Below are 144,179 nucleotides of genomic sequence, written 5' to 3' on the forward strand. Positions count from 1 at the left end.
TATTGGAAGAACAAGACTAACAAAGAAACTGCAAACAGAAAACATTGAAACACGTTGGTCATGCTTAGACAAGAGGAGATCCACGGAACTCCCCAGATGCCTGTGTCTATTGGAAAGAGATGGTGAGGAATGGCCTGAAGGCAATTCTAAGAAACAGGTTGTCATGATTTTGTCAAAAGCTAATTGCAGAAACCTCCTAGAGGAAAGAAAGGAGGATCTCTGGTAGGGCAAGCCCGTGAAGTGAAGTGCAGCACCCTAATGCACTGTGCACACTATTACTTGGTGATACCGAAGTGACCCTTCCTAGTCAACATATAGCAGATAACTACGAATTGGGAAGGCAATTAAGAAAAGAAAGAAAGAAAAGCCTCCAAAATAGTTAAATTTTATAATTGGAAATTGCAGGACCTTATCCTGCAGGTCAGTAATAGTTTACAGGCTCAATATCAGATCCTGTCCTCAGTTACATAAATGACTCAAGTTCAGAACACAAATGGTATTTTTACATTACATTAATTCACTCTAAAATTAAGAGCTCAGAGAAAACCTGGTAATCCAATGCTGTCTTCCAAGTTTATATAACTCTAACCAAACTGTTATAATGGAGGATAGGTCCATCAATGGCTATTAGCCAACATGGTCAGGAATGCAACCCTATGCTCTGGGTGTCCCTAAACCTCAACTGCTAGATATGGGACTGGACAACAGGGGAAGGATCATTCAATAATTGCCCTATTTTGTTCATTCCTTCTGAAGCACATGGCACTGGCCACTGTTGGAAGACAGATACTGGGCTAGAAGGATCATTGATCGGTCCCAGTATGGCCACCGTTATGTTCTTAATTGTTTTATTAATTTGCAGACAAACTGTTTTATACTGTCATTCTTTCCCAGAATTCAAAATATTATAGTGTAATGATTAAAAAACATAATGGCCTCTTACTGCACAGATTTTTCTTCTTTTAGGTATCTGGGGAAATTACTGAATTCTTTCTTTCTTTCTTTCTTTCTTTCTTTCTTTCTTTCTTTCTTTCTTTCTTTCTTTCTTTCTTTCTTTCTTTCTTTCCAAACCACAGTGGTAAAAAACAAAAATGTTCCTAAGTAAAAAGCACATATTTTATTTTCCAGAAGTTGACTACAATCCCAATTTCCCCTTCTGTCTCCTGTGAATTCAGGATCCAAAGCCCCTTGAAGTAAATGAGTACACTTCAGTTGATTTTTGATCAGGTTCTGTGACAGAATGAAGTAAGCCTAAGGGTGACTCACACTCTGCAAGCTTCCACTCTGCAGGAGCCAAATTGGGGAGATACTTGAGTAAGGGTGGGGTACTTAACTAGTTAACAAGGGGATTCAATAATTCCAATGGGCACTGTTAAAAGGTAGACAGGAAGGGAAGCTGTAAGGAAGGGTAAAGAAGCCCAGGATCTCAGTGGTGAGACCTTTCTTCCTACTCTTTCACCCAGCTTGTGGGGCTGGGACATGAAGTTGAATGAGGTATTATAAATGAAGTACACTGTGGTGAACTTACAAAGAGTGTGTGAAGAACATTTGCAAAGAGAAATCCAGGGTGGGGGAAGGCATTCTGTAACAGATTCATTTATTTGAATCGAGAAATATCTGGAGCTCCCTTTACCCTTTCTTCCACTTATAATGTACAAATATCACTCTAATGCCATCTCTGCAAAATAAACTCTTTTGTTTTGTTTTTTATGTTATATGTTATGTCTCTCTTAAAAGTAATTGCATCAGCTGGCCTTTAGTATGGATCACTGGCACATCACTCTAGGCTAGCCCCACTTATAATCACAGATCATTTAAGAAGTATATATTTCTGTGTTCTCCTTTCAATTGATTTCCTTTACAACCATATAAAGCAGATTGTTGTTTTTTTTAAAGAAAAAAGCTTCATCAATTTTAGAAAAAGACACTGTTTAAAGTCTAAGCAATCAGGCTATAACCAAGATTAATCATTCAAAGGAGGGAAATAAATAAATGAATCAGCCTAAAATAGGTGGGGGGAGGTTTTAAAAGCTGGTAGGTTAGCACTCCTCAGCTATCCCACAATGTGTTCTTGAATGTTGATGTTTCTTGTGTTCCTCCAAGGAGTCTAACCCTGTGCTATGCTGCCACCTTGGCAAAGCAAAGAGACTTACAAGCAATTCCACAACAGCATAGTGCTTGTCTTGCTGTTTAATGCTTCTCTGGGCATTGATGTGTAATTTTTCCAGTTTAGAAAGCTTCCTGTTTGTACATAAGTGGGATGATAGAAATGATAATCATGTTTGTGAGACTTGACTCATTCTGGCATAATCATGGTATTTATGCCATCTTTTTTTTTTATAACTGTCTCCAGAATATTTCATGTGTTTTATAAAGTCTTTCAATGAGGCTTGTTTGATTTTGTGTATACATCAAATACATTAAAGAGATGGGGGGATAAACTTGATCTATCCCTTGGCAAGTACAGCATGATTCCCTTCTGTGTTTTGTCCAGTCTAATTTTAAAGTCTTAATGAAAAGAAAAAGCAGATTAGATGTATTGACCTGACTATCAGTTTGGAGTTCTGGAAAAGACTTTCTTACAGAATCTTTACTGCTTTTAATCGATGGGTTTCGTTCAATTGATATTAGCTCTTTAGAGGGGGACACGATCCATTATTGGGAAGTTGTTTTTAAAATGCACATTAAAAATCGGTGGAGCATTGATAATGCCTCTGCCTGTCGGTTTCTTTCTCTCTCTTTTTCCTCCGTGTCCCGGAGCAGAATCGAGCCTGGTGGGATCTAGTTTTGAAAGACTGTCCTCCCCCCGCGATTGTCTTTGTGACTTACACAAGCCTTAGCTCTCCCATTTCAAAATGCCCTCACCCCACCCCCCGAAGGCAACGTGTTCCCACATGTTCAAGTTTAATGGTGAAGCTTTCCTTTGAACACTGGCGAATTGCCTACGTGAGTCTCTCACTTTTTTTCTTGTGGGTACTTTTACTTGTTCCTGTTGAAGTTACTATAAATAACCCTCCAAAAGGTGAAGCTTGAATGGAGTACTATTTCCAAATACGTACTTTCGGCTCCATCACACTCCTCGATGGGGAAAGTGCCAGAGGTGGGACGGGGGAGAAATAGCAAAGGGGGAGGACTTGTCTGAAGTTTTGCATGCTAGATTCGAGACCTCTCCCAAGCAAGGGACAAAAGATGTGGTCCCCAAAGGGGTCTGTTTTTTTCCTAGAGGATCCAGTAAGTCCTTAAACACAGAGGAGAAATGTTTGTCTCCCAAACTAGAACGGAGTTACACTGTCTGTTTAAAGGTTTCAGAGTAGCAGCCCTGTTAGTCTGTATTCGCAAAAAGAAAAGGAGTACTTGTGGCACCTTAGAGCCTAACAAATTTATTTGAGCATAAGCTTTCGTGAGCTACAGCTCACTTCATCGGATGCATTCGGTGGAAAACCAAATGCATCCGATGAAGTGAGCTGTAGCTCACGAAAGCTTACGCTCAAATAAATTTGTTAGGCTCTAAGGTGCCACAAGTCCTCCTTTTCTTTTTGTCTGTTTAAAGCAAACTAATAGAAACGGACACGCTATAAAAAGACATAAGCCAAGCATCTTTGCTGTTGACCTTCAATAGGCAACCCCAGCTGGGTTGGAGTTTCCCAGTGACCTGTGCGACTGCTCTTCTGTGAGGCTGCAAAGGGTGAAACCGCTAGACACAGTTTGAGGAAGCATATGGCTAAGGCTGGGTGCGCTGGAAAGCTGTCACACTCACTTAGGAGTTCTGCGGCTCGGCTTGTCACCAGTGAGTAATGATCACACACCGATAAGATCGCTCAGCCTCGTTGAGCTGGAAGCGCTGAGGGAAGGGGGAAGAACATAAAAGTAAATAAATAATTAATTAAATAAATAAAAAAAAAAGGGGGCGTTTTGACCACTTCAGCCGTGAGCTCGTCAGTGCCAGCCAGTGGGGTGTCAGGGTTCAATGACCGGCTGGACAGCAGCTCCGGAATCTCCTTTCCTTCCTCTCTTTCCTTAAGAGGAAGCTGGGGTGATGGTGACCATTGCTAGCTATGAAAAAAAAGGAGACCTTGGGGGTGATCCTTAAAACAATACCATGCAGGAGTCCCTCTCTTCTGTAAGTTTCTCTCCTTTCAACCTTCCTGACCCAGTGGGATTTGGGTGAGATTCCCTAGGAGGAACCTCCCCTGCAGTAGGTAACAGCTGGGTCAGTTGCATCTTTCCTTCTGGGATGGGATGAGCTAGAACTGACGACTGTGTTGGTCTATATGCCTCTCTCTCTCTCTCTCTCTCTCTCTCTTTGACCTTAACTTGGGATGGGGGAGCCAGACATAACTCTATGGGCACTCTCTGTGCCTACAAGTCAGAGCAGCAAGCTCCAACATTGCTACGCAAAACAGATCTCACCAAGTCAGGCGGAGGTGCTGGAACAATTTGTGTAGCGGGGGTGGCTGAGAGCCATTGAACCAAACTGCAAACCCTGTACAGAAAGGAAACCGCTTCAAGCCTGGAGGTGCTTCAGCATCCCTAGTTCCAGCAACTATAGTCAGGCATTTGTGAGAGCGGCTCTATCCTGGGCGGCGGGGGGGGCGGGGGGGGGCGGGGGTGGAGATAGTACAGCAAACCTCCCTTGCAATTAGTCCCATTGATAGCTTTTTTAAAAAGGCTCTTTGTAGGGGTTGGCAAGGAGAAAATGTCTCTCACCTTGTATCAGTCACTCAGCTTCAGTAGAACTAACTTTAAAATAATTACCTTTAAAAGCCCCCCATGGCACTAACAGGGCTCCTGGTCCTTTAAAAAAAAGACTCCGAATCGAGCTTTGAAAGACTCCGTTCATTCTCTGGAATGTTTAGGTCCCATTTAACCCCTTAGGGCTGGCGCTACGTTCATTCCTCGGGGCCAGCATGAAGCTACACGCAGAGAGGAGGTTTGATGGCGGCAGCTCTTGTCCTCATTAGTGATTATTTCCACCCTGCCTTGAACGGTGCCAGCTCTGCGCTTCAGCTTTCCCTGGCTTGCACAGTACTCCTGTCTGAGCCCGGGCGAACTCGCGGCACAAACGCCTTACCCATGGCTTGTGACCAGAATCCTATTGATCCCTGTGGGACTCTGGAGAAGACACCTGCTGCCACCCCTGTGCTGCAAAGGTAATAAAGCCTCTAGGCGTTTGCCATCATGCAGACAACTCCTGTCACCCCCCAAGCCCCCACGGAAGGGCAGGATATTCTAGTCTCCCCCCTCCCCGCGGCACTGCACCGGTGCAGATAAATGTGTCATCTGGAAGCAAGATCAAGGTCAGGGAGGGTGGCGGTAACAGGCGGCTTCTGCTGTGCTCCGGGAAACAAAGCTCCAGGGCTGGGCAGTGCAGTGAGCAGCAAAGCTTTGATGTGGCATCCGCTGAGGGAAGTTCCTGGCAAGATGGCACAGGCAGGCAGGCTGCCCTGAGCCCCTGATTTGCCCCTTGGCATTCTTTAGAGCGCACTTTTGCAATACAACTTGTCTGGGCTTCGGGCTATTCCAGTGCGCTATAATTGTAGTCTTTCTGTATCCACCTTTAAGGGCACTACACTGTGGGGAAAGGTGGGCGCGTGGAAGGGAAAGTCAAAGTGGTGGTAGTGCTGATGTTGGTGATGGTGGTGTGTGACAGGGTTTATAAACGAGAGAGGGGCACAGAGTAATGCGCACAAGTCCATTCTCTAAACATTGGCCATCTCTATTTAGTGCATCAAATAGAGCTTCCCCCATCAAGCGGCCTCAGGATGAGGTATGCCCTTGAAAAGGGGGGAATAATTTAGACCCCCAAATGAATTTAGAATAAGATTCAGAAACCGATGTCAAAGGGCTCCACTTTTAAACTACTGATGAACAGACATTTCGAGTTCATCATGCAGCCAAAAGCAACGAATAAATACATCCCGAGACACTTCAATTGCCGTTCCCGGCTAATAGACACATGGAATTGATCGAATTCACCTATTTTCCCCTCTCTTTTCCTCTCTACCCTCCCCTATAATAATTTAAAACACAGTCTGTGTCCTGCACTTTCCAGGTAGCCGTCCCCCCGCTGCCCGCCCCAGAAAGTCTATATTGTAACTTGCTCTTCAAAATTAAATAACACAGCTTTTATCTGGACTTGTTAGAACATGGCAGGCACTTACTAGTGAACTAGAAAGGGTGTTGTTGTTGTTTTTTTTTCTTTCCCACTGAAAGAAATGCGGACAATCTGGAACGTGTGTGAAAAAAACCAAAAACCAAAACTAAAGGGGTTCTTGGCTCCGTCCAAGACACCAGTATGGTGTTTGTCTGATGTGTATGGCAAGACATAGTTGGCCATAAAATACATCCCCAGGTTTCTCCAGCAGTTTTAAAGTCTGGCTGGCTGATCAGGGCAATCAGACAGAGTATTAAAAAAGATCCGTCTCTTTCCCCAAGGATATGATTGTATTGTTTTGTTGTTATTTCCCAGATAAAAGTTCGCAGAGAGGGGAAAAGAGAGAGAGAGAGAAATCGTCAGAGCTTGCATGCAAGTGAAATAACGCCATGTTGTCGGAGAGGATTATCATAATTTGGGGGGAACCTCTCCTTTTGGATCACTGGCCCCGGGAGTTTCTTTTATTTAAAACAATCCCAGTGGATAGGCTCCAACAACCCTCAGACAGGAGAAAGGAACAGTCGCAGATCACACGGCGACCGTATTCCTAACCGGGGCGGGGGGACGGCGGGGCATTCATTATGCAAGAATAGAGCTATGTTGCCAATGTTACCTTCTTTGGCACAACTATTTGGCGAGAGGGCTGCAAGGAGAGCCCCTCTTTGCCATTAAAACAACTAAAGCACGCACATCGGCCAGGATCTAGCCTGTAACCCTTCTAGCACGCTTCGCATTGCCAGCGCTCCATCTAGTACATTGCGCGTAGGCACTAATCTGATGGGGGCAGACACCGCTTTCGACAAGGGGTGGGTTAAAAAACAAAACAAAACAAAACAAAACAACCCCCCTCCCCCCCCAACCCTCAGAGCCTGACTTTGCCTCTTGGAAAGCTCTAAGTTGCAGCCCTGCGCTGCCTTCCAAGCATTCTTTAAACTAGCAATGTGGGAGGGACTCCAGGAGAGGGGGAGAGAGAGATGGCTATCAACTGAATTCATTACTGTAAACATCTCCCTGGGGTGTCAGGCCGGGAGGGAGGGGGGAAGAGGGAGAGAGAGAAAAAAGCACGACTTACATTAGCAGGGAATAGTCAGATCTGGGGCAGCATAACGGCTAAGGTCAGCCTGCAAGCCCGGCTGAGAGCCAGCCCAGGACGAGGAGCGAGAAGGAGACGGACGGACCCGCGTATATTCACACAGAGGTGTCCGGTCCCTCCGGAGGCTGCACGGGGTCCTGGGTCTCTGGGGCTCCTCCTCATGTGATCCACGCGTCTCCAGCGGAGAAAAGACCAGGCGTGACCGGCTTCCTTCGGCTTCTCCTTCCCTTCCTCCCTTCATTTATTTCTCTGGGGGCAGCGGGAGGGCAGGGAGAGAAGCGCGGAGAGAAAGCGTGCTGGGGATGCCCGCGCCCTGGGCTGCGCGTTGGAGGAGGAGGTGGAGGAGAAAGGGGGAGGATGATGCCGCTGCCTCCTAAGGGAGGAAGGAGAGAGACGGGGAACGGAGCGCTCCGGAGAGGAGACACAGGCAAGCGCCAGCCTGCGGGGAAGCGGAGCTTGCAGGGCGGGCTCGGCCCCGGCAGCTTTTCGCCCGCACCGCATTGGATACTGCCAAAGGCGACCGGCACGGCCACCACCACGGAGCAGCGCCGTCAGCGGCTGCAAAAGTTTTGGTGTGGGGGGCAAAAGGCGCAGAGGGGGATTATGATCGGTGCCGGAGAAGGACTCCCAGCCCTGCCAGGTACGGATGAGATTTCATTTCTCCCCTTTTCCTCCCTGCTAATTCCAGTTCCCCAGTAGTTTGCAGCTACCCCCCCCCCCCCACACACCTCAGTAGAAGGAGGTAAGAAGTTAATGCTCCAGGATCGGGGTCTATGCTAGAAATATCACCCTCCACCTCATTAGAGACCGTGTGTGCACACACACACACACACACACATTTATGAATGGTATGTGACAAGTGTCAGGAGGGTTGCTCGGTTATTTTACGCCTGTTAGTGAATTTCAATGCAAGTTTCCTGGCTTTGGTTTGTTTCCATCAGAGTGTATTTTGAGTAGATCTCAAAGCTTTCATCCTCCTCATCGCAAATCATTTTGATGACTATAGATCGTCCGCTACCATTTTAGCATCCCTACAAAAACCAACCCCCCCCTCCCCGCGCACGTATGTGCACCCCAACCTCTCCATGATCGAGAAACAAGGCTCCAGCTTTCAAAGGAAACACCTAGAAGATCTGTAGAAACGAACCTCCGAGTTATTATCTCGAGGGGTGGGAGTGGTGTTTGATTATTTGGGGGGGGGGAGGGATTGCATCAAGTCTTCCAAATAGACAGCAGCCTATAATGTAAATAGTCAAATCGTGATGATTTAAAAAAACAAACAAAAACAAAACAAACAAACAAACAAAAACCTCTCCATCGTGCGAGGATAAAAACAAAAACAAAACACCGGCTGTAAAGCAGATGCTGCTTTTTGGTCATGCAGAGCCACTGCTAAACAGAAAAGAAGAGGCTGGTTGCATTTTCTGGGAAGCGGGAGAGATACTAAACCCAGAAGGGAGAGCTCTCTCTCTCTCTTTCTCTCTCACACACGTTTATCTACTGCATCTAACTTCTCAGAGCTTGCAAACTAATAAAATCTAATAGATCTCAAGTTTGAGCTAACGTGTGGAGCCAAATCCTGCAGTCTTTACTCAGAAAAAATCCCCAACAACCCCCAAACCTCCCATGCCCCTCATTCATGGCTTCATTGAATAATGTGATTTTTACCCAAAGGTACCTTTTATTCAATCATGAATTCAGAGAAAAGTCACTGAGATGGCTCTAGATCTATATGGAAATGAAAGTGTGCATGGCGGCGGAAGGGGGGGGGTGGGAACAGCACTAGCCTTCTGTCATTCTTCCAAATTAATTTAAAGGTACCGCACCAATAAATCTTTTCTCTCTCTCTTTGAAATAAAGAGTCATTGCTGTCATTGGGGCATGGCTCTGCAGCACCGTGACAACAGATGCATCTAAAAGCCAGGATTACTAAGTTTAAAAAGTGACTTGTATAAAAAAAATATAAATACAATACTGACTTATTCCAGGTTGATGTTGCTCTTGAAAATGAATCCAGAATGAAACATTGCAAAATATCTATGCAACTAGCCCCTGATACTGAGCTATGATGGGGCATTGCATATGCACCTTGAACTTCTCCATTTGTAGAGGAAATTCTGTCTAAATTGCTGTTCTCCCTCCTGACTGGTTAACCAGGCAATTAAAAGAATGATCATACAGGCCAGAAACTGTGTAAATGAAGCAATTCTAATCCCCGTGTTAATGCAGTGCTTGTAAAATTATCTGTGATCAGAACACTCCTCACAGTTTTCAAAGTCCAAGGCTGTAACAAAGAGGAATTGTGTTGGAATGCACATGGTATTCTAAAAAGATTCCCTCCTGACACACCACCACCCCCTATATTTCTTATGATGATATTTTATCCTGGTTTGCCTCTGTCTGGATCTAATCTGAGCCACTATTACAGGTCACATTTATATCCTGGCCTGTTGGATAGCTTGATTTAGGATTTAGGCATATCACCCTTTAGCAACTCTACACCCTCCCAGTTGGAATCTGCATTACATGGGCTATGGTTTCAATCCAGAATCAAGAATGTGCTAGTCTTGAATTGCTTAAAATAGCAGATCTCCAAAGTGTAGAATCTTATTAGGTTTGATTTTTCCATACTTTTTAACAGAGGAAAAAGGTAAACTGATGCTTACAAACTCAAAAACAAGCAGGGGTTCAAATGTCCAATTCTATCAGGCTTTCCCATTATGGCACTGTCTGTTTAACAGACTGGAAAGAGGGTACCTTTAGGATAACATTGTTTCTGTGAAGGTGAGGGCTTTTCTTAATCATCTCTGCCACCTCTTCTTTAATCTCAAAATGAATTCATTTTTCCCTAGATTACTTCCATATAACTTTGCGGTTTCTACCACACTGATTCAAATTCAGTCCATTAGTGACCTCTATCTGTGAGAAGTGTAGGATCAATAGTGTGTGTTTTTTCCCCTCTCTTGTCTTCTCTAAAGTAGATTGAAAACATGGTATATGAATTGCTTTGCTTTTTGATACCTAGAAGTCACCTAACTTTCCTTCAATCTTCCCAAAGTAGTGTCCTCTGTTGGTAGTGTAATTTAATAACTATTTAAACAAACAAAACAAACCCAAGTAAGTACTGTACTAGTAATTTAAAGAACAGGAGACATCTAGACAGCTATTCCAGAGAGTACTGAGAATAGGATCAGTGTTAAAAAAATAAATCTAGTAGTGTCCTATGCAATAAAGAAAGCAGTGCAGTCCATCTGATGTTTTAATACTTACTCCAAAGCCTGATGATTGTAAGTGAAATTTTATTGCCCCAGAGTGCTTACATAACAACTGAAACTTGAGACAAACATTCATACCAGATATACTGTGGGTAGGACTTTATAGTATCAGGGTATTTTAAAAAAGAAAAAAAAATCCAGCTGTGTCTATATTATGAATACATGTCAGAGATCAAGGAAAAGGGGGTCTTTATAAACAGATGGTCTCTTTTAGGGGATTATTAAACACAGCTTCTCAATACTAATTTGTCTCTTGCTTGGATCCATATTCATATTTCATGTTTTAGTTAATTATTGTTAACAGCAATTGAGGATTTAGATTAGCACATTTCTTAAGAGGGTGGATACCATTGTTTGACATGTTCCAGATTGTATTTGGTGCATTACTGCTTGGTAATATGGTGGTTTTAGGAGTTTTTTTTCCCTCCCTCCCCTTGGGCAGTCTTTACTCAGGAGCTTTTATGTGTTTTTATTTATTTATTTGCTAAAGAAATTAAAAGAGCTTATATTTGCAGTAGAAATATACAGATCTGCATTTACTTGTGGAAAATATTTGTGTTCTTTATTTAAATGGAGCAGAAAGATATAACAGTAAAGTTACTATTTTAAAGAAGGCTAAATTAGCATATATTGAAGACACTAGGTTTATTTCCCCTCAAGCAATGTTTGACCTAGTCCTTTCAATTAACTGACAAAGAAAAATGACCATTAAGCATAATTATTAAACCCTATCCTTTTTTGAGCTGTTTTATTAAAACAAACTGATTAAAAAAAACCAGCAGCACCACCACCATTAACCCTATGAAAAATATTTTAAATAAAAACTATTCTCCCTTCAACAAATATATTCTAGTTGCATCAAACAGTAAAATCTTGTATTAGTACAATAAACTTTGTTATTTTCAGTTGATGGCAAAGTTGTTGGAACCTTCATGTTCCCTCTCATTTTTTACTTGTGATTTACGCAACTAACTGCCTTTATTTTCTTCTTTCTGACATGCCCCTTTGAAGTGAATCTAAACTAAATACTAGAATCTTTTAAACCAAATCCATCATGCTATGGTTAGGATTCCAGAAAACTTAATGATGCATAAAGAGTTCTGTAAACATCATTTTTATAAAAGAAAAAGAAATCTTGTGTTCGTAGACCTACTGCTTAAAGGTCTTCCGTATATTTTACCTCAAATGTTATTAATGTATTTTAAAAGAAACCTTCTTTGACTTAGTTTAATGTGAGGATGTATTTATATAAGTGTGCAGACCTTGTGGTTCATTCAAAAGACCAATGTCATTTAAATTGACCCCGCAGACCTTATTCAGGAAAAACTCCCATAAACTTCCAACAATGCAGGATCAGGTCCATCCTGCTCAATCCTGCAAGGTGCTGAGCACCCTTCAGCCCCCATTGAAGTTCATGCAAGGCAAAGGGTACGCTGCATCTCACAGGAGCTGATTGGCACATTGGAGGATCTGGCCCTTACAGAGCATGAATACCAAAAGGTCACAGAAAATTTTCTGACATGACTTTCAAGATAAAAGGCCACCTTCGTAATTATTAATCACTGGCCAGCTATTCAACTGATTAATATTGTAATTCTCTGTGACAGTTATAGGTTAAAGACCACAGTCACAGAAATTAAAACAAAAAGAATAATTTTGAAATATATTTGGGGCGATAACCTTTAAATACCCATGATAATCTGATCCTGCAAGTCCTTACTCATGTGGGGCCAGATCCTGACTAAGAGTTAAGCAGGACAGGACGCTTTGTTCCTTTTATCACTCTTGTTCTCAAATGGTACCATATTAGAACTACTTGGATTGAGGGGGCCAGAAGGTGTGTGGCGGGGGGGGAGGGGGAAGAGGGATGATTTCTCCTCTGTTCAAAAGGCTGTTTTATGTATAATTTAATTGGGATTCTCTAAAAATAAAACAGCTCCCAGACTGGCAGACATCCAATCAGTTGCCTTTTGAAATAATGAAATAAGCCAACAGCCCTGTTCTGCACTTTTTGCTCAGGCAAGATTCCTGTTAATATCAATGAATTTGAGTGAGAAGTGCAGGGTTAGGCCACATGATTTTAAAATATCACCCCCTCCCATCAAAAAATTCCTGGTAAAGCTATTGGGCCTCTACTCACAATGACTTCTGCCTACAGTAATACCTGTGCAAGCTGGTGCTAGGCACTTCTCCCACAGCAGCTATTATAAACTGTACACAAATATTACATGATCCATTAAAGCCAGAAAAGGTCAGATCTCTGCATGGAAAGCATTATCAGCACCTTATCAGGACTGAAATAGGCTCATACTGTAAGATTGTGTCTTTCCCTACTGAAGCTGGCAACTCATATCACTGCTTAATCAAAAAACAACAGGGAAAGTTAAATTAGAGCAAAGAGAATGTTTCACTTCTTAACCAAAGACACAGTCTTACACTATTTAGTCACACAAATAGTTCGTAGCTATTTGGGTAGTTCCATAGAAGTAAATGAGACTTCTCTCCTGCATAAGGGTTACTTGTGTGAGATGTAGAATTAATTGCATGTGTTCTAGTATTTTATATAGATATGCATGATGTAGATACACAGACACCAATCCCTCAGAGTCATAGATTGCAACTTGATCACAATTTAGCAATCAGAAGGTAAAATGCCCCCTAGGTTAAAAATTACAAACATTTCCCTCACTTTTACTCTCCTGTACTTTCTTCACATAGAAGAAAAGCAACTGCAGTAACAATTAAAGTGCAACACTACAGTGAAGATATCTTTTTTTTTCAAGAATATCTCCTCTGAACTGTTCTACAAAATCTCTCATGATTGAGTAAAGTTACTGTCAGTTAAAAAAATATTAGAAATTGATTTTGTCAGTACAAACGCAACCCCCAAAAAAAGATAATTTAGAAACATTTTTTTTCTTTACTGTAAGTTTCTAGACCATGGTGTTGAGTCTTCTAGGTGTTGAGTGCCCTCAGCTCTCATTAATATCAGTCAAATTGGGTGTCAGGTCAGCACTATGAACATTCTATCTGGATTTATGTGCCTTGCTTTTGATGATTTATTTGGTAGACTCTCTAGAAAATGATACATACAACTGCTAAACAAAACTCTATGGATGAAAAACAATGCCGTAATATTTTTTTGACTGTGGGCCCAATCCTGATACCCTGACATATGCAAGTTGATTTTATACTGGGATAGTTAAAGCAATACAATTCCCCTAGTGTGGTTGCAGTAATACCAATATAAATGTGCCCACACAGGCAGGGGAGTAATCTACACTGACTCAAGGCACATTTATATTGATATAACTGTGTCCACACTTGGGGTTATACAAATATTTCAGTGAAATACCACATCCCCTAACCAACAGAGTTATACCTGTACACAAGCTGTGTGTAGGTCAGGCTTTAGGTTTGCAAAGCTCTCTTTGGGTTATTTTTTTATTGGCAAGCTGGATGTAGTGAACTATTTTGTGTATGAAATTATGTTAGTTAAAGAGCTGGAGTATCTGTAATAGTGGGAATATTTGTCAGCAGTATTTTAGCATCTCATCGTAATTTTGTTTTTGGACTGGGAGTGAAGGCATCCCTGAGTATGAGCGATAGCTGCATCAGCATTGAAAGGTTTCTGCAGGGCTAAGTTACGCCAGTCTATGTGACTAGCTTCCTGGGCCAAATCTAGTTTGCCTCATTTTCATGAGCAATCCCCTAGAAAACAATGGCCAAGCTGGATTTGGCCTGTGATAGCTTTTGGTCTTATCCCTTATCCTTTCAGGGCTATTTACAAGCTCCATCAGGCTGAATTTTCTTTCTTAAGTCCTATCAGTTGAAAAAGTTAATGATTGCTTTATTATAAATAATAAGCATAGAAAAAATGTCCAAGGCGGTGTGAAATCAGTACTTCCAATGTTTGCTCTGGATCACAATTAGAAGACTCCAACCAAATATAGTAATGTTCCAGATGCGTATTGCATCTCTCTTTACTGATTTACTACTGTTAGCCCCATATTATTCACTGAATCATAAAAGAGAGAGATGGAGAAGACCTTTTAGGTCATCTTGTCTAGTTTAGGATTGTCCTCTGTAAATCATCCAGTCTTGTTTTAAATGTCTCAAATGTCACTTGAGACATTTTCCCTTCTTAAGTGTCCACAGAATATGAATTGCACTTTTTTAATTCATGTACAATTATGTATTTGAAAAGGGTTATTGTCCAGCATACATTTCAGTACCTTTAAAATGAAATTAACAAAGGCCAGTCTAAAAACAAAGTTGTCTAATGCTGCAGATGGGTATACATGTAACACTGCATGAATGTAGCAGCACGCTTACATGAATAAATGAATAAATAAAAGCCCTTTCAAACTGTGTCATTTAACTCTTTGTATCAAATTGGTATATGCCCAACAGTGACCTTTGAAATATCTGGCTCTGGCTCTATGCCACAGTGCTTAGGGAGGACACTTTTGTTTTGTTATTGTTTTTTAAGTTGATCTGCAGTTCAGCGGAAAACTGTAAAATGAATCCTGCCAGTAGCACACACTTTTTCTTTGAGAAATTACTTTCACCGTTTGACAAAATTAATTTCAGAACCTCTAGCTTTAGCAGTGGTGTATAACACAATAACAGTCTTTACTCAGAGAAAAGTGTCTACTATTATAGCTTTGAAAATAGGCAATAAAAGAATATAAGGTATATTTCTCTTTGTCAAATTTGTACTCTGAATGCCGTGAACAGTGTTGGATCGCCCATCACCATATACACACACTTTTCATAATCTCTGTAGCAGACCAGCTAACATACTATTGCTTTAATTGCTTTATCCATTAACTGTTTTAACAAAGTCTTCCATGTATATGATATTGTGTATACAGAATTATATTTAGGGCAGAAAGAAAACCCTTTAAGAGAATTTGAATTATGGAGGCTCATTTGGCAAGTTCATTTCCTTCTGATTTTGGAGACTAATTAGTTCATTACTTCCACATAACTGTTTATTGGACTAGGTTACATAGGTGTTATCACAGAATTTAGAGATGGAAAAGATGCCCTCAGTTTTGTCTGTTCTCCTTTTTGCTCTACTTTGCTGTGATAGCCAATACAGGAGTGCTCCCAAAAGTAGTACTTTGTCCAGTACAGTTTTAAATGACTCATGCAGCTGGGTTACTACCATTTCCTTTGGAAGACTATGGATCTGAGTCTCCTCCCTGGTATACCAATATCAGATTGGTATATTTCCATGGAAATCATATTCCATTACATAGATGTAAAACCAGTGTAACAGAGTAGAGAATTGGGCCCCATGGAAAACTAAATGTTAACAAGGTAATTGTTTTAATTCCAAATTGGGATAGTATGATCAATATCCTTTTAACTTGATATTTACCATCAAATATGGTGTGTGGGTATACATTCTGTTACCATAGCTGTTAAATGCTCAGCTCTACTCTCAGATCTACACAGTGGACCTTTATACATCTGGAATGAATGAGGTGTTAGAGTTCCTGCCAGCAGCCCTAGAAATAAAACTGTTATCTGCCCAGATACTCTTTTCCTGAAAAAAATTCTTATCAGCAGATCCACATATCCTTCATGTTGTGATAGGGGATTTACAGATAAAGGGGCTGTTTGATTAAAAGTAGATGGATTGGTAATCAAGGTAAGTAGGTCATGTGCTACCAACTGAAACTGCTAGATCTTGAACTACTATAAGTTTCAGCAGCCACCCTAAGGATAAGGGTAGTCTGACTGGAATTTTTTGGTATGAGTTCTTTACCCTTTTCAAAGTTGGAAGTGTATAAATCAGTTTCTAGGGGCAATGATGACTCTGAATTTCACAACCACTCATATTTCTGTGACGTTGATGGAAACTGTATTAGATCAAATACATGGGAATTCTAATTATGAGGATTCTCTATTATCCAGAACTTCCCTTAGGGCAGGCTACCAAAATCTCCTATGCAATCATATTTTACAAGTTGCAGGATGATGATTTGGTTATACATGTACCGACCAAGAGAACATGTCCCACACCCTACCCTACTCCCCGAATATTAGTAAGAAAACAAACATAACCAAATTTCAGAAATATTGGTCTGAGTCATAGGCTACTTTGTGTTATATCTGGTGAGGAAACAGTCAGGGATTTTAAGGAGATGTGTAAGTATAATCTATGTATTGGTTTGTCTTGAATGATGACCATGATTGGCAAGCGATTACCTTAGTGAACCCATCTCATGCCAGGCAGAAAGAACAGCTATTGCGCTGTGGAAGGAAACAAATGCTAGGCATAGCAGTCCTTACCATTAAAGGGGTGGAATTTACATTCCTTTGCACTAACTGGGGTGAATATATTGATGCATGTTCATATTTAGATAGTATGACTCTCTCTTATTCTACACAACACAGTCTGAGACAGGACTTTGGAAGTATTTAGTTAGTTGTGTATAGACATCCAACCAGAAAGGATCTGGTGAATAAAGCTGCCAGTTCTTTAGTTCTAAGTTCTAAGATAAAAACAAATATTTCATTTTTTATTTTAAATTCCAATTAAACAATCTTTTTATTTGAATTTAAATATTGCCCATGTTGTGTTTGTAACTCAAACACTGCAGCATTGTACTTGTATAGGATGAGAGCCAGCAGGGGAACGTGGCTAGAAAATGACCAGGGAAAACAGGATGAAAGTGAGAAATCTGTAATGACTGGCCAAACGGGGTGAAATGAAGAGGTATACAATCAGTGTTCAAAGCAACAAGTACATCTGAGTTTCATAATGTCCACAGTTTGAATAATGTAAGCTGTTACTAATAACCCATTTGCTCCACTCCTCCCCAAAAAAAGTAAAAGAAAAAAGGTTGGAATCAAGAGAGGAGGAAAAGTCTGTGAGATTCCCCCAAATCATTCTCTTGAGGAATAAGCACATAGTATCAGGTTCTATTAACTTCAGATGTGATTCCTTAACAGGTTGGTGGGTTATTCTGTGTCCCCATTCCTAACCCTATTCTACCTCCTCATTCTCCCTTCCTAGGCATACTTCCTTGAAAGGTCTCTGTAGTATCTGGGACGTAGGGGTGATAATGGCAGAGATATAGCTGATCCCTACCTTTCCTTGAAAACATGGGAGATCTGTGTACAGAAAGTCCACCCCACATATGTGGATCAAAGGGGCATGATATGACTCACACTAATTAAATAAATATGTTATTTAAAATACATAACCTAATAACATTTCTTATAAATTGATTTCAGACTCTTGATGATTTGTGATATGTCACCTACTTTCCTAGAGCCAGGTAGATTTCTAGTGGCATTTAGCCTCTCATTTGACATTGAAAAGAGTTCCATTTAAATCAGAAGAAAGCTGGAGATAGTACAATGGGGCCGCAAAGGATGAAAACAATGCTAAAATTTATAGTTATTGCTTCTTCTTTATAAGTAAATTGCTAATGGAAGTTATCATCATGCACTTAAACATATAGCATTGCCATGTTATTTCCTGTTTCATGCTGTCCTGTTGATTAAATCCCTGGTAGGTCAAATGTTGATCAAAATCTGTAAGGATGTTATGAGATTTCTCTTTTCGCCCCCTCAGTTGAAGGCGAGGTAGAACCTGACATTGCATTCTAAACACAGTGAAGTGATGAAAAGTGGTGCATACAATGGATTAAATCTACATTGTGTGTAGGGATTTCTTTCTTTATACAGTACAAATTCCCTCTTATGTCAATGCCAGTTATGGGTTCATAAGGAGAAGGGAACCGACACTTCAGGAGTAAGGATATCCTATTGATGGATGTACCTGTTGTGCTTATGAGGCTTTGTCACTTATATGATTTGTGTGTTCTCCAGGAACTGTCAGTAGTATCTGGACAATATGAATGTGTACTTGGTGCCAGGCAATCTTGCAGAGTGTGACCAGGATCCAGTTACTACAGCCCTAAAAAAGATAGGGGGAAAAGACCAATGGAAAGGTGTCATTGTGTGGGTTAATACACTAGCCCTTCATACTATGAGATCCATGTTCCAGGATGATTTAAATTACAAATAAATTGAGTTTGGCTCATCTCAGTTAAGCCTGTAGTGGATATTTTCCTACATGGGAAAAGTACTTCACAAATTAGAACCATTGAACGGTTTCAAGACAGGTGTGTGACTGAGCTGCATTGGCAGTGCCTCAGGAAACTTGTGTACCTGGCCATACTATGCCTGATTCATTATTATGTGTCTCCCATTTTCAAAGCATTCAAATGCACCTAGAATAGTTTTTTAAAAATCTTTTCATGTGTTTGTAAGAAACCCTGAATTCTGGCAGATTTTCAGAAGTCTTCTGTTCTGTGTTCCATAAAACCAGGCATGAGTAAAAAATAGAACAATATAAATTTTCTATATATTTTCTGTCAGTATGTTTTTCTTTAGTTCAAGAATAGTATCATAACTGAACTTTGTGTCCAATTCCAATGCCTTATCCACAAGACCTTCCTTCGTCCTTAGTGAGGTGTATTTGCATTGGAGAGATGTATTCTGGAAGCTTCTACTGCAACTATTTCTGCTCTCTTTGTCCTTTAAATAAACAGAGGACTTTAGGCTTCAGGGCTGTGAATATAGAGTCATTCTTCCACTCTAAACACAATGGCAAATAGTATTATTTGTCTGTTTTGTGAAGACAAACCCTTTTCCTCTTCTAAAAGCCATGGACTCAAGTAGATGCTGGGACTTTTGACCTGGAGATCATTTAAGATCAATTTTAGCATTGTCCTAATAGTTTTCTCTGGGTAGCTTGCAGACTTCAGAAAGAAATGTAGAATTTAGTAATTTAATTTACTGAGGGATCTTTTTATCTTTTAATTCATGTTTCTTATATCAGTTTTATAACAATTGCTAGATCCTTTGCAATTCATGGATTTTCTGTGACATTTTTAGGCTCTCCTCCGTTGCTACGTATATTTAGTTTTGCTTCTCATGTGCATTTGATCAGCATGGGCATATAATAAGCCTTTGAAAAATTTACTGGCCTAACCTTCATCTCCTTGTGTCAGAAGACTGCAGACATAATGATTTTATCGATGCAGCTCTAGACATTTGGTATTAGACATTAGACTAGACATTTGTATTAAATTGTAACTTATCAGTTTTAGTGAATTAAATACTTTGTCTTGCCATAGGAACACTATTGGGAGGGGCGGGGAGAGGAAGATAGCAGATGTCCTCTACTCATTTGCTACTTCCTTTTAGTTCAATTAAAACTGGAGGTGTCTGTATTCTGATACTGGAGTTGTCTAAGTGAGATATTAACCATGTGAGCAACTTGCTATTGTGATGCTAAAGATAATCCACCTGTCAATAACACACAAAAGCAATGCTGCTACTTTGTGAGAGAATGTTTAACCTTAGAATTTAGGGCAAGACTTTGTATCACAGCTGTGAAACAGTCGTGGGAAGCAAAGTATGGGTGGTTTTGCTAACTGGTAGCTGGGGACAGGGCTTAGTAGATAAAAACTGGTTGGCCATTGCCATCACAGACTCAAATGATATCCAAGGTGTAGATAACCTAAGAGAGTGACGATTAGGACATTTTGATTCAATATTGATTGTATAAAAACTACTATTTTGTTAGTCAGGGCTAAAATCATTGTAGCTAAATTAGGCAAATTCTATTCTATTCTATTCTATTCTATTCATTTAGATTCTTATATCATACTCATTACTGTAGTATCCTGATGCCACTTTATAAAATTGAAGTGCATGGACCATCAGAGTAGAATACTGGAGTATTTTTTTATGTGCTGAAAGAATATTTTTTTCATCCCGAGTGTCATCTATATATGCAATGGGAGACCTATGGATATAGGCAGAGTTTTAAGGTCAAGAATCCCTTCCCTGCAAGTTAGTACTGACAAGTATAAGAGGGGTAGTTGTGTTAGTCTGTATCCACAAAAATAACGAGGAGTCCAGTGGCACCTTAAAGAATAACAGATTTATTTGGGCATAAGCTTTTGTGGCATCTGAGGAAGTGGGGGCTTTTTACCCAAGAAAGCTTATGCCGAAATAAATCTGTTAGTATTTTTATTGCTGACAATTATATGTGGGAGCAATGGATAACATTCACCTAGTGACCTAATAATAGACTCATTAGTTAGACATCAAATTACAGCTGTAATTATTAGTGCTCCAAATTCCTACTGTTAATCTTTTAAAACTAGAATGAACAGTATTTTTCTCTTCCCCCACCCTCCCAAATTCACAGCACCTCCTGACTATCAAAATCATTGCATTTATAGCCATAAATATACTGGTCTTCTTGACAACATACAAGAGATCTGCTTATATGGACCTGTGATTTTGTCTATCCCAACATTTCTCATGTGTGAGAACTGAACCAGGAAAGAATATCCAGGATCACTTATAGATATATGGACAAAACTGGCTTAATGTACGCTGATAAGAGAAGCTCTGAGTTGATCTGTCAAGAGGAAAATCTTTTTTTCTTATCTCTAAAAATCTAATTAATTGTTTTGCATGAAGTTGATTCCTTGCTTTGCAGGTTATTTCTACCAACATGCTTTGCCCCAAAGTGTGAGTTTTTGTGAGTATGTGTATACAAGTGCATTTTTTTCATATATGCTGCAACATAGAGAATGCAATGGTGTGTATTAATCACTTTTCTCATTATCTCATAATACTTACCTGACACAGCTGAGAATCATTCTCTCAATATAATTTAAATCCTATGAGACTTCAGGTCCTGATAAAGGCAAAAAGGCCAATAAGTGCAGACATGAAGGTGGAGGAGTGAAAACCAGAGTTTTGCTAACAATACTTAAAATCTTCTCTTATTTTAAACGATGCAAATCTAGATTAACTCCAACAAAGCCTGTGCAATTACTTCAAAATTCACACAGCTACAACTGAGGGAAGACTCTGGCCCCTCGTTTCAAATCTTTACTTAAAGAACAGATAAAAAGGAGCTTAGGGATCTCATCCGTGTTGCTGGTGGATATGTATCTACATCAGAAAAATATTGTATAATACAGAAAAATTAGCAGTCTGACTCCAGGAAAGATTCAGCACTACTGGAGACCAGGACTGCAGTGCAGTGGTAGAGCTATGTGAAAGCCGATGGAAATACTGTGAGGAATAAAGAGAGGTGACAGGAGAGATGCTTATATGTTCCATATATTAAACTAATCAATGTGCTTGCAGATGCCGTGTGATCATGCAATGCATCAGTCATTTGCAAGCTTTATTTATATATAGGACCTACACATAATTTCTTTTTATTTGCTTATTCAGTGGTAACTTTTAAAATTCAGTAGCAGAGTGACCAATATTTTAAAATGAAGGGGTGTAGCCAAGGGCACGTTAGCTAACAATGGACAATATTATAATTGGGATCTTACATGGGTGCACATGGGTTCCTCCATCCCTTGCCTGGGCAACAGTAGTCTCTGTGCTCTGGAAAGAAAAAAGGAACTTCTCCCTCCATGCACTGCAATGGGGGCTGAGAGGAAGCAAGGACATAGCCCTGTGTCCCATCCCCTTCCCCTCTGCTGCAGTGGGTCACAGAGCAGGCCAGGAAAACAAAGGAGCAAGATGCACAAACCTGAGTTAACCAGGGTGCTCAGTTCTGCCCTGTCACATAATACTTTCAGGAGCTTCCCTTGGGGCAAAGTAGTTCAGCACCACCAGTAGCGAGCACAAGGCTGCGCCTTAAAGAAACAATCTAGCCCAGAATATTCAGTTCAACAAAACTAATTTAAAATAATGCTAAAGCTGAGACACAAACGAGGCAGAGAAAGGCCTTCACAAACACATTAAACTGTGTACAGGACCTAGATATCTCAGCACATAGACTATGGGCCCCCTGTGGTTTGAGATAGAGGATGAAAATTGTAAAGACTCAGAAAATATGAATGGGTGTCATTCCTATTATACAATGAAAGCAGATACTGCATACTCTCTCTGTACAGAATTCTCATTGAACTCCGGTGAAGTGTTATACATAGATGTCTTCCAGGCACCATTCACAGCTGGTAACTTAACAGAATTACTTTTCCTCGGGAAGGGTCTATGTCTGGGAAACTGCTGCTTCACTGCCCTGGAGTTTGCAGTGCACAAGCAAAAAGAGGGCTGGTGGCATATGCAAGCAGGACTTCGTGTAACAGACCAGCAGCCACAGCAAAGAGCTGGGGAGACCTTAAAAGAGGAATAATAATAATAATAAACCTTAACACTTTCATAGCATTTTGCACTGTGAGAGCACTTTATCAGCATAAATTAATTAGTAGAGCTAGAATGAGTTTCAGTGTCCCTAAAGTTGTCACTGCTGTTTTCTCAAGGCCAGATTCTATTTGCAGTTATATTAGAGTAATTCCATTGATTGCAGCGTACGTAGAATACTGTATGTGAGAATTTAATCCAAACTTAGTTTGCTTATGCCAGGGACTGAATTTATTGTCCATAAGCCTGAGCTGATTTTGCTTACACCAGAGACTGAATTTATTTCCCATAAGCCTTGAGAACGGTGCACCTACACTCATTTTTCAGAGCCACCAGAAGAAACAATCCTTTGTTTACAACTGAGCCCCAATCCTGCAGGATGCTGAGCACCTTTGACTCCAGTTAAAGTCAATAGGTTTTGAACATGTTAAACAGCTCACAGGATCTGGCCTTTTTGATGTATTTTAAATTGCAGCCACCGCACATGATTTGCAATTGTCTTTATCATCTACAAAAGGTAACGTTACACATAATGATGCCAGGTTTTCTCTGAGATAGATCTCACTGGAAAGCATTCATTCAGATATGCTAAAGTATAAATCTAAGCCTGTTTGAAATGGGGAGAAACCACTTCATCCCCCCTGTTAAAAATCCAGGTTTCTCATGAAAATGCCAGTTCGCTCTTTAATTGTAGTGGCATTACTGGCATGGTCCACAAAATAACTGGCAAACAAAAGGAATCATGAGAAGAGACAGCAAGTTGGCAGACATACAAGGTGAATTAAAGCACAGAAAGATCTCCCTGGATGAATGTTGATCTGCATTATTAAATGAAACAGTGGTAAAATATAGACTACCAAAAATGTTTTCCTTCCAGAAACATGGGAGGCATTGCAATATATTTTCAAAGGATAAGCCTTTCTATGTTCCTACAAGCTCTTTGTTTTTTGTTTGTTTGAAGCAAAATTACATTGTTACTCTTTTCCTATCCTAAAGCTTTCAGCATGAAACCAGGTCACTGGACAAGAGAAGGGCCACAGATAATTTCCCAAATTAATATTGAAGTAATTCTCTGAGGGCTTTTGCCAGCTGATGCACCTCAGACCCAATGCACTGGTGCATCCTGTTGAGTAGTTATATCAGTGCTGGATATTCTATCTCTAAAAGTAAGACCTAAGAGATCACACTGCAGTATCTGCCATTGCCTTACTGAGTCAATAATTTCATGAGTGGCATAAAAATATAGCAGCCAGCTACTGATTTATCTCTTGGTAAATCAAATCATTAGAGTATGTCTGAGTACACTCAGGAGAAGTGGATGTTCCAATACCCATTTCCAACTAATCTGATATTAGCATATGCACTGTGTAATTTACACGTTAAGTCAGATTCTTAGCGGTGTATATTGGCATACGTCTGTTGGCTTTCTGGAGCTATGTTGATTCACACCAGTGCATAATCTGGCACTATGAATGTATGACTAGTCTGCTGCAAAATCCTCCTAGATTATTCGGGGTAGAAGAAAAAAGTATATAACACTACTTAGGTAATTTATTTTTGGCCTGGTCTACACTGCTGCTTAAGGAAATACTCTCCTGCTGACTTAGATTCCACCTCTTGGAAAGGTGGAGTACTGAAGTTGACGGGAGAGTGCTCTGCCATCGACTTATTGTGTCTTCATCACATCCGCTAAATCAACACTGATACGATCGATTGCAGTTGCACTGATTTAGCGTGCCAGTGTAGACAAGCCTTTAGATTTACCATAAGATCATCAATTTGACCTATGGCTTTAGCATCATGAGTACAACTGGCTGAAAATTTTGTGAAAGAACATTTTTCTGTTGGAAAACACCATTTTATCAAAATCAAAACTTCCCATAGAAATGTATCACTTTTGTTGAGATTTTTTTTAAGTGCTTCAATAAGGACAATTTCAGAATGGAACATTTTGATTTTTCATTTTGAAATTATTTTTCATTTAATATTTCTTTTCTTTTTCTTTTTAAGTCAAAAGACAATTGAAATATTTTAATTTCATGAAAACTTTCAAAATTATTTATTTTTGTTCTGATTTGGAATGATTTTTTTTTCTGAAATTGTGGAATTTTCTGTGAAATGGAATTTCCAGTTTCTGCATAGCACTAATTATGCATTATAATCATATATAACATTGAATAATTTTCAATAATTAGTGTCTGTCTGTCTGGGCACATATCTGACTACCAGAACTATAATATCTAAGTGTGAACTTTAAATTCATTCTTTAACACAAGTGACAATAATCTGTGTTTCTGGAGTCAAAGGCCCTGGGTGAAATAATGGCCCCAATGGGTATGTCTACACGGCCCACAAAAATAAGCCTCCTAGCCCATGTCAACAGACTTGAGCTAGCAGGGCTCATGCTAATATTCTAAAAAAGCAGTGTAGACAGTACTTTAAGTTCCAGCTCAGGCTCTGAAACCAATTCCGCTTCCTAGGCTTCAGAGCCTAAGCTCTAGCCCAAGCTGTTACTTCAAAGGACTATCTACACAACTATTTTTAGTGTGCTAGAGTGAGCCCTGCAAAGCCCGAATTTATTGGCTCTGATTGGGAGGCTCACTGCTGTGAGCTGTGTAAACATATCCAATAAGGTCAATGGACCAACTCACATGGACTTCAATGGGGCAATGGGGCCAGGATTTCACACCCTGAGTTCTTATCCTGTGTGTGGGATGGCTGACTATGACTTCTATAGGGAATTATAAAATGAGAGGCACTTTTACTTTGGCTTCTCAGCTGTGAAAATTGTAAAACCCTTATTACTATATTATTCTTCCAGTTTTAACTGTAACCTTGTCACCTTCCACATAATTCATGAAATGCACTAAAAGTATAAAATCCAAGTGGCAGCAATATTTGAACACTTCCTTTTATTCTTTACATTTTTTCTCATATGCAAAAGAGTATTCATCTGAATAAAATCTGGCTGCTTTGTATCTGTAAGATTGTAAGTCCACTGAAAAGTTCCACCAGCCATCTAACAAGGTATACGTTATTCATTCCTTGATATCCTTACATTGATGGCACATATATACATGCTGAGATGAGAAGATACCCCAAAGTCATAATAAAAAAATGTATAAAAGGTACATGTAATCTTGATTGGTGTACAACATTATTGTACATTATCCAGAGCATCAATGCTGGGTTTTTCTCAGCAACTGTCAACATACCATAAGTAACAGTAATTTGGAACTTAACAGATGTTGGCTAAGACTTTCACAAATGGGTGCCTAAAAGTAGGCTCCTAAGCACATATTTCACCATAGATAAGCCCTGATTAAGCATGTAAGTCATTCCCTTGAAATCATTGGGACCCTATATAACCTGATTTTCAAAAGCATTAGGTCTCCAGAAGATCACATTGAAATGAAAGGGAGCTGCTGAGTATTCAGAAGCTTTGAAAATCTGGACTTTTTTTCACTACAGTATCTCTGATTTCCTTCCTTTGTAACTGTTTTAAACTAAGCTGAATATCAGGATAATTTTCCTAATAGTGAGATCTGTGGAACAGTCTCCAAAGGGAACTCGTGGAAGCTTTATTGCTGTATACAATTGTATTTAGACATGGCAAAGCACTGGCAAACAGTGTTGGAAACAAGCCTGGAATGGCAGAGGTTGATGTAGTTGGCATACAAAGTCTAATTTCTATGATTTTATGATAAAAATGATTAAATCTATGTTGGTCATTTGGTGTAGCGGTAATGAAGTCTGCAGGATAGAATGTTTTCACAGGATTCAGCTCTCCTGCTTCAAAAAGCCATGCCCAAACTTCAGTGTCTTTGTCTTCAATGAGAGCTATGTATGAGTAATTGAGAGAATAATGGAGCCAAGGAGATCATTGTCCCTTGACAGAATTCTTCTCCAAACTCCAGCTGATATGATCTGTTATGTATATATTCCAGATCCAATATCCATGGGTTCAAACAACCCACCATTTATGAACACCCAAGCTCCCATTCACTTTAATGAGGCCAGGTACATGTAAGTAATGGGATGATTGTGCTCCTGTTGTAGATATGCCAAAGCCAACATTATTAGATTGCCATGCAGAATAGTGTAGCAATAAACTTAAGGGGAAATGTGATGGTCTTTTTTGTTATTAAGTTCTGCACATATACCCCCATATACACATCTCTCCCTCTCTTTTTCTCTCAGGGAGCTTAAATGCAATAAATCATTTTAAAACAGATCTTATTGCAACAGAAGTAATGCCTCACTGACATAAACTGCTACACTACATATAATATGTAGTGGTATATTTTGTACTTGCATACTCTAGGTGGCATTAATAACATCAATATTTATATAGTAATAAACTTAGCTTGCACCATAGTGTCATTTATATAGTATTATATTTCTCACAAGTACTCTTCCTGTCAAATTCATTTCTGGCCCTTTGAAGGTAAATGTACAGTAGTACAAAGTCATATGTGTGGAGTTTCCTGTTCTTTTTAATGTTCTACCTATAAAAGTAATGACCTTTATACAGCCATCCATGACTTTATGTAGTGGCTCCAAATCCAGCAGTTCTTCAAGACTATTAATAGCAATAACATTATCTTAGTAATGTAAGCACCTTAGTTGTTCAGATTTAATGTCAGTGGCAATATCAAAAATGTACTGGGAAAATATACCTGTCAGTATTACCAACTCTTGCATGTTTGGTTTAAAAATATGTCTTAAATAAAAAAAATCACTATTGTTTGAAATACTTGTAGGGTATTTGGAGGAAAGAAAAGCAACTCAGTGGAAATGCTATACAAGCAAAGGCATATGATTAGAAAAATATCATTAGTACTATCATAAAAGTATTAAGGGCATCAAGGAGCCAGCATCCAGGTGGAGCAGTCAGTGATTTATATATGTCCTAAAACATTGGGGGGGGGGGGAAGAGCCTGAGACATTTGGAGCTTGTGAATGGTATTTGTTCTAAAATGAGTGAAAAAGTTATGATAAAGGAGAACCTAAATAACTCTGTTGCTATTTGAAGAAGGAAGATATAGATCTCCTGGTAGATTTGAGTTTCTGATGATGGAACAGAAATGAAATACCTTCACAGCATATTTGTTTGGTTGTTTATTTTAAAATTTGCCAGAATATAGGACAGATTATATTAGCTTGAATCTTTTAGAACGCAAACAAAACCTGTCAAAACGCTGCTTAGTGAGATACAGCAATTGTGTACACTATCATCATGCTTTTTGGTGCAAATAGCTGGAAATGAGGTCTGGCTTTCTCCTCAGATTTTATTTAAGTTTACTTGGTTTTATTTTGTTTCTATACTGTCATTTTCATTCCCTTTAGTAAACTGATGTTAAAATGAAATTATTTAATGGATTATAGTGCTGGCATATTTTAGACCAATCTAATGGCCTAAAGTTCATAGTTGTAATAGTGTGTGATGAGCACTTCTGTGAAATCATATTGAAAATACAATGGGGGCGGGCAGAAGGGATAAACATTTAAACTTACATTCACTTATACAGGTTGTGCCCTCGTGATTACACCAGGGAACAGGATTGGGACTACTCAGGTGAAATCCTGGCTCCACTGAAGTCAATGGGAGTTTTGCCATTTACTTTAAGTGGCCAGGATTTCACCCTTGGTTTTTATTCCTCCCTGTGCCACTGACTCATTGAGTTTACTTGGACAAGTCATCTAACTTTTTGCTATCTCTCTTTACCCTTCTGTGAACTACGGTTAATAACAACAGCCTACAACAGAGTGGCATTGTGGGGCCAAATTGATTCATGTTTGTAAAAAGCTTTGAGGTCTTTGTATTAAAGATGCTGTAAGTGTATTATCAATTGTCATTTATAGATATACATTTCTACAAGTTCACACAAAATTTAACTCAGTAGCAGAAAGATAAAGTTTCTATTAATCTCATTTTTTATAAAGAAACCTATGGATCAAATAAGACTTGGCTTATACTTCAAGCATCCACATTAACTTTAGATATGAGGAGAAATTTAAAAGGTTAGGCCTATTTAGTTTTAGAAAGGAGTTTAAAGAGAGGAGATATAACAGAAATATATAATATAATATAATATAATATAATATAATATAATATAATATAATATAATATAATAAATGGTGTAGAGAGTATAAAATGGGTATTTCAATTTACCTTTTTCATTATACAAGAACAAAAAACAATCAAATGAAACCAAAAGGCAATACATTTTGAAAATATCTAAAATACCTTTTACACAATGGGGAATTAAACTGTGGAGCTCACTGGCACAAGATAGTATTGAAGCCAAGAGCTTATGAATAAAAAAAACGACCAGGCATTTATGTGGATAATGAGATTTTCCACAGTTACGTAGGTAAGATAAAAAATGCAAAGGTATCTCTCTCTATTTCTCCCAAACTCATTAAGGTAAACAAACAGTAGTACAAAGACGTATATGTTTAGTATTTGTATGTATATAGCCTTATGAATAAGTAACTGCTCAGGAATTAAGATGAAATTTCCCCTATGGTATTCCATTAGAAGTTTCTTGCACCTTCCACAATGCAGTGACAGGATAGTGGACTAGATAGACCTTTTTTCTGAACCAGCATGCTACAATTTTTGTTCCTATACCCCAGCATTACTCCATGTATCTCTAAAAGAAAAGGAGTACTTGTGGCACCTTAAAGACTAAGTGGAAAATACAGTGGGGAGATTTATATACACAGAGAACATGAAACAATGGGTGTTATTATACACACTGTAAGGAGAGTGATCACTTAAGATGAGCTATTACCAGCAGGAGTGGGGGGAGGGAAGAAAACTTTTAATAGTGACAATCAAGGTGGGCCATTTCCAGCAGTTGACAAGAACGGCTGAGGAACAGTGTGGGGTGGGGGTGGGGAAATAACATGGGGAAATAGTTTGACTTTGTGTAATGACCCATCCACTCCCAGTCTCTATTCAAGCCAAAGTTAATTGTATCCAGTTTGCAAATTAATTCCAATTCAGCAGTCTCTTGCTGGAGTCTGTTTTTGAAGATTTTTTGTATAGCTCATCTTAAGTGATCACTCTCCTTACAGTGTGTATGATACCACCCATTGTTTCATGTTCTCTGTGTATATAAATCTCCCCACTGTATTTTCCACTGAATGCATCCGATGAAGTGAGCTGTAGCTCACAAAAGCTTATGCTCAAATAAATTTGTTAGTCTCTAAGGTGCCACAAGTACTCTTTTTCCGATTACAGACTAACACGGCTGCTACTCTGAATCCATATATCTCTGATATTAAAGAATAGATTTTTGTATCCAGGTGCTGAAACGTGGCAACTGCATTATTTAAAACTTTTTATTAGCTTCTTTTTCATATATTTTTAGCACTAATCCTCTCATTCAGTCTAATACCATGTAGCCTTTTCCAGTGCCTACTTATCAGGTTTAGCATTGATTAAAGCTCCTTTATTTGAACTGCTGCTTTGTATTACATGCAGTTATCTTTTGCAGAGATGTTTATATATCTATAATGCTATACAAACTAGTTCCTTCATGTTTGGATTTTGACCAAAGTTGTGCCAATATTATAGCGTTCTTTCCTTTTCACCTGTTTTAATCAATTATGAATCAATAGTAGCAAAATGATAGTCATTTTTAACACTATGGCGTTAGTCACTGGTTCACAGGTAACATCAGGATATTTTATAGTGGTATGCAGTAGCAAAAAGGCACTGTAGTGTTACCAGCTCTTCTTATACCTAGTTAATATCTAAATAAGTGACAGACATTACATCCTATTGAGTCTCTGACAGACACAGTCTCAGAGTGTGGATTATGTTAGGATTATGATGCAGCTACATCACTTATAAGGTGATACTGTTCTTAATGTTTTTCATGCTCAAAGCTTGACAAACATGAACAAATTGAAACTCACAATACCATTGTGAGTAGGTAATTACTACTATTCCCGTTTTACCTATGGGGAAACTAAAGAACAGAAAGGTTTGTGTGACCTTCTGCCAAGTCACTTCATAGATGCATAGATTCATAGATTAAAAGGCCAGAAGGAATCATTGTTATAATCTAGTCTGGCCTTCTGTATAACACAGGCCAGAGGACTTCCATAGGTTAATTCCTGTTTGAACTAGAAAAAAACCTTTTTAGACAAACTTTCAATCTTGATTTTAAAATCAACAGTGATGGAGAATCCCTCACAATCCTCGATAAACTGTTCCAATGGTTAATTATGCTCACTGTTAAAAATTGCACCTTATTTCCAGGCTGAATAAGTCAGTGTCAGATCCAGGATTAAAATTCAGGCACTGATGACTACACAGCAAGACATGTCTCTATGATTAGTTGGTTATTTTCTGCCGCGAATTCATTCAACACTCTCTACTCTTTCCTCAGTTCTTGGTTCTAGCTCTGATACAGGCAGAGAGGCAATGTTGGTTTTTCCTCTCTTCCGCTCATGACCCTTCCTTTTTGGTTTTAAGGTATGGAATAAAGAGGATAATGATCCTGTTCATCACATGTACTCAGAGCTGGTTTATGTGTTTTAGGCAAAACAAAGGGAGCCCTATTGAAAGCACTGAGTTTCATGAGACCTAGATTGTAAACTAGATTGTAAACTCTCTCCCTAAAAGTAGAGACAGCCCCCAGAACATTGTACATGCTATTGTACTCCTACTTCAACTACTTCAAATAATAATACAGCTATCCACAGGGCCCTAAAGAGTTTCTTTTAGTAGAGTAACAAGTTCAGTATCACTGACTTATGCACAAGAGTAAGCTGGAGATTCCTTTGGTAAAGACTATGTCGGTCACCAACCATAACAGCACTATGTGCAGAAGGGCACACACTTGGTAAAAGCCAGTCCCAAATCCCTCTTCATCACTTGAAGAGCTTCTTTTCACCTGATACTATCTCACATTTGCAAACAACTGGGCAGAAATAGAGAGAACTTTTGGGGAGAAGAATTGACACTGATGAGTGGATTGCAGACCTAGGCGGGAGGAAGAGAAGAGAGTGCTGGTGGTGGTGGGCTAGAGAAATGCCAAATCCCATATCCACCACTCTGTGTTGTCAGTGGTGATGATAAACCCACTAGTAAAAGTGCTCATCTTCATCTTTCCACTACCGAACATGTGTGCTGGATTTTTCTCTCCCTTACAATGGTGTAAATCAGGAGTAACTTCAGTGATGTCAAAGGAGTTACAAGAACATAAAACTAGTCCGAGAGCACAATCACACAAAAGGGAGCAATGCTCTGTGTTGAATCACACCCTAGGCTACCTCCCTGAGCCCAATGATACTGTGTAAGGTATGGTGCTACATAGATTTTGCCCCAGGGTATTCACAAAGGCTTACCATTCTTTTTCTCAGGGAAACTCCTATTGAATTAGTTCAAGGAGGGTTTTGCCTGAGCAAGGATTGTGGGATTTAGCCTCATAGAAACAATAGTATCACAAAATATTTTTATTTCCACTGAAATTAACGGTGATGGTAAACAGTAGCAGCATATTTATTGTATGATAGTACAGTATCTACATTAATAGCCACCACATAACAGTTGAAAAGCACTCCTTTTCTGTCTGGGCACATTGTGTTTGTACATTAGCAAAGGCTCAAGAACAGGCTTTCATAGAGAATCATGCTGTTGTAACAACAGTTTCTCCTGTACCATAACTTCTGTCACTAAAACCCACCATACCTTCATAGATTGCTGATGGATGTGCTATAGTATAAGCATTATATCCTTAACCCCTTTTGTGTGGGAGCCCCTGGCTAAGTTTGTGTCCATGTTAAAGGTGAGTGCAAAAGGATTTAAGAGGGAGGAGCGGACTGGTCCAAATCAACAATAGAATAAATGCATAGATTTCAATACTACAGTGAAATGCCTGAGATTGTCTGATTGTCCGCTCACACTGAGCATATTAGTGTAATTATGCTTTATCTATGCTGAGGTAAGTGAAAGGAGAATCAGACACCATGTATTTAAAAATCAGTTCCTTCTTCACTACCTGCCAGTTACACAGCTGGAGATCAGTATTTCCTTCAAAAACAGCTGAACTTACAAGCACCAACTAATACAGAGCAGGGAGTATCAGTTAATGTACTGTTCAACTGTTCCAGGGCAAACCTCTCCCACCTTGACTACTGCAATGCCCTTTTCAATGGTGTCCTCAGACCCCAGTTTTTTCTACCTATCTAATGTTCTTATAATGTCATCCACCACCACCCAGGCTCAAACAACTCTACTGACTCTTGAGTCATAAAATAAAATAGCTACTTGTACATATGTGTGAAGAAGGTTAGAGTGGAGTCAGAATGATGGTTTATGAGAGGAGCCAACTGGAAGTAACTGAGTCTGATTACAGAAGTTTTGGGTAAACTTAGGGCTCAATGACAAGTGGAAAATGAGGTGGTGAGTAGTGGCTTGAATAAACATAGAATGGTGCCACCAGCTTGTGAAGTAAGAAAAAAAGAAGAAGAAAAAGAAAACAAAACAGGATAAGCCACTCAGGGCCTCTGTTTTCCAGTGACAACTCATCTATTGGTCACAGAAAATCAGATAGCAAATCTCAAAATGCAGCACAAAAGTATTCCCCATCTCTGGATTTCTCAATATAGGCTCACAGCTCTGGGCTCAGAGAATAACATTCTCCCAAACAGGCTATCCCTTCCTTCTCCTGGACAAGCTGCTTTTATGCCCCTTTCTTGGAGCACCTGTTTGAACCTGAGCTCTATTCATGCCTCATTTGCCAGGGACATGGCAGGACCCTTACATTCTGTCACAGGTATATAAAAGGTTGGGAATACTGCATGACAAAGTGTATAGTCGGACTGAGAAAGTCACCCCCACATTAGGGATGGACTGCTTTAATCTACACCTATACCTACCTATACCCTCCAAACAATTGCTTTTCCTGTTATACCTCCTGTATTCTTGTAAATTATGCCATTTTAGACTCCTTTAGATTTAGTTTGGCTTTAGATTATCTGCCCCACCTTTCCCATATAGATTTCCATTGTACTCAGTTTGGGCCAAATTGATCCAGTGATGCAAGTATAATTCATTTCTTACCAGCATGCTGCACCAGCTAACAGGGAGGGCATGTGACTTCCTCATGTGACACCTCACATGACCCCACCCCACCCCAGCCTGGGCCCTGCACTCTCCCGGTCCCGTCCCCATGATTCATCCCACGTTACCTGGATGGGAGCCTCTGCCCTCCTCCCACTGCACTGAAGACTTCTCAACCGCAGGTCTTTCCGGAACTGCAGCAGCAAAAGGAGCAGAATGTGAGGCTGCTGGGTAGCCCCATGCCAGCAGCTCCTCTGGCTTGGCTGTCCTGCCCCCTGCCCTGTCCTCTGGAGTGGCTGCTGTACAGACCCCTGACAGGAGACCCAGGCACACAGCTGTGTGGAAAGGATGTGGGGCATACAGCTGCCCTGGAGGAGCTGCCAGTGTGGGGCTGCCCAGCAGCCCCCTGGTCTGCTCCTCTGTGTCTCTCTGGTATGCTGTACCAGCTATAAATAGCTTACTGGTGTCATGTACTGGACCAGACCACCCTACTTGCACCACTGAATTGATCCCTGGTTTAATCTCCCTAAAATTCGTCTGGAATGTAGGGAGTCTGAGTTGACATACCTTACAAGATATTGAACTGAAGATGGGGAGATAAAAGATGATGTAAAATATATCAGCTTAGATGGCCTAAGACTCACTTAAATGCTTCCCTGAATTTATCTCATTTTCTTTCAAAGCCCATTTATTGTGGAGAAAGGAATTCAGCTGGTGATAACAGGAATAAAGGAAATGTAAAAATATCGAATGGCTATTGCAGAGTAGAATAGTATTTGATGTACGGTCAGCTGTAATTAGATCTTGTCTGTTTCACCATATTTTTTTCATGTTGTTTGCCAGAAAAAAAAAACCGATTCCTGATACAAGAGTAATTGTGTGTGTGTGTGTGTGTGTGTGAATGTATGTGTGTGTATTTAATATTTCCTTTGCTCAAACAGGGAAAGATACATTGCATTCCAGTTAGGCAGTTATGCTTTGGTGTAACACAAGGTGCAGATGTAAAGTTATCACCTCAGTTCAGCCCAGGAAAATACCACCAGATCTTTCATTCAGGACTATCACAGAAGGGCTCTGCAACTACTTTGTGGGGAGGGGAGGAGGGGCTTGCCAGGCTGACAGCCTTCTGCAGCTGCTAAGGTCCCAGTATGTGTCACTACTAGAATCCCTCTTTTATACAAGCTTTGCTTTTTAAGTGTGTGTGTGTGTGTGTGCGCGTGTGTGTGCGTGTATGGGGGGGGGGAAATCATGTGATTTTGGTGTCTCAGAAGAATGTTCTTCCTTTGCAAACAGCAAACTGCTCCAGTGGATTTTCACTGGCACTCTCTTGATCACAATTCTGGTAACCATATTGCTTCTGTTGTGTTGTTATTGGTTGGCACCATCTTCACAGTTCTTACCTAAATTATATAGGGAATAAGGTTTTAGCCTCATGGCTTCCATTATTGTTAATAGAAGCTAAATCCCTGTGAAACATGAAGAAATCTGACCCCATGATTTTATGGTTTTCTCATGAAGAATCATGATACAGATTTTTTGAAAACCTTATTAAGAAAAAAATAAAGACCATTAAATAGATTCACATTTTAGTACAGAAGAAGAAAGTTTATTGAAGTGCTTGCACTGTAGTTTGTATTTACCCCCTTGTCATCTTCCTGAATAAGAAAGATTTATTTTATTTACTCCTTTACGATGTTTAGTGATTATAGTGCTAGTAAAAGGAGCCAGAATGACCACCCAGAAAAATTGAAAGCCTCTATTTATCCATAGAAGAGGTGTAAACCCATCACATCACATCCACCATGTGCCTCAACCTTGACCCAGAGCAACCATTTTTAGGAATGAGTGGGTAATTCAGTCTTCATGCCTATTCAATTTTCGGCCTCACAAGGAACGAGTTATTGCAAATGGGGACTCTGATTTTGTGCTGTGCGCACCTATCCAAAAAGAGCTGAACTGAGATTCACGTACTCATTTCATACAGGGCAGTGAATTGCCTTCAGATTGTAATGACATTAGGATGGTTAGTATTAATCTGAACTGGATTGGAACCAATAAACCAAATGTTAAAGGAACCATAATCCCATTTTCAAGACCTTTAGTCAGCTTATCCCTCACAATTTTATTATTCTAATACCACAGCTGCATCCTATGTTCTTATCAGATCAAAAGCTCCATTTTAGACATTTATAAAAGGAATCTAAGAATGAATCAAAAGGAAAATAATGATTGTTATTACAACATTATGATAATTTCCTATATTTTTGACAAAATCAATACATTCCCCACAAACATTTCAGTTTTGTCAAACCAGCATTTTCCAATAGGCAAATTTCTGACCAGCTGTAGTACTGAGTACCCAGAATTCCAGCAGAAGTTACTGGAAGCTATGAGTGCTCAGCACCTCTGAAAATTTCGGTCTCAATTTGCCTAATTATCTCCAAAAGACAACGATAACACTTACCCATATTACAGAAGCTGTGATGCCTAGTTAACAATAACATGCTTTGTGATATAATATGCTACATAAATCTAAGTATTGTTATAATATATATTTTGTTGAACAGCTCAGAGCCAGAAAAGCCTTCTGACCTCACTCAAGGTCTCATTCCTGTAGTTCTAACTTTCATTAATGTTGGCTTTCATTCTGGAGATCAGAAACGTCTTATTTTCCTAACACAGCCACAATTTCTAAATGGCAGAAATAATGATTTGGCATTTAGAAAGTGCTAAAGCATTAGCATTGTTATAATTATATGACTGAAAACTAGGAACTTTATTAAAATCTTCAGACACTTTCCTCTGGGACATATGCACAATATTACTTGCCTCTATTGTTAAACAAAACTAAGGATTTGCTTTTCCATCTCCACAATTCTGCTCTTGGTAACAATATAGATTCGTAGACACTAAGGTCAGAAGGGACCATTCTGATCATATAGTCTGACCTCCTGCACAGCGCAGGCCACAGAATCTCACCCACCCACTCCTATGAAAAACCTCACCTATGTCTGAGCTATTGAAGTCCTTAAATCAGGGTTTAAAGACTTCAAGGAGCAGAGAAGCCTCCCTCAAGTCAACCATGCCCCATGCTACAGAGGAAGGTGAAAAACCTCCAGGGCCTCTCCAATCTGCCCTGGAGGAAAATTCCTTCCTGACCCCAAATATGGCAATCAACTAAACCCTGAGCATATGGGCAAGATTCACCAGCCAGATACTACAGAAAATTCTTTCCTGGGTAACTCAGATCCCATCCATCTAATATCCCATCTCAGGGGATTAGTCCTATTTACCCTGAATATTTAAAGATCAATTACTTACCAAAATCCCATTATCCCATCATACCATCTCCTCCATAAACTTATCAAGTAGAATCTTAAAACCAGATAGATCTTTTGCCCCCACTGCTTCCCTTGGAAGGCTATTCCAAAATTTCACTCCTCTGATGGTTAAAAACCTTCATCTGATTTCAAGTCTAAACTTCCTGGTGGTCAGTTTATACCCATTTGTTCTTGTGTCCACATTGGTGCTGAGCTGAAATAATTCCTCTCCCTCTCCTGTATTTATCCCTCTGATATATTTATAGAGAGCAATCATATCTCCCCTCAACCTTCTTTTAGTTAGGCTAAACAAGCCAAGCTCCTTAAGTCTCCTTTCATAAGACAAGTTTTCCATTCCTCGGATCATCCTAGTAGCCCTTCTCTGTACCTGCTCCAGTTTGAATTCATCCTTTTTAAACATGGGAGACCAGAACTGCACACAGTATTCTAGGTGAGGTCTCACCAGTGCCTCGTATAATGGTACTAAAACCTCCTTATCCCTACTGGAAATGCCTCTCCTGATGCATCCCAAAACCGCATTAGCTTTTTTCACAGCCATATCACATTGGCAGCTCATAGTCATCCTATGATCAACCAATACTCCAAGGTCCATCTCCTCTTCTGTTACTTCCAATTGATGCGTCCCCAACTTATAACTAAAATTCTTGTTATTAATCCCTAAATGCATAACCTTACACTTCTCACTATTAAATTTCATCCTATTACTATTACTCCAGTTTACAAGGTCATCCAGATCCTCCTGTATAATATCCCGATCCTTCTCCGAATTGACAATACCTCCCAGCTTTGTATCATCTGCAAACTTTATTAGCACATTCCCACTTTTTGTGCCAAGGTCAGTAATAAAAAGATTAAATAAGATTGGTCCCAAAACCGATCCCTGAGGAACTCCACTGGTAACCTCCCTCCAACCTGACAGTTCGCCTTTCAGTAGGACCCGTTGCAGTCTCCCCTTTAACCAATTCCTTATCCACCTTTTGATGTTCATATTGATCCCCATCTTCTCCAATTTAACTAATAATTCCCCATGTGGCACGGTATCAAATGACTTACTGAAATCTAGGTAAATTGGATCCACTGCATTTCCTTTATCTAAAAAATCTGTTACTTTTTCAAAAAAGGAGATTAGGTTGGTTTGGCACGGTCTACCTTTTGTAAAACCATGTTGTATTTTGTGCCATTTACCATTGACTTCAATGTCCTTAACTAATTTCTCCTTCAAAATTTTTTCCGGGACCTTGCATACTACAGATGTCAAACTAACTGGCCTGTAGTTACCCGGATCACTTTTTTTTTCCTTTCTTAAAATAGGAACTATATTAGCAATTCTCCAATCATTCAGTACTACTCCTGAGTTTACAGATTCATTAAAAATTCTTGCTAATGGGCTTGCAATTTCAGGTGCCAATTCCTTTAATATTCTTGGATGAAGATTATCTGGGTCCCCTGATTTAGTCCCATTAAGCTGTTTCAGTTTCGCTTCTACCTCAGATATGGTAATATCTACCTCCATATCCTCATTCCCATTTGTCATGCTAAATATAGCGATTACATGGGGAGCTGGTTGTCCTAAGCCCTATATTTAAGTTGCCGAACAATTTCCATTATAAACAATTCTCGTGATCTTTTCTTTCGGAAGCTCTCCTTCATTTTTTTCAGAAGGACTTGGTATTTTTCAGGGGGGTAGCCAAGTGCCTTTTCTGTGTCCCATGAAATTCCTTTCATAGATTCATAGATTCATAGATACTAAGGTCAGAAGGGACCATTCTGATCATCTAGTCCGACCTCCTGCACAGCGCAGGCCACAGAATGTCACCCACCACTCCTATGAAAAACCTCACCCATGTCTGAGCTATTGAAGTCCTCAAATCATGGTTCAAAACTTCAAGGAGCAGAGAAGCCTCCCTCCAGTCAACCAGGCCCCATGCTACAGAGGAAGGCAAAAAAACCTCCAGGGCCTCTCCAATCTGCCCTGGAGGAAAACTCCCTCCCGACCCCAAACATGGCAATCAGCCAAACCCTGAGCACATGGGCAAGATTCACCAGCCAGATACCCAGGAAAGAGTTTTCTATAGTAAATCAGATCCCATCCATCTAATATCCCATCTCAGGGGATTTGGCCTATTTACCCTGAATATTTAAAGATCAATTACTTACCAAAATCCCATTATCCCATCATACCATCTCCTCCATAAACTTATCGAGTAGAATCTTAAAACCAGATAGATCTTTTGCCCCCACTGCTTCCCTTGGAAGGTTATTCCAAAACTTCACTCTTCTGATGGTTAAAAACCTTCGTCTGATTTCAAGTCTAAACTTCCTGGTGGCCAGTTTATACCCATTTGTTCTTGTGTCCATATTGGTGCTGAGCTGAAATAATTCCTCTCCCTCTCCTGTATTTATCCCTCTGATATATTTATAGAGAGCAATCATATCTCCCCTCAACCTTCTTTTAGTTAGGCTAAACAAGCCAAGCTCCTTAAGTCTCCTTTCATAAGACAAGTTTTCCATTCCTCGGATCATCCTAGTAGCCCTTCTCTGTACCTGCTCCAGTTTGAATTCATCCTTTTTAAACATGGGAGACCAGAACTGCACACAGTATTCTAGGTGAGGTCTCACCAGTGCCTTGTATAACGGTACTAAAACCTCCTTATCCCTACTGGAAATGCCTCTCCTGATGCATCCCAAAACCGCATTAGCTTTTTTCACAGCCATATCACATTGGCAGCTCATAGTCATCCTATGATCAACCAATACTCCAAGGTCCTTCTCCTCTTCTGTTACTTCTAATTGATGCATCCCCAACTTATAACTAAAATTCTTGTTATTAATCCCTAAATGCATAACCTTACACTTCTCACTATTAAATTTCATCCTATTACTATTACTCCAGTTTACAAGGTCATCCAGATCCTCCTGTATAATATCCCGATCCTTCTCCGAATTGGCAATACCTCCCAGCTTTGTATCATCTGCAAACTTTATTAGCACACTCCCACTTTTTGTGCCAAGGTCAGTAACAAAAAGATTAAATAAGATTGGTCCCAAAACCGATCCCTGAGGAACTCCACTGGTAACCTCCCTCCAACCTGACAGTTCGCCTTTCAGTAGGACCCGTTGCAGTCTCCCCTTTAACCAATTCCTTATCCACCTTCTGATGTTCATATTGATCCCCATCTTCTCCAATTTAACTAATAATTCCCCATGTGGCACGGTATCAAATGCCTTACTGAAATCTAGGTAAATTAGATCCACTGCATTTCCTTTATCTAAAAAATCTGTTACTTTTTCAAAAAAGGAGGTTAGGTTGGTTTGGCACGATCTACCTTTTGTAAAACCATGTTGTATTGTGTGCCATTTTCCATTGACTTCAATGTCCTTAACTAATTTCGCCTTCAAAATTTTTTCCAGGACCTTGCATACTACAGATGTCAAACTAACTGGCCTGTAGTTACCTGGATCACTTTTTTTTCCTTTCTTAAAAATAGGAACTATATTAGCAATTCTCCAATCATTCGGTACTATTCCTGAGTTTACAGATTCATTAAAAATTCTTGCTAATGGGCTTGCAATTTCAGGTGCCAATTCCTTTAATATTCTTGGATGAAGATTATCTGGGCCCCCCGATTTAGTCCCATTAAGCTGTTTCAGTTTCGCTTCTACCTCTGATATGGTAATATCTACCTCTATATCCTCCTTCCCATTTGTCATGCTACCATTATCCCCAAGATCCTCTTTAGCCTTATTAAAGACTGAGGCAAAGTATTTGTTTAGATATTGGGCCATGCCTAGATTATCTTTAACCTCCGCTCCATCCTCAGTGTTAAGCGGCCCCACTTCTTCCTTCTTAGTTTTCTTCTTATTTATATGGCTATAGAACCTTTACTATTGGTTTTAATTCCCTTTGCAAGGTCCAACTCTACTCGACTTTTAGCCTCTCTGACTTTATCCCTACATCTTCTGACCTCAATTAGGTAGCTTTCCTTGCTGATCCCTCCCATCTTCCACTCCCTGTATGCTTTCTGCTTCTTCATAATCACCTCTCTAAGATGCTTGCTCATCCAGCTTGGTCTACAACTCCTTCCTATGAATTTTTTCCCCTTTCTTGGGATACAGGCTTCCGATAACTTCTGCAGTTTTGATTTAAAGTAATCCCAGGCCTCCTCTACCTTTAGATCCATAAGTTCTTCAGTCCAATCCACTGCCCTAACTAATTGCCTTAATTTTTGAAAGTCAGCCCTTTTGAAATCAAAAACCCTAGTTGCAGATTTATTTTTGTTAATCCTTCCATTTAGTTTGAACTGAATTAGCTCATGATCACTTGAGCCAAGATTGTCCCCTACAACCATTTCTTCTATGAGGTCCTCGCTACTCACCAAAATTAAATCTAAAATGGCATCCCCTCTAGTCGGTTCAGCAACTACTTGATGAAGGAATCCATCAGCTATCGCATCTAGAAAATCTGAGCCCTTTAACTGAGAAGTTAAAGTCTCCCATGTATAGACTGGATGACCAGTGCTAGTAATAATAATAGGGCTCAGATTTTCCTAGATGCGATAGCTGATGGATTCCTTCATCAAGTAGTTGCTTTCACATGTAGTTGAGTTATAAAGTGTTCAAAATGATCATTTCCTTTCTCTCACTTGTGTTCCCCAGGGAAAAAATTGACAGAGTACCCAAATCAGTGAATACTCCAGGGCCAAGGCCAGGCTAATGGTGCCACCAAAGCAAAGGTGGCAGCAGCAGCAGATACTGCACTGAGAACAGCTATGAGCTTCCAGAGCAGCAGTTTTAGGAGGAATTGGGAAAGCTAGGCTTCCTGCACCCACAAGCTCTCCTCCTCCTTCCTCCAGATGTGGCATATACCCCCAGTGTCCCCTCCTACCCAGCAGGTACCTAATGGAGCAAGAACTCTGACTTTGAGGGAAGGGGAAGAGAAAGAAACAAGTTGGGCTCCCTTGCTCACAACTTCCCATCCCCAGACCTAGCTTATGGCCCCAACTTCCCATCCTTCCCTTCCTTTTCCCTGGGGACACCAAATGGGGCAAGAGCTCTCCCAACTCCAAAGTTGGGGACAGAGAGCTGAGCTAGGCTCCCCACATAAAGTCCATGGTCCCAGCAGCCCATCCTCCCATCTGTGAGCTCCATATGGGGCATTAGCTCCCCTCCATCTGCGGTGAAGAAGAGAAAAAGCCAGGTCAGGGATCCTCCTGACCATCCTTGTTCAGTGCACACGTTGGACACACAAGATTGAATGAGCAACCAACCATAAATTTTTCATTTCCCAACTTTTGAGTGCTTGACATTACAACCTAAATAATGTTTAACATAGCTTTTTGTATGTAATATACTAGGTATAATATAGGTATACGGTCAGGTCCTCTTTAACAATCCAGCCTTACTCTGGTGGCACAAATGAGTTAAAAATGGGTTGGATCTTCCCAACTACTAATTTCTCTACCACCACCGAATAGTGGGGCATGCTGAGGAAACCCTGAGGGCAGCTGGGCCAGAGTGCTCCAACTAGTCTCAGTGGTAGATGGCCACTTGAAGGCTGTTACCAGCTGGCTGAGTTTACAGCAGCCCTGAGGTTCCTCTAGATTATGCTTGACTTATTGCTGCCTTAAAGAAAAGGTGTTGGGGCATCCACAGTGCCATCCTGAGAATCAGGAGGCTGCAACCAACTCCTTTGTGCACTCCTAGTACTCCCAGTGGAGACTAAGGGCTTGTCTACATTACCCGCTCCATCGACGGGCAGCGATCAATCCAACGGGGATCAATTTATCGACTAGAGTAGACGCGATAAATCGACCGCTAAGCGCTCTCCTGTCAACTCCGATACTCCACCAGGGCAAGAGACGCAGGTGGAGTGGACGGGAGAGCATCAGCCATTGACTAACCTCAGTGAAGACATCACGGTAAGTTATTCACTAGCTGAAGTTGAGTAACTTAAATGGATCACCCCCCCACCAATGTAGACCAAGCCAAAGCACTGAATCTGATCTATCATCTTTGAAACTCATGTCTTCCATGAAGCATTCCTACACTGGTCTTCTCTCTTCCTTTCTATGATACATTTCTTTTTCTAGGTACATTTCCTTTTCTCTGGTTTTTATATTTCTGTGGTGGTCTATTAATCTTTGCCAAAAAAGGAAGTCTTTTTGAATGCACTTAATCTTTTACTATATGGGCTGTTTTAATAGTATATTTTTTCCTTTTGTTTTGAGTCTTGTGAGGATCTTTCATTCCTTAGCTCCACGACTCTCCTCTCATACCCTTTTACCAACATATTATCAATGACTGATGTTACCTAAATCTCAATATCACTATCTTCCGCTTATTTTACTCTGCTGTCTGGGATGCTGAGAAACAGACATTAGAACATTTAAAAAGTAACATTTTAAACAAGCATTTGATTAAAATCAGTAGAAGGTCAAGAGATTCCACACACATTCAGCTGCCAGCAGGTGAGTGTCTGTTGGATATTATAGTTCACAGTAGTTTGAAGTTAGTCTGAATTGAATGAACTGGCATACCTGCACATCTAGGTTTGGATAGGTTTTCTAATTTTTATTGTTGTCTTAATTCTCTCTTTCTTGTTTTCCTATTGGACTATAGCTTCATTAGTTATAAAGTGCTTGAAAGACAGAAAGCCCTGTACAATTACTGTAAGTGCTAAGTAGTGTTATTATCTGAGCGGGGGAGAGTCAGGCTGTCCTTACAGCCATTTATTTAGTACAGAGGATTGGTTTTAGGGAGATGGGGGATATTTTCTATGCCTTTATCCTGCCATCTTGGAGAAATATCTATATGCCAAGGAAAACAGTTCACAAGCCTAAGGGGAGCTTAGTTAAAGCTAATAGAGTCTCTCAGTCTCTTTAATGTTCAAAAGAAGGAAAAGACGTACAAGTGCTGTTTTGAAACATTGTGAATCAAAGAAGTATTTCATTGCCAGTCACATAGAGTGATTATTTCTCTCTGAGAAACAGGGTACCACTTTGATTTGTACCAGTCACAGGGAGGGAGACAGCAATGACCAGCTCCCACTCAAATAAATAAGAGTATTTATATGGACTGTATTTGGATTTTTGCTGAGGGATGGGGAGAGAAGAGGGAAAAGGGGATGAGAACACCAAGGAAAGGAACAGATGGGAACATGGAAAAAACTGCTGGGCTTCATTTAAGGGACACAGGATCATGGGTTGGGGACAAGGGATCATTCGGATAATCATTTATTTCTGTGACTATTGGGGTCTTCCTGGCTGCTTTGCTATTAATGATTTATTTTTCAGAGAAGAACATTCAAGTTCTTTGTTTAGAAAATAGAACTGACTGCATATTAAAAAAATGAAATTGACTTTGAAAAAAGATTCAAGGACAAAAAAAAAAGAAAGAAAAAAAGCCACCAGCAGGTTAAAATTTGGGCTCATGAACACTGAGAAAGTCACTTTAACATGCAGACCTGTTTTATCCTCACTTCAAACTAAATCAAACCATGGCTGTTAGATTTTATACAGTGTGTGATGGTGTACTGCATCACTCGCTGAAACTTCAGGGTAAATTTTCATTTCGAACAGTGAATTAAACACTTAAGTATTCTGAGTAACTGATGGAGCCCATTACTTTGTTTTATTATTCAAGTCTTTAAGAATCCCTTGATGCAGCAGTAATTGCCTGCCAGAATCAACTGACTTTATGGAACCAAAGTTTTAGATGTTTTCTTCAAAATATTGTTCTTAAACCTATTATGCCTAACACAATTCAGATCAGTCCCAGAAAGTTGGAGGAAATTACCTTTTTGTTTGCTTTCTAATGTATCAAAAGTGCTCTGTTATAGTTGTATTTCCTTGCCATTTTATGGGGGTGACACAACTTATTAACTGTGTTTTCAAGAACTGCCACTGTTCACAATATATTTATTGCATAGGCTGCTGGGTTATATACTTTGAATTATAAAGTGGACTGGGGAAATCAAGTGTGACTGGCCTCCCATGCAGTTAACAGAATGAAACAAGATGAGTGCGAACCTGGGATCCAACGCTGAAGTCCTGACTAACGTGAGCAATCCTTCCTGATACAAATAGTCTGAGTGTCTTCAGCGGGTCTACTTATGTGTGTAAAGATTCTTTCAAGAACAGGCCTGAGGTGACATCCTGTGCAATACACAGAGGCCGACTTGTAAGGGATACACTGAACAAGGTATTTCAAAAATAAAACAGGGGGAACTCAGTTCCAACTGAAATTGATGGGATTTTTTTCCATTGATTCAGTGGGAGCAGCATAGGACCCAAAGCTATGAAAGCTTCAAAGCTGGCCTCAGGAGAAGGAATCCATGACTGCCGACGTATATTGGCACACAATAATACATTTATTTGTAAAGCTCCTCTTTCAACCCACTCCACTCATCTTCTGAGGCACTTGGGAGCAGAAGGTTGCAGAAATTCTTCAAAGCCCAGTAAAAGTAAAAACAACATGAAATAAATAATGTAAGAAAACCTAATATCTTTTAAAAGCTAAACAATTAAATACCTATGATGAACAACAAATCAATAGGCATTTGCTTTATGCTCTAATAACAACACTTAGATTCTGGAAGGATTTAGGACTAGATTCTAATCTAAATTATTCAAAAGTTACCATATACCACTGTAACTGAGATAAGAATTTGTCACTTAGTTTTCAGCTCATACCTCACAACCAGAATTGTGCCAATAGTTTCAGAAAGAATAACAAATCCTTCGCCATGCATGTTAGATGGTTTTAGAATTGAGCCTGAAATGAGCTTTTTGGAAGGTTCTAAAAAATATAGGGATGCCTTTTCTCCATTTTGATCTACCTCTTTATTTCCTGAGTCTGGACACAATTATAAATGAAAATCCCGAAACATTGTGGGTCAAGTTCTAGGCTGGTGTTAATCAGTGCACAATTAATTGTACCTCCTATCCAACTGGGTATTTGGCCCTGTGGGCATAGGTGTATGAAAACTGCCAAGAAATTGCTATGAATATTTGTTTGAATTTTCTCACAAAGTCACTTTGGATGTACTCACACCTCTTTTCTTCTTGATCTCTGCGTGTATTTGTGTGACTGAGTTTTGCAGAAGCTTTTGGAATGTGAACAGAACTCTTCCATATGACTACTTTAACCAATCACAACTAAGCAACACCATTTAGCACAATCAGATGTTAAGTAATAAGTAATTCACAGAAGATGTAATGGAATAACTTTAAATGATTAATACTTTTCAGAAAATCAAATGTTGAATCATGAGCATTCCATGAACAGAAAAAAAAGGGCAATTTGTCAGTAAGCTATTACAGTTTATTTGTTCACATCTGATGGTAAGGAAGACTTTTGTTTTGATATGTCTGGCCATACTAGAATCAGGAATTCCTAGAGATCTTAAAACAAAATTTGTTCTTGACACAATGTTTCCAGCCATTTTTTTTTTTTTTTAGTTTCAAGAGATTGCAGCAAGATTTGGAAAGTTACCTGCACATCTGAACTAAACTCATGTTCTGACATCCTGGCATTACTTACTGTGCGCACAAGGCATGTTGTTACTATGGTAGAATATTTGCATGTTGAATCTACTGCTACAAGTTATATTATCTCCAGTTTCTGGTTGCACTGAAGTCTGACTGCAGTGGGAAGATTAGGAACTTTGCCTCAGATCCTCATACATTTAGGTCCCTAACTCCCATTGGTTTCAATGGGCATGAGGTGCCTACATATCTTTGAGCATCTAGACCTCTGATATAATCCATGTGACCTCAATATCCAAGAGCTAAGCTTTCCAACCTCTGCCCATTTTACCATAGTATGAGGAAGTTCTCTGTTTGGCTTTGGTTTCACAATTCCATTCAAAATCCCACAAATTCAGATTCTTCTTGTATGTCAGAGAAATGACAGGTGCAAATTTTCAACGTTTCAGTGTGTTTTTGTCTCATACTGTCAGATAGAACAAGGTGAAAGCAGTGTGATAACTCCAATAATAGGTACTTAAAACAAAGAAGTAGTTAGACACTGATTCTCGGAGGCGTGTATGCCTGCACTGTTCCATCACACCATACAGCAATTTCCAGGCTATCTTAACCACAACTCAGAGGAAGTTGTGCACTCATTTCACTCTAACCTTGTAAGTCACATGGTCCATTTTTGCACTTTCTATAAACAGAAGAATTTCTGCAAGCGCTTTAATTAAGTTGAATTCCCCACTGCGACTCCAAGCTTCTGCCCTATACTTGCATTGAATGACTCTGCCTGAGGTTGGTACTAAAGACTGAAGGAAGAAAAGCAGCAAAGCTGGAGCATTCACAGCTCAGTCCATTAAGAACCAAGTTTTCAAAGGGTAATGACTAAGTAGAGAGGACATGTGGTTTAGTTGATTTAACATGGGGCTAGAAGATGGGAACTTGTGACTTTTAATCCCACTTCTCCTCTAGTCCAGCCATTCTTCCCTGGCCCCCTGCCAGTTCTGCTAGTGACTCATTCTGTGACCTTGAGCAAGTCCCTTTAATAATTTCAGGTCAATTTTGGGCTGTGCCTCTGAGAAGCACAGGACAAACCTTATGGGGGAAAGGTGGCTTTAAGCCACTTTTTGAGCCCTCCTGATTATGGGCCGCTCTAGGAGTGAAAGAGACCTGGAGACAGTCCAACTGAAGCAGCCTATGGGCAGCCCTACTCAGAACAGCTGTAGAATGTGTTACTACTGCTTCACCCTCTACAACCCATGGCCCCACAAGCAGTACAACCTATATCCCAGGGTTTACAGAAGAAGGGCTTGTAGTGTAGCCAAGACTGTCTTACTGTTCTCCATGGATAGGCTCTGGGGTTTTTACAGCCCCTGTATGCTGCCACAGCATTGTGTGGTGGTTGTAGTGGGACCCACAATCACACTCTCTGTCCACAACCATGCAATCGGCTTCTCTGTCTGCAAAATGAAGTTAATAACATCACACCATGGTTTTGTGAGGAACAGTTAAGTCTTAGGACAAAAATCCCACTGAAGCACAGGGCTTTGTCCCAGCAGGAGAATGGAAGGGCCAGTTGGCATTCACTGCAGGAAAAATGTATCACCCATCATCTACGAACTAATATAGCACCCCTTAATGGCTCCCAACCACTAAGGGAATTAGTCTATCCTCCGGTGACAGCCATCTAATTATAAACACTGTAGAAGTATCTCAGTGTTGCAACACCAAATACTGATCCCATGAATCCTGAATTTGTACATACAGATGGGTATTTACTTAGGTAAATCTGACAACTTTATGTTAAATCTCAAACCATTTCCTGTGAACGCCTGTGCAGTGGGGTGCATATGCAAGTTTTTTGGGGGGTTCAACTTAGGCTCCCAGTTTTTATAATTCAACCCCAAGAAGAGAGAGAAACATGAAGAAATTCACCCAGAACAAATGAGCTCCATTTGGATGGTGATACTGACATAAGCATAGTCTTTTTCAATGTGGGCTTTGCCTTGTTGAACACTAGCCAGCAAAGGGATACTTTATCTTGTTTGTTTTCGTCACCCTTGTAGTGAAATATCTGGGACAGGCTGCCCATGTAGTTTAATAGGGGATGTTTTTAGGTGCTTGGCTTCATTTTACCTTCTATTATGCTCAGGGGGATAGAGTTTTCATAAATATTCCAGTGAGGAGCCAAGTGGGATAATTGGATTGATCAGTCACATTTACTTAATGTTCACATTAAGCTTAAGAAACGTCACTGGTTTTATGGCTGATTACAATTTCTTCCTTGCAGTGTTGCCAATCTTCATGATTTTATTGTGAATCTTGTAATATTTGGCACTTTTATTAAAGCTCCAGTTCCTGGAATCATGTGATACAGGGAGAATTTCAGCTTTCTATGTTTTTAATTAAAATATAACTTTCCAGCCCACATGCTTGCAGACAAAAGCTTTAAAATGTGAATCCTATTATTTACTATTTGTATTACAATAGCTAGAGGCTCCAGCTAAGACTGGACCACACTGTGCATAACACAGGAAGAGACTGTCTTACTTCCCTGCCTGAAGAGCCAGTTACAATATAAACAGAACACAGGTCTCTATCCACTTAATTGTCCCTCAGAAAGTGAAATGAATACTTAACATAATGCTACTTGGAGCTCCCTGATGTTCAGGAGGAATGTGCTCTTTGCACCGCCTCTTAGCAGGATGTGCTTTTCTTTGAATCCAGTCACCTCCTTCTACTACTTAAGCCCACTAGATGGTGGCTTCTACTCCAGGAGCTGTAAGAGGAAAGCCATAATTGCAATCATTAGAATGTGGAGGCTGAAATTGTGTCTTCTCTCTGAGGAGGAGTGTTAAGGGGAAGAGCTCCTCCTATTACCAATTACCCTTGGCCATCATTTCCCCAAATGCACTTATTCTTTAGTGATAAGGCAGTTTATAAGGTATTGTGGTTTGGTTACCATTATCAATGAGATCATCTTTGAAGTGTGTTGCAGTCACTGAAGCAAAGGCTGGGTTTGTTCTTACTGAAAGGAATTTGAAGTAGAAGAGAGGGAAATTCACAATTCTGAGCCCAGACTCTGTGTGTGTGTGTGTGTGTAGGGAGGTCGCTCACAAGCCTTTTTGCTCTCCATTTATTGACTGGCATAGCCAGAGGTGTCAAGAGACCATGTCTAGAATACTATATTCATTCTGGAGACCTCAATAGCAGAAAGATAGTGATTAATTGGAAGTAATTCAGAAAAGAGCAACAAAAATGATTTAAAGGGCTGGTGCGATTGATTTGGGAGGAGAAATTTAAAAGAATGAAGTAGGCATAGCTTGGGTAAAAAATGACAGAGGTGTATTCATATTTGAAAGGTTTAGTCACCCAGGAAGGAGAAGAATTATTAGAGTGGTCCACAGGGTATGACTAGACGTAATGACATGAAATTGAATATTGGATCAGTGGGAGCAGGACCGTGCCTCGCCGGTTTTTTTTGGGGGGGGGTTCCTCATCATTCCAATTCCTCTGAATGTTGATTTGGCAAAATAATCAAAGTTAGAAAGAATTTTCTCTAGCCTTTCTCTGCACAACAAGCCATGTGCTAGGAAAACAGTTGCAGACTCCACACTTTAGTATGAAATGAGGCTCCTTTAAGAAATCTAAGCTTAGGGAAAATGAGCAAGTAGTTGTTCTTACAAAGGATTCCATCCTTTAAGAATCTTACCGCTACCTGAAAAATGAAACACATAAGTTAACTCGTTCATAGGCAGAAACTGCATTTGATGATGGAGCCAGTGATTCCTCTCTCCAAAGTTTGTGAAGGAAACTGAAAGAAAAGGGCTCCCTTCCCATGTCGGAAACTGAATAGGGGGGTGGAGGAAGAGTTTAATACTGCTTTAGCAAAGATTTGAGAGACTGAAAATTATAGATGTGTTCAAACCCAACCCCCAAATTGAAAGCCTTCTTAACTTCAAGAGAGTTCAGATCCCATACTAAAAAGGTCATTGAAGACATGACTCCAGACCATGATGATAAAGTTTCAGTTCCTCCTGTGGTCAATGCTTCATTCTACAAGGTTTCTAATCCACCAGAGCTAAACTAAGAAGTAGCTATTTCTGGAATCAGAACTCAAAGTAGCACTAGTAAGCATCTGTAACGTCTTTGCTTCACCATTTTATTTTATTTTTTTTCCTTCAGAAACACATGGCCTCAGAAGCAATAAACTCTCCCTTAAAGGTAACCTCTCCCCCCCCCCCTCAGATTTATTCTTCATTTGAACATTTTTTGGTTTAATTTTGTGTCTATGTTCATTAACAGTTACCTGAGACCTTCAATATTTCAGAATTCAAGCTGTGCCAGTTACCTGTGATTCATCAGATAAGCCACATGCTGTTGTATCTTGTCCTTCACTGGAAGAAGTGTAACCTTCTGGTCAATGGGTGTTATGTTTCCACCACTGTGCCCAATCCACAGAGGAAATGTGTCTATTACAGCCCCTAACTACACAGCCTGCTTCATTAACTGAAGTGAGAGAACTTAACCATATTAGCTCTGGAGGGCCCCATGTTCAGTCTTTGGTGTTAGTCAAAATAGCAGCATTACACATGAACATCTCATGTGAAAATTTGTGCCTTGCAAATTTAAAATTCACTTTCTATGGATACATGCTCAAGCCACTCTAAAATTAGCTTTCCTCATAGCAGCATAACTCTATCACTCAAATGTTCGTGGAAAGGGATTCTATAAAGGGGATTAGCACAGCTAAAGGAATTCATTAAAATACGGTGATTATTCACTGAAAATATTTTTCTGTATGCGCCCATATCTAGGGGAAAAAAACTATTTGATTCCTCCCTACTATAATCTCTCAGTAGAGGATTTGAGTAAAATGGATTGTTTTAAAAAAAATTTTAAATATTTGCATTGAATATGAAAACAGAGTTTTTTCCTCTTGGATACAAGGTGGTTTTCTGCTTCAATGGCAAATAGGAGGGCAACATCTCCCCAGAGGCTTGAAAAACCTTGAAGATAATTTCTGCAAGGGTGGGTTAGTTTTAGCTTGTGTTTGGATAGAGCATGTGGCAGTATCTCTCAGGAAGCATAGAATTAGGAAATACAGTTCATTTTGATTCAGCAAGCAAGGAAAGGATTTTTATGATAATACTGTACAGTAAACAAACCCAATTGCACCGGATAGGGCTGATTCAAATTCTTTGGAGCCAGGGAATTTTTTACTCTGTTGAACGCTTGCAATGATTTACTTTTTGTCCTTTGTTATTTTACTATTACCCTCTGAGCTGAATGCAGATACAAATGAGTCCAGATAAAACGGAAATGGAACTTCTGACTCATATTTGTACCAAATCCAAACTGAAGTAAGTGTGTGTGTGCGTGTGTGTGTGTGGGGGGGAGAGAGAGAGAGAATATATATTCAGGTAACTTTTCGCCTTGTATTTTTCATTTCTGTGCAGTTTCTGTACTCGTAGGTTTAGGTCAGAAGGGACCATCATGATCATCTAGTCTGATCTCCTGCACATCACAGAACCTCGCCCTCCCACTGCAGTAATAGACCCTAAACCTCTGGCTGAGTTACTGAAGTCCTCAAATTTTGAGTTAAAGACTTCAAGCTACAGAGACTCCACTATTTAGTTTAGTTCAAACCTGCACATGACCCAGGCCCCACACCAGCAGAGGAAGGCAAAACCCTCCCAGAGTCTCTGTCAATCTGATCTGGGGGTGGAAATTCCCTCCCAACCCAAAACATGGCAATCAGTTAAACCCTAAGCATGTGTAAAGACCCAGCAGTGAGACACCTCAGAAGGAATTCTCTGTGGTAACTAAAAGCCCTCCCCATCTAGTGTCCCATCTCTAGTCATTAGAGATATTTGCTAATAGCCATCACAGATGGGTGCCAGTGCAGGCAATCTCAATCTCCCCTCCATGAATTTATCAAGCTTGGTCTTGAAACAAGTTAGGTTTTTTACCCCACTACTCCCCTTGACAGGCTGTTCCAAAATTTCACTTCCCTGATGGTTAGAAAACTTTGTCTAATTTCATACCTAAACTTATTGATGACCAGTTTATATCCATTTGTTCCTGTGCTAACATTGGCTCTTAACTTAAATAACTCCTTCCCCTCCCTGGTATTTAAAATATTTTATCCCTCTGATGTATTTATAGAGAGCAATCATACCTCCCCTGAGCCTTTGTTCTGTGAGGCTAACCCAGCCACGCTCCCTAAGTCTCCACATATAAGGTAGATTCTCCAATCAGCCTAGTAGCCCTTCTCTGCACCTGTTCCAGTTTGAATTTATCTTTTTTAAACATGGATACCAGAACTGCACACAATATTCCAGATAGGGTCACCCTCCAGGCTGTGTCATGTAAGACAGTGGTTCTCAAAGCCGGTCTGCCACTTGTTCAGGGAAAGCCCCTGGCGGGCCGGACCAGTTTGTTTACCTGCCACGACCTTCGGCTGATTGTGGCTCCCACTGGCCGCAGTTTGCCACTCCAGGCCAATGGGGGCTGCGGGAAGGGCGGCCAGCATGTCCCTTGGTCCGCGCTGCTTCCCGCAACCCCCATTGGCCTGGAGTGGCGAACCGCAGCCAGTGGGAGCCACGATCGGCCGAACCTGCGGACGCGGCGGGTAAACAAACCTGTCCGGCCCGCCAGGGGCTTTCCCTGAACAAGCGGCAGACCGGCTTTGAGAACCACTGATCTAAGAGACACAGCAGAGCAGGAGTAGCCCAGAGGGAGGGGAGGAGTAAAAGTGGCTTTATACCACATTAGCGTTGCAGGGATTCCAGGCTGCTGTTGGGAACAAAACAGTCCCTGGTACCATCTACAGCAGCATGAATGGCTGTTCTAACTTACAGCTGCCTTTCCCAGGCTGCCTATGGATTGTACTACAGCCAAGAATCTCCATTCCCTTCCACCTCCAGTGTGAATGCTCCCTCCTATGGCCACAATTTATCATGCATCTACCCCAGGGCTTGTAAGGGGAGGGTCAGCATAGGATTGCTTATATTAGCCCTATGCTGTTCCTGAGCTGCGGAAATTCTGCCTTCGCCCCCTATGGCTTGTTTAAAGCCTCTATATGCTGCTGGAGTGGGCTATAGAGACTGGGCAGAGACCAGAATTGGGCAGGGTTGGAAGTAGAAGTGGTAAAATATCATGGACCTGAGTCTGATCTATTGGTTTTACATCAGGATACTTCCATTTGCTACAATGGAGTTGTTCCTGATTTACACCAGTGAAAGATCAGAATCAAGTCCTATGACTGACTGTAAGCTACACCATTTGGATGTAGAACTGGATCCAGATCCAAACTTTCCACAACGTGGGGTTCCCAGAGCTAGGGACTATACTTCTTTTCTGGTCCAACCACAAGAAGGAAGTGTAAGAAATCTCTCACTAAAGCTTCTTCTCATGAGATTACCATCCCCATTTAACAGAACCAAGAGGTCCACAGGAGCAACCAGAACTTGTGATCTTTTTATTAATGATTAATATAATGGCCGCAGGATGCTGGGTGTTTTGCAGACAGGCAGGAAGACATGTATTATATTCACAGCAAATACTATTCTGAGACCAGAGAGATCTCTTTAAACTCACCACCTCCCATTTTCTTCTATACTGTACAAATGTCTCCCTACTTGACCTGATCAAGTTTTATGGTGTGGTGTCTACCCAGCTTTATGAAGTGCTTGGAGATCCATGGATGTCCAGTGCTGTATAAGCACAAAATATTAATTATTATTATGATGCCCTAAAATAATCACCATTCTTTTAAATAACATAGGGCAGAACTTTTGCAACCAGTCCATTTGCCTGGAATGCTTTGGCATATGCAGAATGGAATTGACTCTTGAGCAGAAGGCCAACATAACCCTAGGCACCACTTAACTCTCACATAAAAGCCACTGAGTGTAAATGGTGTACAGGCCTCCATTGTTCAGGACTAGCTGCAGAGCAGTCCCACTCTGCTGCTGTAAGGTGCCATTTGTGGGACCATCGGCAATTTGGATCTTACTAATGCAATCAAACACAGCTTTCTAGGGTGGGGAGAGAAGCTGAAAAACAAAGCTGAATTGCTTTATGTGCTTCCTTCTGTCTCTGTCAGGCTTCATTCAGTGAGAAGACCATGAGCCTAGCAAGGCTTTTTAGCAAGCAGTTTCAGAATTGTTATTGGGCAAACATAAGGATAGTTTTAAAGTCTAGAATTGAATAGCAAGGGCTAATTTTGATGTTAGATGCCTATGTGTAAACATGTATGGACAGCAGAGACCTTTCTATCACTGAATGTAGCCAGCAGCCTTACAGAATATTTCTACACTGCAACTGGGGTGTGTGGTGGGGATTGCAGCATGTGCAGACATACCTGCACTAGATTTAATCTAGATAGCTTGAGTACCAATAGCACTGAAGCTACCGCAGCTGTACACAGCTGCCCAGAACCCTGGATATGTACTAAGGCAGCTAGCCCATGCTGAAAACTATACTGCCACAGCTTGAATGCTAATGGTACCTGAGTGAGCTAAATTAGAGCTAACTTGGGGATGTCTACATGTGCTGCAATCACACCCCCAGTGGCATACCTACAGGTTAGATATTTACCTGTTGCTGTTACTATATCCTCTTTCCTATACTCATGGCCAGAAACTCATTTTACTGTACTGTTTATAAAATTATAAACTAGATTTGGCAAAGCAACGAAGAATGTACTGTAGAGAACAAACTTGTACTGGCCTTCTTGTACTTTCTTCTTCTTCGACTTTATTATGTGTACTGCTATTATTTGTACTTGTAGCTGAGATCAGGGCCCCATTGTGCTAAGCACTGTATGTGCACACAAAAAGAGAGACAGTTTCTGCCCAAAGACCTTACCAGTAAAATAGACAATGCAGAGCAAACGTTGGGGGAAATGAAGTGTAATTTGACCAATGGAGAATTGAGGCACAGTGAGATTAAAGACCAGATTTGTGACGATATTAGGCACCTAATATCTATACAAATCAATGACAGTTAGGAGATCTTGGTTCAGTTCCTAGTCCTGCCAGAGATTTTCTTTGTGACGTTAGGCAAGTCAAACAGGGCCAGATCTGTAAAGATCCTTATCTGAGTACCCAGCAAGTGCTTTAAGCACAGATGAAAAAACAGGGGAGGAAATTACTATACCAACAAAATTAACTGTATCATTTAAAAAAACACATAAAAAGTTATCAGTAGAGCTACAAGAATCCTCTTTAAAATGGTGACTATTCATAAAAATTTCTAAAGTGATTCACTTCAGCTGTCTTTTTGGTGTTTCCTTACCACAAATATTCTAGAGAATGTCATCGCTGGTAGGAGAGTCCACAAACAGAAGGTTTTATGAGAATGCCACCGAATGTGTGAGGTAACAGTCAGTCTGTAAAATGGGCTTGGAAACGAGGTTTGTTATTTCTGATGTGTGTTGTGATAGCACCTAGAAGCCCCAGTCATGGAGCAGGACTCCCATTGTGCTTGGCATTGGAACAGTGGCAGAATTGTACTTTTCATCATGTGGGTGTGAAGAATTTTTGTAGAGTCTCTAGGAAAACATTACAAAACCAAACCATTTCTAGCCACAGTTGGTGCAGAGCTACAGTACAGCTCATGAATAATTCAGTTACTCAGAGACTAGCCGGGGTTGCAAAGACTTTTTGTACATTCTTCATCCACCTTTTTAATACTTTCCCTTTTCTGCTAAACAGATTATCTAATTATAATCGTTTAAAAAAACCCCTCAATTTCTTTCTTTCAAGAGCATCACCTTTGCCTGTTCCAGAGGCAGTGTAATGTACAGTAGGATTCAGGCTTTATCTGGGGAACACCTTGTCTTCAGTGGGCCCATAAATGTTTAGAGCATCAGTGATGGGCTCCTCTCAGTTATTTTTTCTTAATAACTCCTCAGCAGTACTTATGGAGTGGTGCTGAAAGCTGGAAATGAGCTGTATGCCAAGCAACATGGAAGGGGGAAATGATGGGCTCCATTTGACTGGGATGGTATTATATATGTGTAGCTGTGGTGCTTACAGCTTTATTTATATCAAGATGTCCTAGTCCAGTGTTTCTCAACCTTTCTGATACCAGGGACCGGCTTGCAGCCTTCCTAAACTGTGTCAGGGAGAATTCAGATAATGGCAGTGGAGAAACACTGTCCCACAGGTTGGAGTGTGGTTGGAGTACACCCTTTGCCCCATGTCATAAAGAAGATAAGAAAGAGGCAGCCACAAAAAAAACTGGAGGACTTGTGGCACCTTAGAGACTACCAAATTTATTAGATCATAAGCTTTCGTGGGTTACAGCCCACTTCATCGGATGCATAGAATGGAACATATGGTAAGAAGATATATATATACATACAGAGAAGGTGGAAGTTGCCATACAAACTGTAAGAGGCTAATTAATTAAGATTAGCTATTATCATCAGGAGAAAAAAACTTTTGTAGTGATAATCAAGATGGCCCATTTAGACAGTTGACAAGAAGGTGTGAGGATACTTAACATGGGAAAATAGATTCAATATGTGTAATGACCCGGCCACTCCCAGTCTCTATTCAAACCCAAATTAATGGTATCTAGTTTGCATCTTAATTCAAGCTCAGCAGTTTCTCGTTGGAGTCTGTGTTTGAAGCTTTTCTGTTGCAAAATTGCCACCCTTAAGTCTTATACTGAGTGGCCAGAGAGGTTGAAGTGTTCTCCTACTGGTTTTTGAACGTTATGATTCCTGATGTCAGATTTGTGTCCATTTATTCTTTTGCGTAGAGACTGTCTGGTTTGGCCAATGTACATGGCAGAGGGGCATTGCTGGCACATGATGGCATATATCACATTGGTAGATGTGCAGGTGAACAAGCCCCTGATGATGTGGCTGATGTGATTAGGTGCTATGATGCAAAAAGAAAAGGAGTACTTGTGGCACCTTAGAGACTAACAAATTTATTTGAGCATAAGCTTTCGTGAGCTACAGCTCACTTCATCAGATGCATTCAGTGGATACAGACTAACACGGCTGCTACTCTGAAACCAGTCCTATGATGGTGACCCTTGAATAGATATGTGGACAGAGTTGGCATTGGGCTTTGTTGCAAGGATATGTTCCTGGGTTAGTGTTTTTGTTGTGTGGTGTGAGGTAGCTGGAGAGTATTTGCTTCAGGTTGGGGGGCTGTCTGTATGTGAGGACTGGTCTGTCTCCCAAGATCTGTGAAAGTTAGGGATCATTTTTCAGGATAGGTTGTAGCTCTTTGATGATGCGCTGGAGAGGTTTTAGTTGGGGGCTGAAGGTGACAGCTAGTGCCGTTCTGTTATTTTCTTTTGGGTGCCTGTCCTGTAGTAGGTGACTTCTGGGTACTCTTCTGGCTCTGTCAATTGTTTGGTTTTTTTCACTTCATCAGGTGGGTATTTTAGTTTTAAGAATGCTTGATAGAAATCTTGTAGGTGTTTGTCTCTGAGGGACTGGAGCAAATGCGGTTGTATCTTAGAGCTTGTCTGTAGACAATGGATCATATGGTATGTCCTGGATGGAAGCTGGAGGCATGTAGGTAAGTATAGCGGTCAGTAGGTTTCCGGTATATTTTCCACAGACCCTGAATGAATGATACCCTCACCTATGCTAATGTGATACAGTGCAGAATCTCATCAATGATGTAACACACCATGCAACACATTTAAAATGTGTCAAGATGTTGCCTCCACAGAAGCAATGTTTCATCGTTTAGGTCACTAAAAGCAGCTTTTTCAAATTATCCACAGACTTTTTTTTTGCCAGGCTTCCCACATATCTCTGGATAAAAGTAAACTGTTTGCTTCACTGTGTAGAATAATTTATAGGTAGAGACCAATTTGCTTGCAAAGAAACAGCAGGTTGTCTTCTTTTTTCTCAGAACAAAATTCATTATGCTAAATTCAGTACAGAGTGTCTGTGTTCAGAAAGGGGGATTCTTTTAATTAATTTGGTGTTATTAGTTTTACCAAACAGACATGCCAAGTTTTTGTCATAGAAAGATCTAAGCTCTCTGGGGAAGAATCAAGAAAGCAAACAAAAGGACTCACTTTTACTCTCTTGCCATGCAAATAGAGCTGGCCAGAAGATGACAACTACATTTTGCAACAACTTTTGAGTTTCTAAATTGTTATTGTTCCACATTGGAATGAAAACAAAACCTTTTGAACGTTTCTATGAAATGGAATTGTGTCAAAATACCCATTTTCAAATAAAAAAGGACAGGTTTATGATTTCTCTCTTTCTGGTCAGAAGTGAACAGGGAGTCTTGAACTGAGAAAACATTCCACTCAAAACTTTGATAAAGTAGAAATGTCTTTGTGAAACATTTCAGTTCAATGTAACAGCATATTTCAATGAACATACATTTCACTGAAAATATTCAACCAGTTCTGCATGACAACTTCATTTTTTCTCCAACTCCCACTTCCACACACTCTCATTCCAGAGATCAATCATCGTACCCCCTTGATAGTCTATTTTTCAGTTTCAACTGAGTGGAAACTACCAGGTAAGAAGCTAAGGTGAGACCAATCAAACCCATTTAATCTATGATGGAATCCAGATAAGAAATCAAATCTTCTGAGGTGAAAGATTTGTATAATAAATCACCAACTTAATCTGCTCAACACACACACACATTTATAAAGTTTCAAGCTATAAAGGGTTAAAGTGATGAAGAATCTGACAAACTTGGCCTTGGGGAAAGGTTAATAGAGACACCAACTGGTCTGTTGAGTAGCATTATCCTATGAGATGTGGATCTCCATTTAATATCAATCTTGGAGTTCCTCTCTGCATGCTGGAGTGAAAATAGCATGCAAGTGACCATCTGGAGTAAGAGTGGCAAAGGGAGCAGCACTCAGCAGGTTTATAGTGAAAATACAGAAATTTCCTTGCACACTGGTGCTTGGGCCATCACAGACTTGGGGCTGTCACTGAATACCATGCAGAAACTTCTGCTCGTGCAAAACTTGACAGCCTATTTGGTCTGCCTATGGTTGGTATGCTACATTGACTTCATATGTGCCTTATAAGTGGTTTTGATTTAAAAAGTGATAATATTATCTGTGGCCTCCCTGGATCTCTCTCTGCTCTGACAATTGAGATCAGCTGAGGTAGCTCCTGTTCGCAGTCCCTAGATTTGAACTCTGGATACTACAGGATACTGGATACTGGATACTCTGGATACTACTGCAGGAACTTCTTGGCACAGTATTTTCAGATTTAGAACTCACTCCCCTTCTGGCTCTTCTAGGGCCTCAAACTATTAGTCTCTAAAGCATGGTGTAAGGTTTGTTTGTATATCCAGGCATTTATCTGAGAGTGGGTAAGCTCTGAAGGAGATTTAAAAGATAAATTGGGATGGACAATAGGTCAATGTCCATTAATGCTGTTTATGGTAGGCCATATGTTGTGTCTTCGATATTTAATGATATTTTTTACTATGTAAAGGCATTCAGAGGCTTGTGCAGTGGACTCCTATTTCTGAAATTCAAAGTGTGTGTTTGTGTGTGTGTGTGTGTGTGTGTGTGTGAGAGAGAGAGAGTCAATAGAAAGAATGGCACTGCATAGTGTCTACAGGATTTTTGTCAACTTTGAACTTCCTGTTTCATCTTAACCCTTTATAGCACAGATCCTGCTCCTGCTTCACCCTGCTCTGTGAGGTGTAACGACCAGTGGAACCACATAGCTATGGATTCACTGGTCTCCTCTCTGTTGGCTTGCCATCATTTTCTACCACTTGGGGAAAAGTGGAAATCCTGATGTATCTGGGCTCTATTAGGAATGCAAACCACTTGCACAAGGCCCCCAAATCCAGCATCTTCCTACTTCCCCCTCCCCCCCATACACACAACCCCAAACACACAGAGAGACAGTCACACAAACTACACAGTGGAACTATAACTTTTTTTAATGCAGAAAATGCCCTCATTGACATGGAGGATGGGATAGCATAAATAAATAAAAGCAAAATATATTTATTATATAATAACAGTAGAAAGATTCATTTTTATTAGTTAAATGGGTTGACTATAGAGCTGGTCAGAAAATGGATTTTCTGTCTCATGAAAATTTTTGAGATTTCAAAGAAAAAATACTCCCTCAATCAAAACTTTTTTGCTAAATAGAAGTAAAAAAAAAATAAATCAAACCCAACCTCTCCCCCCATTCTTCAATTGCAATCTCTTTATTTTTAAAAAAAATACCAATAAAAACATTTCAAAATAAAGTTATTTCAAAATGAAAAATTAAAACAAGATATTTTGACATTTTGGGCACTTGTTTTCCGTTTTTTGTTTGTTTGTTTATTTTTCAAAACTAATGTTCATTGAAATCAATACCGTTTTATGAAGAAAGGTTTTATTGAAACAGCTTTTTCCAATGGAAAACTGTTTCAACTATTTTTTTTTCTGAGTAGCTCTAATAGTCCATCATGTAGCTTATACCTGATAGCTTGATTGAGAGCAATTTCTGAAAGCTAACATTCCAAGATATTTTTGCTACCAATCAGTAAGTAGGCAGTTGGAGGGGAGAAACAAGAGGGAGGGGGAAATAAAATATTCATAGATGTGCATAAGAACAGCCATACTGGGTTAGACCAAAGGTCCATCTAGCCCAGTATCCTGTCTTCTGACAGTGGCCAATGCCAGATGTTCCTGACGGAATGAACAGAATAGGAAATCATCAAGTGATCCACCCCTTGTTGCCCATTCTCAGCTTCTGGCAAACAGAGGCTAGGGACACCATCCCTGCCCATCCTGGCTAATAGCCATTGATGGACCTATCATCCATGAATTTATCTAGTTCTTTTTTGAACCCTGTTATAGTCTTGGCCTTCCCAACATCCTCTGGCAAGGAGTTCCACAGGTTGACTGTGCATTGCGTGAAGAAATACTTATTTTTGTTTGTTTTAAACCTGCTGCCTATTAATTTCATTTAGTGACCCCTAGTTCTTGTGTTATGAGAAGAAAAAATAACACTTCCTTATTTACTTTCTCCACACCAGTCATGATTTTATAGACTTCTATAATATCCCCCCCTTAGTCGTCTCTTTTCCAAGTTGAAAAGATGCAGTCTTATGAATCTCTCCTCATAGGGAAGCCTTTCCAAATCCCTAATCATTTTTGTTGCCCTTTTCTGAACCTTTTCCAATTCCAATATAACTTTTTGAGATGGCAAAAAGAAAAGGAGTACCGGTGGCACCTTAGAGACTAACAAATTTATTAGAGCATAAGCTTTCGTGAGCTACAGCTCACTTCATCGGATGCATTTGGTGGAAAAAAACAGAGGAGAGATTTATATACACACACACAGAGAACATGAAACAATGGGTTTATCATACACACTGTAAGGAGAGTGATCACTTAAGATAAGCCATCACCAGCAGCAGGGGGTGGAAAGGAGGAAAACATTTCATGGTGACAAGCAAGGTAGGCTAATTCCAGCAGTTAACAAGAATATCAGAGGAACGGTGGGGGGTGGGGTGGGAGGGAGAAATACCATGGGGAAATAGTTTTACTTTGTGTAATGACTCATCCATTCCCAGTCTCTATTCAAGCCTAAGTTAATTGTATCCAGTTTGCAAATTAATTCCAATTCAGCAGTCTCTCGTTGGAGTCTGTTTTTGAAGCTTTTTTGTTGAAGTATAGCCACTCTAAGATCTGTGATCGAGTGACCAGAGAGATTGAAGTGTTCTCCAACTGGTTTTTGAATGTTATAATTCTTGACGTCTGATTTATGTCCATTCATTCTTTTACGTAGAGACTGTCCAGTTTGGCCAATGTACATGGCAGAGGGGCATTGCTGGCACATGATGGCATATATCACATTGGTAGATGCGCAGGTGAACGAGCCTCTGATAGTGTGGCTGATGTGATTAGGCCCTATGATGGTATCCCCTGAATAGATATGTGGACAGAGTTGGCAACGGGCTTTGTTGCAAGGATAGGTTCCTGGGTTAGTGGTTCTGTTGTGTGGTGTGTGGTTGCTGGTGAGTATTTGCTTCAGATTGGGGGGCTGTCTGTAAGCAAGGACTGGTCTGTCTCCCAAGATCTGTGAGAGTGATGGCTCGTCCTTCAGGATGGGTTGTAGATCCTTGATGATGCGTTGGAGAGGTTTTAGTTGGGGGCTGAAGGTGATGGCTAGTGGCGTTCTGTTGTTTTCTTTGTTGGGCCTGTCCTGTAGTAGGTGACTTCTGGGTACTCTTCTGGCTCTGTCAATCTGTTTCTTCACTTCAGCAGGTGGGTATTGTAGTTGTAGGAATGCATGATAGAGATCTTGTAGGTGTTTGTCTCTGTCTGAGGGGTTGGAGCAAATGCGGTTATATCGTAGCGCTTGGCTGTAGACAATGGATCGAGTGGTATGATCTGGATGAAAGCTAGAGGCATGTAGGTAGGAATAGCGGTCAGTAGGTTTCCGATATAGGGTGGTGTTTATGTGACCATCGCTTATTAGCACCGTAGTGTCCAGGAAGTGGATCTCTTGTGTGGACTGGTCCAGGCTGAGGTTGATGGTGGGATGGAAATTGTTGAAATCATGGTGGAATTCCTCAAGAGCTTCTTTTCCATGGGTCCAGATGATGAAGATGTCATCAATGTAGCGCAAGTAGAGTAGGGGCATTAGGGGACGAGAGCTGAGGAAGCGTTGTTCTAAGTCAGCCATAAAAATGTTGGCATACTGTGGGGCCATGCGGGTACCCATCGCAGTGCCGCTGATTTGAAGGTATACATTGTCACCAAATGTGAAATAGTTATGGGTCAGGACAAAGTCACAAAGTTCAGCCACCAGGTTAGCCGTGACAGTATCGGGGATACTGTTCCTGACGGCTTGTAGTCCATCTTTGTGTGGAATGTTGGTGTAGAGGGCTTCTACATCCATAGTGGCTAGGATGGTGTTTTTAGGAAGATCACCAATGGACTGTAGTTTCCTCAGGAAATCGGTGGTGTCTCGAAGATAGCTGGGAGTGCTGGTAACGAAGGGCCTGAGGAGGGAGTCTACATAGCCAGACAATCCTGCTGTCAGGGTGCCAATGCCTGAGATGATGGGGCATCCAGGATTTCCAGGTTTATGGATCTTCGGTAGCAGATAGAATACCCCAGGTCGGGGCTCCAGGGGTGTGTCTGTGCGGATTTGTTCTTCTGCTTTTTCATGGAGTTTCTTGAGCAAATGCTGTAGTTTCTTTTGGTAACTCTCAGTGGGATCAGAGGGTAATGGCTTGTAGAAAGTGATGTTGGAGAGCTGCCTAGTAGCCTCTTGTTCATACTCCGACCTATTCATGATGACGACAGCACCTCCTTTGTCAGCCTTTTTGATTATGATGTCAGAGTTGTTTCTGAGGCTGTGGATGGCACTGTGTTCTGCATGGCTGAGGTTATGGGGTAAGCGATGCTGCTTTTCCACAATTTCAGTTCGTGCACGTCGGCGGAAGCAGTCTATGTAGAAATCCAGGCTGCTGTTTCGACCTTCAGGAGGAGTCCACCCAGAATCCTTCTTTTTGTAGTGTTGGCAGGAAGGTCTCTGTGGGTTAATATGTTGGTCAGAGGTGTGTTGGAAATATTCCTTGAGTCTGAGACGTCGAAAATAGGATTCTAGGTCACCACAGAACTGTATCATGTTCGTGGGGGTGGAGGGGCAAAAGGAGAGGCCCCGAGATAGGACAGATTCTTCTGCTGGGCTAAGAGTATAGTTGGATAGATTAACAATATTGCAGCCAAGCGCTACGATATAACCGCATTTGCTCCAACCCCTCAGACAGAGACAAACACCTACAAGATCTCTATCATGCATTCCTACAACTACAATACCCACCTGCTGAAGTGAAGAAACAGATTGACAGAGCCAGAAGAGTACCCTACTACAGGACAGGCCCAACAAAGAAAACAACAGAACGCCACTAGCCATCACCTTCAGCCCCCAACTAAAACCTCTCCAACGCATCATCAAGGATCTACAACCCATCCTGAAGGACGAGCCATCACTCTCACAGATCTTGGGAGACAGACCAGTCCTTGCTTACAGACAGCCCCCCAATCTGAAGCAAATACTCACCAGCAACCACACACCACACAACAGAACCACTAACCCAGGAACCTATCCTTGCAACAAAGCCCGTTGCCAACTCTGTCCACATATCTATTCAGGGGATACCATCATAGGGCCTAATCACATCAGCCACACTATCAGAGGCTCGTTCACCTGCGCATCTACCAATGTGATATATGCCATCATGTGCCAGCAATGCCCCTCTGCCATGTACATTGGCCAAACTGGACAGTCTCTACGTAAAAGAATGAATGGACATAAATCAGACGTCAAGAATTATAACATTCAAAAACCAGTTGGAGAACACTTCAATCTCTCTGGTCACTCGATCACAGATCTTAGAGTGGCTATACTTCAACAAAAAAGCTTCAAAAACAGACTCCAAGGAGAGACTGCTGAATTTGAATTAATTTGCAAACTGGATACAATTAATTTAGGCTTGAATAGAGACTGGGAATGGATGAGTCATTACACAAAGTAAAACTATTTCCCCATGGCATTTCTCCCTCCCACCCCACCCCCCACTGTTCCTCTGATATTCTTGTTAACTGCTGGAATTAGCCTACCTTGCTTGTCACCATGAAAGGTTTTCCTCCTTTCCACCCCCTGCTGCTGGTGATGGCTTATCTTAAGTGATCACTCTCCTTACAGTGTGTATGATAAACCCATTGTTTCATGTTCTCTGTGTGTGTGTATATCAATCTTCCCTCTGTTTTTTCCACCAAATGCATCCGATGAAGTGAGCTGTAGCTCACGAAAGCTTATGCTCTAATAAATTTGTTAGTCTCTAAGGTGCCACCGGTACTCCTTTTCTTTTTGCGAATACAGACTAACACGGCTGCTACTCTGAAATTTTTGAGATGGGGTGACCATGTCTGCATGCAGTATTAAAGATGTGGGCGTGCCATGGATTTATATAGCAGCAACATGATATTTTCTGTCTTATTATCTATCCATATCTTAATGATTCCTCTCTGCCTTACTAGAACATAGAGAATCTCCATTAATAGATCCTCGCATAAGGGATGTCTCTATCTGCTCCTCCGCACCTATTGGATTCCCCCCAGCCCTTAGTTTGAAAACTGCTCTATGACCTTTTTAATTTTAAAAGCCAGCAAACTGATTCAATTTTGGTTTAGGTGGAGCCCATCCTTCCTGTATCGCCTCCCCCTTTTCCAAAGTATTTTGGGATGTGTTTTGTTTTATTTTGGTTGGGTGAAGTAAAAAAAGTTTGCTGCTGTAATAGGTCCCCCTAGTGGCAGCTACAAAAATAGCTGATGTGGGTTGCTGTCGGTTGGCAACTTCAGGGAATCTGAACATGGCCTGAATTTCAAAAGATAAAGCTTTTGTCAATGATAACATCATGCTTTGTTTTTTTTTTTTAATGAAGGGATTTCCTGAAGCTTGTGTCTTTATAAGAAATTTCCCTTTTTTTAAAAAAAATGTATGGCTATAGTTTGATAGAGATAAAAGGAGTAGAAAGATGCTATGTCTGAAGTCTACTTAAATATGTTTTATCATTAGCACCATTTCTTAAATTGTCTCCAAGAATATACTGACGTTTCCACAACAATGCCAGCCCAAATCCATTTAAATTTCCTCCAGCAAGATGCTGTATCAGTGTTTATGAGAAAAATTGCCAGTGCTGGTTGGCAAGCAAAAGCAGAACATAAACATAAGAACATAAGAACGGCCATACTGGGTCAGACCAAGGGTCCATCCAGCCCAGTATCCTGTCTACCAACAGTGGCCAATGCCAGGTGCCCCAGAGGGCGTGAACCTAACAGGTAATGTCAAAGTGATCTCTCTCCTGCCATCCGTCTCTACCCTCTGACAAACAGAGGCTAGGGACACCATTTCTTAACCATCTTGGCTAATAGCCATTAATGGACTTAACCTCCATGAATTTATCCAGTTCTCTTTTAAACCCTGCTATAGTCCTAGACTTCACAACCTCCTCAGGCAAGGAGTTCCACAGGTTGACTGTGCGCTGAGTGAAGAAGAACTTCCTTTTATTTGTTTTAAAGCTGCTACCCATTAATTTCATTTGATGGCCCCAGTCCTTTTATTATGGGAACAAGTAAATAACTTCCTTATTCACTTTCTCCACACCACTCATGATTTTATATACCTCTATCATATTCCCTCTTAGTTGCCTCTTTTTCAAGCTGAAAAGTCTAAGCCTCTTTAATCTCTCCTCATATGGGACCCGTTCCAAACCTCTAATCATCTTAGTTGCCCTTTTCTGACCCTTTTCTAATGCCAGTATATCTTTTTTGAGATGAGGGGACCACGTCTGTACGCAGTATTCAAGATGTGGGCGTACCATGGATTTATATAAAGGCAATAAGATTTCTCCATCTTATTCTCTATCCCTTTTTTAATGATTTCTAACATCCCGTTTGCTTTTTTGACTGCTGCTGCACACTGCGTGGACGTCTTCAGAGAACTATCCACAATGACTCCAAGATCTTTCTCCTGATTAGTTGTAGCTAAATTAGCCCCCATCATATTGTATGTATAGTTGGGGTTATTTTTTCCAATGTGCATTACTTTACATTTATCCACATTAAATTTCATTTGCCATTTTGTTCCCCAATCACTTAGTTTTGTGAGATCTTTTTGAAATTCTTCACAGTCTGCTTTGGTCTTAACTATCTTGAGCAGTTTAGTATCATCTGTAAACTTTGCCACCTCACTGTTTATCACTTTCTCCAGATCATTTATGAATAAGTTGAATAGGAAATGTCCTCATCAATTAAATGGGTGTGAAAAGACAGAGATTTGAGGGCAGAAATATCTACTTACCTCTGCTGAGTCATTTTGATAACAGCCTCAGTATTGCTATGGGACTGATACTTTGCTTGCAGAAAATCTGCCTCCATGGACTTCACTCTGTCTGCTCTACAGCAGCTGCAAGGAGATACCTTATGCTTTCCTTTCCCCAGCAGATGGTCATGACGATCTAGAAAGGGTTGTCTCCTTTAGAATAAGGGGAGATCAAGGATGGAACATCTTTCCACTCCTACCTTTCTCCTCCTCTTCTATACACTTAGAGAGAGAGAGAGAGAGAGACTATCCATGGATACATGTGATAAGGCTTATTACAAAGGCACATTGGTTCTTTGATAATGTTTCCATTTATATTCTGATCAACTCCTTTGATGCATAGATCTTATGCCATGAATTTTCCAATTCCAGTTTCAAAATCAAATAACTCATATGGAAAGACATACAATAAATCATCTTCTTAGGCTCTTAATCAATTTAGGAGAACATAATGTTCATTCATTTGTAGATGTGCATTGAGAATGAGCATATATAGGATTTATATAGACAGAGGGCTGTAGCATGTATTATTCCATAATTATCTTTTGTTATCAGATGATATAAAAACAGGTGCAAGTTGCTGAAACAGAGACTATTCTAGGCTCCAAAGGAATGTCATTAGGTTTTTTTCTTCTTGCTATTATTCAGTTCTGTACCTAATAGTCTGAACTTACTGTACATGATAAAGGTTTGAGGTGAGATCAGGACTTGATTATGACCTTATTCTACTCTAGGACACAATAGACGTATTCAGAATAGATTTATGCTGAATAGGATTGATTCACTTGTAATAGTTCTAAACGAGGGTGGATTTATCATTGAACTTTTTGGTTGCTGCTTGCATTGTCACTTATAATGTGCAAGGTACAGAGACAGTCAGGATAGGTTTAGAAAAATGTAAGCATCTCCAGGCAAATTGGTGCTAGGTGATTGGAATATTGGACAAGGAGTCGGGATTTCTAAGTTCTCATATAGATTTCTTGGGGGAGTGGATAAATCATTTGGGGGCCTGATTCTGTACCACTGAAAAAGTAGTAGCAGTTATAGTACTCTGATGACACCTAGGAGCCCTAGTCATGGACCTGGACCCTATTGTGCTAGGCACTGTATAAATGCAGAACAAAGAAACAGTCCTTGCCCCAAAGAGCTTAGAAGCGAAGTATAAGACAAGTGAAGTATAAGATAACAGGTGGATGCAGATAGATGGGGGAGCAGAAGGAAACAATAAAATAATATTGGGCAGGAAGACAAGCTGTGATCTCTGCACAAAAGTTGCCTAACTATTTTCTTGTAGCCATCTTGTCTGGATATGAAGGAGGACAATAAGGTAGCTTTGAGTATGTTTAAGGGGCGCTCCCCCCAAGAAGCGAATGGCAGCTTTGCCATTGACTTCAGTGGTTGCAGGATCAGGCCCTTAAGCTGCAATTTTCAAGCATGGGTGCATAAAGTGTGTGTATGTGTGTTTTTATTTATTCCGAACCAGTTCATTCATCTCTATTATTTGACCCTTTGTATCTTCTGAGTGTTTATTATTTCTACTGCACTAAGGTCTGAGACGTGCTGAGTAGAAGAAACAGTCCCTGCCATGAAAGATAAAGGCTGTAGAGGTGGGGGAAAGTATACAGCAGTGATTAGGCTGATGACAGGCACATGTATTTATTTATTTCAGAGTAGCAGCCGTGTTAGTCTGTATTCTCAAAAAGAAAAGGAGTACTTGTGGCACCTTAGAGACTAACAAATTTATTAGAGCATAAGCTTTCGTGAGCTACAGCTCACTTCATCGGATGCATTTGGTGGAAAAAAAAAAAAAAAAAAAAGGTTTTTTTTTTTTTCCACCAAATGCATCCGATGAAGTGAGCTGTAGCTCACGAAAGCTTATGCTCTAATAAATTTGTTAGTCTCTAAGGTGCCACAAGTACTCCTTTTCTTTTTGTATTTATTTAGTTATTGATGGTTCTATTTTAATTTAAACACACTAGATCCCCTCTCCCTACCCTTTCTCCACAGTTCTCTCCAGCAGCAAATCTCAGCTTCAGACACAGTGTCTGAGTTTTGCCAGCCACAAGCATTTGTAATTTATTAATCATTTGCCCCCAAATAATAAAATTGGCTAAAATAAAGTGCTGAGCTTTGGCCATGCAGAGTGCCTCGATTTTCCTCCCTCCCAACATTTGGCCTCCACAAATGAGAAGTTTACTAGCAGATGGTAAGCTAGTTTCTTGTACGCCTCATGAAAGAAGGTCTTTGGGGTGGGAGGATCTGCATGAGGAAACAATAGTTGCCTTCCTGACTATAGCACAGCAATGGAAGAATGTGTGAGTATTTGTTAGTATTCTACCTGCCTTCAGTGTTGAAAATTAGCCACAGATCAACTGCTTCAGTTTTTCCAATTCCTTGGAGTTTGCTTAGTCCTGGATTGAACTATGACTGTAACCCCTGCGGTGTTATTTTGTTTAACCAAGCAGATTACCTATTCTTTAACCTGAAAGCCTCAACTTACATTTTCAGCAATTTGGGTAGAGACCTATATACCATAAAAGAGCTTCCATTTGGATTGAGGCTTCTTCAGTTCTACTGTAAAATACATATCTAATAATAACAATTGCAGCATGATACTGGGATAAAATATTTCCCTTAGAATTCCTTGAAACACTTCCATTTGCACCTTTGCTCCTATTCTTTTCCTCTGTCACACCACAGTCAACACTGAAGTCATAAAGGTCTGATTAGATTTGTCCTTGTGCTGTTGCTTAATACAATCAGCCGTGGTTACTGACTGAGTGACAATGCCTATTTTCTGTACTATGAGTTTTATAGTCTCAGTTTATTAACCACCACTGGCTGGAGTTTAGGATCCTGGATTTAATAAAACAGAGTCACTTTCACAGCAGTTAAAAGGGGAGAAAACATGTTGCAGGAAACTTTGAAAAGATTTATGAAGGCAAAACCTCTATAACCACAACGAGAGATAAACCCCAAAGCACCAGCTTCTTGTGAGGACAGCCAGTGCTGGTATTCTTAAGTGACTGGTCAATCAAAGGTCTTCTAAGTGTATTACCTAATGAGCAGCATTGTGTGTGTTGCATTTCTTTAATAGGTAGAAATTATAATATCTTTTTTCATGTGCTTCCTCTGTGAGGGTGAAATTCATCCCATTGCTTGGGGCCAATACAAGGCCTATATATCAGTTACACTTACTTTCAGTGTGACTGTGACCCCCTGTGGGCATCTTGTGAAGGCAGAAGCAGTGATTGCCTGTCAATCCCTCTACAGGTGGGCTCTCCAACATATTCCAGGGCTAATTAAACCCAATCTCTTTAGCAACTGGAGGAACAACCACAGTACCATGTGGTCTCTCCTTTAGACTCTGCTGACACACACAGGCTACTTCCAATCACAGAATAGGCATGTGGGAGCTACTGTCACTCTGTGTAGTCCCAAGCATCTCGAAAAAGACTCTGGGAGCCCTTTATCATTTTATGTAGAAATTGTCCTGACTGATTAGGACAGCATGATCTAGATGGGAGCCTGGCCATATTAAAGGAGGATAAACTGTCACACTCAGACTCACATTAGAATGTAATCCTGTTAGAGTTTCTCTACAGCATCACACCATCTTACATAACTGAAAAGAAACCGCTCTTGACTGAAATAGGCCTGCAAGAGAGCAAAGCCTTGAGCAGCAGGTTAGCTAATCTTTCTGTTTCTATAGGAGTATGGCATACAGTAAAGGTATGTGATAAATTTATCATTTGGATTCATAATAAGAAGTTAGGAGACTATTCTGGTGCTTGCTTTTTAGCTCTATCTGTTTTAGCCTAGGGGCTGACAACTGATGAGCCTTCCAAATAACCACAATAATCTTCAAATACAAAGTTTCCTTTTGTAAGGCTATAATATCTCAGCTCCGAAACACAGTTACTAAACTCCCAAACCATAGCGTTCCCAAGGGCAGCATTTGAGACACACTGTACATTGTATGGCAGTAGTACAGGTATAAGCTTTAAGATGCTGTTTGCTCCTGAATTAAATTTCTTGCACTACATTTAGAGATAAATGCCACTATGCTATTTGAAAAGAGACAACCGTTTTTAAAGAGGATATCCTTATTCAGTTAGGTTTTCCTGTGCCCCGCAATACCATACTTAGTGACTATTGTAATTACTCATATTTCTTTTTGAAGAGACATTCTTTCAACAGTTGTATTTTGGGCCAAATCCTGAAAAGAACTGAGTACTTGCAATTTCACTGAGGTCAGTGGATGATCAGCACCTCAGTATTTGGCTCATGAATTTCAGATTGCATTAAGCAAGGTGTGGTAGGGTAATGCAATTATTTAAGACATCTGTACTGAGACTTAAGTATTAGGGACAGGGTAGCTTTAACAAGGCAACACTACCTTATGTATAAACTCCTTTGTTTTCAGTTTACACTGATTTTTGAAAAATTTTGAAAAATTTTGAAAAATTACTGGGTTTTACAAAAAGTATTATTATTTTTTTCTGATTTTCACCCTACTTTTGTATAATTCAAATATATAAAAATTACTTGTTTTATTAGGAAAATACAATACATTTTGCATGAGATATATGTATTATAATAATACATTAGTCTGTGTGCATATGCAAAGCTGCCTGTTGAAGTAAGGCTATGTGTTAGTCTAGAAGATACACACAATAAACAAACAGGCATGCACACAAGCTTTGAAGTGCGTGAGCATCTGAATGTACTGATGAATCTCACTCCCATCACACACGCATTTCAAGCTGTTAACAGACAACAGTTTAAAGATCTGACACACTAAAATGGGAAAAAAACAAAAGTCTGTATCAGAATACGATTCAGAACACAAGGAAGTATTTGAAAGTTTTAAAAAAACAAAAACAGGAGAAAAGGCTGAAGTTGAGTGAATGCGCTGCTAATGGTGTGGCCCAATTATTAAATATTTATCGACTAATAGTTCTAAGTCGACAACAGTAAACTGTTTATTCAAATGAAAAGTTTTATTTGGGGATTAGAGCTATATTGTTTTCTTAAACTCAGAAGTGGCCTTGTGTTTTGAGTTCTGTTTTTGTTCTGCAGCAAATTACATTGATCCACAGAATTCAAAGCGTTAATCTATTAAATACTTTTTCCCGTCTTTCTGTCCACCAAAATAAACCCTGATATTTATCCAGAACAATTATTAATAGTTTTTTGCATTGATTTTCACCTGTTTTTGTTGTAATAAACACTGATAAATTCCCAGGAAAAATTAAATAAAATAAAAACTGAAAATGAAGGACACCTACTCATGAAGTATCTTTCATAGCTACTGTATTCCAAATCATAGAATCATAGATATTAGGATTGAAAAAGACCTCAGGAGGTCATCTAGTCCAATCCCCTGCTCTAATTGCTTTACAGAGTTAAATAATTCAGTTATAACGTTGAACAATAAATAATACCATAAGGAGAGAGAAATTAAGAGGCACAAACTGGGGAGAAAAACATATGTTCAAAATCTCATGTATTCTAGTGCAAAGGAATTTTCTCCAGAATCCACCCACTGTCATAGACCTATGTAGCAGAATCTAAGCTTCATTTTAAATAAAATAAGTGTCTAACTTTCATGGTTGCAAAGAAAACCCTTCAAATATGAAGTGCTACAATTTCTGAATCTGTGCTGATATCATAAAATACTAACTTTGACATGTGTAAACTACCTTATTCCTCTCAATGGAATATTAGTTCTTAAGTCTAATGATGTCAGTTTGAGTGCCAGCATTATTAACTATTTCACTGCTGATAGGTTTAGTAAAAATACTCAAATAATCTTCTGATAATCCATTAAAGTGAAGTGGTAGATACTTAGGGCTTGGCTAAACTTGCAGATGTAGAGTGTTGGGAATTAAACCAGCCTTCGGAGACCGCAGCAGGGAAAACACTGCTGTGTGTTTACACTGTCAGCTGCAAGCGCGCCGGTATGGTCACGTTAGCAGCTCTTGCAACGTGCCACAAACAGCAATGCATTGTGGTAGCTATCCCAGTGTACAAGTGGCTGCAGCGTGCTGTTCAAATGTGTGGGGGGGGAATGTGACAGGGAGTGTGTTGTGCGCATGTGGGGGGAGAGACAGTGTGTTTTGGGGGGGCAGAGAGTGTGTCAGCATGCTGTCTTGTAAGTTCAGACAGCAGCAGACCCCCTCCACTGCCCCCCCCACCTCTCTCTTTCAAACACACTCACAGCAGCAGCATTCCACAGTAATGGTTTGCTTTGTCCGGGAGCAGATAAGCATGCCGGCTGTCAGAAATGGAGCTTTGAAAGGGGATATCTGCAAGCCTGCAACCAAGTTCAAAATTATGAGAAGAGTGGCCACTTGACTTCAGGGGATTATGGGACATTTCCAGAGGCCAATCACAGTGCAGTAATGCAACATGTTGTCCACACTGACACCCAGGTGCTTCAGCCCGGGGTGCAGCAATCTTTATGCTTCTCATGGAGGTGGATTACCAGGAACGCTCCAGCTGCAGAGTCCAAGCACTCTACCTGCCTTACCAGTGTGGACACCTCAGGAGTTAGGGAACCTGGGGCTGATTTAATGAGCCTAACTTGCAAGTATAGCCAAGCCCTTAGAGTGTACTGGGACAGAGAAGGAAGTACATGGGAACATGGAGAGATCAGAACAGAACAGATCAGAAAAGGAGATTAAATGAAAAGAAAAAGCATACAGTGTGATTCATTAATTAGGACTTGATCCTCTTCCCATTGATGTCAATGACATAACTCTTATTGACTCACAGGACAGAGTCAATTTCTTTTTCTTTTTTTTCAAAAGAGAAAATATTTAAGCCTTTTTAAATTAAAATGTATGAGTTTTAATATGAGAATGTTATATGCAAACAAAAGGAACTAATCCAAACTTCACTGAAATCATGGATTGTACATATTCATTAGGGTCTGTGCGCTCAGGAGTTGGACTTGTGCACAAATGAAAGTCTGATCCATTTTTTACAATAAACCCATTCACCTCATGTGAATATATAGAACAGATCACTGTGGGGAATAAAAAAGGGTTGAAATGAAATGATGTAAATTAAATATGAAAAATCACAACAGCTGTGATTTGTACTCATTGCATTGGTTTTCCAAAGACTTTTTTCTTTACAAACTAGTTCCAATTTTCATATACTCTGTCAACGTAACAAACATTCGCAGCATGTAGCTTAAAAGCAGAAATGAACACCTGGTGGTTGCACATCTTTAAGCTGTATGGCTTGTATTTAGAAGGCCATCTATGGACTCCTTTGTAAGAATATTTATGTTCTGTACTCCCCTCTTCCCTCTGGCTGAAAATAGATTAGGAGTTTTCCTTGTGGGACAATAAATGGATAAAACTAATCCGATATCAAATATGATAAGAAAGTAGCTAATGCCACAGTTCCATTTGCTACTGGATCAGCTCTCTTTCCCCCCAATCATTTTATGTCTTTATCAGAGTGAGAAAATTCATCAGTCTGGGGAAAGAATCCCTCCTAATATTACAAACAAAGAAATCCAACTCTTAATGTGTTTTTCATGTAGCCTTCAGGGAACTGAATAATGTGCTTTATTAGTGACACTAACTAGCACCTTCAGTCTCAACTTTTGATGGTGAAGTGGTTAATTTTCATTGAGCTTCCATCACTGCAAAGGGGTTTGGATCTAATATATAATTAGAATATTTCTGTAATAATATTAACCCACTGTTTAATAGCATAGGTATTTCCAAAATGCCACAAGAGTTATATGCTGTGTGAACAGAATATTCTTCCATTGATGTTCTTCTCTACTAAACATATCATGATATTTAATTTCCTCTCTTGTTTTTCTTTAACAGGATTCTCATATCCATCATCAAGCTGAAATGAAGACCTTGGAGGCTTAAGAAAACTGAGTGCACCACTACCTTGCTTCAGAGAAAGGAACTACTGGTCCAGCCAACCTTTCTCCTGATGACTTTTGGTAGCTTTAGATTGCCGGTTGCCTACCTTGAAAGACACAGGTATTGTTTCTTTAAGTACACATGGAGGAAGGCAGCAAAGTGTGTAACCCTGGCTAATAAGACTGTGGCTTTCCTATGAAGAGCAGAAGGCAGGCCAATCATAAAAGGATTATTTCACAGTTAGCCTCCAAGACTTTACCTCTGACCTGATCACTGGACACAAATACAAGCCAATTCCAGCAGCCTGAGTTTTCACTACCTGTTCTTTATCATTGTTTTAATTTCTCTTTCTTTGGTATTCCATTTCTTTAAGTTTAAAATGGGCCTGTGGACGAGAATGTGGTCCAAAGATTGGGCAGCTTTCCTGAAATCCTGGCTCATAATTTCCCTGGTGCTCTGCATGCAGGTCTCCAAAACTTTGGCCTGTCCAAATGTGTGCCGCTGTGACCGAAACTTTGTCTACTGTAATGAACGAAGCTTGACCTCAGTGCCTCTTGGGATACCGGAGGGTGTAACCGTACTCTACCTCCACAATAACCAAATTAATAATGCTGGCTTCCCTGCAGAGCTGCACAACGTCCAGTCTGTGCACACGGTCTACCTGTATGGTAACCAATTGGATGAGTTTCCCATGAACCTGCCCAAGAATGTGAGGGTTCTCCACCTGCAGGAAAACAACATTCAAACCATTTCTCGGGCTGCCCTGGCCCAGCTCCTGAAGCTGGAAGAGCTGCACCTAGATGACAACTCCATCTCTACTGTAGGGGTTGAGGATGGAGCATTTCGGGAAGCTGTCAGCCTCAAGCTTCTGTTCTTGTCTAAGAATCACTTGAGCAGTGTACCAGTTGGCCTTCCAGTAGACTTACAAGAATTACGAGTTGATGAAAACCGAATTGCCATAATTTCAGACATGGCCTTCCAGAATCTCACGAGCTTGGAACGTCTTATTGTGGATGGCAATCTCCTTACAAATAAAGGTATAACTGAGGGTACTTTCAGCCATCTGACCAAGCTCAAGGAATTCTCAATAGTACGGAATTCACTATCCTACCCTCCCCCTGATCTTCCAGGTACACATCTGCTGAGGCTCTACCTGCAGGACAACCAGATAACCCACATACCACTTACAGCCTTTTCAAAACTCCACAAGCTGGAGCGGCTTGATATTTCCAACAATCAGCTCCGGATGCTGGTGAAAGGGGTCTTTGATAACCTCCATAACCTGAAGCAGCTCACTGCACGGAATAATCCCTGGTTATGTGACTGCAGTATTAAATGGGTCACTGCATGGCTCAAATTTATTCCCTCATCCATCAATGTCCGGGGTTTTATGTGTCAGGGACCAGAACAGGTCCGAGGTATGGCTGTCAGGGAGCTCAACATGAATATGTTGTCATGCCCCACCACCACTCCTGGTCTGCCAATTATCACCCCAGCCCCTGCTGCCACCTTGCGAACTACACTGGTTCCCACTTCATCAGTTCCAACTCCAAGTGATAAATACAGTCCTTTCCCACTCACCACATCAACACTCCCCACTGTGCCTGACAGGGAGGGTGGAGAAATGGTGACACCTCCCATTTCTGAACGGATCCAACTCTCCATCCATTTTGTGAATGACACTTGCATCCAAGTCAACTGGCTGTCCCTTTTTACCGTGATGGCATACAAACTCACATGGGTTAAAATGGGCCACAGCCTGGTAGGGGGCATTGTTCAAGAACGGATAGTAAGTGGTGAGAAACAACATGTAAGCTTGGTGAATCTCGAACCCAAATCCACTTATCGGATTTGTTTGGTTCCACTGGATGCTTTTAATAATTACCAAGCTGGAGAAGACACTGTCTGTTCAGAAGCCACAACCAAGGCTTCCCACTTAAACAATGGCAGCAACACAGCCTCCAGCCATGAGCAGACGACTTCTCAGAATATGGGCTCCCCCTTTTTGCTGGCAGGCTTGATTGGGGGTGCAGTGATATTTGTGCTTGTGGTCCTACTCAGCATCTTTTGCTGGCACATGCATAAAAAGGGGCGCTACACCTCCCAGAAGTGGAAATACAACCGGGGCCGGCGGAAAGATGACTATTGCGAGGCGGGGACCAAGAAGGACAACTCCATCCTGGAGATGACGGAAACCAGCTTCCAGATTGTCTCCTTAAATAACGATCAGCTCCTTAAAGGAGATTTCAGACTGCAGCCCATTTATACCCCAAATGGGGGAATTAACTACACAGACTGCCACATCCCCAACAACATGCGATACTGCAACAGCAGTGTCTCAGATCTGGACCACTGTCATACGTGATAGTGAGGGAAAAGTGAGATGCATAGAACTATTAGCAAAAACTCTGGAAAAAAATATCCACACACAAAAAATTACATTTGATAAATGTTACACAGATGCATTTGTGCATTTGAATACTCTGTAATTTATACGGTGTACTATATAATGGGATTTAAAAAAAGTGCTATCTTTTCTATTTCAAGTTAATTGCAAATGGTTTTGTAACTCTTTGCTTTTTAAATCTTTAAAAAATATATTGCTGAAGTACTGTACAGGGTTATACAATAAGAACCCAATGCCATGGCAAAGGATAGAAAAACTCATTCTTCAAACATTAACCACTTTGCTGTCGAAGCTGTCTGAAGGATGTAGGTCCCTAGGTAGTCCCCTGGTACAGGACATAAGTGTTCATTAAAACAGGGTCACTAGGGATGGGCAAAGCCAGTTCTAATAAAATGAGTACAACCCTCTCACCCAAACTCATAATGAACTTCTTCTGTGGTTCAAACAAGTTGGAGTAACTCTGTTCCCTATCTGTCACTTTCACCTGCCTCTGTATTTCCTGGTTCCATCTAGAAGTGGGAGTTCTGAAATGCTACCAGAGAGGCTGTTTCAGGGGTGTATTTTTTTTTATATGGATGGAAACAAAGAAGTATCAAACACTTTCTGCAAGAGTCAAAGTTCCCTGTATTTCTATTCATAAGAGCTAGTCAGAAAATGGTCCCAAAATATCAGATACATTTTCATGAGAATTTTTTCCCCATTTTTCATTAAAATTAAGAAGTTTTACACATTTTCTAACCAATTTCAATGGGAAATGAGGGTGCTCACCAGCTATCAGGTGGCTCTCATCATATCACATCACCTTCTGAGGGAGCAACTTTCGCAGAATTAGCATTTTCAGATAAGGCCTGCACCTGTGAGTTGCTAAGTGCCATCAATGCCTATTGACATCAAAAGTCCAAATCCTATGGTATTTGCCATGACTTAGTGGCAATATATCCTTCCAAATCACTGAAAGCCTCATCCAAAAATCCAAGGAGATCCATGGAAAGTCTTCCGCTGGCTTCTGTGGATTTTGGATTAGGCCCTGAGTGATTTAGTGGCTTGAATAAAGTTCAGTACAGAGAACTAGGAAGAAACCACCTGGCAAGCGAGAAAGCTTTTGTCTGTTTGTTTGTGTGTTTGTTTTTTGAAAGGCTCTCAGACCTACTATGAACTGAATTAACTTCAGTGAAATAATCTCATCAAAGTCCTATTGTTTTAGGTGAATGGAGATAGACAATAACTAAACTTTTGGTGAGTTGAAGGATTTGAATGGATAGTAGTCCATGCTGCCCCTTTTACTCTCCCTTCTTCAATCCTTAGTCTGTTGGCCACTTTTTCAACAATGGTCTGTGCTTTAAAAGTAGCATTTGGGCCTAGATTTTGCTCTGATCTGCCCTCAACTCTTCAGTTGGCATCAATTCTGCATCCCTGAGGTTGACACATGCTATATGGAACATCATGCTTCTACTACAATCATGATGTTTCTCTGAAAGTTACATAACGTTCCAGCAGCTCCTGACTCCTGTGCTTGCCAAAAGCTCTGGTTCTCTTGCCAGCTCAGTGATGGATTTGATTTTTTTTTATTTTATTTTTAAAAAGGAAGAAGACCACACAAATATCAGTAAGCCCCTCATACAAAAAGCTCACAGGGCTTGTTTTCTAAATGTTTTCCAAGGGAGAAGGGAATGCATACATGCACGCTGGCTACAGAGAGCACGGAAAGGTCCAGCAAAAGTTGGTATTCCAGTAAAAGTGGCCCATTAATTAGAGATTTAACAAAATCACTCTGAAAAACTTAGGGTTATATGATCATTGATGGCTTCTTATGCTAGGAGAGAGAGCTGTGGTCCCTTTCTCTGTGAATTTCACCATGCCCATCCCTGAATCCTAGTAGTCTTTGAGTGTGCAACTTCTAAAATACCATAAATGCATTTCTCTTCTGCACTGAAGAGATTAATCTGATCTTTAGCTGTAGATGGCAGAGTACAATCATTATCCGAGGAACTGCGCCCTCCCCGCCAACACCTTTTATAATCCCATTTTGGAATTCCATTCTATATTCTGTATATTTGCTATTTTGTCAGGCTATAACCGGTATTTTAGGCAACCTGTGTGGCTACTGTAATAGTAAAGTCACTGAAATTTTGCTGAATAAAAGGCTGCCATATGATCTCAAATTGTGTAATTTTAGCTAGAAAAGTCTATGCAAAGTGTTTTTTCCTAGTATGTGACCTATTTACTCAAGATAACTGAGAGAAGGCTGTATTTTTGTTTTGTTTTGTTTAATATGTTTTAGCTGCCAAGGCCCCACACGATGAGCAGTAAGACATGTGCATGTGCACACACCTGTCGCATTCGGTATACATGAAAGTTTATTTTAGATTAAGTAGAGTTAGTGAATTCATTCTGGACATGGATGTAGTATTTAATTTCACTGAAATAGCTAGTTATATGTTTGGCTTGAAAAAAGCCATCTCACATATTTAATAATGGTTCCCAATCATTGGTATGTATACCAGTACTGGTACTTCATGCTTCGATGTCTGATACCGTAAATACTTTTCTCTACCGTAATTATAATCAGCTGTACTATAATCATCTTAGTATATCATAGTTACTAGAGCTAGGTGAATTATTCATACCAAATTACTTCTTCAGTGAGTTTAGCCCTTTATTTCCAATTGTGAATTATCTATGCATAGATTAATTGATATGATTATGCTTGCTATTTAAAATTGTTTGATGAATACTCATGTGAATATGATCCAGACTAGGGGTTGTTCACAAACTGTTCAGTTTGACTACCTCTTGGATTATTCATGGTGCGTGACTGGGCCAGCTAAATCACATGTCATTAATTCTGCTCCCTGATTGATGATGGGAACTTTTATAAACAGCAGGAGGGAAATCCAAGAAATTTAAAAAATGACAGAGTTTGGGCTTCTGGTAGTGAACCCTTGTGCAAACATATTGGCATGGAGTGTTCATTGGACTCATTTTACATGAACGTTATGTTGAAAAAAAAATCTGTACCAGATTTCTCTGAAAAACAAATTGAAAGAACTGGGAGTACTAGCTAAACAAATGTTTAGATACATGTTTTGGAAATAGTTTTGTTACCTCTAACTGTTACCCACCTCTCCTCCATTTGAGCACACTCCAACACACAACAAAGTTTGGATTGTTTCCAATTAGGTTCCATAGTTATACAAACAGCTCAAACTCCATTTTAGCACATAGTTGACGAAGCTTCATTTGGTGGAGGTTTTCAAAAGAGGCTGGATCACCATCTGTCTTGGATGGTTTAGACACCACAAATCCTGCATCTTGGCAGGGGGTTAGATGAGATGACCCTTGTGTTCCCTTCGATTCTATGATTCTAAGCAGGTGAGAGGCACTAGCTGAAGTCTGAGTCTGGTAAAATGCCTGAAAAGATTGGGAACCTCTCAGTTAAAAATAAATGTTGACAAAGATTTTTTTTGTGATTGGACATTTAATATTAAATTAATATCACAAGCTTTCATCTTGTACACAGTATATTCCAAACAGGCTTCATTAATGCTGCAGATTATGGGATCTGCCTCAATTAGTGTAAGATCTGCATACTTACATTAGCTAGCATACACCGTGTAGAAAAGTTTCAAATGCATGCACACAAAACCCAAGCAGAACCTCTGAGTATGGATTTGCTAATCCTGATTTCCATAGATCTGGGTTGTACACATTCATTAGGGTCTATGTGCTCAGGAGTTGGACTTGCGCATGAATGAAAATCTGATCCATTTTTTATAATAGACCCATTCACCTCATGTGAATATATAGGACAGATCACTGTGGGGAATAAAAAAGGGTTGAAATGAAATGATGTAAATTAAATATCATGAAAACATCACAACAGCTGTTATTTGTAGTCACTGCATTGGTTTTCCAAAGACTTTTTTCCTTACAAATTAGTTCCAATTTTCATATACTCTGTCAATGTAACAAACATCCACAGCATGTAGCTTAAAAGCAGAAACAAACAGCTGGAGGTCACACATCTTTAAACTGTATGATTTGCATTGAAGAGGCCATCCATGGACTCCTTTGTAAGAATATTTATGTTCTGTATTCCTCACTTCCCCTGGCTGAAAATACATTAGGAGATTTCCGCATGGGACAATAAATACATAAAATGAACCTGATATCAAATATGACAATGAAGTAGATAATGCTTCAGTTCCATTTGCTATTGGACCAGCTCACTTTTTCTTTTTTTTTTTCAATCATTTTATATCTTTATCAGAGTGAGAAAATTCCTCTATTTGAGGAAAGAATCCTGCCTAAAATTGCAAGCAAAGAAATCCAATTCTTAATGTATAATTGGTGTAGTCTTCAGGGAACTAAATAAGGCACTTTTTTAATGACACTAAATAGCAGTTTCAGTCTCAGCTTTTGACAGTGAAGTGGTTAATTTTCATTGAGTCCTTAGTTTATAGCATTTCTTTGCTCTAACTTATAACAGGGACATTAAAGTTTTACTTTAGAATATAAGAATAATGGTTTTACTCATGACTTATCTTTCCAGCTGCATGAAAAAACAAAACAGAAATTAGTGCCAAAAACAAAAGTAGCTAGCTCTAAACTTCATCAAGTCCTGTCTGATGCTCTCCTTTTTACATGAAGGATAATTCTAGGAAGCTGAAGCTGACATCCTTCCCTAAGAGCTACAGGAGAGGTCAGTTTGGATCACAGAAGACACTAGGGGATGCTTGTAAAAGATTTATTTGTGAAGTTTTTGCACAAGCATGATACTGTATTTTCTCTTCAATAAGACAGTTCTTTCTAGTAGCACACCCAGCAGTCTAGCACAAAGGGGATGCAGCAAACATTGACTATACTGGGGACTCTTAAAGAAACACAACCCATTAGAGTTAAATTCTGATCCTCTCGAATACAGACAAGGCATGGAACAAATTATCATGAATACTGGGTCCCAGATATAGTGGCACCAAATATATGAATTGAAAAATAATCATAAAACATTGTTATTAATTGAGGCATATGCAAATTTCGTTCTTTGTGTTTGGTATATTTTATCTATAAGAAGAGAGTACAAGTGGTTTGAAGCCTGCGTTATCCATCTTCTGAGACCTGCCATGTTTAACTTCAAAACTCCATTCTACATTATATAATATCTTGCTGGCTTAATCAGTAAAGACTTATTGGAAAGAAAAACCACCACAAAATCTGCTATGTTTATATGAGTACCTGCATTAAAATTCAGACATCTCATCTCATCCAAAACCTCAGCCAAAAGGGAATGGAGTAAAAAAAAATGGTCAGGATTCCAAATTTTCATTTTTGCTTATTTTTTAAAAAGTGTTTTGCTGTACATCTGCTCTCTCTTTAAATTCTAATCAACTGACTTGTTTGTTTTATCTCTTTATATTCAAAGCAGTTTTTCCCCTATAATGAGAACTACTTGTTTGCGTCATTTTCTGAAAGATTGTCTTAGCTATAGACACATTCTCATCTTGATATGCATTTAGGAAATCACTGTTCGAGAAGACAAGAATGTAACAATGTTTGCATATAGTGTGTGTGTATGAGAGTATGTGTATATACATACATGCTAAGTGTGTATGCGGAGGTAATATCCAATCCATGTGAGAAATTGCAGATCCACAGGATAAATGCCTTGGGTCCCTAACCTGCCTTTTACCCATTAATCTATTTTCCAGGAATGAAATTTTCCTCCTCCTCCTCCTCCTCTTCCAGTTTCTCCCAGAAAAATCAGTTCTGGTTGAGACCCAAGAAGAACAGGATTCAGCTATATGATAGTTGGCAGCTTTTCTACACCTAGTACCTAGTGTATGTGTGTACAGGAAGTTTAGAGAGACAAGGTGGGTGAGGTAATGCCTTTTATTGGACCAACTTCTGTTGTTGAGGGAGAAAAACTTTCGAGCCATACAGAGCTCTTCTTCAGGTTTGGGAAATGTACTCCCAGTGTCACAGCAAAATGCAAGGTGGAATAGATTGTTTAGGATAAGTGGTTAGCACATATTGTAAGGGACCATTTAAGGTGGAGTGACCCATTAACACCTGTGCAATCATAGGACAAAAAGAGGGGGTTAGTGGGTTACAGATTGTTGTAATAAACCATAAACCAGTGTCTCTGTTCAGTTCATGATTTTTAATGTCTAGCAAAGTAAAGTATTTAAGCTCGTCTTTTGAAGCCCAGCCTCGTCTTTTGAAAGTGTTGCACACCTTTCCTTTGAGGATATGGACTGAGATGTCACATGTAGAGTGATTGCTTTGTGAAAAGTGTTCACCCAGAGGTGATAAGGTGTTTTTGTCTTTTTATCATTTTTCTGCGTGAGTTTGGAATGGTCCTTTACAATATGTACAATATGTACTAACTACTTATCAAAATGCAAGGTGAAACAGATTGTTTAGCATGTCATGCTGGGATTTCCTTTCCCAGACTTGAAGAAGAGCTCTGTGTGACTCAAAAGCTTGTCTCTTTCACAACCGAAGGTGGTCCAGTAAAAGATATTACTTCTCGCACCTTGTCTTTTTAATGTCTTAGGACTGACACAGTTACAACTACACTGCAGAAAGGAGATTTATACATTTGAGAAGATTCCCAACTTCCAGTGATATACAAAGCACTCACTTCTGGCCCTGGAAGGGCCTGCAGTATCAAACCTATAGTTGTGTTATTTTTTATGTTGAGAAAAAAGTTTATTTTCAAGAGTCTTGCACTTCACCGATGAGTTCTTTTTTTCTCTGTAAGCCCTGGAAAGTTCAAGTCACGGTATAAGGATGTGTGTAACTTAACACACACATCGCTGCTCACCCACCATGATTCCCCAGTCTGTCTCTCCCACAGAAGCAACTCCTACTCTCTATTCTAAGCAACCTGTCTCACCATGGGTATATGAGAATACAGAGAGATGGGATAGAGGATAGCAGGATAGAGGTTTATGACAAAAAAACCAGCAATAAAATAGAAACATTTTCAAAGTTTATTTTTGTTTTCTGTCAGAATGGAAGTAGTTGATGGACACTGTTAGTTTCATGAGCTAATTTTTGTGTAGCAAAAAACTTAATCTGAATAAGAGAAACAATCCTTTAAATAGAAAAGGAGTACTTGTGGCACCTGTTAGAGACTAACAAATCCTTTAAATGTTCAGTTTGAATATTTCAAAAGTGGCTTGTATCTGACATGTTATCAGAACGTGATATGTATATTTGCCTGTGTGTAGCGTTTCTAGTTTATGACAACTGTGGTTGCCTAACAAGAGGAAACCAAAGAAACAAGAAAACAGGGCAAATTTTAATACAGGGAACACTTCTCAATGTTTCCTCAGCAAAAATGAGTGAATGTGTTGCTTTAAAAAGTACATAAAAGTTCAGTTGTCCTAGGAAGAATTATTCTGCGAGATTTGGAGGCTGTGTTCAAGCAGGTATGAAACATGGATGGACTCTCAATAAGATCTTAAATATGGACTCGCTGTTGATGGCTCCATTATACACCATACACACACACATATATATATAGTATCTCTCTCTCTCTCTCTCTCTCTCTCTCACACACACACACACACACACACACACAAAAAGTTTCCATTTTTGAAATACCTTTATATATTCATAGGGTATAATTCTGGCCCCATTGATCTCACTCATAAATTTTGAGGTCTGAAGGGATTATTAAAATAACCTAGTCTGACCTCCTGCATAACACAGGCCAGTGAATTCCCATATTAAAAATAAATAAGATTACTAAATAAGGCAATATGACCATATACTGCATTATAAAGAGACAATGTGGGTGATGTAATATCTTTTAATTGTACCAACATCTGTCAGTGAAAGAGACAAGCTTTTGAGCTAGACAGAGCACTTTGTCAATATGCCACCTTGTAATTTTGGTTATCTTCCTTGGATTATAGGAAGAATTAAATGCAACACTAAAAATTTGTACAGAAAAAAACAAACAGCTTGATCCACGTTTTCAAATTTAAAGCTGCACACATAAAATGGGGGCATATGTGAGTGGAAACAGTCAATGAGTGCACAGAAGATGCAGTTTTATGAACACACACAAGCATACAGTGTATGCTTGTATCTTCATAACTTGCCCAAGTATTCCCTAGTTGCACGGATCCACCCATGTTTTTGAACACAACTCAGAAAAATGTTAGACATTTGATGTGCATATCATACAGGCCACATTCTGTTTGACTGTTTGACTTATGCAAGTCCTGTGTATTACTTTAGGGCTTTCCACCCTAGGATTTGACAATGTGCATCAAGGTATACATTATTTTTCTCACTCTGTAGAGAAAGAATTCATACACCAAATAACTGATATACTCATTTTATTTTCACAAGTTGTTGTGAACATTGTGATTGAAATGTTTGCTATAACCAATGAAAAACAAAAATCAAGCTCAACACCCTGTTTTCTATTTGATAAGTGTGGAGTGTCTTGAAGAATGAACACAGTACAGAATCTAGATGAAGTTTCAACCCAAGTGTCTTCTGCATCTACAACGCTGACAATCTCGGTGCTTGTGTTAGACTTCTCAATGATAGATACCAGCCATGGTGCTAAATTAGATACAAATCTGGTTGGTAAGGGACATTTGCCATAATGATTCCCTCAAAAAGGCATATTTCTTGTACAATGTAAATACATCCACATCACTAGATAATGAGCCAATGGTCACATGAGGTGTCACTGTGAAATGGGACCAGAAGAATGTCTCCAAAGAAACAGTGTTATGATTTGTGTGCTCTGAATGATGAGATCTCAGTGGAAAATGACAGTTATATTTTCCTATGAAGATGTAATACAGTTATCATGGGCAGAGTTCATAGGCATTTTTATTGAATGAATATACAAATCATGCCACACTGACAAAATATACACATACATACTGTGGAAATGTATATATATTAGAGATAGGTTTGGTTTGATTCAAATCTCCTCCTCCCCACCCCCATCCCAGTTTCTGGGGTTCAGATCAGATCCACTTATGGTACATATAGAACATTCCAAACTATGAACTCTGGTTCATGAAGTTTTCATAGGGACAATTAAAATGAGTCGCGTTCCTATAAGATATAAGTGATTATTCTCTATTTGCGTGACTACAACCATGGAAATGAAGTGATAAATTAGTTTCTGAAAATGCAAAGTACTTTCTCAGAAACACTTGCAGTAAAATTAAGAAAAAAAAAGTGTGTGGTTAAAAAAGAGACTGTAAAATGAAACCTCTTCATTCCATATTATTCTTTCTATTGCTCCTTCAACATATCTAAGTTGCTTTAAAGTCAAACCAGGATTCCATTCTCACTGGCAGTGCTATAAGCTCGACCTTGTCTCATCATCATAAACTGATTCATATATCCACAGTTTCACTTGTTAACAATAAAAACTCTGGAATCACCTGGCAAATTTGTTGTGATGCAAGGAATGATATAGCATACAGTTCTCTCTGCTTTGAGATACTGATGAGTGGAATTTTTTCTCCATTAAAATAAAGGTACATAAGAATGGACATACTGGATCAGATTAATGGCCCATCTAGCCCAGTATCCTGTCTTCCAACAGTGATCAATCACAGGTGCTTCAGAGTGAACAGGCAATCATTGAGTGGTCCATTCCCTATCATCCACTCCCAGCTTCTGGTGATCAGAGGCTAGAGACACTCAGAACATGGGGTTGCATCCCTGCCCATCTTGGCTAATAACCATGGCTGGACCTATCCTCCATGAACTTATATAGTTCTTTTTTTGAACCTGGTTACTGTTTTGGCTTTTACATCATCCCCTGGCTATGAGTTCCACAGATTGACTGTGCATTGTGTGAAAAAGTACTTCCTTTCATTTGTTTTAAACCTGCTGCCCATTTATTTCATTGGGTCACCTCTGTTCTTGTGTTATGTGAAGGAGTAAATAACATTCCTTATTCAGGTTTCAGAGTAGCAGCCATTTTAGTCTGTATCCACAAAAAGAAAAGGAGTACTCGTGGCACCTTAAAGACTAACAAATTTATATGAGCATAAGCTTTCATGATGCATCCGATGAAGTGAGATGTAGCTCACGAAAGCTTATCCTCAAATAAATTTGTTAGTGTCTAAGGTGCCACAAGTACTCCTTTTCTTATTCCTTATTCAATTTCACCACACAATGCATGATTTTATAGACCTCTGTCTTATCCCTTCTTAGTCTTCTCTTTTCCAAGATGAAAAGTCCCGGTCTTCTTAATCTCTCCTCATAGGGAACCTATTCGATACCCTTGATCATTTTTCTTGCCATTTTCTGCAGTTTTTCCAATTCTAATATATTTTTTTTGAGATGGAGTCTAGAACTGCACTCAGTATTCAAGGGTTGGGTGTACCATGGATTTATATAGTGTCATTATAATATTATCTGTCTTATTATCTATCCCTTTCCTAATGGTTCCTACCATTTGGTTAGGATTTTTGTCTGCCACTGCAGTTAAGAATTGGAAAAAACAAACAAACATGAGCTGACATAATGTCCAATACTGCAACATATGTTAATATAGGCAGTCCCATGTATTTTAGCTAGATTTAAGAGTGGCTTGTGTTGAATAAGGATTTCAGGAGCAAATCTATGTAGAGTAACTATGTTTTAAAACAGCTACTTTTCTGACAAGTATCACATTTGATATTGCACTTGATTGTAAATAGAGCTGTATTGTACTGTTCCTCTTATGACAGGATTATATTTCTCTAAAAACATTAGAAGATATTACCTACCTATCCCATTCATAGGTGCTCACCATTCCCACTATAGGTACTCATAGGAGTAGGATGTACACTGCATATTCAATTTACACTTATCTGGACTGGCAAGAAAAGAGAAAAGAAATGTAAATCTGGAGGACACACTGAGTGAATCTAATATTATCTACTGAGTACTTTGGGCATTTAAAGAAATCCCACAGAAGCACTGATGCATTGGATATTGAAAGAATGCGACTGAACACACATTCTAACTACTTTCATTTTATAAGCATTGTATCTAGGCACACTTGGGGGCGGGGGAAGGGGCTCTGTTCACCTCCTTTCGTATGTAGGCCCAGTCCTGAAGTCAATGGTATTTATGCCTGAGTAAAGAGGATAGCATCAGGCCCATGGTATCTTATCGTCTGCCAGGGTGGGTAATGATGTGCATCTGGAATTTACTCTGCATGCATATTTACATTACCATCCAGGAGCCCTCCGAAGGAGAAGTTATTTTATAATTTGTCTACTCACCTCCTTGACAGATTTGTATTTCTGGTATTTCATTCTTATTTTTTGTTTGTTTTGTTTTGTTTTGTTATATCTGTATCCTTTATCAAGTAGCATTAAAAATGATATAAAGAAAATGGAGTCAGGAGAGCCAATTTAAAACAGCACCTGTTACGGAAATAGGAATGGTCAGAAATATATTTCCCATGAATTCCCCAATCAAAAATGTATTCAAGAAGACCACAATGGCAAGGAAGCTCTTTTCTACCCAATTTCAGTTCTATATTTGTTAACACTTCATAAGAGTACAAATGTTTACAGTGAATCATTCTTGTGCGTGAATGAGGGCTTGCAGAGTCACAGCCTATATTTCTATGGGCAAGGGTGTTAATAGTTCTAGCACAAGTGCACAAGGAGACGAGGGGGATAAATGATTCCTTTCCCTTTACTGACGAGTATTAGGATGGCCTACATCATGGCTTCCAGCACTGGAGAACAACAGCTGCACCATATATTTCCTCAAACAAATGGGATGTCAGAGAGAGGGAGAATAGGTGGAGCCATATCTCCAGCCCCTATTTGCCAACCAATGGGGCTAGCAGATGTGTATGTGGCCGGGGAGGGAGGAGCAACAAACTGCACACAGTAAAAGGATGTAGGAAATTACTATCTCCCTATAGTGAAAAATGGGAACTCTGTGTTGGCAGTCTCTGAGGCACAATGCTTCCCACTGCTCCTCATTGGGGTGGTATGCCTAAATCCTTCTGCTTACAAGAGATGTGTCAAATAGACAATCCGGTCTTATAGAAGCAGGGCAAGGAGGGGTGGGGCAAAGGTTTGTTTGTTTCATTTTGTTTTTTATTGTATTTTGTTTTTTTTTGGTGGAGGGGAGTGTCTTGAATATTCAAATATTTTCTTGGAGTGAAAAAATTCCAGACACAGCAATGCTGCATTGTTGCTCAAGAACAAGAAATTTTGTCTGTAAGTCAAGCTGATTTATTCAAAAAGAGTGAAGTGCCATAATAAATGGACATTATAAATGGTGAAAAATCTTCCAGATTGCACAATTCTTCTAGCTGGAATAATTTCAGCTGTCATTAGTAAAGTGGGGTGCATGTATTCATTTTCAGCCTTGATAATATTCCTTTAAATAAATACTTGACAAAGGAAAACACATGAAAAATTAATACAATTTCAGTGCAACAAAAAGGAAAATACAAAAGGCGGTGGAGGTCTCATTCTGATTTTACAGTGGATTTCAGGGGTAAAACTGCATTGACTTAACTGCAGTTATTCCTGATTTACACCACTGTAACTGAGATTAGAATCAGGCCTGGAAAATGGTAGCAGAAAAGAATAGATTTGTTAATATGATAGAATTCAGGTGAAATTTTTAGTGTCTCAGTCTACTTTTATTGATAAAATCTTATTAATCAGAGGTGTTAATAATCCACATCATCCTGAATGGTTCCTTATAATATGTGCTAACTACTTATTCTAAACTATCTGTTCAACCTTGTATTTAGCTGTGACAACTTGAGTTCCTTTTCCAGATCTGAGAAAGATTTCTGTATAGGTTGAAAGCTTGTCTTTCTCACCAACAGAATTTAGTCCAATAAAAGATATTACTTCACCCACCTTCTCTCTCTGCATATCTAATTAAGTAGTTGCAAATCACAGTAGATACCAAAAAGAAAAGGAGTACTTGTGGCACCTTAGAGACTAACAAATTTATTTTAGCATAAGCTTTCATGAGCTACAGCTCATATGCTCAAATAAATTTGTTAGTCTCTAAGGTGCCACAAGTACTCCTTTTCTTTTTGCAAATACAGACTAACACGGCTGCTACTCTGAAACAGTAGATACCATATACAATGTTACAAATCACAGGTCTGCTCTAAGGCCTCTTGAAGTAATAGAAAGACTCCCATTGACTTCAATGGGTTTGGATCAGGCCCTAAATATATACCTGCTAAGATTTCTTGTCTCCACCGCTCTGTGGTTTGATTCTAAAGCTGTTTTGGGCAATATTATTAAATAAATATTTAATACCCATTACAGTCACAATGCAAGGAATAAGCACCCTGGAAGCAAGTAAAGCCCAACACCCTGAGCATAGCGTTAGCTAAGTTAAACTAAAAAAAACAACAAGAAGTACGGTGGCACCTTAAAGACTAACAGATTTATTTGGGTACAAGCTTTCGTGGGTAAAAAACCGATTTTGGCATTATCTTTTGTGGGTTTTTTTTACCCAGGAAAGCTTATGCCCAAATAAATCTGTCTTTAAGTTGCACCTGGATTCCTCGTTGTTTTTGTGGATACAGACTAACACAGCTACCTCTCTGATACTTAAGCTAAATTAAAAGAAAAGGAGTACTTGTAGCACCTTAGAGACTAACACATTTATTCATGAGCTATGGCTCACTTCATTAAGCTAAACTAGACATTCTCAATGAAATCAAACAATTGTCACAGAGTAATGGTCTGCTACTGTGACCTCAGTTCAGAGGTGAAGTCAAGGCATTTTAATATCCAAAGTATGACACTAATCATCTCACTATTTTCTCTTGCAGTCTTATTACTTCTATTATACCACATGGATGTTGTAAATTTAACCTTTTTATAAGTTGGACATTGGTGAAGTAGAATGCATGACAGTTGCATTCTCACTCATTATCAAGCTCCTTCAGTATGATAGGCTTAGAAAACAAATCTCTAATTGATTTAGCCATTGAGAAAGAAAGAAAGAAAGAAAGAAAGAAAGAAAGAAAGAAAGAAAGAAAGAAAGAAAGAAAGAAAGAAAGAAAGAAAGAAAGAAAGAAAGAAAGAAAGAAAGAAAGAAAGAAAGAAAGAAAACTGGGTTCTGACAGACTAAATGTTTGGCTGTACTGTAGTAGTAATTTGCTATGTGGCCTCCACTCCATCATTGGTCTTTTGCCCACATATCAAATATATATGCTAGTTCACACTATCTATATCTATAGGGTAAGATTTACCCCTGTACAGAATCTATGCTCATGATTTATGCACCATTTAGATTTAGCACATTATAACAGAGCTTTTAAAAATTACTCTTTTTTTTCAAGTTTAGAAAGATGTTTGTTTTCAGCAATGTTAATGAACAACCTGTCAACTATAAACACAAAGCTGGTACTGGGGAAATTCAGAGGATAATTGTGACATCAAGGGTAGCTCTTAAACCCCATATTCCCCTTCCCATATAACTCTTCCCTCCTCCCATTTCACACATTTTTTCTCTTATCCTTCTCTTTTCTTCCAGCTCTTTCTTCTCCTTATGTTTCTGTTTACAAAGAGCTTCTTGTTAATTAGTGGTACTGTGATACCAGAATTAAGTCACCCTTCACTCATGCTCCAGCTCTTCAGCTCACTTACCTACTGCAGTTCAGTTGGTCCAAATAAGTCCCTCTTCAGTTCATGAATCCCATCTTCTCCTCAATTTATTTGCATAATGGTTGAAATAACATTGAACAGAGACAGAATAACATGGATAAACATATTGTGCATTATTATATGGGGAGCAGGTAGTGATCATGTCTTAAAGTTGCCTAACAATTTCCATTTATGAAGAATTTTCCCAACCTTTTATTTCAGACATCTTCACATCTCCCTTGTTTGCAGTACTGCTCTGATGTGCAACAAGGGGATAAGACTCAGATTACAGAAGTGGCTTTTCTTTGTCCCATGAAATTCCGTTCACCTTTTGCTGATATATGAGCTGTTAGATGCTGCCATCTCCCTTCTCTTATTCTTGTTCAGCAGGAATATGTTGTCAGCATGCCAAAATAATAACTGAACACAAATAATCTAAGGCCAAGCTCATGTTGATGGCAAAGTAGCAGCACACACTATACTGGGGATGCTGCCAGAACAGGTGTACTAGGGTCATAGTGGGGTAGAGGAAGAGTGATAGCCAGGCTTCATTGACTCAGCACATACCTTCAGTGACTTATGCACCACTCTGGGGGCACTGCCTGGGGCAAGAAATAGGTTAGACACATCCCCTTCAAATCCTCCAAGACCCAGCACTTGGCTCCAACAACCCATCCCTTCCCTCTTTGGGTAACAAATGGTGCTGGAGCTCTCCCAACTCCTGGTGGGGAGGAAGAGAGCCAATCTGTGCCCGCACTGCCAACCACTCTCTTGGACCTGTAATCCATCCTTCCTCTGGCATAATAGCTTTCTCCTGCTGCCAGTTAATGAGATTAGTCTTGTAGTTGAAGTGGTAAAATAATGTGTGTTGCCATGATAAAAGTTCAGGCTGCAGATTGTGCTGTTGATGCATTATGGAGAGATTGGTACAGTTGCATCTAATATAAATTATTTTCCCCTTAAAAATAAAACTTGGAAATACATTAAAAGTTGTAATACATGAAAGTTGTAAAATCAAGCATTTGAAAGTTAGGAAATCCCAGATTTATTATTTCCCAAGAAACCTCAGTTCATCCCCCTTGTTCATAGGCATTCTGAAACTTCCATTAATTACATGATCATCTACTATTTTTTTCCACAGGAGCCTTGCCTCATTCAGTGCTCAGGTTGGAGGAACAACAGGGAATAATTAAAGTTGCAAGGCAGGAGTAAATTTCATTTCATTTCATCCCTTTTGAGTAATTAACTTTGCAACCTAAGTACTGTTTTTTTTTATGCAGGTTTTCTGTATGTAGTAATGTGTATATGCTGCTGGATATACCATATGTATTAATTGAAGAAGTATAAACTCTCCAGCACACAACATGCATATTAACCTTAGAAATATTTAGCGAGCTCCTTTGTCCTTGTTTTCCAGATACTAAAGCAATATACTTGTTCACTAATGAAATAATACAAATAACCACCTCTGTCCCTATCTAGATGTTTCCATCAAACCCAATGCTGTGGTATCTGTATAGAATCAAAGAAATGGTCTAATAGTTAATACTTACATTTGACAAGTGTTTAGTTTTTATTTGTCTTCATTGAAAGTACATTTTTCATTTTCTTCAGACAATATAAGTGTCCTCTTCCTGGTAATATTTTAAATAGGTTTATAGCAAAATTGGAAAACTAGGCTCATGCAGGTAAAAATAAACAAACAATTAAATAGATAATCCATATAGCAGGAATTGTTCTTCCTTTACGTTGGATATTTGTCTTTTGGAGAAAAATTGTTGCACGCTCCAATAAGCCAGAAAAAGGAGTTTGATCGGGGGATGCAATGGATCTGTGGGTTTCAAAGGCCTAACTTAATTTGAAATTGCACAGAAATGTATTGTCAGATGTGGTCCTTAACTGCATTGATTCTTACACACTGCATGCACATCGCTGGCTTTGACTTTTGACAAATGCTGCAAGAAGGTGATAGAAATGACCATAAGAGATAAAAAAGTTATGAGCAATATACATTATAATATTGCTTTCCTCTTACATTTGGTTTATATAGCAGAAATAACTGGATTTCCTTTATGTTAGAATTTGCTATTTTACTAGCCAATTACATTATCTAATGAATATAGTGGCCCTTGCAATTTTATTCATGGGCTATATACCCTACTTATTTAAGTAGCACAATATACTTGGTTCTATTATTCATACATGTCAGTAAAATGTATCAATCATGCTGATTTTCTCTTTGCCCTTGTCCAAACTTTCTTTAATTTTGCTGGGTTATTATTATTTTCTTTAATTTTTAATTTTGCTGGGTTATTATTATTTTATTGGCTTCCTCATGCTTGACACAACTTGCCTACATTACACTACAGATATAGGGTTCTGTGGAGGATTAGAGTAGTGAAGCGGAGCTGAGTCATATGCTCTCCCCACCACAGACATGCCCTAACACACCCCATTTGATACCCTTCTTCCTGCTTCCTACACCCAGTCTTGGAGCTGGCATTGATGCACCAGCAGGCAGTTCTCCTACAGTTTGAAAATCTTCTGCTGGGTCTTTGCAGTGAAATTTTGTCCAGTTTGCACAATCTGAATGGCGCACAGGGAACTCTAAACTGGTTTGGGAATCTGTCTCCATATATTCCCCTTTTTATTCATTAACCACAAATTGTGTTGTTCAAATTCTGTTAAGGGCCTAACTTAAATTCATGAAAGCAACAGCATTTAAAGCAAACAAGAGGATTTAAACCTTGCTTTGACTATTCTTGGTTTTTTTTAAGGCAAATCGAGACCCTTCAAGATTATTTGAATTTATCTGTGGTGTTTGAGATTTCATTTTTTAATTGTAGTATCAAATACATAATTCACATGAGAGTTTAAAAGAGCAAAAGGAATATTGTGTAAGGGCCTGCTCCAAAAACATTGGGGTCAATGGCAGTTTTTGTATTTACTTTATTGGGGTTCGGATTGAGCCCTAACTGAGAAATTCAACTTTAGACAAAAGCTTGTCTTGATCACTTGATTACAACACCTTTTTGGAGACATTCTGATCCTCTGGATGTTTTTCTTGTAATTTGAAGGATGCAGTACTTATACAGTTAGATCAGTTATGAGCTCTTCTGCAAATCCATATTTAGGGGCTTGAGTAGGTTCTGGTGAGGAGTGTTTCCTAGTGAATACAGCACTGGACTGGGACTCAAGAGAACTAGGTTCTGCTCCTGGTTATGTCATCAGCATGCTGAGTGACCAGGGCAAGTCACCTCCCCTCCCCGTGCCTCAGTTTCCCCCTCTGTAAAATGGAGATAACAGTATTGACTTCCCTATATAAAGTATTTTTGATCTGATATGTAAGTGGCATATAAGAACTAGGCATTATTATTATTATTACACCAGCATAAACCTAGATGAACTCAACTGAAATCCATGGGATTCACCCAGATACATGCTGGTGTAATTAAGACTTGGCTACCGACTTAACAAAGCAAATTTCTTTGATCCAATACATAGACTCCAAAAGGCCCTCAGCCATGATACCCCCAGTGTTCCTTCTCATGGAATGGAGTTATGATGTCACAATATCAGTAAAGATCATGTATGTGTATTAAAAATTTTATGCAAAAGAAAAAATCACTGGGCATGCTCACCAAATACAGTTCAAATGTAATAATTTTGCTGTTAGAAATCAAACGAACAAACAAGGCCCTGCTTAAAAACCCCAAAATGATACCACAGTTGAACACATACAAAGTGGCCTAAACTGGGTAAAAGAAACTTTTGTACCAATTTTAGAAATGGTCAAATGGATTATTTTTATTTTGCACTGATGTCTAGCTCCAAGTGAAGGTATGTGATTGAGGAACTCTATATAAACCCTTTTAAAAGAAAAGTTCCTAGCGGACCTAAGCCGTTAATAGATCATTAGATCTATTAGACTATTAAAGCTTGGTGTTAGTGATTCTGCTATCTCAGGCGGGGCAGCAAACAGCTTTTTCCCATTAGTATCTCTTTTCTCACTGAGCTGCTACAAGTTGTTGAATTTCCCTTTTAGAAGTGGTGTCTTCTGCTCTATGATACTTTTCTGCTCCATCAAGGAAAAATTTCTCATAAGATTTTGCTGATGTGTTATTCCCAGACACATTTTGGCTGGAATTTTCTTCACATAATTAAAAATAAATAAATAAACCATTGCTATTCTGAGGTTGTAGGTATTTTAGATTAATTAGGATTAATATTGAGATAGTCACCTGTAAGTAACAAAAATGTGGTGAATCACATAGCTTATTTCTAAGAGAATAGATACATAGATAGACTTTCTAGGCCACAGCCTTCTTTACTTTCTTTGATTTTAACAGAGATGTTGCCTCCTACTGTTACATTTTATATGCCAACTCTCCACTCCTTCACAAAGGCATAGGAACTATCCAGCCAGTTGCAGGCTGAATGCAATAAGAAGTATATGTATAATAGGAAGTTATATTATATTTATATAAGGTCATCAGTGCATCTCCACTTTCTCACAAAAGCTTTATAGGATGCGCTGACCAATTTTATTAATTAAACAAAATTCTTAGTTTCTTTGATAAAACAGGTCTAGTTCCCAGTCTTTAAATCAAGGACATTCTCAAAGACTGTAAGTTTGAAGCTTTGAAATCTCTCTCTATTTTTCAGTTTTCATAGGCATATCATAAAGAACTGTTTTTTGTTTTTTCTATCTAATAGACACACAATGTATTTGTAAATTCACAATAGGTTAAAAGTCTTTTGTTTTGATCTAATTAAGTATTATCAGGTGATGAACAACAAAAAATACACATCTCACATATTAAAGTCATGTGCAAGGATGAAAAAAACCCACAGATTCAAAATAAAGGAACCTCAAGTCTACTATTAACCTCATTAATAACTAAAGATTTTCTGCCCTAATGAAAAAAAAAACCTACTGAAGATAATAATGATGAAACAAATAGGCTTCTATAGAAATCACTCTAAGCAGCCTATAGAATTCAATAAAGAATGAGATCCTTCCTGTAGAATTTACAAACCAACTGATAGACTGTAATACATAATTATATCTCTGCTATAAAATTCCACAAGCTGAATTTTAAAAGGATTTTCTGTCAAATGTTGTGGGCTTTTTCTATAAGAGTGGGTGTTTCTCTCCTTCATTCTATCATTAAATGAAATTATTTGAACTTATTTACCAAACAGAATTTAGCACAGCAAAAACAAACTCATGAATATGCTCTGGGTTTTGCTTCTGATCACTGATCATCTGGGTGGCCTCCTTATGCTTTTTTCCCCCTTTTATCGTTGAATGTGACTTTATGATACAAAAAATTTTTTTTTAAAAAACTTGGAATGTTCTGTTTTTATCTAGCAGAAGAATGCATTCTAGTTACAATAATAATACACTACATAGCTTCATTTACCATATTAGATCATCTGTTTTCTGCTAAAGGACTTCATATTTCATAACGTCTTTTGTTGATCAAGTACCAGAATTCCATCCAGAATACACCATGGCAAGATGAAACCCTGAAGTGTGCAAGCTCCCAGCTATCCATTCCAACAACAAAAAATGGTAAATTCAGAAGGATGGAGAAAAAACAGAGGAGGAAAAAATAATCACAGAATTATAATTTTTGTATCTGGAAGGAACCTCAAAAGGACATCTGGTCCAGCCATCTGTACAGAGGCAGGACCAACTATACCTAGATCATCGCTGACAGGTGTTTCTCTAACCTGTTCTCAGGGGTGAAAGTAACTTAAAAGACTTACCAGTACTCCAGAGTCCTGAGCAGGGGTGTGTGGCCTTGACCAGAAGAAGCATGGCCTCAACCGGAAGAGGCAGGCTGGGTCCTTTAAATCAAGATTTAAAGGCCCCAGGGCTCTGGCTGTGGCTAGGAGCCCCGGTGCCTTTAAATTACCCCCAGAGCTACCAGCTGCAGAGGCGGTTGGGAGCCCTGGGGTTCAGGGGTGATTTAAAAGGCTCCGAGCTCCAGCAGCCGCTACCGCAGCAGAGCCCTGGGCCATTTAAAGTGCTGCCGGAGCCCTGCTGCCACTACCCCAGGGGCTCTGGCAGCTGGGCTTGGGCAGCCCTTTAAAGAATCAGCCTGGGGAAGCCGGTCTGGTCTGGCACGGAGTACTGGCTCTTGCCGGTACGCCGAAGTGGTCTGGACTGGCTTACTTTCACCTCTGCCTGTTCTTCAAAACCTCCAGTGATGGGAATTCCACAAACTCCCTTGACAGTGTATTCCGGTTCTTAACTATCCTTATTGTTAAAAGTTTTCCCCAGTATCTAATCTAAATCTCTCTTTCTACAGATTAAGCCTGTGACTTGTCCTACCTTCAATGGACACAGAGAACAGTAGATCATTGTCCTCTTTATAACAGACCCTAATATATCTAAAGACTGTTATCAGGTCCCCCCACGCTCACCGCAGTCTTCTTTTCTCAAGACTAAACATGCCTAGTTTTTTTTAACCTTTCCTCATAGGTCAGGTTTTCTAGACCTTTGATTATTTTTGTTGCGGTCCACTGGACTCGCTCCAAATTGTCGACATCTTTCTCTAAAGTGTGCTGTCCAGAACTGGACACAGTACTCCAGCTGAGGCCTCACCAGTGCCAGTTACCTCCCATATCTTAATTATTACACTCTTGTTAATGCACCCCAGGATGAGATTGACCTTTTTTCACAAATATATTGCACGGCTGCCTCATATTCCGTTTGTGCTCCATTTTAATCTCTCCCCCCATTTTCAGCAATACTACTGCCTAACAAGTTATTCTCCATTTTGTAGTTGATTTTTCTTCCTAAGTGTAGTACTTTTCACTTGTCTTTACTGAATTTTGTCTTGGTGATTTCAGAGCAATTCTCCAATTTGCCAAATTTTCTAAGCATAATGGGAAAAACTGCCAGTTTAATCTAGTTGTCTTTATCACTGATTGTGCTTATCCTTCTCAAGTCAAAGTGTTTACTCAGGAATTGTTAGAGATTATTAAAGAAAAAATCGGGAAAGTAGTAACTGAGGGTGAAATTCATTCAGTGCAAAAGCCTGTGCAGCACTCAAGTCTCAACTCATTCTTGTTTAAAGGGGGTTAAGTGGGATTTAAATGACATATAGCTCTTGTGTTAGTCCTATGCACAGCAGTGAATTTCACTAAGATTTTTTTTTAAAAGAAAGTCTAGTTTATGCTTTACAAATTAGACAAAAAAATGGGCACAAACTAATAAATTCAGATTTAAATATGGATCCAAACTAGCCCATAGTTTGAGGGAACTCACAACTGGAGAATTGGTTGGGGCCTAACTCAAATGAAAAACTATACAAACCTTAACAATTTTGCATTGTTTTCTGACCCAAATTCATGCAATTTTCAATAGTTCAAACTCAGTTTTCCTATGATCCTTTGCGGTAATTTAAACCTTAAACTTAGAGTAAAACTCTCACAGGCAAATGATTACAAAGCATTTTTTAAAATTCCTCCGAAGTGCCAGGGAAGCATAATTGCTCTTTTGCATAGCTCTGAGAAGGACTAAGAGACAGCCAGGTCCTGATGTGTGGTTGGGCAAACAGACTGCAATAAAACAACAGTCCAGGTGTTCAAAAAATCATGGCTCAAGCCTCCCATAACAATTAAATCAATTAAAATCATGAGTTTTTTTATATATATGTTGTATTTTTTTATTTGCCTTTGGTTTTTGAACATTTTGTGTACACTCAGGTCATATGTTGTGCTTTTCTCTGAAATAATTTAAATGAAAGTTGAGATTCTCACACAATTGTTTGACCCAAGAGCTAAGGCTTTAAGAAAAATACCAAGTGTCATGAGATTCATGATAAAATCATACATTTTGGCTACATTGAAATCCCAGCATTCTTCCAGAGCAGGATCTAATACTGATTTCACTGGCATACTATAAATCAGGAATAACGCCACTGAAATAAAGAGGGTAACATCTAGAGCTGGTCAAAAACTGGCATTCTCATCCTGCAGGAAATTATGAGATTTCAAAATGTTTTTTCATTCTGAATCAGGACAAAACATAGGAATCTTGGAATTTTTCATGAAACAAAATATTCTGAAAAATGTCATCAGACCTTATTGAAATGTTTCATTATGGTGGGAATGTTTTGTTTTGACTAAAATAGAATATTGAAATAACAAAGTCGAAAATGAAACTTTTCATCCTTTTCCAAACAAAATGTTCCAATAATTTCCTGTTGACAATTTTGACTGAATCAATACACCCCTGTAAAACATTTTGATTTTGCTGAACTGACATTTTCCAGTGAAAAACTACTCCATCAGAAAATTTTCAGCCAGGTTTAGTCACACCATTGTAACATCAGTATATATGAAATCAGCACCAGGCTCTTCAGGAAAGCTGAACTGAGCTGCAAAGGGAATTTAGCTGAGCAAAATGGAATTTCATAACATGGAAATTTTGCCAGGAAACTCTAGACATTTGCAAAAAATCACAAACAGCAACAGCAAAATCATCATGGAATCTTAAATTACCATAATTACCATAAGTACCAGAACTACAGTTTTATGAGTGATACTAAAGATAGGACTTCTAACAACGCACAGCCCCTTAACAAATAATGGAGTTTTAATTACAAATGACCCAGAAGGCACCACCTGCTGAGTCATCAACACAGCTTCTTCATCATCATTTTCTGTGAGAAAATCCACAGAAAATCTACACTAGGGTCAATATAATTGTGATATAAGATAGAGTTTTTCAAGGGCACAAATGAGAATTGGGTGCCTAATTACCCTTTGTGCCTTTGACATAAGCCTTTGACATAAGCCTGGCTGTTTAAAAATAGCCGGAGCCTCGCGAACCAGCTGAGCGGCAGCGGAGCAGCGGGGACAGCAGAGCAGCTCACAGCAGGAGTTTGCCTGGGACTGGTAAGTATCCGAGTGTGTGTGTTTGCTTGCTGAGGAAGTATCCGAGCGTGTGTTTGCTGGGAGGGAGCCTGAGTGAGTGTCTGATTGGCTGCTAGCCTGCAGGGGGCGGGCATTAGGGTGTCTGTGTGTTTGCGTCAGGGAAGCCTGGCTGTTTAAAAATAGCCAGAGCCTCGTGAACCAGCTGAGCAGCGGGGACAGCAGAGCAGCTCACAGCAGGAGTTTGCCTGGGAGTTCGCCTGGAGTGAGCCCAGTGAGGCTTACATCTTGCCAACGTCTCTGAGGAAGCTCCGTAGTAGGTAGGTGATATGGAAGGGGGGAATTCAGCTGTTGTGACCTGCACTGGATGTGCCATGTTTGTCTTTCTTCCACAGGACAGAAGCGACTTTGTCTGTACAAAGTGCAAGCTGGTCTCCATATTGGAAGAGAAGATTGAAGGTCTGGAGCAACAGGTAACGACCCTGCGTTGTATACGAGAGACTGAGGATTTTCTGGACCAAACTCAGGATAGCCTTCTAGGGGCACAAAGCTCTAAAGATATAGAGCAGGTTGCACAGAGGAGCCAAGAGGCCAGTGAAGAAGCTTGGCAACATGTGACCTCCAGAAGAGGTAAGCGGAATGTCCGGGTTCCAGTAACACAGACACAGGTAACTAACCGCTTTCATGTTCTCTCCACAGGTACCAATGCGGAGAGTGGACCAGATGATATGTCTGGGGGGAGAAAGCGGAAGGAGACTCCGCTGGTTGGGAGGCATGAGATGCGATGTCCTGAGGTTGGGGGTTCCACGACCACCACTCCCAAGAGGAGAAGGCGGGTGGTGGTGGTCGGGGACTCTCTCCTCCGGGGGACTGAGTCATCTATCTGCCGCCCTGACCGGGAAAACCGAGAAGTCTGCTGCTTGCCAGGGGCTAAGATTCGTGATGTGACGGAGAGACTGCCGAGACTCATCAAGCCCTCGGATCGCTACCCCTTCCTGCTTCTCCACGTGGGCACCAATGATACTGCCAAGAATGACCTTGAGCGGATCACTGCGGACTATGTGGCTCTGGGAAGAAGGATAAAGGAGTTGGAGGCGCAAGTGGTGTTCTCGTCCATCCTCCCCGTGGAAGGAAAAGGCCTGGGTAGGGACCGTCGAATCGTGGAGGTCAACGAATGGCTACGCAGGTGGTGTCGGAGAGAAGGCTTTGGATTCTTTGACCATGGGATGGTGTTCCATGAAGGAGGAGTGCTGGGCAGAGACGGGCTCCATCTTACGAAGAGAGGGAAGAACATCTTTGCCAGCAGGCTGGCTAACCTAGTGAGGAGGGCTTTAAACTAGGTTCACCGGGGGAAGGAGACCAAAGCCCTGAGGTAAGTGGGAAAGCGGGATACCGGGAGGAAGCACAGGCAGGAAGGTCTGTGAGGGGAGGGCTCCTGCCTCATACTGGGAATGAGGGGCGATCAACAGGTTATCTCAAGTGCTTATATACAAATGCACAAAGCCTTGGAAACAAGCAGGGAGAACTGGAGGTCCTGGTGATGTCAAGGAATTATGACGTGATTGGAATAACAGAGACTTGGTGGGATAACTCACATGACTGGAGTACAGTCATGGATGGTTATAAACTGTTCAGGAAGGACAGGCAGGGCAGAAAAGGTGGGGGAGTAGCACTGTATGTAAGGGAGCAGTATGACTGCTCAGAGCTCCGGTACGAAACTGTGGAAAAACCTGAGTGTCTCTGGATTAAGTTTAGAAGTGTGTGCAACAAGAGTGATGTCATGGTGGGAGTCTGCTATAGACCACCGGACCAGGGGGATGAGGTGGATGAGGCTTTCTTCCGGCAACTCACGGAAGCTACTAGATCGCATGCCCTGATTCTCATGGGTGACTTTAATTTTCCTGATATCTGCTGGGAGAGCAATACAGCGGTGCATAGACAATCCAGGAAGTTTTTGGAAAGCGTAGGGGACAATTTCCTGGTGCAAGTGCTAGGGGAGCCAACTAGGGGGAGCGCTTTTCTTGACCTGCTGCTCACAAACCGGGTAGAATTAGTGGGGGAAGCAAAAGTGGATGGGAATCTGGGAGGCAGTGACCATGAGTTGGTTGAGTTCAGGATCCTGACGCAGGGAAGAAAGGTAAGCAGCAGGATACGGACCCTGGACTTCAGGAAAGCAGACTTTGACTCCCTCAGGGAACAGATGGCCAGGATCCCCTGGGGGACTAACATGAAAGGGAAGGGAGTCCAGGAGAGCTGGCTGTATTTCAAGGAATCCCTGTTGAGGTTACAGGGACAAACCATCCCGATGAGTCGAAAGAATAGTAAATATGGCAGGCGACCAGCTTGGCTTAATGGTGAAATCCTAGCGGATCTTAAACATAAAAAAGAAGCCTACAAGAAGTGGAAGCTTGGACATATGACCAGGGAAGAGTATAAAAATATTGCTCGGGCATGTAGGAAAGATATCAGGAGGGCCAAATCGCACCTGGAGCTGCAGCTAGCAAGAGATGTCAAGAGTAACAAGAAGGGTTTCTTCAGGTATGTTGGCAACAAGAAGAAAGCCAAGGAAAGTGTGGGCCCCTTACTGAATGAGGGAGGCAAGCTAGTGACAGAGGATGTGGAAAAAGCTAATGTACTCAATGCTTTTTTTGCCTCTGTTTTCACTAACAAGGTCAGCTCCCAGACTGCTGTGCTGGGCAACACAAAATGGGGAAGAGATGGCCAGCCCTCTGTAGAGATAGAGGTGGTTAGGGACTATTTAGAAAAGCTGGACGTGCACAAGTCCATGGGGCCGGACGAATTGCATCCGAGAGTGCTGAAGGAATTGGCGGCTGTGATTGCAGAGCCCTTAGCCATTATCTTTGAAAACTCGTGGCGAACGGGGGAAGTCCCGGATGACTGGAAAAAGGCTAATGTAGTGCCCATCTTTAAAAAAGGGAAGAAGGAGGATCCTGGGAACTACAGGCCGGTCAGCCTCACCTCAGTCCCTGGAAAAATCATGGAGCAGGTCCTCAAAGAATCAATCCTGAAGCACTTAGAGGAGAGGAAAGTGATCAGGAACAGTCAGCATGGATTCACCAAGGGAAGGTCATGCCTGACTAATCTAATCGCCTTTTATGATGAGATTACTGGTTCTGTGGATGAAGGGAAAGCAGTGGATGTATTGTTTCTTGACTTTAGCAAAGCTTTTGACACGGTCTCCCACAGCATTCTTGTCAGCAAGTTAAGGAAGTATGGGCTGGATGAATGCACTATAAGGTGGGTAGAAAGCTGGCTAGATTGTCGGGCTCAACGGGTAGTGATCAATGGCTCCATGTCTAGTTGGCAGCCGGTGTCAAGTGGAGTGCCCCAGGGGTCGGTCCTGGGGCCCGTTTTGTTCAATATCTTCATAAATGATCTGGAGGATGGTGTGGATTGCACTCTCAGCAAATTTGCGGATGATACTAAACTGGGAGGAGTGGTAGATACGCTGGAGGGGAGGGATAGGATACAGAAGGACCTAGACAAATTGGAGGATTGGGCCAAAAGAAATCTAATGAGGTTCAATAAGGATAAATGCAGGGTCCTGCACTTAGGATGGAAGAATCCAATGCACCGCTACAGACTAGGGACCGAATGGCTCGGCAGCAGTTCTGCGGAAAAGGACCTAGGGGTGACAGTGGACGAGAAGCTGGATATGAGTCAGCAGTGTGCCCTTGTTGCCAAGAAGGCCAATGGCATTTTGGGTTGTATAAGTAGGGGCATAGCGAGCAGATCGAGGGACGTGATCGTTCCCCTCTATTCGACACTGGTGAGGCCTCATCTGGAGTACTGTGTCCAGTTTTGGGCCCCACACTACAGGAAGGATGTGGATAAATTGGAAAGAGTACAACGAAGGGCAACGAAAATGATTAGGGGTCTAGAGCACATGACTTATGAGGAGAGGCTGAGGGAGCTGGGATTGTTTAGTCTGGAGAAGAGAAGAATGAGGGGGGATTTGATAGCTGCTTTCAACTACCTGAAAGGGGGTTTCAAAGAGGATGGCTCTAGACTGTTCTCAATGGTAGTAGATGACAGAACGAGGAGTAATGGTCTCAAGTTGCAATGGGGGAGGTTTAGATTGGATATTAGGAAAAACTTTTTCACTAAGAGGGTGGTGAAACACTGGAATGCGTTACCTAGGGAGGTGGTAGAATCTCCTTCCTTAGAGGTTTTTAAGGTCAGGCTTGACAAAGCCCTGGCTGGGATGATTTAACTGGGACTTGGTCCTGCTTTGAGCAGGGGGTTGGACTAGATGACCTTCTGGGGTCCCTTCCAACCCTGATATTCTATGATTCTATGATTCTATGATTCTATGACAGTCTCCCCCAAAATATTTTGGGTTAACTCTAATGAGTTAGTATAACCTGGCTTCACCGAAGCATTCATTACCAGTGGACATGCAAGGTGAAGACCTGTGGTTTAGTTACAGCTTTTCCAACAGCAGAATCAGTGAAATTTCAAAGCCTGTGAGCATGGATTATGTTTCCTTTAGAGACCAGCTCTGGTATTTATTTCACTCAATCATCTGGAACACAAAAATGCAAGTTTAAACCTTCTTCTATAGGGCAAGGCATAAAAACCAGATCCCATCCCTCCTGCATGTGATTAAGAAGGACTGCCTGATGATTCTGATAGAGTTCTGGGAGAAAGGGATAGTTTGTATTTCAGCATTTGAGATCTGATGCTCTGAAAATAAATCCCAGCCTTTGGGACCCTTGGTTTATATGTGGGTAAGGAACACAAATCATAGCTTGTGCCCTCAGTATAAATTGCTGGCAGAATTTCAAGCCCAAGAAGTAGAGAGAGTGAGCAGTTTTATTTTGCATTAAAGACAGAGGGGATAAAAGTAACCTAAACTCTGTATTCTTGTAATAAAGTTTGATATTGTAGAAACATGGGGTCAGATTCTGGACCAACTGAAGTCAATAAAAGTTTTGCTATGGACTTCAGTGGAGCCAGAATTTCAACAAGAAAATCATGGAAGGCCTGGCATTTTAGGTTCAGACAAATTAGACTTTATGTTCAGCAGTTTAATTTGTTCTCCTGTCTTTAAAAAGAAACCTGAACAGAAACAGAGCTATTTCTCTCCATGCAAGTGATGCAAGAAGGATGATATAAAAGAGACACTTCACATTTATTTATATACAAAAATGTGCTCCTCTCTAGGTCCTTGGCTGAATTTCAGGAGCTGGTTTTAAACTGCTTGATATTTTCATTAATAACATGTTTCTATTTAAGACAGGTGACTCAAATTTCAGCTTGTAAAATTAACACAATAATTGGCTAGAGCTGTATTAGATTTGTCCTTGTTAAGACTATATTAAGGGACTTTTTAACAGACGTCTGAATTACAGCTTGTTAATAATAAGAGAAATGCACAATATGAAGAGGGGTCTTTAAGACTCATTTCTGGAATAAACCCCAAACACACTGAACAGAAGCTTTAGGCAAACAAAAGAAGGAAGAAGGAAATAGATTAAATCCATGGGTCCATATTCTATCTACAAATCAGACCTATTATCTTTGCTTACCTTATGGCTGAGATATCATTTGAAAACCAACTTTATTGCTGAGCAGAGACAAAAAGTATACATTAAAAATACATTATAGCTTATCTCTCACAAACAGGTGAAAAATGTTCTCCTTCTTTAAAAAAATAGGGCATGCATTTTTCCTCCATTTATTTAATTGCAACCCACACTGCAAACATAACTAACATAAAATATCAACCACTTCTTCCCAGGCACAGTGTTCACCATCTGCTCAGCCTAAGAAATACCAACCCAGAATCAGTCTACCCTCCCTAGGTACCTGAATATCAGAATTCAATTACACTGCAAAATTAGGTTTCAGAGTAGCAGCCGTGTTAGTCTGTATTCGCAAAAAAAAAGGAGTACTTGTGGCACCTTAGAGACTAACAAATTTATTTGAGCATAAGCTTTCGTGAGCTACAGCTCACTTCATCGGATGAGCTGTAGCTCACGAAAGCTTATGCTCAAATAAATTTGTCAGTCTCTTAGGTGCCACAAGTATTGCAAAATTATTAAATCAAAGGGTTGGAAAGGTCAAAGCTAACATCCCCCAAGGCTAAAAACTATCCAGTCTAGTTCAACAGCTGACAGCTTGGAAGCTCCTTTTAATGGTTGGGAAGAATGTTGAGTGGGTTTTGTTTGTTTGTTTGTTTATCAGTAAATGTTATTTCTGATTCCATAAATACTGCTGGGTTCAGAAATTACTCCAGTTCATAAATCTCATAAAAGCAAATTCTCATAGGTTTTCCTATTTGATTTCTAATCTAACCCAGTGCTCACCCACCAAACTCTGCCCATTTTTAAAAGCTAATCAGTGTTGGTGAAAGATCATAGAATCATAAAAGATTAGGGTTGGAAGCAACCTCAGGAGGTCATCTAGTCAATCCCCTGCTCAAAGCAGGACCAACCCCAACTAAATAATCCCAGTCAGGGCTTTGTCAAGACAGGCCTTAAAAAGATCTAAGGTTGGAGATTCCACCACCTCCCTAGGTAATCCATTCCAGTGCTTCACCACCCTCCTAGTGAAATAGTTTTTTCCTAATATCCAACCTAGACCTCCCCCACTACAACTTGAAACCATTGCTTCTTGTTCTGTCATCTGCCACCACTGAGAACAGCCTAGCTCCATCCTCTTTGGAACCCCCCTTCAGGTAGTTGAAGGTGCTATCAAATCCCCCCTCACTCTTCTCTTCTGCAGACTAAATAAGCCCAGTTCCCTCAGCCTCTCCTCATAAGTCCTGTGCTCCAGTCTCCTAATAATTTTTGTTGCCCTCCGCTGGACTCTCTCCAATTTGTCCACATCCTTGCTGTAGTGGGGGGCCCAAAACTGGATGCAGTACTTCAGATGTGGCCTTACCAGTGCCAAATAGAGGGGAATAATCACTTCCCTTGATCTGCTGGCAGTGCTCCTACTAATGCAGCCCAATATGCCATTAGCTTTCTTGGTAACAAAGGCACACATTGGCTCGTATCCAGCTTCTTGTCCACTGTAATCCCCAGGTCCTTTTCTGCAGAACTGCCACTTAGCCAGTCGGTTCCCAGCCTGTAGCAGTACACGGGATTCTTTCATTCTAAGTGCAGGACTCTGCAATTGTCCTTGTTGAGGCTCATCAGATATATTTTGGCCCAAACCTCCAATTTATCTAGGTCACTCTGGACCATATCCCTACCCTCCAGCATATCTACCTCTTCCCCCAGTTTATTGTCATCTTCAAACTTGCTGAGGGTGCAATCCATCCCATCATCCAGATCATTAATGAAGATGTTGAACAAAATAAAGATGACATATTGACAGCCCTTGAGAATTAAGTCTTACATTTTTCCATTACTATGGGGAGGACTTGTGGAGAAGACACAGGTCCCAGAGTCAGGAGCTCTGGGATAATGTCCTGATTCTGTTATAGACTTTCTATGTGTCCTCAATCTTTCTCTGTAACAGTAAGGTCTGGCATTAGTGGATATTGACCCCCTGTTATGTGATAGATCTACAGTGACTTGTACCACAGTCTCTGCTTCAGTTTCCTGATCTGTAAAATGAGGGTGATGATGCCTACTTTACAAGGGCTATGAAACGAAATCTGTTAATGGCTATACATGTTTTGGAAGCACAATTATTCTAGCATGGGAAGCAGCAGAACAAGCTTCTATCTCTCTACTTTTCCAGTGTATATCTTACTGTATATATAGTACCATAGACTGCTCGCCAAGTAATATGCTGCATAGCATGAATAACGGTGGCAGAATCAACCCTTAATATTTGGCCTTTCTTCTGACCCTGCCAATAAGGGTGTAAAATGTGTGGTGGTTTGCAGTGTGATTACCTGTCTATTAAGCATATTGAAACAACCAAAAACTAACAGAAACATCAAATGGAAATGACTTTCCATTCCTAGCAACCTGGGCTGGGTTTGAACTAGTGACCTACAGATAACAGATTCTGTATTGCATTGTTGCTATGTCTGTTGCTCTTCACACAAACATAACATGAAAAAAACCCTCCATAGGCACAGTGGGGTCCAAATAACCATTGTCATAACTTTCATAACTTTTAAGGCATAAGCACATATAATACACGAATGTGCTAGTGGGATTCTGGTGGCTTCTGAAACATAGAAGGCACTGAGGACCATGAAAGAGCTCACAAGCTATTTAAAGGGATACTAGCCATATCCTACACCCTCCAATATGCAGTTCCCCAGCCACCTAGTCTTACCGCTTTCCTCTCAAGACATTTCCTTTTCCACTGTAAGTTTGTGGTTAGGGTGTTTGTTTTGTTTTGTTCGGGGAGCCAGTTTTGCAGTTCCAGTTTTGTCATCTGCAGATGGTATCACTTTAAGGAGAAAATTGCCCTGTGCCCAAAGGCCAGGGAAATGCCAGTGCTAGTTAAAATAAATAAATAAATAAATCACATGCTAGCTGAGAAAAGCTTTCCCTGCCTCCTATCAGTGGATTAAATGGGTGAGCAAGAAAGAGAGAGAGCGACAGTGCACACAGCAGTAATAACAATATTCATTTTCCCCAACTCAACTCAGCAATCACCTTTGCAATTACCACTGGACTTTATAACTGGGATTGAAATGAAAGAAATATGAGAATCCCTAATGATGACACAGTCCCCCCATGCTTTATCATTGCATTCCACCTACTCCAACATTCAGCCTCTGACTTTCATATTTGCAGCTTATTTTTTCACTGCTCCCCATGTGTCTCCTTTATATTTGCTTTATTGTCCGTTAAATACATACACAGAGAGAGAGAGAAATAAGATTTCAAATCCGATACACTTGGCTTTAGGGTTTTTGTTTGTTTTTGGGCAGGTTGTTTTGTTGCTTCACTTATTTATCTCTTGTGCCCAGAATGGCTGTCTATAGTGCTTCATTTAATTTAGCATGTCAAACTGCTTCCTTCAAATGAGATTCTTAAGGGTTTTATATCTGATGCTGTTACAAATGCACAATGAGCAATACGGAGCAAAGGAACATAAATGAGAAAGAACGAAAACAGAAGCCGAGCTACAGAACTGCCAAATTGGCTGAATATTTAGTCCCTGTGTTCTGCAAAGAATATTGGCAAATGCTCCACTGTCTAGTTCTTTTTTTCCTGTTAGAAAATCCTCATGTAAAGGAGGAAGGGCAGGCTAGTGGTTAGGGCACTGGACTTAGATTCAAAACACCTGCATTTAATTTCCACCTCAGCAACAGACACCTTGTGCGATCTTGGGAAAATCATTTAGTCTATTCTGTGCCTCATCTGTAAAATGGGGGTTGTATTTCCCTGACTCAGTGGGCTGTTGTTAGGACAAAATACATTAATTATGAGTTACTCTGATGCAGGACTGGGTGGAAAATTGATGCTATGTTGATGAGAGCTATATCAAGGGACTGAGGCGAGGCAGTTTGTGCCACCTCTGTTCTGGAGTTGCTTTGGGCAGCTCAGCCCTAGTGTAGATTAGAGCAGCTCTAAGGGTGACCCTAAATTGTGCTTCTGTTGCAGTGGATCCTTATGGGATTTATAGGAGCACAGAATCATCAGGGTCTAAGAACACCTCAGCCACATTCTCAAATTCACCTCCTGATCACCTATGGCCCATCTTCAAATGTTCCCTAACCTGGGGCTTCCCACAAAAAAATTGGCGGGTGGGGAATGAAACCATCTCTGCAGTCACCACACAGAGTCTCTGGTATCAGATTCCCCAAAGGAGGACTTTTGCCTGCACTGTGGCCTCCTTGCACCACTTAATTAATTTCCCCTTTTTGGGGGGGGGGTCCTTTGAAGATCAAAATACCAATGGATTTTCAATGAGCAACTGAAAAATGGGTAACAGCCAGCCAGTCTTTAGTTAAATGGCTAATTCAAAAAAAAAAAAAAAGGAGTTGAGTTGCTGATCTGTAGTTTCTTCCTTATCCAAAGTAAATGGCCTATGTGGACACAGAGCCAAATGCAACTCTACCTTTGGTATAAATCACTTTGCACAGGAGTTTGATGGGGTGGTAGGAGTCAACAGTTACTGTACATTAAAGAATGCACTATGTATGCACTTATTTACGGTAGCCAATTCCTCTTCTTTCTTTCTTTCTTTCTTTCTTTCTTTCTTTCTTTCTTGCTACAAAACCTTGCTTAATGCCAGCTTTAGAAGTTATGTCGAGTATCAATTTCCAGCAAAAACAGAGTGGGGAGTAGAAAGAATCAGTAAATAATCCTGCAAAACTAGTCTGCTTAAACTGATTACTTTGTCATAGTGAGGTGGCTAGTCAAAGGTAGTTTAAAAAGGTATGTTACCAGGCAAGGAAAAAATAACTCTTTCAAACAGGTAGAGCTGTAGCAGAGTGATTGGTCTGTCTTTCAAAACTCATCCCTGTGAGCATCTGAGCTGAGCACCTTGTTCAGGGGAATGAATTTTCAGAAATCCCTGTTGGTGCGAAATCTCACTCTTCTTATTTTTTTGTTTTAGAAGCTGGATGCTAGAGGAAATGACCCTGCACAATTTGTAATATCAGACAGCATTGTGTGAAGCAGGCTAAATGTCATGGCTGCAGAGGCAGAGTGATGAGGGGATGAATGTTATTTGCGTGAAGGATGGCTACAGATGATCTCATTAATCTTTCATTTTATGGACATTGGTTTCAAAGGCAGACAAAAGTGACTCAGAAGGCACAAATGACAGAAAGTCTGGTTTTGGACCACTCAGGGTACAAGCCAGCACAGCAAAGTTTCCTTAAATGTCACACCATGTTATTATCCCTGGCTTGCAAGGGCTCTTCAGTTGTATTGGTTGCAGGAAGTAGGGCTCACATAGACACAAAGTGAGATGCTCACATTTTATTCCAGGTCAGGAACATTACTGAGTCACAAGCTGCAGCATTCTAGAACTACAAGGTCATTTGAACACTCTGAGAATGGTCCTGCCCAGCACTGGTGCAAAGTGTTACCTGTATAAATGCAGTCAAAAGAAGAGAGCAGGGTGCAAAGTGCAACAGAAACTGTTCATGCATTAGTGAAAGCACTGCTGCCTTGACACCAGGTTACTCCTGTCCACTAACAGGAATATATCTTAAGGAGCAAAGCACCTTATTAGTATGACTATAGCCCATGTCTCTTCAGATACACACAGTCACCATTCACTCTGCCCCATTTTTCTCTTGGTCTCTTGAAAATGTGTTCACAGGGGGCTTGAGACGGACCACTGCTTTGTGTGGAGGATCAAACCTAGTGCTTAGCCTTACTTGTACTCACACTTAGCTCCTACTCACACTTGTGTCAGAGTGCAATAGCCTTGTGCTCCCTGCTGTGCACCTCACAAGGACTTACAGCAGCGGTTCTCACACTTCATTGCACTGTGACCCCCTTCGGACAACAAAAAATACTGTTGGGGGGGGACCAAAGCCTGATTCCCACTGCCTTGGGTGGGGGAGCCAAAGCCTGAGCCCCACTGCCCTGGGCAATGTAGGGGTCAAAGCCGGAGCCCAAGGGCTTCAGCCGCAGTCAGGGGGCCTGTATCCTGAGCCCCGCCACACAGGACTGAATCCCTCAGGCTTTGGCTTTGGCCCCAGGAAGTGGTGCTCAGTCTTCAGCCCCGAGCCCAGCAAGTCTAAGCCAGCCCTGCTGACCCCTTTAAAAGGGGGTCATGACCTACTTTGGGGTCCCGACCCACAGTTTGAGAATGCTGACTTACAAAATCAGTGCCTGTGTGCACATATAATGACAATGCTGACAAATTTTACAGACCCCCTTTCCTGAAGATCTACCTCACATAAACTCTGACTTTTACAAAATAAAGCTGTCATAAATATAAAGGGAAGGGTAACAACCTTCCTGTATACAGCACTATAAAATCCCTCCTGGCCAGAGGCACAAAATCCTTTTTCCTGTAAAGAGTTAAGAAGCTCAGGTAACCTGGCTGGCACCTGACCAAAAGGACCAATAAGGGGACAAGATACTTTCAAATCTGTGTGTGTGTGGGGGGGGAGGTTTTGGTCTGTCAGTCCTGTGTGCTTGCTGGACACAGATCAAGGAAGCAAGCAATCCAACTCCATTAGAATTAATAAGTACTAGCAAGGGAATGCGTTAGCTTATTTTTGTTTTGGCTTGTGATTTTCTCTGTGCTGAGAGGAAGGTGTATTCCTGGTTTTCTTTTTGTAACTTTAAAGTTTGGCCGAGAGGGAAATCCTCTGTGTTTTTGAATCTGATTGCCCTGTAAGATTATCTTCCCTTCTAATTTTACCTTTTTTCATTCTAATAAAGTTCTATTTCTTTTAGAATCTGATTGGGGGTTTTTGTGTGTGTCCTAAAAAACCCCAAGGTTGGTCTGTGCTTATCTTGTTTATTCTCAAGCCTCCCCAGGAGAGGGGGTGTGGGGGCTTGGGGGGATATTGGGGGAGAATAGGAACTCCAAGTGGTCCTTTCCCTGAGTTTGTCTAAATCACTTGGTGGTGGCAGTGTTACCTAATCCAAGGCACAAATTCCCCCTTCTAATGGAGTTGGATTGCTTGCTTCCTTTATCTGTGTCTGGCAAGCACACAGAACAGACAGATCAAAACCTTCCCTCTCTCTCCCCGCTCCAGATTTGTCCCCTTATTGGTCATTTTGGTCAGGTGCCAGCCAGGTTACCTGAGCTTCTTAACCCTTTACAGGTAAAAGGATTTTATGCCTCTGGCCAGGAGGGATTTTATAGTACTGTATACAGGAAGGTTGATACCCTTCCCTTTATATTTATGATGCCCCCCAAATCACAGATAGTGTTGGACAGCCGGTTCCACACTGGCTGTGATTTCTTCCTGGAGCTCTAGGAGAAAACCAGGAACCTATCCTTGCAACAAAGCCTGTTGCCAACTGTGTCCATATCTATTCAGGGGACACCATCATAGGGACTAATCACATCAGCCACACTATCAGAGGCTCGGTCATCTGCACATCTACCAATGTGATATATGCCAGCAATGCCCTTCTGCCATGTACATTGGCCAAACTGCACAGTCTTTACGTAAAAGAATAAATGGACACAAATCAGAGGTCAAGAATTATTACATTCAAAAACCCTTTGGAGAACACTTCTATCTCTTTGGTCACTTGATTACAGACTTAAAAGTTGCAATATTACAACAAAAAAACTTCAAAAACATACTCCAACGAGAGACTGCTGAATTGGAATTAATTTGAAAACTGGATACAATTAACTTAGGCTTGAATAGAGACTGGGAGTGGATGGGTCATTACACAAAGTAAAACTATTTCCCCATGTTTATTTCACCCTCCCCCCACTGTTCCTCAGCCGTTCTTGTCAACTGCTGGAAATAGCCCACCTTGATTATCACTACAAAAGGTTCCCCTCCCCGCCCATTCTCCTGCTGGTAATAGCTCACCTTAAGCGATCACTCTCGTTACAGCTCTCGTTACACCCATTGTTTCATGTTCTCTATGTATATAAATCTCCCCACTGTATTTTCCAGTGAATGCATCTGATGAAGTGAATGTAGCTCATGAAAGCTTATGCTTAAATAAATTTGTTAGTCTCTAAGGTGCCACAAGTACTCCTTTTCTTTTTCCGAATACAGACTAACACGGCTGCTACTCTGAAACCTGTCAGAGTTAATAAGATACATGTACCTTTAGATATACTACTGACTATATAAAAACTAACAATATTTTCCACATTTCAAGGTCTATTTTAACCAGTTGATTCTGGGAAACTTTCATGGGAGAGTTCATCAGCCACCTTGTTAGAAGCTGCTGAAATGTGTTGTATTTCAAAATCAAAATCTTGGAAGCTAAACTCCACTGTTTTTTGTTATTGTCCTTGACGGTATGAAGTCACTTCAGCGCAGCATGGTTGGTTTGTAGTTGTAAATGCCATCCCCAAATGTGTGGGAGTAGCTTTTCTAGCACGTACACAATGGCATAGCATTCCTTTTCACTGATTGACCTGTGGCTTTCCCTCTCATACAGTTTCTTGCTGAGAAACATGATAGGATGGAATTTTTGATCCGGTCCTTCTTGCTCCCACACCACATTCGGATGCATCTGTGGTTACGAGGAATGGTTTGTCAAAGTCTGGGGCCCTTAGCACAGGGTCAGACATGAGTGTCGCTTTAAGCTGGTTAAAGGCCTTCTGACACTCTTCAGTCCACTGAACTGCATTTGGCTGTTTCTGTTTGGTTAGGTCTGTCAGTGGGGTGGCGATCTGGCTGTATTGTGATACAAATCACCTGTAATACCCGGCCAAGCCTAAGAAGGATTGGACCTGTTTTTTTTACTTTGGGACAGGCCACTTTTGGATAGCATCCACTTTGGCCTGTAGGGGGTTGATAGTTCCTTGATGCACCTGGTGTCCAAGATAAGTCACTCTGTTTAGGCCTATTTGACACTTTTTAGCCTTAACAGTTAGTCCTGCCTCCCTTATGCAATAAAAGACTTTTTGTAGATGCTCCAGATGTTCTACCCATGAATCAGAAAAGATGGCCACATCATCAAGGTAGGTGACTGCAGATTCTCCCAATCCCGCTAGGAGACCATCTACAAGTTTTTGGAAGGTGGCAGGTGCATTTTGCAGCCCAAAAGGGAGCACATTAAATTCATACAGCCCGACATGTGTGGTGAAGGCTGACCTTTCCTTGGCAGATTCATCCAGCGGTACTTGCCAGACTTAACCCCTTGGTTAAGTCTAAGGTAGAGATGAACTGGGCAAGTCCCAGTTTCTCCAATAGCTCATCTGTGCATGGCATTGGATAGTTGTCTGGGCGAGTCACAGCATTTAGCTTACGGTAGACCATGCAAAAGTGTATTTCCCCATCTGGTTTGGGGAACTAGAACCACTGGAGATGCCCATGCACTGTCAGAGGGGCAGATTACACCCATCTGTAGCATATCCTGGATCTTCCGTTCTATAGCAGTTTTGGCTTGAGGAGACACCCGGTAAGATTGGGCTTTAATTGGGCGAGCATTACCTGTGTCAATGGAGTGGTATGCCCGTTCGATCTGTCCTGGTGTGGCTGAGAACATCGGCGCAATGGGATGGTACTTAATGCAAGCTTCACAGTATACTGAAATCTGTAAACAATCGTAGTCAACAACACCTCATGGATAACTGAAAGTGGGCTCTGTAAAACCATTGGGAGTCTATAGGTTAATCAGATAGTATTTGAAAACTAAAATCACTCAAGAATTCAGTCCCCAAAATGTATAATCTTAACCCTACCCCCAAAAAACTAACTAATTTTGGCTTCTAGCTGTGCCACCTGAGACTGTCATTTTGTCAGATCTCCCCAATTAAGCAGGGGAGACCTCATTCGTATTTGAATCAAAGATCCTCAAGGAAAACCCAGCATATTTCAGGACAAGGTATTGATTATTCAATAGACAATGCTCTGCCCTCGGTGTCATTACTACACAAATAGTGGGAGATAATAGTTGTTCTTTCAGTTACACAGGAAAGATATGAGACGGTTATTAGAGCATCCTTAAGTTTCTTTACTGTGGCATCTATACCACCCCAAAAATACTGAGCAGCCACTCCACCTCCCCAAAAGATACAGAGCAGCACGCACATGTGATTGAGGAAGCAGTGTCATGCCTCCAGTGTATGAGAAGTTTTTAGATGATGTAACGCCTCCATCATGTATATCTCTACTGAGATGAGGGTTTCCTACTGGCAATGTTGGGTTGGTACAGTTCTGGAATAAGTGAGGACATTTCTTTTTGTAGTTGAACTAAGCTTCTTAATACAACAATTGTTATTTTTTTGAGTGTGCGGTCAGACCTTCTATGTTTATTACTCCAAACACTGTATTTACTTAGAGCCAGCTTGTATCTATTCTTTGCATGGGTATGCAACGTGGGAGGAAGATGGCAGGAATCATCTCCCCCTTCTGCAGCTTGTGTAAGGAACATATACAACACTGAGATAGCAGAAACATTCCTTGTTATTCAAAACATAGTGTGGCATGCCTTATTGCCAGCAGGGAACTGAGGCCAACATCCTCAAAGGTAGTTAGGCACCTATCTACCTCTTTAGGCACCAAGTCCAGCATTTATGCTTCACTAACATTTTCAAAACCACCACTCTGCTGCTACCTAAACCAATCGGCACATCCTGCTGGTCAGCATCCTCAAAGCAACCTAAGCCCGGACACTGCCCCATTGCTAATGAGCAGGTTAGAGCCCTCGCTCAAGCTGAATACCCAGAGGCCCCAAAGCAGGATTCTCAAACCAGGGAGGGGAATGCCTATCTCATCTGGGGCCCCAATTAGGGAGGCCACTCATGCATCCCCAGAATACCAGATCTTTCAATACTTCTTGAAATGCCGTGGACCCTCCCAGCAAACATGACCTTGCATGCACTGTGTGAGATCACGCCAGTGGGGGTGAGTTAGTGCACAATACAAAATGGCATCTCCCGTTCAATACCAGACAAAACCACATCCAGTTTGGTCTCAGTACTGGATGGGGGACAAACCTTAGAAAAGCAAGATGTTCTGGCTTAAACTTGGACAAATGGCCTGCCTAGGCCAAATCCTGTTAGCATTCTTTGAGCATGTCTAAGACCTGATACCATTTACACCCGGTTAGAGCAGGATGGCTGGAGCCAGGCCACCTGTTGGTAGGGGCAGAACCGTGTCCACACAAAAGACATTCAATGAGAGCACGATAGAGGTATCAAGTGTGAGCAGGAGACACACACACACACACACAGAATGATGGTTTCAGATGCCAACACATGGGCTCCCTAAGGAGCTGCCTGGACTCAGGTGCCTAACTCCAGCAGGAGGTTTCTGTCTGAGGATCCCCAAAGAGGGAGGCTCCTAACTTTGGCTTGTCAGTCAGGTGTACTTGGTTAGTCATTTAGGCAACAAAGCCCCATTCCTCTCCCGGCCCCTCTCCTTGCATTAAACTCCTGACTAGCTTATGTGGTACCTTAGGTCTCTGCTCAGCCTGCTGGCTTGTGAGGATCCCTTTCTTAGGTACCTAAGTCATACCATGCTGTGTGGGGGGAGCTTAGTTACCTAGCTTGGGGACTGAGGACACTACTAGGTGGCAGGTCACCTAGAAGCTAGGCATTGCAATGCTTAGCAGAGCAACATCTAAGTACCTTTAAGGATCTGGACCTAAGAGACCAGACTCCTCATTCTTCCACTGTTATTTTGAACAAGTCACTAACTTTTTTGCACCTCTGTTTCCTGTAAAATAGGTAGGCAATACTGCACTGGCATCCCATTGGGACTGCAAGTTTTAGCTAGTAAGTATTTGTAAAGCGCTTGGAGAGCATTGGCTGTGAGAAGCTATATAAGTGTTATTTATTGCTATTATGGTCTGTACATCTCCATTGATGCACATATTAACTCCTACTAAAATAAATTGCAAATTGTATGTAATAAAATGAGAATGGCTTCCCCCATATATTTTATTACTTGTTTCCTCCAGAAGGTTTCAAATGACTTGCTCAAGCCCAAGGTCTATACAATTTATAAGTGCCATGCTTTTATCTCCCTTTCCAAAATACCTTAAATTATTTTATGGATAGAACACCAGTCACTTTTACCCCTAGACTAAATGTGTTAAACTTTTAGGCCTTATATAATTAAGAAAATTTGCATCAGTGTAACAATGTTGATATAGTTACAGTGGTTCAAATCCCTAATGCGGACATAATGTATTGGCAGAAAGCAGGGTTTACATTCAGAGCAGCTTAATCTGCTAGCATAGCCAAGCCTTAGTAGCACATCACAAGTAGAAGTTTGCACTGATGAAGTCCTGCACTTAGGACGGAAGAATCCCATGCACCGCTACAGACTAGAGACTGAATGGCTAGGCACCAGTTCTGCAGAAAAGGACTTAGGGATTACAGTGGATGAGAAGCTTGATATGAGTCAACAGTGTACCCTTGTTGCCAAGAAGGCTAACAGCATTTTGAGCTGTATAAGTAGGGGCATTGACAGCAGATCAAGGGACGTGATTGTTCCCCTTTATTCGACATTGGTGAGGCCTCATCTAGAGTACTATGTCCAGATTTGGGCCCCACACTACAAGAAGGATGTGGAAAAATTGGAAAACGTCCAGCGGAGGGCAACAAACATGATTAGGGGACTGGAACACATGACTTATGAGGAGAGGCTGAGGGAACTGGGATTGTTTAGTCTGCAGAAGAGAAGAAGGGGGGGGGAATTTGGTAGCTGCTTTCAACTACCTGAAAGGGGGGTCCAAAGAGGATGGATCTATACTGTTCTCAGTGGTAGCAGATGACAGAACAAGGAGTAATGGTCTCAAGTTGCAGTGAGGGAGGTTTAGGTTGGATATTAGGAAAAAAGTTTTCACTAGGAGGGTGGTGAAGCACTGGAATGGATTACCTAGGGAGGTGGTGGAATCTCCTTCCTTTGAAGTTTTTAAGGTGAGGCTTGACAAAGGCCTGACTGGGATGATTTAGTTGGGGATTGGTCCTGTTTTGAGCAAGGAGTTGGACTAGATGACCTCCTGAGGTCCCCTCCAACCCTGATACTCCATGATTCTAAGGCCGGGGTGTCAGCATTTGGCCCTTTGTCATCAGTAATTTTAAAGTACAGCAACTCAGGATGTTCACTCACAAAAGGTTCTTATGGACTCAATGTTCAGGCAAACCTTTCATCTACAAGCAGTTACCAGCATCAATACAGCATTGTGCCAATTGATTTTCAAGAACTGATCATTCTTTTCCTGTGAAGCTATAAAGTGAAAATGAGATTGATGAAATGTGATAGACAGTCAGAGAGAAGGATTTGCAGATCAACCAACCAATTTATAAGCACTTTGTCTCTCTCTCTTACACACACACACAAACTCATATACACACACACACACACAAGTGGGTTTTTTCTGTATTGCACTTGCTAAATTATAGAACTATATGTCATGTGCTCTTAGAATCAAAGAGTTTATTATAAGATAAAAGTCTGAAACCTCTATCCCTCTCTCTTTCTCTCTTGCAATGTTTTAAAAAGGACTATTAGCAAAATGAATTAAGTACTGTACAGATGTTTAAAATATATTTTGTTGTCAAAACTTCTGCATGGCAATAATAATAGTCTTGTTTAATATCATATCTGTCAGAGTGCTTTGTGTGTTATATAATGATTTGGTATTTTGAGTGGGAAGACTCTGTGTGTGTGCACGCATGTGCATGTGTGTGAGAGAAGGAAAGAGAGAGATATCACTGGATTTGTAGCCAAGTAGGTACAAGTGGAGAGAAGCCCCTGTGTCCAATTAACTCCTTTTAAATCTGTGGGATTTTTGACAGGTTTCAGAGCACATCTATTCAACGTTTGATGATGAAAATGCATGAAAAATCACACCACAAGTCAGTGGAAAATTAAAACGTTAGCAGCATCAAATGTAAGAAAACAGTCAGAAGATCTTGAGTCAGCATGTCATCTTATGTAGGATTTTTTTGTTGACTGTGGGGTAAGGTTAAGGCCCGTACTGGTGTCTGCTTAGGACAACAGGAGAGGGCATACACCATTCTAAAGCTCATATCTCTGAAGGGGAAATCAAATGACAGTCTGCAACTCCATCTCAGGCTAGGATCATACCAATTCTCATAAATTAAGCAAGATGAAGCCTAGTGAAGAGGAGATCTCTGTGACATTGCACTCCATATGCTTTATGAAAATATGCTTGGAATGTGAATATAATGTAACTGGAATATACTTTATGCAAAAGGTCTCTTGTAAGGTATCATTACAAAGCTTATAATCTACTGAATGTGTTCATCCTATTTATATGTATGTATCAGTCTTGTATCTAAAACTAGAAATATGAAGTTAACTTTGAGATCCTATTGTAATTATGCAAGGTATGGGACATTAATGGTGGTTTAGAATCTTGATGGCACCCATTGTCTAGGACACTTGGCTGTAAATGGCTCTGTTTACCTTCAAGCCTTCCTCTGTAATGGGTAATGAAGAATGAGGTCTCACAGGACATGTGACCACGTCACATGGTACTGGAATTCATCTTAAATCTGGTGCTTTTCCATCTAGAAGAAGGGGTGTGTACCCAGAGAGACAAAAGATTCCCGCCTTATACCAAAGATATAAAAGGGGGTGGAACAGAACAAAGGGGGGCCCAGTCATGTGAAATCCCCTGCTTTTCACCTAAGACGCCTGCTGGAACTAATAAGAACTGTACCGGGGAAAGGATTGGGCCCAGTCTAAGAAGGAGTCTAGTCTGTGAAAGAAGCATATTGGAACATCTCTGCGGGTGAGGGTTACCTGTATTCAGTTTCTTAAATGTATTACACTTAGACTTGCGTGTTTTGTTTGATTTTGTTTGCTTTGACTTACTTTTTTTGACTTACTTTGCTCTGATGTTATTACTTGAAACCACTTAAATCCTACTTTTTATACTTAATAAAATCACTTTTGTTTCTTAATTAACCCAGAGTAAGTGATTAATATCTGGGGGAGCAAACAGCTGTGCATATTTCTCTATCAGGGTTATAGAGGGTGGACAATTCATGAGTTTATCCTGTATAAGCTTTATACAGAGTAAAACTGATTTATTTGGGGTTTGGATCCTATTGGGAACTGGATGTCTGGGTGCTGGAAATGAGTGACTTGCTGAGCAGTTTTTGGTTAAAGTCTGCAGCTTTGGGGGCATGGACCAGACCTGAGTTTGTGTTGCAGCAGGCAAGCGTGTCTGGCTCAACAAGGCAGGTTTCTGGAGTCCCAAGCTGGCAGTTGAAAACGGGATCAGAGTTAATTCCAGCATGTCAGGTGACAGTCCCAAGGGGGTCTCTGTGACCAAACCCATCACAGTCTCATCAAGGAAAACTCAGTGTAATGCTGGAAATAATGAGGTGTGGGTGATTTAATAGGTAGCACCATTCTCCTGAGGAAGGACTAAACCAGTGCTCCACCTCTCTGTTATTGGAGATGTCATCATTCACATGAAACACAAAATCAAGTTTCTGACCACCTATGATCACTAAAGAGCCCATGGACCATTATGCAAGAAGGGTAGTATTACACTTAAACAAATTAGTCAATGTTTAATGACCTTCCTGAGGGGCAGTTGGGGATAATCAATACTTACTTGTATGTTACTACAAAACAACAATAAATCAATAAAATCTCTCTCCCTCACATTTCACACACTTGTCTTGTTAGATGAAAGCTGCTCAGAGCAGGACCAAATCATTTTTTATACTTTTATAGAGCCTGGCACAATGAAGCCCAGATCTTGACTGAATCCTCGGGCACTATTGTAATAAAACTGTTATATAACATCAATATTAAGCATCATAATAATCACTGAAAACTTCCTTCCCTCATCTGACTCTAGTTCAGAAACTCATTGGCATAGTGCAGGTTTCGGGCATACCAGAATAAAATCAATCATCTTTGGAACCCTACAATTTCTTCTGCTACCAAAATTAACTTAGCTCACAAAGTGCTTTGCACATGTTCCTCAGGAATTGCCAAATGTAGCCTGATTCTGACCTTGATCCCTTTTCCCCAGACATCCCCATTATGATGGAGGCTGCAGGGTTGGCAGAGAGGTCACTGTGGTGGTCTTACTCCATCAAAGAATTCTTCGTCACGGGATAAGTTGGCTGTAGGGAATTTTAAGCCAAAAGATGAATGCAAAATTACCTTGAGGGCATCAAGATTTGGACCTCTGATTTACCCTGGTATAAGTGGGATCATAATGAGGTGCCAAAACTCTACATCTTGTGGTCTAGAGGACAGTACTATAAAATGGTTGCATAGTTTGTAAGACTGACTGTATTCAAAGAGTAGTTGGTATTCACTATCAAACTGGGAGGATGTATCTAGTGGGGTCCCTCAGAGGTCTCTCCTAGGTTTGATACTATTCAATAATTTCATTAATGACTTGGATAATGAAGTGGAGAGTATGCTTATAAAAATTATGGATGACACCAAACTGGGAGAGGTTACAAGAGCTTTGGAGGACAGGAAAAGAATTTGAAATGATCTTGATATATTGGATAAGTGGTTTGAAATCAGCAAAACAAAATGCAATTAAGACAGGTGCAAGTACTACACATGGGAAACAAAAATCCCATTCAAAAATGAAAAATGGGGAATAAAGGGCTAGGAATTAGTTCTGCAGAAAAGGTTCTGGAGGTTTTAGTGGATCACAAATTGAATATGACCCAACAATGTTATTTAGTTGCAAAACAGAGCTAATATAATTCTTTGGTATATTAACAGGAATGTCATGTGTAAGATATGGGAGGTAATTGTTCTGCTCTGCTCAGCACTGGTAAGGCCTCAGCTGGAGTATTGTGTCCAGTTTGGGATGCTTCACTTTTTAAACGACATAGATGAATTGGAAAGATTTCAGAGGAGAGCAACAAAAAGTTTAGGAAAATGATCTGTGAGGAAAAGTTTAAAAACTACTAGGCAAGATGTTTAGTCTTGAGGAAAAAAGACTGACAGGGGGACCTGATAACAGTCTTCAAATATTTTAATGGCTGTTCTAAAGAGGATTATGATCAATTGTTCTCCATTTCTACGGAAGGTAGGACAAGAAGTAATCAGTTTAATCTGCAGAAAGGGGAATTTAGGTTAGATGTTAAGATTTATTTTTTTTTAACAATTAGAATAGTTAAGTGCTGGAATATGTTATGAAGGGAAGTTGTGGAATCTCCATCACTGGAGGTTTTTAAGAACAAGTTAGACAAATACCTGTCAGGGATGGTCTAGGTGTATTTGCTTTTGCCTCAGCACAGGTGGATAGATTAGATGATTTCTTATGGTCCCTTGCAGTCTTACATTTCTATGATTCTATGAGCTTTCAGAGCCTTGGTTAGTAACTAGGCTGTGCAGTAGGCAGTTCAAGCCTTCTGATCAGCTCATTATCTTTCACCTGTTCTACCAGCTGCAGGGGTTGTATGTGCTACACCTAAAATCCTGGCTTCCCCAAAGCTGCAGTTTTACTCCTTTACATAATTTGCACCTTGGCACTAAAAAAAAAATATAATAAATGAAGTGCTGCTTTCAATGTTTCAGACATGGAGAATTCTTTTTTTTATCCTGTTTGGAAAAGGTGGCTTTAATTTGACTTTCAGACGTGCAAAAACCCGTCTCCCTTAGAAGTTAATCAAACTATTAATTTTGTTGCAAAGACAACGGAGAACAGTAAAACGGTTTCACAAAGCCAGACAGCTTAAACTAATTAGATGGCTGTTTTGACAGGCGGTTTAACATAGAATAAATGCTGCAGAGAATGGTTACAGAGTTGTGTTTCATGAGTGTGTTTGTGTGTGCAGGTGAAAATTTGACTGCAAGGGAGGCGATGATGGGTCTGTGTCCATAAAGCATTTTTCAAAAACCTGCAGCTGCTCCATGTTTGTAGATTTGTTTCAAGTAATGTTGTTAGATACATTGACTCAAGTGAACACCTACACCTGGAAGATAGTGACAGAGGGACATTTACAAGGATACATGAAGTGATTCATCAGGGAGCATGGGATGTGCTCTTTACAAGGGGAAGTAGGCCTTTTAGGAAATTGATAAACATATTAGGAACCAGAGGAGAAATAGGGATATTCATGATCACAAAAGGTCTGGGTCCTGCACGAACCCTTCTGAGATGGGTTAATAGTCCTTCCATTTCAAAGGGAACATTGACAGTGCTCACTATCCACCAAAAGGTACTCATTATTTTGGAGGACTGAGTCCAAAGATTAGCATTGTGACCCTTCACTTAGCAGTCTCTCCCCCTCCTCATGTACAAAGCATAGAATCCCAAACAAGTATATTTTTTTTCCAGTGGCTGCTCACCTATCCATGCAACTAGTGCTTCTCCTGTCACACGAACTCCAAGGATAGGGGTTCCACAGTGCAAACATAACCTTTGTTCATTGTGTGCTGAGCATCCCTCTCTGTGCTTGACCCAGAGAGGATATATATGAATCTGCTACAGTTGCTACCTTGAACGCTAGCTCAGAGACCACTGAAGTCAAAATGGGCCTTTCTATCAACTTTAGTGTGCCTTGGATAAGATCCTTACTTTTGCTCAAGCTGTAAAGGCTTTTAGCTCTGTAGGTCTTGAGTTCAATCCCCTCTGATGACAAAGATAAGCTCACTAGGAGGGATAGCTTCTATAACCCAGGAACATCTTGGTGCCAACTGACAGAAGTCACATAGGGTTCTTTGAGTTGTACAGGGATCCTTTGGGTCAGATATATTACGTTTACCAAAGGGTGGCAAGTGAGGTCTCTGCCAAGAGCTCATTTGCAAAATGTATGTATAAATAATGTTTAAGGAATTATGTATCTGTGCTGAAAATGGCGTTGTTAAGGTATATGAGGTAAGATAGGTCACCAAGAGGTGATGCACAGGTAGGGAGGAAGAAAGAGACATGTGTCTCTCTCAAGTTGGTCAGGTGTAGGCCCTACCAATTTCACCTCCCCGAAAAACATGTCACAAACTGTGAAATCAGCCCGCCCCCTTTAAATCTGATCTCCCCGGCTGCTGAGAGAGGGCAGGGCAGGCCAGTCAGGGCAGCGCAGGCTCGGGGGTTCCACCACCTCCAGCCCTGGCAGCCTGGGCTCCTGCCCCTGCGGCTCCGGGTGCTGAGCTCGGGGCTTCCTCCCACAGCGGCTCTTGCCAGGATGGGCACTTTTGCTCCCGGTGGCTTCAGCTGGGGCAGCCTGGGCTGAGGTCTTCTGCTCCCCTACTCCAGCCGAGCTTGGGGCAGCTGGCCTTAGGGTTTCTTCCGGGGCTGGGGCACACATTTTTCCTGGGCGTAAATTGGAGGGAGGCTCCTGCCTTAATCTGTCCCTGGCATGAGCTAGGAGCCCCCAGCTGGGGGGGATTCTACCCACTCCCACCTACAGGGACCTTCTCTAACTGCAGAAGGATGCTAATCTTGGGGCTCCCCTACAGCAACTTTGCAACCCCCGTCCCGCCCAAGACCCCATTTTGGGTCGGGACTCTGATGTTACAACGCCATGAAAATTGGGATGTAAACATCTAAAATCATGAAATTGACCAATTTTTAAACCCTCTGACCAGAATGAACTGTGAATTTGATAGGGCCCCAGTAATGTGTGTTCTGAGTATTGTCCCCAATCAAGAGATTGTGAAAATGAGAAGAAAAAGGCACACAGGAAAAGAACAATCAACAGGGGGCCAGCCTGTTTACAAGTAAAGACAATGGACTGGGGATTGGATTGGATAACTGGGGGAGTATAGAGAGACACCTGGGATCTTTTCCACTGAGGAGGCAAGCTGATGGCATGACCTGTCTCATTAGCAGAAGATCACAGCCAAGCCTGGCTGTAATATGCTGGAAGGATTCTGGGTGAGCTTTTTCTCTGTAAGAGCTGACACTAACTAGTTAAATAAGTCTAGATTCTAGAATGTGTGTTATGTTGTGTGTTTTTTTAATGTAACCATTTGTTTTCAATATTTCTGCTGGCTATCATTTGAATATCTAAACTCTGTAACAAAAACAGGTAAAAGTTTATTTAACAAACGTATCTCAGTGCTGTGTGTTAAGCAAAATGTGACCTGCGGTGTAACTAGTAACTGGGGGTGTTCTGTTGCCTTAGGAGCAGTAAATTTGCCAATACTGCAGTTATTCAGTGGAACAAGGGCTGGACATTCTGTGGGGGCACTTGGAGTTGGAGTTGGAACATGCCAATCTCTAACCTGTAGAGGACTATCAATAGATCTCAAAGTGCTTTATGAACTGCAGAACAAGGAGTAATGGTCTCAAGTTGCAGCGGGGAAGGTTTAGGTTGGATATTAGGAAAAAAAATTTCACTAGGAGGGTGGTGAAACACTGGAATGCATTACCTAGGGAGGTGGTGGAATCTCCTTCCTTAGAAGTTTTTAAGGTCAGGCTTGACAAAGCCCTGGCTGGGATGCTTTAGTTGGGAATTGGTCCTGCTTTGAGCAGGGGGTTGGACTAGATGACCTCCTGAGGTCTTCCAACTCTGATATTCTATGATTCTATGATTCAGCAGAGCCTGTACAGAATAATAGGGGAGTGTTTGTGTTGCACGTGACCAGTGGAATTGGGGTAGTAGTGAGGTGCCTCCCAACCCTGGGTACCCCTAAGAAGCATCACAATTTCCCTATGCATATCCCTCTCTTGCCTGAAGTCTGCGGGTGCACTCCTGGATTTCAGTGGATCTAGTCTGGTGGCACAAAGTGATACATTTGCATTGTGACATCATAACAAACAGCTTGTAAATGAAGTAACCCCATGTCTGGTATCATTGGGGTTGAGTTCGCTCAGTCCTGTAAGGAAAATTAGTCCCTCTCTCTAGAAAGTTAGAGCAGTGATATCAACTGAGTGTATGCCTTTGAATGAGCATTTTTAACTTTGCATCTTCTATGCCTCTAACCCTACAAAATCTTTATGGCTGCTGCACAAAATATCACTCCTTAAGGCTTAATTTTGAATTCATGACTAGGAAATTACAGATGGTAAGGAATGATGGGCAATGAGTCTTGCTGTTCCAGGTTTGTGCTCACCTTTAAGCTGTCTGATTCTTTCTCCCAAAGCTTCCTTGGTGTCTCCAGGCTTCACAGCTACTCACTTTATTGCTCTGATACCTGCTATGTGAGTAATCACTGAAATACAATAGGAAAAAAAAACTGGCATCATCTACAGAAGGATAGAACTGGTACATTTATTTCTTATTTCTCATGTGTGGATGCACATTACTGTTCTGGAAAGGTAATACGCTAGAATGGTCTACAGTTACAGTAGTAAAGGAGACAGTTTTACCTAATGGATAAAACACTAGACTGGAACCTAGGAAGTCCAATTTCCAGCTCTGCTGCTGTCTTGGGAAAGTCTCTGGGCAAGTCACTTCAACCTCTCTGTGTCACCATTCTCCCATGTGTGAAATGAAGATAATGATACTTTCCTCCTTCATAAAGAACTTTGAGATCTATTGATAGTATAAGAGCTCAGTGCTCTTGGGAGACAAATTCTGGACTGACTGAAATCAATGGAAAATCTGCTATTGCCATTAAACAGCATCCTTATGTGCAGACCTTACAGCAGGGATCGGCAACCTTCGGCCTGCGGCCTGCCATGGTAAGCCCCCTGGTGGGGCCAGGCCAGTTTGTTTACCTGCCACGTCTGCAGGTTCGGCTGATCGCAGTTCCCACTGGCCACGGTCTGAGGTTTCAGGCCAATGGGGGCTGCGGAAAGTGGTGTGGTCCAAGGGATGTGCTGGTTGCCGCTTCCCACAGCCCCCATTGGGCTGGGGTGGCGAACTACGGCCAGTGGGAGCTGCAATTGGCCGAACCTGCGGACGCGTCAGGTAAACAAACTGACCCAGCCCACCAAGGGGCTTACTCTGGCGTGCCATGTACCAAAGGTTGCTGATCCCTGCTTTACAGATTTGTTTGATAACTTGGTAAAAGATATATGTTTAGATTATTTGTGAAATGGTAAAGATATCTATATCTATATCTATGATATTGGTTCTTGAGAAATCTATTGAATTGGCCACCCAGAGAATTGAAGTCCCATGGGCAGAAATAGTGCAACAGCAGTACAGGCTTCCCCTCGAATACACCTATATCTTAATGGTGCTGAGCCTTTTAGAACCACCTCATGGTGCCATAGCGTTCAAGTCTCAAGTCTAGCCCATTCAGTACTTGGCCTCTAGTCAGACCCTCCCAATAAGGTTGTGCATTTTAATGGTTACTTTTGGGTTATGGACACTTGTCTACTAGGTATGGGGCTGAGACCCACTCATTTATTTATTTAATGTAGTATATCCAATGTCTGCCAGATGGTAATAATTTTCAGTGTGGACTTGATTTGGACTTGTGATTAAAATCTGATGGGATTTGATCACATCATAAATATACCTGATCCCTGTAGTCCACAACTAAAACTTGATTTAAGTATTTATAACATTTTATACTTAACTGATAAACGTTTTATATGCATCCTTTACAAGAGAGACAGTCTTAAATACAGAAAAAAATCAATGACTTGTAACTCTGTTTGGGAAGTGAACATCTTTCACATGTAACTGTTCAAATAGAGCTTGATCCTACTGCCATTGAGGGGAATAGTAATGCTCCCTTCACTTCAGTAGTGCAGGATCAGGTCCATAGTGGATAATGAACTTCATCCCAGAAAGAGTGTACATGCTGGTCTCAGAGGCTAAAAGCTGGCAATAACCATTAATGACATTTGATTTGCTATTCTAACCCCAGCACTTAAAATGTAATCACAATAAGAATTGGGCAAACAAAACAAAAATCATATGGGTAAAAGAACAAAGAGAGAAAAATAGAAATAGGCCCTATGAAAAAAAGGTTAGTAAAGTCTCCATGCAATACATAAAGTCTCCATGCCATTTGGATGTTCCTGATTTGCATGTACACATAAAGCTGTCTGGTTTTTATAACTATGTCTGAATATTTTGTTCTTGGTGTGCATATTTGTCATTCTCCTCAATACCAGACTGCCATTTGGATTTCCTCCAAGACATTTCAGCTTTTTTTCCCCCTTGAGTATCTGTCCATCAGGATCAAAATAATCTGTATTTAGAGACAAACTTCCATGCTCTTTTCATGGTGGCAGGCAGCATCTATTTTTCATTCGCTGCTGTGAGACCTTTAGAACAAATCCATTTCCTCAAAACCCTTAGAAAAAATGTCAGAAGGAATTTTGCACTGTGTAGTGGGAATAAGAATCAAAGTTTTGCCTTCAGCTTTGCTGATCACAAACACAAAACACCATCATGCTAACCAACCCAGCTACTCACTTTCATTATGACTTGAGTCCAGGGAACTATATAGTCTACTTCAGTGTCTGAATGGAAAACATGGGCTCTGTATATCATTCAAGCTAGGCTGGTGCAAAGGGGCTGGAAAGCAGGTGTAAACTTCCCACAAGGGGAGGGCACAAGGACTCTTTTTGCTTGCTTTGCAGAGCCATCTCCATCAGCTCTGTACTAGCTTTGCAGGAGCACTGGGTCTGGGGCATGGGGCATTTTAGTACTAGCCAAGGATGGGGCTAAAATGGTATATGAGGGACAGAGGGAGCCTGGCCAGTGCAGAGCTGCATCACAGCAATTCTTCACCCTGGCAGCAGTCCATAGTTGCCACTGCAACTGAGGCAGCAAATAAGAGTGCATCTTTGCCTCCAATACATCTTTGCCTACACCGCTAAAGAGATAGTCTGGCCACATGGAAGCATGGAGTAAGCACCCAATCCTGTGAGATGCTGACTGGCTTCAGCGATTCAGCAGGAATGGAAGAGTTTGGACACATCACAGACCTGAACTCTAACTTCATAAAGAGAAGAGTGATTCAGAAAAGAAACTTCTCCTTATAGGGGTAAATCCTGCCCCCACCTCTGTGATTGCAGGCTTATTTGGCAGAGGGAACAGCATGATTTTGGGTGGGAAGGAGTCCTTCAGAACCTTGTCACACAGGCATGTAAGAAAGATGTGGAGACAAGGATGGGGCCAGAGGACCTTCTGGTAAGAGAAAGTTTGGCAAATGGTTTCCTTCTCTCAGTGTAGCAAACTGCACAGAGTGAAACTGAGGCTGGGTGCTGCTGCCCAGGCTTTGGGCCTTAATCAAGTAAAGATTTCATGGTTTCTCTGCTATTTTCTCCCTTCAGGCACAACAGAGAGACTCCATATTGTGTTCTGTTCCCCACATCTGCTTTTCTCACAGCTCCAACCCTGACCTATTAGAGGAGATCTAAGTCAAAAAGGCATTTAAAAAAATTGCCTTCACAAAACATCCTGTCCAAAACAGATGACCAGATGTCCTTATACATAGATACTTCTATAAATCACATGGGATTGCACTTGTGAAATTCATTTAATAATTTTCATTTCTCATTACAGGGCCATAGCCACTCAATTGTTAAAACTGATGACACATTCCCATTACAAGCTGGGTTTTCACCAAGTCTGTAAACTTACAAAGCACCCCCGAATGAAACTTGTTCCCCTAGTATTTAACATTCCCTATCTTAAGTTCTTGGAGTTCTGGACATAAAATAAGAAAGGAACCGTGTTTCAAAAATGTCCCTATCTTTGACTTTTGTTTTTAAAAAAACCCTATCTTTTGTTTTCATTTTGGCTTCTTTTTTGGCTCGGCCTGCAAACTCCAGATTTATTTTGTTGGCCTTTCTGAGTGCCTCTTAGTATTTCTGGAAGGATGAGTGTAAGAAATATAAAGATACAAAGCATTCTTTTTACATCTGTACAAAGCAACAGTTGAAAGATTAAAAAAAAATATAATCCCAAAATACTTTGGGGTTGAGTCTTACTTACATAAAGGCCCCTTTACACAACTCTGGCAGTGGGAGGGGACCCTAATGACCATATATAAATGTATTTTTTTGCCCAATTTTAGGGCCCTGTATGCTGCCAGAGTTATGTAAATGAGAACCAGACCTGTTATAGCTGAATTCTGTATTTTATATTTGTTTGGAAATCTTTACTTCACATGCCAGGTCTCACGTTTTGACTTCTCTGGGACTGCTCACAGAGTAAGAAACCAGACAATATGGGTAAACATGTCAGAATCTGACCCTGAATCAGCCAAAATGAAAACAACAATAGACAATAAAATAAATTATTTTCCAGAAAAGAATCAAATAAGGGAAGAAAGTCAAGACTGGATGGGTGGTCTAAACTGGGTGGAGTGATCTGCTAAAGTTGTCTTGGCAGTGGGAAACCGCCTGGATCCTTTTGAACAAAGTTTTTTGATTGTGAATAATCAGTGATTCTGAATTCCTTCCTAACAGACAAGTTGGGTTATTAATAATGTCTTTACTATTACTTGCTATATTAATGTCTTCAAATGACACTTTTATGGTGATTAGTGGGAAAAAGAGGAATGGCAAGAACTGAAGAATTTTCTAAACCCCATAATTCTATCTAGAAAGAAAAGTAGCATCACAATAGCCCTGGATAAAATGGATTATCCTGATGAAGCACTGAAGGATACATTATGAGCAACTATGAAGACTAAAATTTATGGAGAAACTTTTGTCAAAGATCTCATAACTCAAATAGTGATGTAGCCACAATAAGTTATGAAGGTCTTTCCTATATGAAAAGGGACAAGGAATCTGCTGTACCCTTCAAACATAATGCATTATACTTGCATTTTAGAATATTTCGCTTTAACAACACCTGAATGTATCACTAATGATTTTCTCTACGGGCTTAATAATCTACATGTTCATTTTTATTAATGGTGACCTTTAAAGTGTGTAATTAATTACATTTTTATAAAGTTTTCTTTTCTAGGCACGTCTTGGTAGTAAAATGAGTGAGCATGTTTCCCATGCAACAGCAATGCTAAACTACCTGATCAAAGCCTTAATACAGCAATTGTTAAATGAATCATGTTTAAAAGGCTTAGTATAAGAACATATTAACTTTTTGCAAAGGACAATTTTGTCAAAAGTTTTGAATGACTATGATGTAAAATAAAATGTATTGCTCTTCTATTAAAAAAGAAAAAGGAAATGGGAAAATGTAGCACAGAATAATGTCAGAGTTTAGGTCAGAATACATTAAAGAATTGGTGGATGATTAAGTGGCTGGGAATAGGTAATGAGATAAGGAGTCTTTCATCTGTAAAGTCACACTTTTGCATCTTGTCCTTGGGTTGCACTGACCGCAGTTCAACTGATTATTATCTGATGGTAGCATAGTGGTTTATGTGAAATGAACTGGATGGTCTCCTAGACCTTGTACTTAGTGGGCAGATGTCTCTATCAGATTTGCTGCCATGGTCAACGGTTTCAGAACAGAGGCCAAGGAATGACCTAGGATGGACCCAAAAGTACACAAAAAAGTCAGAATATCTATGAGGTTGTACAAAATTTCAGATGTCCAGTTTCTCACTGATATAAACATTAAAAAAAATGTATTATGCAATTCCTGTATTGAAGGATCTTTTTAAATGGAGTAGCTTCCCCAGGGCAGGTCTGCTACTGTAGACACAGCTTTCACCCTATTAATGTTCATCAGTAATCTGAACTAATAGAAATGAAGGTAGAGGTGAAGCTAGTCATAAATAGAGTAATTGTCGTATTATTGTAGAGTGGCTTTACCTTCTACATTTCAAATTTGCAGAGCATGTAGGAAGAACTCCGTACAGTTAGTACATCTTTCCCTGTACTGCTCCAGTGCAAACCGTGCATGTTTATATCCTGAGCACAGTGCTGTGTGAAATACATATAACCCGCAGAAGCATTTTGGGTACACTAGGATACACTATGGAATAAACACGTCAAGTGTCCTACTTTGTTTCTGAATGCTTGTGTCTATGCAGTAAGCTAATTATAGTGATAGAACAATTTTTTAACTGGACTTACTCACTCCTGGGAAACAATACCTTGCACTTAAATTACCCCTCATGATCAGGATCAAACAAATACATAAATGATAGGGCCAGAATTAAAATGCAGAAATCCTGACTCCCAGCCCTTTCCTTTAACCACAAGCTTTCTTTGCCTGATTCTTTCTACTAAAAGTGACCTGAAAAGATAAAAAAACCTGGGTTTGTGCTCTTAATTTACGTATTATTTATCTTGCTCCCACGAAGAACAAGGCCTAAAAGTTGCCACCTCCTCACCCCCCCAAAATCATCAACATCTGGTTTTTACCCCCTTTTATAAATATCAGGAATATCAAGCCTTCTCTGTTTCCCAGAGGGTTTTCCCTGGACCACCCGGGATGTGGATTAGAATGTGGTTTACAGAGGAGGGGATTAGCAAAAGAAGAGGTAAGGGAGGACAGGATAGAGTAGAAGAGGCTAAGAGGAGCAAGAGTGGAGTGAAGCTGAGGTGAAGACACTGAGAAGAAGCAGGGGGAGAAGGATAGGGAAGGTTGGAGCAAACAGCCAATCTGCACAGGACAGAGAAAGTCTGAGGACTTTCTACAGTTGGAACATGTAGATATCCCTGCTTTGGCTGCTTCTGCTCCTGTCACCAGAATCTCTGGCTGGCTCCTCCTCTCTGCAGTTCTCCCTAAGGGCCCTATTGTTTGGGGGGAGTCAGGGAGAGGCACCAGCTGGGTCCTAGAGCCCCCGGATTAGTGTGTGTCTGTGTGTGTGTGTACTTCATTGCAGACAGGGGGGGTTGCTGAATCTTTAACAAAAAGCTTTGTTTCGCCTTAATCACGGCTGGATGCTAAGGGAGGCACCTGGCAGCCTCATGGTAGGGGAGGCCAAGTCACCTTCCCTTGCTTTAGGCTGTGCATTTTCACAGAGATGAATTAGGCCCTCTCACAGTCCCAAGAATGGAGATAGTCTGAAAAGGATCAGAAGGGATGTGGGCCAATGACCCCATGCCCTCCATTGTGCCACGTCTCTGTAGACTGGTGGGGTGGTGAGGTGCTTCTCCCTACTCAGGCCTGTGCATAACAGACCGTGAAGGTCTAACTGAGGCTCACAATATGCCTGCAAGGGAGGTAAGCATTTCTTATATCCATTTCAAACTGCTACATGGAACACTTAAGTGACTTATCGAAAGTTACACAACAATTCAATGATAGAGCTGGGAACAGAATCCAGTGTCTTAAGAGGCAGTTCTCTGCCTAAACCGCTAGACATCACTGTCTCTGCAATAATTTATATCCCATCCACTCCTTATTGATATCTAGGGAAATGCAGGGGAAAAATGCTTTGTAGAAAGCAGGTCAAAAGGCGACCACACATCTATTTCAGAAGGCTGAATTTTGTCACATCTGCCCAGAAGAGGTCCAAGAGGCTAGAAAGCCTCCCCAGTGTTCTACTTGAAATGGTAAGAGAAGGAATGCAATTAACTTGTCATAGATCAGAGAAAGCCAAGGTTATTTCCCTTTGCTGATGGAGAAGTAAAGGAAAAAAGCGAATGCTTTCTTCATCTTTTTAGTTCTTAAATACTCCATTCTGAGAAGCAAAGGATGCAAATTCTATGTTGAAAATGTAACCACTAGAGGGTACTTGTGTTCAAAGTCACCACACAAAATGTGCAAGGTTTTAAGCCCTGCTAAACGACACAGACTAATCTTGCATTGGAAAGCAGTGTGAGTAAGATGAGGAAGGTGAATAATAAAGTGCCACTGCCTCGGCTGGCTACCCTCAACACCGATTCTTCTTCAGATTCTTGGCTGCCCTGTCAAAATGAAATTGTTTCTGTTAGAAAGGAAAATAAATGATTTCACTATAAAAGTGCATTATTATACATTGATACATACATGATCCTTGTCTGCGGGACTATTTAGCCTCAAAATAAAGGATTGGCACCTCATTTTCTCGGTTAGCTCTTTAAGTGCTCATTGGGTTACAAAACTGATACATACCAGCCAAAGAGTACTGTTATGAGCCTGAAGCCTTCCCCATTGAGTCACTGAATGTTGTCATCAAGTGATGTCACAAGCTGAATTTAACTGCTTTTTGCCTGCTACATGCACCATGGCATTCTGATTTTGTGATCTCATTTGTTTTTATGTGTAGCAAGTTGGGGAAAACCTGCAATTGGCAGACAAAACATTATATGTTGATTTAGAGATCTAGTGAACTGAGTATGGGCCTGGGAGCCAGGCACCCCTAAACTGAAACGCACAGACTCATTGTGATACATTAAGCAAACCACTGAACTCCAGTCCCCATCGCCACTTCAATTTCTGCATCTGGACAATGTGGATAATATTACATAGTTACCTAGCTCAGAGGGGATTAATGGGACTGATAGTTATTGCACCTCTTTGAAGATGCAAATTGCTACACTATTCAGAGGACAAATATAATTATTTGAATCATTGAATAAATGTTGATCTCTAAGGGGAGGGTGAATGATGGTGAATGATACAGATCCACTCACTCAAATTTAGTGACTTTGCAGCACCTGGGCTGAATTCCAACAGTACAGAATTACTCTGGTCAGTATATCCAGCCCTCTTTTATCCCCAGTGCTCCAATGATAAGCTGCCAGAACATGGTCTCCAATTCCTTTAGCTCTAGGTCTGAGCTCCAGGAGCACAGGGCACTTTTAGTTCCGGCCTCAGGAAGGCAGCTGACTTTCACCAGGGCTATGTCATGATATTTGTTTCACGGAGTTACACGACAGTGTCCCAGGACTGCAGTGCAAACACCACAGCAGCAGAAAATATGGCGCTGTTCTGCTGAATCAAGCTGACAACATTTGGCATAGGCTGGGCAGAACTAGATGCAGCTGCATCCAGACTATCGGATGAGCCATACTGTTGTAGCATTTATTTTTTTCTTGCACAGCATTCATTACATAAAGCCTCTGTGCCTTGGATTAAGGAGCTGTGTTGCTTCTTGTATGTCTTGGTATACTGCTAGCACAGCACAAAGCTCACAGTGAATCGTCACTAACATTTAACATCCCTCCAAACGCACTGTTTCTTTAAACTCAGAAAAGAATCTAATGTACTCCTCTGAATCATATTTGGCCATTATTTCTTCTTTTAATTATTTTGTAAGAAACCATGTGTACCAAATGAGATTTGACTGTGTCTGGATCCATCTTATCAAATTCCTTTATTTGATATGAAATAATATCATTAGGAGGCAGGCACAGCTGGGATGGATTCTGTCTCTTTAATAGCTTTCAGTACTTCCATTTCAGGGATTGGTATAATTACTAATTTAAGACATGTTGGGCATTGATCAGTGACTAGGATATTTAGGAAACTACAGTAGCAGTTGGCATCAGAAGGGCTTAAGTTAAAAAGGGCTTGAAGCCAAGTTGGGTTGGATAGCAGCTCTGATCATGGACTAAAAACAGGCTTCAGCACTATTAATAAATGGCAATGTGTCAACTTAGAGAGAGATATTAAAGGTGCTTTGGGCATCAGTGCTGGGTTAAGTTTTATTTAATGTCTTAATTGACTATTTGAAAAAGGGGGGTAAGCAAAACAACACAGAAACACATGATTCAAGACTCATTTGAGGAGTTTCAAACACCACTGAGGACAGAGTAATCATGCCATAGAATCTAGAGGGAAAAATGGGCAGGATATAAAAAACCTTATTTGTCAAACTGTGTGACCATTTAGCACCAGATTTTCAAAAGATCCCAGCTCCCATTGAGAGCATTATTGGGAACTGCTGGGTGCTGAACATTTTTGGAAATCTGAACACTTCATATAGATGCCTAAACTGAACATTTTGAACATTTGGCTGCTAATAATTAGTCATACTTGTAGTCCCACTGACCTCAAAGGCACTACACACCTGTAAGCCCTTCTCAAGGCAGGCTGCAGAATCAGGCATACAATTCAAAAATTGAAAAACTGGAAAAATGTAAGCTAATACATTTTGGGGGGGAATTCATAACACACATATTCAATGAAAGAGAAAACTTGCAAGCAGTAAAGTCAAAAGAGATTGAGGGGGGAGAAGTGGGAGACTGCAAAATGGAAATTAACTTGCAATGCTATCCAATGGCAAAAGAGGGAAAGGTCTTTTGGGATTGTGTATGGAGAGGCAACATATCTCATAATACAGGTTCACAGATGATGATCCTCTCTATAACACTGGTGAGACCACAACTATGGTCTCTTAGGATCTCCATTGCAGAAATATGTCTAGAATAGCATCTAGATACTATGGTGACTTGTGAGATAGATCAATCAATTGATAGATAGATGCAGGAAAGATGAAAATGAGTATGTGAAGTCTGGCCAAATGTTGACTCAGGAGTTTCTCCATCATCCTTCAAATCCTTCTCCATGGTCCACTTTTGCCTACCCAAAATCAGTGAACCAGTGATACCTGGGCTGAAGGGCAGTCAGGCAGAGCTGATTAATATATATATATATATATATATATAAATGACTTTCAGATTATTTGAAATCACCAGAAATAAGCAATAACTAACTTGTAACTGCATGATTTTAGTTTTGTTTACCTTTCTGCTGCCTCTTGTGTGTCATACTCACTTATTGGGTCATTTCAAATTAGATTGCGAGCTTATTGGGGTAAGGACTATATCTTCCTTTATGTGTCTGGCACCCCTCACAATGGAGTTCTGAACCTGCATGGGTCCTTCAGGGATGAAATAATAATAATAAATAATACTAATACTAATAATTAATAATAATACTGAAGGGTTTATTTATCAAAGAATAGGATACTTTATTTAGGGGGCTCCTGGGACATAACTAAGAGTAATGAGTTGAACCTGAGAAAAGGAAAATTTTGTTCACCATCAGGAAATTATCTCTACAAGTGAGATCTACAAGACTGCAGAATAATGTCCCAAAGGACACAATAGAAATAATGTAAAACTCATTTGAGTCATTTGTAACTAGCCTGGAGAAGATGATCTAATAGGTATTCATCTCTAATTTCTATGATTCAATGATGTTGCTTTACTCAGCCTTTCAAAATAATTATAACAATAGTATATTTATTCTTTACCTTTCCTCCCAAACTGCTTACCAAACTGATAAACAGGAATTACTTCATCCATCAGTGAAACACAGCAACTGTATAATGGCAAACAGTGAATCCAAATTATTTTAGGGCAGAATGCGAACAATATCTCTTTCCAGTTACAACAACAGCGGGGATTTATATAAATGGACTGTAATGACACAGTTAGGAATTTGGCCAAAACACTAGGAATAAACACTGTAGTCTTGATACTATGGCTAAACTCTATCCTTACAAAGAATTCCTGTTCCTGGAAATAATTTTACAAGGGGTTCTGATGTTCACTGTATGCCACATATGAAAGACAGCATAGGTGTAACACAGTAAAGACTGTAACACCGTGCTGGAGTATTGGTTCAATACTGACTCCAATTGTTTTCTGAATTACCTACAGCACTTCTTGCCCTCCTTGGGTCTCACACCCAACTACCCAGACCCAAACCCACTCTGACTAATTTATGAGATCTGACAAAATGACAGCAAAAGGTGGCATGGCTGCTTAACACATCCCAGAATAATAAGTCATGGAGCAATGAAATCTATGAAGTATTACAAATTTTGTTTAAAGTTTTCAACTTCTTGTACAGAGTTGAACTAAAGTAACTTGGTGCCCATTCTTTATGTGATCTACAGTATGGGAAAGGACCAAAAAATCTCTCCCAAAAGTCTGTTTAGTCCATGAACGTACTGGCAGATTCAGAGGTAACTGAAATACCCCCACCAGGCACCTAAACATCTGCAGCAGGAAGGAGATTAAGGAAAGGGAAACCAGGGAGGATCCACTGGTTGTTCTGTGAGGAGAAGCAAGGCTCCTTCCACCTGGTTTCCATTCCATTCCAATAAAATATGGGAACTGTCTACAAATCCTTTCATCTCATGCGGTCAGCATGGACCCCAGAGTCCTGAGCCCTCTCAGTCTGTGGCCCCCAGTCATGATGCTGCTGTTGCTTTCTTGCAGCAAAGTCTCCAGTGGAGACATGCTACTAGGGTTTGGTATAGATGTGACTTCCCTGGGTACTTATGGAGGTGGTGTGCAGAACAGAATGCACCCAGAGGCCAATTATATTGCCTGAAGAGTCTCCATGGGCTCAGAAGAGGTTTTGTTGAGCCAGCCACACTAGTGCCCTGCTCATTTCCCCATACCATGCCTCTTCTGATATTACAGCCTTAAACCCCACAGAGAGGCTTCTGTTGGCTACAGCAGATGGAGTGACAATGTCTCAGATTGGGTTATACCCCCCATTCTGTGCCTAAGCAAGACATCTAGGTATGGAGGCTCCTCTCTGGGTCGAGATTTAGGCATGCAATCCTTCCCCAATTCCTGCCATAGCATGTGGTGCTGCTATGCACACTTAAATAGTTTCCATATTGCATCTCAGAACTGGGTGTAGTTGAGTGGTGCTTCATGTGATTCTGGAACATACCGTACAATATTTGGCAAGTAGAACTGTATCCTTAGGGATCAACCTGTTCTAAATCTATAATGCTTTCAAAATTCATTGGCAGTTCCAAAATGATTCTACCAGGTAAACTGGAGGATTCATTAGCCTTTTTCCATATCAAGACCACTTTACTAAGAGCTTGCATTTATCCAGATGCATAGGATATTAACAAGATATTAGGATGCATAAGGGATAGTCTGGTGAATAATAATACAACACCTTTTTGTAAAATCAATGATGCAGCCTGCACCTGGAATACTGGGTGAAGTTCTGATCACCTCATCTCACCAAGGATATTTCAGAACTGGAGGGGTTCAGAGATGAATAACAAAATCATCAGGACATGGAAAAACTCTCATACATGAAGAGCGATGGAAAAGATTCGGATTGTTTATTTTAGCAAGGAGACAAATAAAAGTATATGCAGTAAATTAATGAATGGTCTCTAGAAGTCTGATAAGGAATTCCCCTCTTCCCTGTCCCATAACACAAGAACAAGGGGACATTCAATGAAATTAAATGGTGGGAAACCAAAACTCAGAAAAGGAACTGCTTTATCACACAATGTGTGGTTAAGCTCTGGAACTGACTACCACAGAAAATTGTTGAGGCCAAGAATTTAAAAAAAAGATTCAAAAAGGGATTGGCTATTTTTATGGTTAATAAGAATACGCAGAGTTATTCTAACTATAACAAAAATATTGGAAAGGATATTAAATGTCATACTTCATTGTTTAAAACAGTTTTCATCTCCCAGAGATCAGGATGACACCTATGTGTGGGGCAGTTTAGCTTCCCTTTGCCTGTTGTGGAGTTTTAAAAAATTATTCTGAAACACCTGGTATTGTCCATTATCTTAGAAAGGATATTGAACTAGATGGATCTTGGATCTGGTCCAGTTTTGGGATTTCTATGTTCCATTTACTCTTTCCTTTCCAATTTACATTGTCTTGATCTTTTTACTTAGTCTCTCCTTGGTTGACCTCTAGACTCCCAATCAGTGAGAAATTTCAGAGGATTGTTTTATTTGATATTTCATATGTTTTATATTTGTTATATTGTATTTGATCAGATTCACTCTCCCATTTAATATCTCGTTCATTAGAATCTCTCTTGTTCTGGCTGCATTTTATATTGAAAATTTCATTCTATTTTTGTTCAAGCTCAATTAGTTTATTGACATTCTCTCATAGCTACACATTTCCTGTGTGAGGGGCACTGAATGTATGATTACTTGTGACTGCTATTTTCTCTCGCTTGGATGTGATTGGTTGCATGTCCCATGTTCCAGTCATAAACTCAAGATACAGCAGTTTGTCCTACTTCTAATTCATACTGTTTCTTATCTGCTTCTCAGATGAAAACATGAATTATTTGAATACAAGATTAATTAACTCTACATGATGAAAGTTTCTTATACAAGCGCCTCAGATAAAATATGCATCACACTCTTACATCAACTTTGTGTCTCTGTTAGGAAGAGTGACAGCACCTGTGCCACCAACACCAACACCTCCCTGCTCCTTAGCTGCTTCCCAGACACATCATATCCTAACTCAACCCTATTTCGCTGTGTGAAGTCTGGCAGCATCACAGCATAACACAATACACCAACACTAAGTGTAATATCTTTGGGGCTTTGTCTACACTCACATGATGCCCTCATGTCATGAGTGTGAACATGGGCTACACCTAACACATTGTGTATGCTACCAAAATACTTCATTAATTCTTCTTATTAATTATTTATTAGCCTCTCACATTCAATGGGGTTCATAGTGTATAACTGAAGGCAGAATAAGGCTTTGTGAGACCACTTCTGTGTTGAGCTAAACATGATGCCAGCACTCGGCTGCTGAGGTATGGATGCTCAGCACCTTAGAGGATTAACCCCTCTTACTCATTACTGAACAACTGGTAAGGTCAGATAGGCCTCCCAGCACAAATTCAGAGTGGGAGCTCCACTACACAACCCCCATGTATCCCCTTTCCAGTCCCCACCCTTTTGCTAATAACTCAAAATATCTCTCCTAACCCATGCAATTCTCTCCTTACTCTCTTCAGGCCAGTCATTGCTGGTTGTATCCTTCTCCTCACGCAACATCCCCTTTTCTCTTTACCTTCTCTCCTTATCTTGGTGACCCTTCTGCTAATGTTGATAGTAGTTTCCTCAGGTCCCTTGAATTCATAGGCCCTCCTCCATAATATTGTGACATTTTTGCCCTTTGTCCTGTAGTTGCAAAATATACTTATTCTTTCAACAGATTAGAGAAAATCTCTTTCCCACTGCCTCCTCCCATGTTATTAAGAAATTTAGACTGTTCCTGCACTGGAAGACTCCAGGTAAGAAGGCAATTCTACTAGTCCAGTATAAGTGTGAAGCCATCAGCCCTTAGGAACTTCCAACTAGTATAGAATACTGCAGAACTGCTCCTCAGCAACCTTATGGTGAGCATAGCAAACCTGTCCTCCTCTTTCTACACTGGCCTCCCACAGAATATCTAATCAAGTGCAGAGTCTCAGTCCCTATCTTCAAGGCACTCAGTGACCTGAGCCCAGTATATCTAAAAGACTACTTAACATTCTGGGATGAATGTTATGGTGAACACATACAAAACAGAACTCTTTACAATAAGGGTAAAGCTCTTCATGGACCATCCCAGACAGTGGAACAAACTTCAAGAGGAATGAAGTACCATCACAAACATCTCCACCTTACACTGCAAGTGCAAGGCATACTTCTTCCACCTTCCTCTCACAAATAAACACAGGGCAGCGTGGACATTTGAAACCCCTCCGTCCACAAATTAAACCATATCAAAACAAAACTGTACACACAATTCTCCCCTGTCAGAGAGGAAGAAAGAATGAGCCATATGTGACAGATGTTAGTCAGGTTGCTTAATGCACTAGTGGAAGGCGCTCAGATACTGTATAAGATTGTACTGTGTCACACATCCTTTCATAAATATTTGAGATTTGTTTTCTCCCTCCTATTTCCATACTGCTTGACTTTTGCATATGTGAAAGCTGTACCAAACCTTAAGGTTTTAGACTTTGGCATTTTCCATTCACTTTTTGGTTTTGAGGAATAAGTAAGTGTCCCCTGACTATCTGTGTTGGGAGATAGAGCAGTGTGCTTCTCTCATGTAAGATCCAGCATTTACCCTAAAAGGATGTTCAAAGCAGGTTTAAAGCAATCATAAACATTTTATTAATATAGCATTCTCCAAGCAGGACAGTCATTTATTAAAAAGTGCCTTAAGTGTATAAAAGAGTTCAATTATCTAGTCAGTGATCATTCTGATTATATCAGTGAGGAGACGCATACAAGTAAGTGCATGTAGGAGAATTTGGTATTTTATAGGATAGATATACATATCTCTCTTTGTAAGTGCAGCCTGAGGAAAATAGATGAAATGTCATTACATTTTATGTTTCTTTGATTCTCACTCTGCTTCCATTGAACTCATTGAAAGTTTTACCATTGACTTCACTGGGAGCAGAATAAAGCCAATGCCAAGTGCTTTTGAAAATCACACCTTATATGTAAGTTTTCCACACAAAGGAACTTTTTCATCTTCATATTTTCTAAGAAGAACGTCTATGAAAATAATGCTGCTACATTGTACTTCCATAATGCCTTTCAACTGAAGACTTGAAAGCACTTTACAAATATTGTGTAGGCTCCACAACCTCTTTGTTAAGTATAATAAGTGTCAAGCAAGAACTTAGCATTCATCATCCAAGGCACATGAAGTAAACATAGTATGTTCCTGTACTTAAAATAGGGGACATTGTGGTACTAAAGTCACTGGAAGGTTACAAATGTTTAATTTGTAATGATGTTCACTGATTATATGAGGCTGGTGTTTTTGTGATACTCTGATATTAGGATACTCCTGGTAAAATTATAGATG

At 40.4% G+C, this 144,179-nt stretch overlaps 1 protein-coding gene across 1 annotated transcript; it reads left to right on the forward strand.

Moving 5' to 3' along the window:
- The first annotated feature begins 6,569 nt into the window (after nucleotides 1–6,569).
- On the forward strand, nucleotides 6,570–84,837 carry FLRT2 (fibronectin leucine rich transmembrane protein 2). The gene is made up of 2 exons (XM_038406973.2): nucleotides 6,570–7,887; nucleotides 75,388–84,837. Exon 2 carries the CDS (start codon nucleotides 75,812–75,814, stop codon nucleotides 77,795–77,797), a length of 1,986 nt encoding a protein of 661 aa, XP_038262901.1. The 5' UTR covers nucleotides 6,570–7,887; nucleotides 75,388–75,811; the 3' UTR covers nucleotides 77,798–84,837.
- The last annotated feature ends 59,342 nt before the right edge of the window (nucleotides 84,838–144,179 follow it).

This window comes from Dermochelys coriacea, chromosome 6, assembly GCF_009764565.3.
Source record: "Dermochelys coriacea isolate rDerCor1 chromosome 6, rDerCor1.pri.v4, whole genome shotgun sequence".
Classification (NCBI taxonomy): domain Eukaryota; kingdom Metazoa; phylum Chordata; order Testudines; family Dermochelyidae; genus Dermochelys; species Dermochelys coriacea.

Bases quoted from the DNA above. Each gene is read 5' to 3' on its own strand.
- FLRT2 (XM_038406973.2), top strand. From the start codon at position 75,812: ATGGGCCTGTGGACGAGAATGTGGTCCAAAGATTGGGCAGCTTTCCTG.